This window comes from Trematomus bernacchii, unplaced genomic scaffold (genome assembly GCF_902827165.1).
Source record: "Trematomus bernacchii unplaced genomic scaffold, fTreBer1.1, whole genome shotgun sequence".
Lineage (NCBI taxonomy): Eukaryota > Metazoa > Chordata > Actinopteri > Perciformes > Nototheniidae > Trematomus > Trematomus bernacchii.
The window spans coordinates 6793441-6905940 of NW_022987821.1; the positions used below are offsets into that span (position 1 = coordinate 6793441).

Genomic DNA, 112500 nt, shown 5'->3' on the forward strand with positions numbered 1-112500 from the left:
AGGGAAAACAATCAAATGTTCTGTATGAGTCATCGCTCATCCTGTCTCTCCTTCAGCCCACAATGATCCGCTGAACACACGTGGTGGTGAATCATTCTGTGATTGCTCTCCGTCTTTCATATTCCACGATATGAATGTCTGAATTACACGAAGAAATCTGCGGTCCAGGACACGTCGTTGAATCTTTAAATCAAGTATCAGTGCAGAACTTAGGGGGTCTTAACGAGGTCACAACATCTTGATAGACACTTAAAAGTCTACACGCCATCCATTTGTTTTCTCAAGGCTGTCCTCAAGTTACCTTTTGCACTTGTTAGAGTGATGGACCCCATTGTTGCTTCAGGTTACAACGACAACAGGCCTTATCTTTCTCATTTCGAGCCAATTTAACCGGCTTAATTGACAACTGTTGCTTTTCTTTCATTTAAGCAAACTGTACAGTTCGATTTAAACATAACAACATATTGATTTGACTATCCTTTTTACTTTCCTAACCTTCACAAAGTAAATGGATTTAATTGGCTGATTTTGGAAGACAACCAATGTTGATCCCTTCTGGTTTTGTCCGTCTAAAACCATGAGATATTCAATAATATGATATAGAACTTGAAGCAGAGATTTAACGGTAAATTGATGATTAAAATAGTTTTTATATATAGTGTTTTAGTCAATTGAATAAGCAATCAATCTAATAATCATTGCAGCTGTAATTTTAACGCTATCATTCACATTTGATTGTCCAGCTCTCATTACATTCAGTTAAAATCTGATTGAACTGGGATGCTTAAATTCCCTTGTGTGTCACACAGACTTTGAATGTATCCGTACCTTGTGTTGTTTAGGAGAAACACACGTGGGCTTTGTGAATCCTCTGCATGTATTTCCATTAGTCTTAATGCAGCGTACCGAACAGGAAGTGATGAGTTTGGAGGAGTCGCTCGCCTCACACATAAGACGGGAGCATTAAGCGTGACCTGTTGAAAAGTTGGCACAGGTGCACCGTCTTTCCTGCCAAAGTCTTTAGCTCTTCCATTACGTAATGAAATTCCCCAATAATCCCTCATTGCAATCTAACTACCCTACAATTAAGGGCCCTAGCCTTTGGCCTGACAGTGCCTACATTTAAACTCTGCACACACTCCTCTCCGCTGCACAGCTGCCAAGTGAGCACCGAGAGGAAGTGGAGATGTTATCCAGAGGACAGGAATACACCGGCTGTTACACAAGGCCAACGCTAGGGTGATAGTGCGGGAGAAAATCAGGGAAAAGGGTTTAATCTGATGTTTTTATGCAGCTTTGGTTTGTCCTAAAGTGTGTACTTCACACCAGGGTGGTTATGATGAACTGAAACAACAAAACTAGTCAAAAAAATAGACTTATGATTTGATTTCTTAGTTCTATCGTATCACTTATGAGACGGCATGAATGCCCGCCAACTTTTGTGACATTGAGCGACAGAAATTCAACACGTGTTTTCAAATTGCATGTGTGACACTGAAAGCAGTGATTTTAATGTTAAAGGATATCATACTGTAGCTTTCCTTTCTTTGCAGAAGCCTTAAGAGAAAAGAAACAATTAAGCATCTTCTAAAGCAGCCGTCCTCTCCTTTTTAGAGGCTGCTTCCTCCCTGCTCCCATCCTTAATACGTGTCAACACTTTGATATGCGACTGATTTGGAAACGTGACAAAAATCACAATAAACCAATGACACAAAGTATCATCTTTTTCTATTAAGCTATGATTGAATCTGCAGCTGAACAACAACAGATAAAGAACAACAAACGTGCCGTCTCAGACCCAAAAACAGTTGTCCTCTTTCTGAGTCGCAGGCCTCAGCGGGCGGCCGATGATAGTCCGCTGTTTGAACATGAATAAATGAGAAAGCAAGCAGCTTCAGAGTTGCAGCTCTGTTTTTCATCAGCGTGTGATGCAACACTTTTCAGTTAATCTGACTCGGCCTGGTTCCTGCCGACAGGGGAGCTCACCTCTGACCCAGAAGTGTGGTTTAAACAAAAATACACTCAAATATCCTCCCACACACACACACACACACACATGGAGGCAACATTTAGTTTTTGGATTTAAGCCGTCGGTCTAATCAAAAAGTGCTAGAAAGACTCGCACACAGACGTCTGCATGTTATATCAGAGATGACAGGGTTCAATCTGCATTTTGGATGTTTCTGTGTTACAAATGAACATGTGAAATTCTATTTTTTTAAGCTAACTTCATGTCTTTCGTCTCTTTCTGTCTCTCAGATGCTTATCCGGTGTCCGAGGTGGTCTACACGTGGACTGAGGGAGCGTCTATGTCTGTGGTTGTAGCTGATGGCGGATCCAGACTCAACCAGTATCATCTCCTCGGGCAAATCGCCGGCACAGAGAACATACACACAAGCAGAGGTGGGTGGTGTGTGTGTGTGTGTGTGTGTGTGTGTGTGTGTGTGTGTGTGTGTGTGTGTGTGTGTGTGTGTGTGTGTGTGTGTGTGTGTGTGTGTGTGTGTGTGTGTGTGTGTGTGTGTGTGTGTGTGTGTGTGTGTGTGTGTGTGTGTGTGTGTGTGTGTGTGTGTGTGTGTGTGTGTGTGTGTGTGTGTGTGTGTGTGTGTGTGTGTGTGTGTGTGTGTGTGTGTGTGTGTGTGTGTGTATAGATAAGAAGATCCATCTGTATGCACATGGTTATGTGATAGTGGTTAAACTCACAATATGTCATTTTTCTTCCACTAGAGGTCTCGCAATCAAAACAAAAAGAGTTTAGGTGATGTGAAGCCGTGTGGGATCTTGGGAGTTTGTCATTGAGCTTCAAACCAAATCGATTTAAAACGATAAAAACACAGAAGAAAGCGTTAACATTTACTAATCAGTGTTTGTGCCGTACGTCCAATGACCAAACATCTCCAATTTCTTCATTTGGTTGAAATATATAGTTACAAAATGACCAATATCCTAAAGTGTCTCTGGCAGCATATAAGGACAACATTACGGGACACTAAATTAAACGGACCATTAATTTGATAAAATATAACAGAACAAATCTTACATTTTTGCTTAAATGTTACATATTATATGTTTAAGCTATCCAGTTAAGGTAGCAGGATAAATCAAAGTGAGTTATCAAAGTTATCCCAAAAGATGGACATGGTTTAATCAAAGAGAAAGAAATAGGTAACATGGTCAAGACTTCATGTAGTATATCGTTATATATTACATCAGTAGTAGTTTTTATTATATGGAATAAAGTTTCAGGTGGACTAATATTATATCCTGGGTTTATTTGATTACCTACGCCAAGGGGCGGTTTTGTTTTCAGCTCGCTCTGTTTGCTAGTGTCTGTGAGACGGGTTAAATAAACACTACTTGCCCACATTTAATGAAACTGGGTGGATTTTGATTAATTTATACACATTTTTACTCGGTGCTCTGCAAATCTGCATTCCTTTGCCACATCGAGCTCCTTTGCTGCATCCCTTCTGCGGGACAAATGATTTAAAGATGAAACTTAGAGATATTTCAGAATTTTTGGAGTTTATTTTTGTGCATGTTACATTTTTTTATTATTTCTTCAAGTAGATTAGGGGTCTCAATCCGGCCCGCGACTTGATTTCATGTGGCCCTGCAAGAGCTTGCAAAGAATATAATAAGTTTATTATACGGTTACATGCCACTTTACAGAAGCAGGTTGTCCATAAACTACATGTCCCACAATGCATCTCGTTTTGTGACATGCACACTGAAGAGACTTGCAATTATTTGCCCTGGACTTCTGCTTTCAGACGTAGTTAATTACTAAGTTATTACCCTATCCGATAATAATCCAATTCAGAGGCAATAATGTGAATATAATACATTATTTTATATATTTATTATATATTTATATAGTTACAACCCTTTGAGTGCAACCTTTATGCGGATGTGGCCCGCAATGAAATTGAGACACCCCTGAAGTAGATAGTCATAACAATGGGTAATACATACATCAAATAAAAAACAGCACCCAGTTGGTCTGCCTTTATAAAATGAGTTAGTGTTTTGTAGTGTGTACACTTAGCATACATTATTACACATGCATTCCTCCTGAATAATTCAAGTAGACGATGCTGCTCCAGAGTTGGACACAAAACGATGGGAAGTGCATTTCTGTGCAATGGGAGTTGTGACATTAAAACCGTCAGAGCATTCTTTTTTTGTGAACTCAGAGTATCTTGATGTTTTGAAGTTTCTTTTACATCTACTCAGGGGTTTCATGTACCTTGGATTGAGTGCCATCATCAAGGGAAACAAAGTAAAACAGTAATGAGAGGGACATTATATTCTTAAACCAGATCCATAATACCACATTTCTCTCCTTTTTTGATTTCCCCGCTCATCAATCACCCTCTTTTTTCTTGCCCACCTTTGTCCCTAACCATACTGTATGTGATGCATGATAAGTGTAAAACCCCGAATAACGTGATGTAACTAATTCTAGATTAGAAAAAGATAAACGCAGCGAGGGGGAGATGGCCGTGCGAGGCCCAGAGTAAATGTGGGAAACATTATCAGGAGATCAGAGTCAATGAGTGGAGGCTAGTGGAGGAGAGTAGCCTATCCCTCACACAACCAGCTGTCTACAGGCCCGGACAGCCCTGTCCAACAACACTTATCCCTGCATGAGCCCGAGCACACACACACACACACACACACACACACACACACACACACACACTCACACACTCACACACACACACACACAAACACACACACACACACACACACACACTCACACACTCACACACTCACACACACAGAGCTAGAGAGAGACCTGAGAGCTAGGGTTAATCCCCCCATCCAACCACCCATCAGCTTTTGCATAAGAAGATGACATCACAGATCAGTGAGGGATTGGTTGGCTGTCGCTGAGTGTATCTGTGTGTTAGTGCTCTTGTACATTTATCCTCACGTGCACCGAATGACCCGGCAATAATGGTAAAAAAAAAAATCCTAAAGGTCGGGACATGTTCATGACTTCTAATGTAGGTCTATTTGGGTTTGGATATAGTTAAAAACGTGAAATAAGTTACATTTCAGTGGACTTAACATGTAAGCTAGGGCCTCACAAAGACAGGAAAATAAACCTGTGTGTGTATGTTGGGATTGGACGGCCTCGCTCTGACGCTTGAGTAAAGGAGGGGGGGGGGGGGGGTGAGTGGGGGTTGGGGCGTTGAAAGGCATCTGCTTAATACTCTTATGTAAAACGGAACTGTAATACACTTCCCTCCAGTCTCTAGTAGAATCATTATTAAAAGTGTGGATTTCCCCTGGCTTTTTTATTTATTTGCGCGACACATGTGGAACCTGCTTTTGCTTTTAAGCAAAGGGTAAACAGGTTCGCTGTCTGCATGGATGCAGGGCTGAAATGTGGATAAGTTAGTTGAATATTTGATAGAAGATAGAATAAAAAGCTGCTTATCTGGCTAGCAAGTGTCTTATCATACCCATACATTAAATTAACAACACTAGAGAATACCTTAATATCTTTGCACGCAACATGTATAAAAGTCAAAGATAAATATACTAAAAGAAATGTACATGTGCATATTTAAAACATATCATTTACTATCAATACTTTTAGGGGAAGTGCATCAATAATATACTTTAGATTCAAGCTGCATTTTTTGTAAACAAACCAACCTATTCATTTAAACATGCATTGTACCCCGAAATGCATTGTGTTTGCACTCGAGGCCTCCATGAAGCACGTGCAAATGCAATTCTCACTATATTTTAAATCATGCAAGCAAGCTAGCCATGTTTTGTCGTCAATTGTTGACCAAATAATGCATCAAAAGTTCCCAATTCTTAAGCATAATTTGACCAGTTTTGGCCTCTATGGTTTAAAGCCACCAACTACTACTTCCTTTTTTACGAGTGATGGAGCAAAGATTTAGGATAGACAACATGTCTTCATTGAAATGTCCTTTAATCTTTCTGTAGAAAAGCACCTTTTACTTCCACATTTAATCAATAGTCCAGATCCTTGTACAGGAATGTATACATCTTACAGTGTTTCTCCGCCTCTAAATAATCAAACCGCCGTCTGGTGTTCTGATTATTAGAAGAAATGCGAAACATTATCTGTGAATTCCTTTTAGCCAAAGGACTAAAGGCGGTAAATCATCATTCATGCTGCTCCGAGCTGTCTGGAGAGCGTCCAAATCAGAGGAGGGAGTGCTGATGAGATTTAGCTCAGGGGTCACGTTCAGACCAGTAGGTTAATTTACTTTCTCTTTGCGTTTCACTCTCTTGCTCAGAACTTCCACAGAGCAAATATGACACTCTTAGCAACATGCTAACATGCTATAAATGGAATAAAACCAGCTTGGATTCAACTGAAAAGTGTTACTGGAGGTGGAAATCACAGATGTGTGAAAACAGCCGGCATGTTTTCACAATCTGAAGCTATTTTTGCAACTTGAGCATCAACTTCTTACAGTTTTTTGTAATGCATGCACCTGCTACAAGATGTTCTGATGCTTTTGTACAGATGCATTTTCAAGAAGGTCTGGCAATGGTCATTAAACGTCTCAAATGCTGCAGTCTGTTGCTCTGATTAAAGTCACATGGAGTTAACTATTGTTCCCTCACCTGATTAAAATAAGTCTGGAAGCCCCCCTGCTGTTCATTTAGTCTAGACAAAGTAATGAAGCACTTGTAAACCTGACATTCAAAACAGGCAGTCAGTTAAAGCTCGCCTGGCCTTCCTCGTGTTGAGCTGTTCCTCTGCTCGCTCTAATTGCAAGGCCTTGATAAGATAGTCTGTTTATTTATTCCTGGATAATAAACGTACATCTTGAGACCTTCGTGTGTAGCTCAAAATATTGTTTGCATGTGCAGTTTAGAGCCTTTAATTAGCAGGTCTAATCTTAGACGACACTCCCGTTTGAGGACATGAAGAGATTATCACACAGGTTTCTCTTTAAAGACATCTTTAGGGATATGACTTCTGCTCTCTCACACACCAATAGCCTCCTTAAAATAACTCCCGGCTCCAAAGTGGATAAGACGTGCTATAGTGCGGTTTGTCGGGGCTTTAAAGAGTATATGCTGTGGATTATTTTAGCTCATTTCCTAGAGGATTATCGCTAGTTTGGACCTCTCGGGTTTACCCTTCAGGGCAAAAATGCTGCTCTAAAAAACTCACCAGTTGACCAGCATGGCAGCATCGTTCCCCGCGATGAAAGGAAGTTCCCCTCGGACGTGTGGAAATACAAATCCTTGGGAGAAAAGCAGTAAGATCCACCAGAGGAACATGTTCCTCCTCATTCCTCTGCCCCCAGTCCTGTCGGGATCCATGCATCAAGGGCGAAGGTGACCCCGGGGTGTCCCAGGTCGGCAGCGCCTGGACGTGTCTGGATGTTTCCGGCGATAGGAGAGGTTGACACTGTGATCCAGACAGCCTGGAGTCATGAGGGCGTCAGAGGGCCCAGGTGATGGGGTCTCACTCAGAACTACCGGTGTTTGGGACCTCCTGACTGCGGCATGGCTGGGATAAGCTTTGCAGATATTTACCTCTCGTTTTAGTTTAAGCCTCGGTGCATTTTCTGAGTTCTTCTACCCCCATCAAGAATCACCATTATTCCACAGACAGCTGTCAAACAACAAAAAGTATTTAAATAAAATGTCCACACTCGGTTAGCCCCCCTCCATCCCACCAGTGATTAGCAGCGGCGAGTGTCCCTCTCCGTGGCTCTCAGTGTGTGTGTGTGTGTGTGTGTGATTTGTGTGTGTGTGTCAGCAGTTGGAAATCATGCTTCATGTGTGTCTCAGTGTGTGTGCGTGCGTGTGTGTGTGTGCGTGTTGCTGCCGGGATTGGGAGGGCGTGGCTAAGGGCTCTATGAGGATCCCGGGACAGGAAGCCTCACCCCTCCTCCCCCCCCTCTCTCTCTTTCTCTCACTGATGGCAGGATGCAGATTGTAACCAGGGATTAGGGAGGTTCAAAAATCCGATTTTGCCTGGAGAAAGCTGTGTGTGTGTGTGTGTGTGTGTGTGTGTGTGTGTGTGTGTGTGTGTGTGTGTGTGTGTGTGTGTGTGTGTGTGTGTGTGTGTGTGTGTGTGTGTGTGTGTGTGTGTGTGTGTGTGTGTGTGTGTGTGTGTGTGTGTGTGTGTGTGTGTGTGTGTGTGTGTGTGTGTGTGTGTGTGTGTGGAATATAGTCGTTGGGTTTTTTTCATAGTGCAGTAGCGCCTGCGGTCACAAACTGCTGCTGGCGAGAGGAATTTTTTTTTTAAAGCCTCAAATGCAATCTTCACTTGTTTAACTGAATATTGTCCTCCCTCCCTCCCTTGCCTCTTTTTCTATCTCTCTACACTTTCTCTGGATTTACCTCCATTGTCAAATCCCGAACATTAACTGAATAATAATCTACTGTCAAGTCCTCGCAATAATTAACGTATTTCTTTTGCGCAATAATGGATTTGAAGCCTGAATATGAAATGTTCTCTTTCACCCATCTTTTATTCACTTTACCACCTCCGCATGGTTCCCTATTCTTGCCGTTTGCACCAATTATTACATAATGAAATAGCAGGCAGGGGGAGGGACACATTAGTTGGGCGATAAGATGTTATGGCCACTTTTAAAGCTGTCAAATCTGTGGTCATGAAAGGAGATTTAGCCTGTAATGATTATGATGTCATGTGTGTTAACCTGACACCTGTGGTGCTGTAAGGAGGTCAAATCACATATTAATAATTCCTCAAACAACATTTACCCTGCCGTCTTGTTTATTGTCCCCATCTAACCTCATGTCCTTGTTATTTCCTCGCCTCCCCTCAGGACAGTACACAGTGATGATGGTCCACTTCTTCCTGAGTCGGAAAATTGGATATTTTGTCATCCAGACGTACATGCCGTGTTTCATGACCGTAATCCTGTCCCAGGTGTCATTCTGGCTCAACAGAGAATCAGTTCCTGCCAGGACTGTCTTCGGTGAGTGACTGATTTACTAATTTGTTTGGTAACGTTTAATGTGTCCCTGATATATTCACATGAGGGAGGATAATTGTCCGCCACTGAGCAGCAGTAGGTGGCAGTTAAGAGTTATTAAAGCGCCCACCTCTGAGTGAAACTGAATATTAAACCTGTCATTACTTGTGTTTGCACCCAGGGGTGACCACAGTGCTGACGATGACCACCCTCAGCATCAGCGCCAGGAACTCTCTCCCTAAAGTCGCCTACGCCACCGCCATGGACTGGTTCATCGCCGTGTGCTACGCCTTCGTCTTCTCCGCCCTCATCGAGTTCGCCACGGTCAACTACTTCACCAAGAGGAGCTGGGCCTGGGACGGCAAGAAGGCTCTGGAAGCTCAGCACCCTAAGGTACAGCTTCAGGGTGTAACGTGAGATATTTAGGTGCACAAGGCCATTCAAAAGTCTTCTACCAGAACACAATCAAAAGTCAACTTCATACTGTCTAAAAAGGCTTTCTTTATACATTTTCTGAAACATAAAAATGTTCTTACAGCCCTTTAATATTCAACTATAATATGTCTTTATAGGTGTCAGAACTCCTGCTATGCTGTTCTGTTAGAGCAGAGAGGCTGTCATTAAACATAAACCTGCAATCAGTTTGAATCAAAATCAGACGGCTACCTGGGTGAAATTCAATCACACAGCACCCCCGCTTTTAACCAAAAGGTTTCCCATCTGTGAAATCACTACAGACAGAATGAAACACATTGATTATCCCACCACTGTGTCAATTCACCCCTCCCCGAAGTGACTGTTATTTTGTATATATAGGATATACATATTTTTATAAATATTTGTTGTTGTATTCGGGATTGTGGGAAACGGTATTTCGATCTCTCTGTACACACAAACTGAAAGGTTGACTTTGACTTGTGTCTTGTCCCGCTGCAGAAACGAGACCCCATGGTTCTCTCCAAGAAGCCCAATAACATCTGTTCAGCGGGGCTCAACTACACCCCAAACCTCACCAAGGACGTGTCCATCTCCACCATCTCCAACACCACGTCGGTGCAGCTCCGCGCCTCCGAGATCAAGATGGTGGACCCCAAGAAGACGTACAACAGCGTGAGCAAGATCGACAAGATGTCTCGGATAGTGTTTCCCGTCCTCTTTGGAACCTTCAACCTGGTGTACTGGGCCACGTACCTCAACAGAGAATCGGTGACGGGCACGACGTCAACGTAATCTCTTTTTGTGTGTGTGTGTGTGTGTGTGTGTGTGTAAGGGATTAAGTTTGAGAGTGGGTGGACTAAAAAAAAAAGGGGACAAAAGTAATAGAATAAAAAACAAATGTGTGCGCTTGAAGAACAAAAACTATACTCAACTATCTTATTCAAGCACTCTGATTGGACGCAAGGCTGCAACTGAATCCCTTTCCGTTTTCTCTTATTTCATGGCCTAAAAAAAACTGCTTGATCACAAAGAAACTGCTCCTAAGACTTCGAGAGAGCGACTGCCTCGCTTCTCTTTGCATGACGCCCCCTCAAAAGGAAACCATGGACTTGTCTTGAATACCGACCATGTATATGTCAATCACCGCTCAAAGGACTCTTCATGGAGGTTTTAAAGGAAACTAACGCAGCAGTTTTTCAACATATTCTGACTGTGGAGGCTTGAAATGCACTGAGTATGCTTTGGAGAAGAAAACCCCATGCATTTGAATCTGAACACTGAAACAGCTCTTGAGATGAATGCTGCCGGTGCATTAATAATTTAGTTTTAAGTCTCTTTTTTTCTTTACAAACCTTTGACATTTTTTCTCCTATTGCAGTAGGTGCTTGTGTGTGTCTTTGTAGATCTTTACTTGAAGATTCAAAGCCTCCTGCTGCAGGTCTGCTTTCCTGAAATAGTTGGCAGCTGGAGTCCCAGTGGAAAAAAAACGGAGAAAGAATCGAATGCTACCTGAAGGTGATAAAAAAAAATGTATTTGAAATATAACATCGCAGGGGTTTTTAAATGACTTCTTCATTCATAAATAATTTTGCAGGGCAGCGTGCCAACAAGAGTTTAAGAGAAACTTCTTTGGCCCACTTCCTGTGGACGGTGTGTTCAGGGCACATTTAGGATTGGATATTTGTGCTTTAACTGAGTTTTGAGCGTGGGTCACTCAGCTAGGAAACTAATATTCACAGTTGAGAGACCAGTGCTCGAATCGCAGAGTGTGTCACATTCAAATCAGCCGAGGGAGAGTTTGGAGACTCGTTTCGTGAGATGACCTGGATGCAAACCCTTATTTACGCGTGCATCTGGCTGATGCTTCGGCAAAATGACTGCAAGCTCCAGGGGCGGGAGTCTAGTTTCGACTTCGCACAGAGCAAACTTATAGTGAGTTTTCAATATGAGGTGTAAATGATTACATTACAAATACAGAAATAAGTATCTCATACAACCACACTTCAAAATATCCGAACTATCCCTTTAAGAAGGACATGTTTGCCATGATTTCTGGGTAAAAAGACATTTACCTGGACCTCCATGTGTGGTAAAAAAAAGAAAAAAGAATATCGATGGAGTATCATCATCATACAATTGTTATGCTTTCTACTGCTCACATATGTCAGAAAACACAAAGAGATTTGCTAAACTTTGCAGCTACGATATCTGAGTTTCTTGTATTTTCTCTAAATAGATTTGAAGCCTTTTTTGCTGATTTAAAAGAGGGTGTGATCATGATTCGAACTACAGGATGTGGGGGATTTCATCTGAGGGAATCATGTAAATAAGCCTTTAATTTTCCACTTTGCTTTAATGCAAAAAAGACAATGTTAGATTCTTGAGTTTGCAAGAAAAGAAAAAAAATGCAATTTCTGAAGTTGTTTCCGTCTGATATCTTTCTTAATGTTGGCGTGTCTGAGATTGTTTTCTTCTTGTTGCTTGTAGAGGAGCTCACATCTGTTCCAACTCTGCTTTTGATCTTTGAAACCTTCATTTTTCTACATTTAAAGGAAGCACACATTACGGCATTTTGGCTCGAGCCCACCATAGCACATCCTGTTTGTGCGTCTTGTTGGACTATGGTGAGACAAACTCAGGAACAAAAGGACCTTTGCTCCGTGCAGAAGACTTGTCTCAGTCTTAAATCTCGTGGATTTTAAACAGTGGAGGGCGCATTGTCAATGGCTTGGTTTAAAAAAAAAAAAAAAACAGCTGCTACTGTACCTGCTTCGCTTTGTGAAATTAGGACCTACAGTTTTTATCTTAATTAGCTTTTTTGTCTTTACTTTGTGTGTCATATTTCCTGTAGTGTTTTTGTGCTGGTTTGTGTTGAATCTCATGTAAATCTGTGTGTCCGATGCTCAGTGGGTGGCTTTGTTTCAGCAGCAGTGTAAAAGAAAGTCTAATGTACACATCTATACTTCTCTAACTCCTTTTCTTAAACATTCTCAAGATGCTATTGTCCCCTTTGTTTCTGAAGCTTCGTTTTGTCCGAGCTGAACTCCTCTCCAGCTGCTGGATCTCAGCTGACTAAGCCTTAGTATGAGTTATATTACCAAAGGAAATTAAAAGTAATAAGCATTTTGGTCCCTAATCATGTAAGTGTCTTTAGGCAATATTGGTCTGTCCAACACTCAAACATTCCCATCAGCCGTAGCTGTACTTCCTGTGCCAACTGATTGTTCATTAGCTAATGTTAGCATGCTTAGACACACAGCAAAAAAGGTACATTTACCTGCTTAGCGTTAGTGTGTTAGCATTATTATTGTTACATTTTTGCGCCAAATGCTGCTTTCAAATGGGGTCGTGTCTAACGTGCAATGGTGGAGGCAATAGTTTTTAGTTGAATTATAAATTAATATATTTTTAGTCATAAAAGCCGATATGTCTTGTTGTTGAGATTCGTAAAAGCCTCATATTTTTTTTTTTTGAGTCCTTTTCATGTCCTGCATTGTCACCTGCTCGCTAGTTTGCTAAATTGTGAACCTCAGTGGCTTCTAGACGCAGACAGTTTTGTTAATCTTCCTGCTTTAATGCCAACATATTGTGTACAAACTCCCTTATGACTTCCATCTGAAGGCAGCATTGTTAGCTACACAGAGCACATGGTAGCATGGTCTTCAAACTAAACAGCTTGACCCACCGACAACAGCTGAATTCCTCCCTTTTATACAAAACGTTAAGGTTATTTTCATAAATGGACCGCTGGTAGTTCTGTCCATAAACACACCATGGAAGAAATGAGTGCCCCCATCCGTCCATCCATTAAACCTCTCTTCTCTATTGCCGCCAAGAAACGATTGCCCGCCCCTCCCTCCTTCCTTCAGCCACTGTGACAGACTCATCTGCCATACATCTGTTAGAAAAGGGATTTAGTTCCGCTTAAGTTACTTTCGCCCGTTCAGGGGGGCCCCCTTACAGCAAAGCGCTTCACTCCAATTTAAGCTCCAGCCGATGACAAATGCTTGTTTTTCTCTGCGCAGTGTCTGGACAGCTGTGGCTGGTGCGTGTTCGGGACACATTTAGGATTGATTATGTGTACTTTATCCAAAGCTAGCTCATGGGCAGTGAAGCAGACTGAAGTTTTGAACTTGGGTCTCTCGCCACAGTCATTATTCTTAAAGACTTCCTGTCTGTCCCAGGACACATGCACGAAGTTCCTCTTGCTTTTGAGCATCGATAAACACCTTTCATTCTTGTTTTGGGAGCAGGCATTAAACTGAGATATTTGCTTGATTTTGATTTGCAAAAATGCAGCAAAGCCATTGTAGCTATAGCTGGGCTTAACAGAGTATTTGTGTTACTAATTCTTTGTTTTATGTACTGTATTTGTTTTATGTATTATACTTAAAATGGTGGAATAAAAAGGATAAGCAAATATGGCTTTTATTATTAAGCACGGGGCATATAGACGTTTCAATCCTGATTATAGCTGCACTTATTGACTATTTTAGCTGATCCCCTGTTGATGTCCAACTGCTTTATGAAAATACAGCTGGATGCACCAATCCCAATTATCACACATCTGTCTCCACTTTTATAAAACTAAAAAAGACAACTTTAGTGTTAGCGCTGCCAATCCCTTCTTCTCATTTCAGTTTCTAAAGTGCTGGTTATTTTCGTCACTGTGTTTGATGAACAACAACTGACCAACTTTTTATAGATGAAAGTGTTTTGCTTCTTAGATTAAATGAAGAGAACAGACACAAAGACAGTAGACATCTTGTCATGTATTGTAGTTTCTTTTTGAGGTCATATGGAGTTGATAAAGGCAATGTTTGGAAGTACATTTACAATAAGTACTGCATTAATGTACACTTGTGAGGTACATGTACTGTATTAAAGTTGTAAAAGTATCCAATATTTTACAAAATAATCCAAACTAAATGCTTCTCCTTTCCTATATTCCTATGTTGAAAAGCAATGTATTTTTCGTTATCATTAATACTAAGTTCTGTACAGTATTATCAATCTAATAATGTTCATATGATGATAAATCAGTGACATGGGAAGTCAATTTAGCGATTAACTTCATCCTAGATATTAACGCTTTATATTTGACCTTATTTAACACCGTGGTACTGCTTGTTTTACTGAGCTTTTTTTTCACTACTTTTGCATAATAATGACAAGTTGTGGGTTATTTGTGCAGGTCAGGAGGGTCTCCCACCGGTTGCAATGTAAATATAATCCCCCCCTGCCTGTTTACCTCTCTTCTTTTCCTCCACCAGGGGGCAGTGAAGCCTCTCTTTGTGTTTCAGACGCTTCTCAACTTCTGCAGGCTGAACGCTGAGATGTCCTATGAGTTGTGCGTCTATTCAGAACATCCAGAAATGTTTATTGTGAGTGCGGGGGAGGGCGAGCTGTGCCTCTGCTCTATGTAAACAGACGTGTGACCTACAGATGCCAACACCAATATCAACAAAACAAGTGCACGGTCACTGAAACTCAAATCCTCCTGGGTCTTTTTGGATGACTTAATGCCCCTTTTTTTGTCATCATGGTGCAGCATAGCCTACTTTAAAATCGAAGTGTTTATAATATTTGAATGTATATATATAATGTAAATTCGGGATTTCAGCACCTATACTTAATTAATTAGAATAATTCCAAAACACATATTGATATTTATGTGCAGAAATGACATATTTTGATCATGACGCAGCTTCAAAAAATAAATTAAAATTGCTTTTCAATTCTCATAATGCAATTGTGTCCCAGGTACTGTATGCACGGTTATGAGTCACACATGACCCCCCCCCCCACCCCGCCCCCCAGCAGCTTCAGACACCATCACCCAGACTCTGGAGCCCACAGAGGGAGGAGGGCGCTGCTGGATCCCGTCCATTCCGCTCCTCCGCTGGACTGATCAGATTGATTGATCGCCGGGCGCGTCCCGGAGGAAACCCTGCGCGCGGAGGATTTGGAGGGCTGGAGAGAGGGTTAGGGGGGGGGGGGAGAGACCGCTGTGTGGTCGCAGATTACACGCAGGAGAAAGTGTGTGGGCGGATGAGGAAGTTCAGAGCACGGATTGATGGTCACACACCTACTGTACGGGCACAGCAGCAGCAGCAGCGCCGGGATCTCCGTCCACCCGTTTCTGTGTTAGAGGGGATCCGCGCCTGGGAAAATGACAATCAAGTTTGGGCTCATCCTCTTCATACTTGTCGCTCAGGGTGCTCGGTGAGTCGGATTTTACATGTGCATGATCAACAGGAAGCTTTAAAAGTTCATGGCATGATGGCAATTACGCATTTCTCAGTGTAAATGAGTGTGGATAATCATATTTTATTCTAAGGGCTTTCCCCGCACACACACACCGCTGTGCCCCAAATACACAGTCTGATTCATTTTAAACTCAAATTAAAGGCAGTGTTCATCATTGCTGCTGCGACAAAGTTTTTTTTTTAGTGACATAATTTATAGGTTACTAACGACCCCCACCGGCACCTCTTGTTTTTCACCCCCTTTAGTTGTGATCTACTGGAATATGGCGACGACGATGAAGATCCTAACGATACCACTGTCACTCAAATGCTGGTGCCCAGGTCGCACCAGGAGGATGCCACACTTATTCTCAACAATTTGCTCAAGGATTATGACAAGACGCTGCGGCCGGATATTGGAGGTGAGGCTGGATCTTATTACAGACTTTAAAGCTCGTGGGAAAAGGATTTAAAGAAACTTCAGTGTGAGGGGCGCTGTCCAACGAGCTGGTTGTTATTGGCTGGGAGCTGTCCATGGTGCTGAAACCAGTGAAGCTGCAACACTGGTTCGGGGTCTGTCCCCATTTAAAGGCTGTTTAAAGTCTCTTATGTTGCTTGTTCTAGATCTTCATTGAAGCTTTAAGTGGAATATATATACCCAAGGCTTCATACGGCTGTATCATACCATCAAATGGGGATTTTTTGCTTGTCTTGTCAATCATTTTATGCACATTTTATTTAAACACAGGCGGCCATATGTGGTATGTTTGGACACTTTGGGATGTCTCCTTGGATTTAGAAGTTCTGTACGTTTTTCGGCAATGATTGCTTGCACAGCATGAGTTTATATTGATGACCCCAGGCAATCAGTTTGTTGGCAGGTGGTGTCAGTTTGGGATTATACAGAAACTATGACTCCACCTGACTAATATTTTAAGTATCAAATCATCTGCTGATTATTTTCTTGATTTTCTTTGTCAAAAATATGTTTTCCAAATTCCAAGGACAAACATAATAGGCTTAAATAAAAAAGAATTGCAAAGAAAGACAGCAAATCCTCACATTTAAGAAATGGACCAAAGCATATTGGCAGGAAACAGGTTCAAAACCAGGGTTACATACTTAGAAAAAGAGGATAAAAGCATTATAATACGACAAATTCGGGCACAACTGGTCATCAAATAAGAACAAGGAAGCATCTATTGAAGTCCTTGGAGAATATGTAGGTTTTTGGACATTTAAAACCCTCTACAGACTTTGTTGATATGCTTGTTTACCTCGAGTCCTGAACTGAGAGTGACTTGTTGGATCTGTCGGACATCATCAAGTCAAAGATACATGGTGACTCCAAATGTGAATCACTGCCTAATTAGGTATTAAAATGTGTCTAAATTCAAAAGTGAATGAAGCCAGGGCTAGGGAAACGGGGTATAAATGATCCTGCAGAAGAATTTTGAACAGATGTAGAGTTGCAATGGCATCTAGAAGAATTCAAATGCATTGTAACAGCCAATCAAAACAGACAAAATGGTGGACATTTTGAACAAGCTGTTGCAGAGATAACAGGGGAAGCATTTTGGCAATTTTCTGACTGATTGACTGACTTGAGATGCTTCTGAAAGTTCAAATAGGAAGCACACGAAACCATAAAGTAGGTTTCTGGAAGGAAACACTTTGAGCTAGGATCTAAATCATTCAAGTTTAGTAAAGTATGAAACATCCATCAATGGACAAGTTTGTAAGAGGACAAATGTTCCAAAGAAATGCTTAAAAAGTGATCATAAGGTCCAGGGTTATAGACATGTTGACTGACTGCACGTCCAAAAAAAACACATGCATCCTAATAAGAGCTTTTCATATTAGCTCTTTGAAAGTAGACATTTCTAAATGACACAGTTTTCATTGATCTTTCACATTTGTCTCCGTCTTGTACTAGTTTTTACCCATCAAGGAAAATATAGTGGTGGATATTCTTCTCTCTCAAACCCCTCCTGGCGATTGCAGGTTGGTCGTATTGAACAGCGGTGTGAGAGAGGTTCAGGGAGGCAGCTAGAGTCCAAATCATTCTCTGATTGCACTCATACCGTTCGTACTTTGCAATCAAAACTGCCGAGGCTCTGCGAGGAGGTCTGTTCCTCTTCGGGGAGGCCGGACGCTAATCAAATGGTTACTGGTTAGATCCCCAGAGTGTTCTGACTGGAGGGCCCGTTTATTGTTACTGCTGCAGAAATCAACCAGTCTTTATCTATCTATCCATATCAGAATGAAAGCTCTAAATGTTGGACAGCCTTGGGATAAAGATAATATTGGCTTTAATTCAATGTACTTCTGACTATTATTTATTTCCCCTGCATTTGGAATTTTGCATATTTACAATCAGCAATGAGCTCTTATTACTCCTAATACTAATATTAGGAATAGTTTGATACTACTATTTTGGGGTGGCTCTCTTCATTTTGAAATAATGACTGTTTGTGACTTCACTTTTTTAGATGTTATACTTGTTGTTTTATGTCCTGAAGCTCCTGCAGTGACATTTTTCTCACTTCTTATTACCTAAATGCTGGCGTATACATATGTATATATTCTGTATATTGTGTTTTTACTGAATGAGTAGGGGTTTAAATACACTAGCCTACATTCAAAATGTCACACCTAAATAACGACAAAGTTGATTGAAAAACGGTTGTCATCAAATAATATTGAATCCCCACTCATACTAGCAAAACAAACAAACAAATATATATATATATGTGCTGCTTATTTTGTTGAATTGTTTTTCCCTATTAAATCCATGTAGCTCAATCCACGAGGTACAGAAGACAAGTGCGCATGCGCGGCTGCCCGTAACTGTATGCAGAGTTGATCAGGTGACCCCTCTTTTGATTGGACAGTCAGAGCAGGTGCGCCAGCGAGAGACACGTGTGTTTGTTTGCTAGAGCTAGCAAAGTTAGCTAACAGTTGCACTTTAGTGAAATAAAACGACTTTCCTCAAAGATTTTGACAACGAGCGAAGGTGAAGGTGGACTTTGGCGCACGAAAATACCGCAATTTCACGAAGTAAGTGGCGATAATATTTCTGCAGAACCCCACCTGTCGGAGGCCATGATTGAGAACATTAACGCTAATGTAACATTTGTTTTTAAGGCCGTAAGGAGGAGGGGCTTTTCCGGGCTGTGTTGTGTTGCCTGTCCCTTCACTTTGTGCTTCTTCTGTAAGCGGTGAGTACCATTGAGTTTAATTGAGCGTCACTTAAGGAAGTAGTTGTTTGGACAGTTTGGACAGTGTGTGTGGAGCCATAATTTGTCTATATGCTGTCCATTGGGAGTGCCAAACAGCAGTGTGTGCAGCTCATTTAGCAGCTTGTCACTGCTGCTTTCCTGTTACTACTAGTGATGGTAGTCTTGCTGTGTTTTGGCTTCAGGGTGGCTCCAGATGTTGTGAACATCCGGGGATTCTGCCTAAACATAGGGGGCTCCAGGGGAATGCTCCCCCGCGGGGACATTTTTGCCCCAATTTAGGGCAGCCTTATCCACTTATTCAGATGATAAAAGGACTCAACATCGGTCCATAATTTGGGATAAACTTCGTATTTACCACAGGAAGATTGTTGCAACCATAACACAGCAAATGTTGAGGATTTTCCCTCCAGCTTGAAGAGGAAAAAAATGACCTTTTAATGAAAACATGTTAAGATGTATAACGTGAGCATGTTAGGAATTTGCAGTACATACTGTAGTACAAGTTGTCTTTATGTTTCAATACATGCAGGTTTAAATATACCAAACAACCAAACACACATCAATATATTGTGTTGGGAAACTGCCATAGTATAAAGAATGACACCAATGCGTACAATCGGCTTAAAATATATGTATTTCATACAATTAGATAAGTAGGATCTGCACTTTGCGATACTCTTACCTCCTCAATATTTCATGTTTTATCTAAGTATAGCCCCATGAGTATCTCTAGTCTTCAGTAAGACGAGTTGAAGTTTTAGATTTAAAATGAGTCAAAATACAGAAGCGTTATGAGCTCAAATGTTCTAAAAGGTTTTTCTTTTGCAGAGAAGTGACGTGAAGTAGCATTTTGCTCTTGTGCTAAAGTCAGAGCTGGCACTATATTTTTTTTATTACATTTGGGGAAGTCAGAGATGATAAATAGGAGAGTAAAGAAAAAATATCAACCTCTTGCTTCACCAATTTGAATTCTTTTGTTGGACTTTTTCAATACTTTTTTGACAGTTTTTTTGTAAAGTCTTTGATTCTTTTACCTCTTTAGGCCTCAAACGCACACATTCCACTTACAAACAAACATTTAAAGCCCCATTTCTACTCTGTTTAGAAAGCTTGGTCTCTCAGCTCTGGAATATTTGGGTTTGAAGTGATTTCCCTCTTAATGAAGAATATTCTGAAGATACCACCTTCGAGCCTGAAAGACTTGGTCATGGCTTCAGTTTTAGTGGATTTGAGCTTGAGATGGACTTTGAGAAGACTTAGTGGGAATACTTATCTCCAGATCATTAAAGGTGGGGTAGGTAATTTTGGAGAAACCAGCTCGAGTGCGCTAGAATTTGAAAATACACAGCCGGAAAAAATCTGCCACTTCCTTACAGAGCCCCTCCTCCAACACACACGAACGCGCACATGACCAATGAGGGCACGAGATAAGTTTGTGCACAGATGGAAGGCTGACAGGCAGGTAGGCCATCCAGTTATTTTAGCCGGGCCGGCTCAGATGATTGGTCGTGCTTTTTACAGTACTACGGCTTCCACAGATGAAATTCTTTTTATGGATTTTTTGTCAAAGCACTTCAGATATTCATTGCTATCGGGATGTTAAGAGCATTCCATGGAATATAACAACAAGTGTATCTCGAGCCGGTTTCTCAAATGTACCTACCTCACCTTTAACAGCCCGTCCACACAGCGGCTTTGGAAAAAGCTTGCAGGTGGGCGTGTCTGAAGCTCGACCAACAACCAATCACATGAATCTCCCGCCCCTGACACACACGCAGCGGTTTGATTGGCTAGAGCTTGTACTGGCATATGATTTGATTGGCTGACGCTTCCACCAAAAGTTGAACATTGCTCAACCTTTGCAGCCTGAAACGCCAGGAAAGCTCCGCTCTGCTTCCCACAATGCAGTTCGGCGAAAAGTGACGTCACCCCATTCAAAGTGAATGGGCAGAATCGTTGGAAGAAGCTTCCAAAGCCGCTGTGTGCACGGGCCGTAAGAGTGTGTATTTGCGTTATAGGTTATTTAAGACGACCAAGCATCCAGCGTTCACAGGCAATAAGCTGCTGGTGGGAATAGATTTTCTTTCACCTCCGCCCGCGGCTTCCTCTGCTCGCTTCAGTCGGGAAGCGGAGGGGGATCTCCCTCCAGCTCTGAATCCATAATTAAGGATGAAATTTTGATGAAATCCAGTTGACAAACCTCAGTGTCGCACATGAAATGTTAATGTGTGCGCGGGATGATGTAAGGCAGGGGGAAACACACAGGCAGAGAAATAACCCACGCTCATAGAGATGTACACTCGGATGACGCTGAGGCAAAGACAGATCTGGGACATTTAAGTCTCTGTAAAAAAGAAAAAGAAAGAAAAAGAGTGGGTTCAAATGAGAACTGCTGCAATGCATCTCTGACACGCACACACACACACACACACACACACACACACACACACACACACACACACACACACACACACGCACACAGCTACTGAAGTGAGAACAGTGTGGCTCATTTCCAACACACACCTGGATGTCTTCTGAGTAAAATCATCCTCACACACACACACACACACACACACACACACACACACACACACACACACACACACACACACACACACACACACACACAGAGTATCAAAGCTTTTCCTCTTTTTTTTAGCTGTAAGCAACTTCTCTGTAGTTCTGCTTATTAAACGCTGCTGGCTGTGGATCCAGGGCACAGGGCGTTGCTTTAAGCATATTTCAGATTTCTGTATTAATTGGCTATTAATGCAATATTAGAAGTGTGTTTGTATCTCTCAGTGAAGCTCACTTATTGGGTGAAAGCCACCTCTTAAAGGGGTCCTATTATGCTTTCCCTGTAGTGTGTTATAGAGGTTTGTGTGCATGTAAATGGTCTGCAAAGGCTAAAATCCCAAAGTTCCTTTCAGAGGGAGTTTCTCTCCCACACACTCGGGTAGTATGGGAAAAATGAAGCACTTTTTGAACATTTAAAGCATGTAAACATGTGGCACAAACATGAACCTGAAAATGAGCAGAATATGGCCCTTTTTAAAGCTAGGTAAGACTTGGGATGGTTTCACATTTATATCCCATTTTTTGTAGTTCTATTTGCACTTCGTATTTGTCAAAAGTACTTTTCTTTCCCACAGTGAGGAAGCCAAATCCCACTAAAAAAATCTCATATCCAACATAGCAGGGTTATTATCTTAGTTCCCGTGTTTATTTCCCCCTGTCTCTTCCAGTCTTTGTGAAGTCAGCGGCGAGCCTAATCTTCATATAAAGTGGGTGACTGGTCCACTTGTGAAAAAGCGTCCCACATTTCCCCCGAGCTGAACAAGTGTTGAGCTCACCTTCCCCGATAAGAAGCCGTTCGCCTCAGATGAAGAGATGAGATGCTGTTGTGTCCCTATTGTGTCACTTTCCTTTTGGATTCAGAGTGTGATCTGTGTGTGCGTGTGTGTGTGTGTGTGTGTGTGTGTGTGTGTGTGTGTGTGTGTGTGTGTGTCAGGGACTCTATGCTTTACATGCAGGGATGATTCAAGGAGTTTGATAGAGGCTTGAAACACACTCTAAATAATACTTCAGTAAATTACAAAATACCTTTGAGCAAGGTTAAAGTCTTGAGCCCACCAACAACAACCGTATCTTCTTTTCTATTTAAGGTGTCCTATTGTGCTATTTTTCAGCTTCATATTAGTATTTATTGCCTCTCTGGAGTTATGTTTACATGCTTTAATGTTCAAAAAGCTCTTTATTCTCTCAGTTATAAATCTATTGGAGTTGATGAATGCACATGTATTCGCAGAGGAATCTGCAATAACATGCATGAGTCACACTGCATCTTAAAATACAAAGTTATGACTCAGAGAAGTTTTGAAATTGTTTTATGCAAATTGCGACAATCAGGTGCTGAAGGTTTTAAAGTACCGCAGAGCCTCTGTGATGCTGGAGCTGCTATCTGTTGCAAACAAACATTAAATACCTGTTGTTGTTTTTAAATCCCCAGCATGCACCTGTGCCTTTCACCTCATCCAGTGTCTCTGCCTCATGTCTCTCCCTACTCTACCAGTTAGCCTATTAGCTAGATGACTGAGCATCCTTGTAGATATATTGCCACACACTCGTAGTTGTGTACAGGAAAAGAAAGCAGTTGCAGCTCAGTAAATGGTGCATTTAACAGCTGTTTGTTTTGCAGAAGAGCTGGCAAATAAACGCTATTGCTGAAGAAATAACAAGGAAATTAGCCCCATGGCCAGAGAAGACACAAAGACAGTATTGCTTAGCTGCTCACAATTTGGGCACAAGAATCTGATTAAGCTATAAACACTTTAAGATAGTGCCTTATTCGCCTTTTTAGAGTGAAATAACTCGATTAGATTTAAACTCAAGAGAAATCCTGTTTTTCTTTCATGAAGTTAATCCTAAAATGCTGTGTCTCTCTGATCAGGTGTAGCTTCAGTGTGTGTCTCTCTGATCAGGTGTAACTTCAGTGTGTGTGTTTCTCTCTGATCAGGTGTAGCTTCAGTGTGTGTGTGTTTCTCTCTGATCAGGTGTAGCTTCAGTGTGTGTCTCTCTGATCAGGTGTAGCTTCAGTGTGTGTCTCTCTGATCAGGTGTAACTTCAGTGTGTGTCTCTCTGATCAGGTGTAGCTTCAGTGTGTGTGTGTCTCTCTGATCAAGTATAGCTTCAGTGTGTGTGTGTGTGTCTCTGATCAGGTGTAACTTCAGTGTGTGTGTGTCTCTGATCAGGTGTAGCTTCAGTGTGTGTCTCTCTGATCAAGTGTAGCTTCAGTGTGTGTGTGTGTCTGAAGGCTTTAATCATCCTTTACTAACGAGCTGTTAGTCTGCCCTCACTGACCAGGTCACTGTGATCATATCCACCATCACTAACACCCTGAATATGTCTGGCCTTACTATTAAGGCCCCGGCTCCACGGGGACGAAAACGGGTTGAATCTGCATATTTCTCATGCGTATAGCCCTCTAAGCTCGACGACGCCGTAAGGGAAACGTAGAAACAGACCCCGCAAACGACAACGGGTCCAAAGGTGGATAGATCTGGGAACGGAGCGCTCTGGGGGGTCCAACGGGGCCGTGGAGTCGCCTATACGGTCATTCGTTTTCATAGCCCCGCCTCTAAGTCTCAGCAGGGTTGAGAGAGGCTGTGTGTGCATTTCAATTGAATGTGTGTGTGTGTGTGTGTGTGTGTGTGCGACTTCAACCATATATCAGGCACAGTAAGGGATACTGTGCAGCGAGGCAGACTTAGTACCGACTTCCTGTCTGGCTTCTTCTGCTATTTTCTATTTTCTATGTCTAAGTTTTTAATATTTGAACCTCTTTCCTTGTCTTGCGTTATCTTGTTCTCTTCTTCTTTGCTGGGTACAGTTTAGGCCAAAGTGTCACGCTCTCCACAAATATCAAAATACATATTTAAAAAAGTAATCCACAGTGTTTTCAACTAAAGGAAAACTAACGTATTTTTTTAATTGAAGGGACTTCTTTCTGCGGATTGATATGGCTGCACAAAGTCCTTTTTTCCCATTTCCATTTTTACAAATCTCATACTGTCATATCGCCCTATTTGAAGTCGTACTGTACTTTTACTCGTCTATATTTATTCCTTTCTTTCTCTGTGTGTCATTAAGAGAAGGACTTTGATTCAGATAAGATGTTTCAGAAATAGAAACACAAGTTGCTCAGACATCTTTGGATCCCTTTAACTTTTGCCCCTTCTCTTTCCCCCTCCTTCCCTTCCTTCAAGACTCCCCCCCCCTCTCTCTAAACCTCCCCCTACTTACTATCAATTACTTTACGCAGCTACATTATTCATGTCAGCATTTGCGGTCCAGATTGTAGAGTTTTAAGAGCCCAAGTGGAAGTTTGACCCACTTTGCATCCTATATTAAAAGCCCATGGATCTGATTCAGGAGTCATGTCAGATCCAATCACTGCAGGGCGAAGCACGCGAGGAAGGGGAAGAAGGGTTTTAAGCTTTGCAATATTTGGCCTCAGTGAAACCTACTCATATCCTTGTAGTATATGTCAGCAGCCCTACATTTCCTCCTTGTTTGATGAAAGATTTAGATGCGTCCTTTGTTTTATTCAAGCATAAAACCAGCGGAAATCTGATCTTAACATTCTTTATTTAGAAATCTCAGACTGAGTTTGTATTCCTTTCTTTATCCCAGTGCCAGAAATAACAAGGACGTGTTTGCAAATACTGTGATTTCACTCCGAATAGCAGTGGCTTTTACTGAAAGTGGATGGGAGTGGATGCACTGTGCTATCAGGTCGCATCACTCTGCTTTGGTGGTGTTTTATTCTATATATTAACTCGTAAATATCGTAATTTGTGCATTAAGTTGCCGTCTAAATGTGGAATGACTTCAAGTATGTTAAAGCCTCAACTGCTGAATGCATTATCATTTATTTTTCACAATCTTGTGGCCAATTTCTGTCTTTTTGATCATTATTTCTAGGGGTATTTTGAGCTTTCTTGGGGCATTTTCGCCGTTAACTTTCCTTAAAATCGGAGGCAGAGGAAGTTGTGATATTATAATCGATGCTATAGAAATTGACATCAGGGCTCGATGATTCAACGTTATACCTTAAAGGTGGGGTATGTCATTTTGGAGAAACCAGCTCGAGTGCGCTGGAAAGTACCCCTCCTCCAACACGCACATGACCAATGAGGGCACGAGGGCCGGCTAAAATAATTGGTCGTGCTTTTTACAGTACTACGGCTTCCACAGATGACATTTTATTTTGTATTTATTGTCAAAGCACTTCAGATATTCATTGCTATCGGGATGTTAAGAGCATTCCATGGAATATAACAAAAAGTGTTTCTGAAGAGAATTACCTACCCCACCTTTAAGTGTGTTATTGATATTTAATACATTTTACTTAGTAGCCTAAATATGTCATTCTATATTTAGCTATATGTATAATTGCACATCTCAAATCCATAATGAAAACATGGTGCTATAGGCAGGAACAACTAACTACAATGCAACATGTCAGAGAGAACATTGATTTGTTTTAGGACAATACTTGTAAAAAACGACTTAATAAAAACTATAAAGCTCTCTTTTATTAAAATCTGTAATGCTGAAGGTCTTGTTCATCCCCTCAAGCTGCTCAGTTAATATGATCAATATCAAATCAAGGAGGTCATGTGTTCTCACCCGTAGGAGAATAATTATTTGAGTGTTTGTTAACTTCTTTAAAAAGCCTTTGTTTGACGTCCAGCTGTTTTTATTCTCTTGTGAAAGATGATGAAGTTGAATTAACTTCACTGTAAGCCAGTCGGTGTAAATCATTTCCACATTCAGCTCAGAAACAGCAGAACCCGGTGGTTTGAAGCGTGCTTCTGAGAATGTGTTAATGGCGTTTCTCCATCTTTTCGGTCAGTATGACATCTCATTCATCTCGGGAGTCAAACTGGGGGAAAACACACTGTGTGCTGAAACGAAAACAAGCTATGTTTCCACATGAAAGATATAAATCATATCCTCAAGTCAAAGAATAACAAGATAATTATAAACTGCTTTTATTTTGCGCTTCGCATTTCGATATGATCAACAAACTAGAACAAACATATCGAAATGACCAACATGATGTGGACCTCTTTTGGTAATTGTCAATGAACTGATTGAAATGCTTTTTAACTGCAACACATAGAAACCATTAGATACAGTTAATCAATTGGCTTATTTAAAACATGATACACCCATTGCATATCTGTTCATAACTTTAACTAATAATCCTGTAAACATTGTGTTTCATTCACAGGTCTGTAGCACCTGGAAATAAACAAAGCCCAATCCTTAAATGTAGATTAATGTCTTTACATTTCTTATTTAGTCCACGACCCAAAGATATGTGATACGAAACAGATAAAAGCATTACATTAGGCCAGGGGTCCTAGTGCAGGGGTCTGCAACCTTTTTGACCAAAAGAGCCATTTTGCCCCCTTTTCCACCAATTCTTTTTGTCTGGAGCCGCAAAACATATTTGATAGCTTGATAGCTTATAAAGTTGTATATATTGTTACATCATAGACAATTTATTATTTATTACATTATAGAAAACTGTTAACCTGTTTATCTTATAAGGAGAATTAAAAAAAATACACAGGCCTACTCTAAAATAAATCAACACAGCACTTGGGGAGTCCTCTGCACATTTGAAGAAAATGAATATAATTAAAATGGGCTCACTTTGAAATAAATAAAACGTATAGCTGCACCCTAAAAATAGTTAATGATTGAATTATGACTGAAGATCGTCAGCTGTCTTCCTCTTCCGTGTTGTTCCTCCAATACGTAAAGCTGTCTGCGCAGAATTAAACCCTCTGTGTTCCTCAGATACTTTTCTTTGATGTATCCATAGTTCGCTCATCGAGCCGGGGGTCCGGTTATTCGCCTGCTGGAAAAGGCGCTGGTGCGGGACCGTAGCAGGATGTGACGCATCTTTTAGTTGACCTAATTAAAACCGTTTTTTTTGTATTTACGTGTCACAGTATCACCTCAAAATACGAAACATTTTCAACCGTGCAACAAAATATAAATAGTCCTACAAATATTTTTATTTGATTTCCTTCTTATTTTTGTCTAAGCTCAAGGGAGCCAGAGTAGAGGGCTTGAAGAGCCGCGGGTTGCCGTCCCGACCCCTGCATTAGGAAAAATATTTGCTATAAAATCTCCAACAGTTTAAGAAATTGAGTCCAAATTGCTTTTTTATTCTTGCAAAATAAGTTACTGAGTTGATTTAAAAAAAAAAAAAAAATGTCCGATTACTTTTCCAAAGATTGAGTAATGGTTGCAGCTCTAAGATTAATTCTTTGATGCATGTAGAACAATTTCCTTTAAGCAAAGAAGGAACGATTAAAAGTCATCGCAGAGCTTCAGTCGGCAGACTTCAAAACATTTGAACAGTTATTAAATCAGCCTACTATCACCTGAAGAACATATCTAGGATTAAAAGACTAATGTCACAGCAGGATTTAGAAAAGCTTGTCCATGCTTTTATCTCCAGTAGACTCGACTGCTGTAATGGTGTCTTTACAGGTCTCACTAAAACATCAGAAAGCTGCAGCTGATTCAGAACGCCGCTGCTCGAGTCCTTACCAACACTAAGAGAGTGGATCACATCAGTCCAGCTCTGAAGTCTTTACACTGGCTTCCTGTCTACCAAATAATTGATTTTTAAGTACTATTGCTGGTTTTTAAAGCACTAACCCAGAGGTGTCAAACTCAAATACACAGTGGGCCAAAATAAAAAAATGGGTACTAGTCGAGGGCCGGACTGGTTCAATGTTTATTGCAGAACTTATTGAAATGAACTTATTGCACATATTAAACCTGGAACTAACAAAGCTTAAATTATTGCCTATAAAAACAACATTAAACATTAAATAATCAGTTGCAGAGTCATTTCTTATGATTACATTTTTCCACAGGCCAACAACAGCTTCAAAAAAACTATTTCCCTCAAAGAAAGAACCAAACATGCCCTGTTGTCGTGAGAGAAAAAGTGCAGAAGGAAACATCCATGTAAACTCAGTGTGCTGCTCTGTGATGCTAGCTCAAGCCAGATACTTGGCATCTCATCTTGGGTGCAAGGTCATCAATGTTTGGGGTCAGGCTCTGAGCGGAGGAGACCCTCAGGGTTGAGTGAAGGTGTGCGTGCAATATACCAATATAAATGGTTTAGGACCAAATGATATTAACGATCTCCTGCAAAAGTATGAACCATCCAGGAGTCTCAGGTCTTCTGGGACGGGTCTGCTCTCTGCTACAAGAGTCAGAACCTAACATGGAGAAGCAGCATTTAGTTTGTATGCCCCGACCATCTGGAACAAACTGCCTGAACCCTGCAGGTCCGCTGCAACTGTTAATACTTTTACATCGAGATTAAAAACGTATCTTTTTGACGCTGCATTTGGATGAGATGTTCAAACTCAAACTGCAGTTTGGCTTTTTATCCCTGTATTTTATACCTGGTGTGTTGATTTTATTATCTTCGCTTTTTAAATGCCTTTTTATAATGTGCTTCCACTGTATTGGCTATTTTTATCCAGATCACAGTGACAGTTTCTGCATCAACTTCACACTTAGTTTCATGACTTCCTGTGGAAAAGCTCACACCCACGGTGACCCGCCGCCAGATCTTCTGCTCCTTAGTGACGTAAAGTGATGCTATTCCCCCAGGAGTTAAATACTCCTCCACCTCTAGTTAAGATCTGGGTGACTCCTTGATCCTGTCTCAGTTGACATTTGGCTCGACACCTCCGCTCTCTTTAAAGGACACATCTCCTCCAGATTTAGAGTCCGGTGACATTTCCGTCTGACGGAGAGAAGTTTAGATGCTGGAAAATGTTTCTCCTCACATCTCAGGTAGCCAAGCTGACAATATCCTGCGGGAGGGGGGGGGGTGCAACAGCTTCACACACACACACCACACACACACACACACACACACACACACACACACACACACACACACACACACACAAGCAGATAACCTTTCATACTATGATGCAAATGTCTCTTTCTGAGTTGCTGGTGCCTAATGGCTCAGGATAATAATAGTTCCTGTTTTAGCATTTTTGGGGGGTGTTCCCTTTCCTGTAGTGTGTTTTATATAGGTTTGTGTGCATGTCAATGGTCTGCAAAGGCAACAATCTCAATAGTCGCATAATCGTAACACTTCTATTGGCTAGTACTGCAACACATTGAACCAATCAGAGCAGACTGGGCTCTGGTTTCAGACAGAGGGTGAAAAGAGGTGCTGCAGCACAGGCAGTATGAGAAAAATAAAGAGCTTTTTGAACATTAAAGCATGGAGACACGTCCCAGTGGAGACATTATTAACGTAATAAGGTCTCTTTAAACTCCTTTTACAGTTTCGGAGTCACAGTACCCGTTTTCATCCAATGACAGAGCTGGCTTTGATGTGTCTTTCTTTGCCTGACTATAGCAGCAGATGTAATGGTGGATTTCATGTTGTTCATGTATTGTCATCTGCCACAATGGGAGTACACTGCATGTGGGACATTACGTCTCCTTGGTGATGTCTGCCTGTGTGTTGACAGGCATTGTGATCATAGTAATTCACTGATGAGATGATCTCATTTAGTATTTTTGGAAAAAGCCTCACTCACTGCATGAATAAGCAAATTAGCAGGGCAAGTTCTCTGACAGATATGCAAATTAATGCGGTTTCCTGTGTCATTTAGGAAAAAACAAAGAAAAACACACTTTTTTTTGTTCTGAGGAAGGGGATGTAGCTTCGTCCCCAAAGAGAGGTCGTAGTAAAGCCTCACCTCTCATTCCTTCAGCGTCTCGGAGTTAATGAGAAAACCACAAAGGAATGGCCGAGCGATCGTGTAACGCTTTAAATGGAGAAGGTGAGGGGAGAAAGAGAAGTGCATTAGGCGGTAATGAGACAGAGCTGCAGCTGGATGATGGCCGACAGATCCCCCATCCCTGTGAGCTCTAACCATTTCATCGATTTCCATCTGTGTCTCCCATGTCCACTACGGTGGGGAGCAGAGGGGAGGATGGGGGGGGGTCGACTGTGAACATGTAGAAGGGAGAAGAGCTTTGACCTGAGCTGGTTGTGTTTCCTGAGAAGTGGAGACATCAGGCGCAGAGCTGCTGTGGAGAACAGATGACAGGGAGGCGTGTTGGGAGAGATGTGTTGCTGGGGCTCTGGATTTATGGGGGATTTTAAATAAAAGGAAATACAGTGGACTAGATTTGGATGAAGGACATTTATTTGGCCTTTTAGTCTTTACTAAATGAGTGCATTGCAGCTTCAACAACAGACAGCCGTTCCCATTTAAACCAGACAATACGTTTAACAGAAGAACATTTTTTGTTATGATAATCATTTAACTCATAGAGTGCATCATAGTCTTAAAGTACAGTTTTCAGCGACTGAAAAATAGACATTTTCTGGTTCTTTATCTATTTTTTATCATGTTTTAGTGAATATCACCTCAGATTTTAAGACATTTTCTAACATTTACATATTTTTAAACATTTTCTCTGGCAAAATAATAATTTAAAAGACATCCCCTTGGAATTTAAGACATTTTAAACATTTTAAGGAAAGATCAATAGAGGAAATAACCAGCAAATTAATTGATTATGATTTCTTTTAAATTGCATTCCTAAAATAATTGCATTTGTGCTATGAGATCTCAAAACAGGATCCAAGCCCCGCCCATAATCATTCCCCCTGCTGTGATTGGTCAGTTATTCCTTGTTGCATTGAGAATATGCTGAGAATATTCTTATAACATGCCTTTTCCATACAAATGTGTCAGTAAAGACAGATCCCATTTTTCTATTCAGGCGTTGTCCATCCTCCATGAGATTTGACTTCCCATAATGCATCAGAAAACTTTCCTTTGCATGTTTTCCGACTCCAGGGACCCTGACAAAGTCTAAAACTTCTCCAATCTCTCGTCCACATTAGCTTGTTTGCTATCAGACAGTTGCTGTTGTAGCGCTGGCACCAGGGGAGTAAAGTCATGCATAATTCATTGTTTACCTGGTGGACACGCAGTCTAATTAAATCTCCAAAGTGTCTCCAGCTGTGACAGATTTCCCGTGTTAAAGGGACAAAGTTGCCTGTGGGAAAAAGTCGCAATTCGCCGTCAATCTCCCGTCAGTCTGACAACAACATGGCGCTGAGTGTGTGAATATTCTCCTTTTTACCCCATCTAACTAATTCAAGCATTTAACCTCTGTCAAGTGTAAAATAATTGAATAAAAAGAAGCCCATAATAGTACAAATGCATTGTAGAGGTGTGATGTTAAAGGTAGAAGAAATTATATGTATGTAATATATATATATTCAACTTAAATATTGTGCATAAAAATAAAAGTCGGAACATTTTCACATGAATTTAAAAATAAGTTGCAATGATTTTCTAAATAAAAAATGACTATGCAAAAGTGAGTCAAAAATGCTAACAAAGACAGAAAATTGATAGTAAAATCGACTTAATTACCTTTAGCTAGAGACACTTCTTTACTGTAAATAGAGTCTTGAAATATTACTATTAAAATCTGCTTATTTTTTAATGAGTGGAAAATATTACGTAGATTTTTCTACATAACTGTCACTCCTTTTATTCAGTTTTCAATAAATATTTTACGTCAATATTCTGGGAGTAGCCAAAACATTTTCCATTTGCACGAGGTCGCTTATTTTAATGTCACGTCTGAGTCACCCTTCAGTTAGAGCACAAAGTAATTCATACAATAAATGGATGATATGCTGCTCCTTCAGCCTTTTCATTTTGCTTTAACAGGAATGGAATTGAGAAATAATTTATAAACGTTTGTGTGTTTTTTCTTCTAGTAAGTCGTAGTTATTGCTCGGTTTTGTGTGTGTGTTTGTGTGTTTGTGTGTGTGTACTGTATGTGTGTGTGTGTGTGCCTGGTGGCGATTCATAAGCAGTGAGACCTTTCCCTTTGCCTGCTTCTCATTAAACCTCAGAGAGGATGAGAACAACCTTCCCACATTTATTACATGTGAGTCAGAGAGCAGAATACAATCTGGTACAGTACAGCAACACACACACACACACACACTGAACACACACTGAATACACACAGATGGTCAATATCCGTCAGATGGGAAAGTATTTTTCATTAAGACTTACATTACTTGTATGCGTTAGTGAAGCTAGCATATGAGTTTTTATCTCCGTTCAATGAAATTAGCTACTGTTCCTTTTGTTCGCTGGCTCTAATAAACATCACTCTCTCTTGGAATAATATTTGTTTATCCAAGGAACATTTGCTGAGCATTGTGTGTTCATTCCAGTAGCTTTACACACGATCGGCTGCATAGCCCCAGATCTGCTTTCTATATAAATCCCTCTTTAAAGGGTTAGGAAATGCAAACAGCTCGTAGAGATGAACCTGCAGAATGCTTTTTCAATTGACTTCAACAACTAGCTGTGAAAAACCCACTGCACACTATCTGTTCAGACTCAAACGCTGCATGCAGCTCTGCAATAAAATATGATTACTTAGGTCACATTATTTTAAGTTGGCGACTTATCTATATACTTGTCTATGATGGCTGACGTGCAAACAACACTCGTTTCCATTAGGAGAAGCGCGCTGCAGTTTAAAGAACAACGCAAAATGTAAAAACACAAATGTGCAAAAACACATGCAAATGAAGAAACATCTCCATGACAACATGTCTGCAGTGTTTACTCGCTGCATAAAGGAAACACTGCAAATACAAAGACTATAAATAATAAATGGACTTTAGTAGAAGTTGTAGTGCTTGTTGGCCACCGTACTTTCCTATTTTTAAGAAAAGTTAAGAAGTAAAACAAGAATGGAAATGGTCCTTCAGTGTGTGTCACTAATCCAATCCAATCCACTTTATTTGTATAGCACATCATAAAAACAGAGGGTTTACCAAAGTGCTTCACACCAAACACAACATTATAATAAAATATAATATTACAATAATAGATAAAAGGCACACACAAGTTTGGAGAGTGGGCGACAATTTGACATGGGGGGGGGGGCAGGTCGTTCCAGAGCCTGGGGGCTACCGCTGAGAAGGCTCGGTCTCCCCTGGTCTTTTTCTTGGTTTTAGGGACTACCAGCCGCAGCTGATCAGCCGACCTCAAAGCCCTTGAGGGGGGGTACACCTGTAGGAGGTCGGAGATGTACTGAGGGGCCAGCCCATTAAGCGATTTAACAACAAACAATAACATCTTAAAATGAACTCTAAAATGGACGGGAAGCCAGATTTGGGGTGATGTGCTCATGCTTGCGTGTTCCTGTAAGCAGCCGTGCTGCAGGCGTGCCAGCGAGGTCTTGTTTAGGCCTTTATGAAGTGGAATCCATCTTATCCTCTAAGGCAAATCATTTCCAAAAAGTCCAATTATTTCTTAGTTTTCTTAGTATTTCAGGTTCAAACTTCTTTCTTTCTTGACAATGTCTCCTCAATGTGTTTTTTCTCACCCTTCAAGTTAATTTCACATCATTTTCTTGTCACACAGTGCAGCGGAAAGTGTTCCAGCGTTTGATTGAATACCTAACTGTGAAGGTTCATCTCTATTCTGCTTTCTCTTTGCTATGTGGCTTTATTCATGTCAAACTAAGGCAGTGCTTGCATCCCATATGGTACTTTACAGACATATTTATCGTACTTTTTGAGGATATAATTAGCCGGCTCTGAAGGGTCTGCCAGAGGGAAAGGCGGTCAAATAATCAGCTTTTATAGAGAGCACAGATGTGGGTCAAACTGAACATCATTTTTAGCCGGAGAAGCAGATGCTGTCTTTAGTTATTCAAACGTGTATTTGGGGCAGGAGATGTTGCTGGAGTTAATCCCCAGTTGTGACCGTTAGAGACTGTTGTTCCAGAGGTGGTGTTGTTACCGCAGAATCTCAGGCTGGCACCTCGCTCACTTGACTTTAGAGAATATAGAAACTGAGCTGGTGAAATAAGAATCTCAATAGTTCAGTAGAATGAGTTTTCACTACATTTTGGCTGTTATCCATCAGATTGTTCTTCCTCTGTTTGATCGTCGAGTGGTTTTCAAAGTGATGTTAGCTCTGATGACATTTCTCTCAAATGTTAAGTAAATAAACCCCCCGCTAACAAATTCATTTCATCGACTTCATTAAAACTTAGTTGAGAGAGCTTCTTATGTAAATCATTAAAGTCCTTCAGCTCTGTTTGATTTTTCTGGCGCTCCACAGCAGTTTTGACATTTTTCACTAATCAACCATTTTTTGTGTGTGTGTGCCTGGGAAATGTGTCTCTGTACCAACGTGTGGTGCAGCTGGTCGGCTGGAAACACACACACACACACACACACACACACACACACACACACACACACACACACACACACACACACACACACACACTCACACACAGGGGGGTGTTTTTTTCCTGTATATTAGTATTTTTCATTTGGTCATTCTCTTTTCACCCTCTGTCTGAGTTAGCTGGACATCTCTGTTGTGATTGGTCAACCGCTTAGAGATGTCCCGCCCCTTAGTCTATCACTTTGAGATTACTTTAAGGAAGTTTCTATCAACCAGTAATGTTTCTACTTTTTTTATTGATTTAAAGAGAAAATGAAACCACCGTTAGTGGCAGGGTCAAATTATTAAATGTATGCTGGCTTGTTCCACAGTTTTTTAAAGCAAAATGTTTCCTAATATGCAGGAAAATATAACTATCTCCTTTCTGTTACATGAGACTATATTAACAGGCGCTCTGCCATCACTGCAGGACTGTAACAGCAGATTCTCCAGGAAAAACCCAAACCAAAGTCAGTGTGGGCTGCAGGGCTTTTATCCATGCTGACACGGAGAGGTCATGCATGACAATATGTGTGATTACATGGGCTGTAGCAGAGCAGCAGAATATGGAGTGATGGATTACAGTGTGCAGAAAACACTCCTGTGGATCCATAACTGATAAATCACCCATAACTGTGACTTAAAGGATGTCTGAACACAGGCTGTGGTGACGTGTGCAAACTCTTATTTGTTCCACTGGTGTAAGACAAGTGAACTATAGACCGGAAAGTGATCTGAACAAGTTTCTGGATATCATGTACTTCACAAATTAACGACACTGCAACATGGTTTGTTCACAAATTCAATGATCAGTATATTTTGAGTTTGCACATTCACGCTTCAGGCGGGCTTCTTTGACCATAGGCTCCTAAATATTTTAGTTTTTAGAGGCGCAAACAATGCCTCACCGTTGGACAAATTGTTCTAACGCAAAGCTTTGTGAATTGGTATTCTTAAAGAGGCTTTATTATGCTTTTTGGGGGTTTTCCCTTTCCTGTAGCAGTGTCTTATTTATGTTTTAGTGCATATAAATGGTCTGCAAAGGCTAAAATCCCAAAGTTCCCTACATAGGGAGTTTCAGCACAGGCAGTATGAGCAAAATAAAGAGCTTTTTTTACATTAAAGCATGGAAACATGTCAGAGTAGAGACACAAAATACAACCTTAAAATGAGCTTAACTGTGAATGTTTGAGTCGCTGTGGTAACAGAAATGAACGCTTCTTCGCCATTATATCCCTATGTGGTGAAACTGATGTCCAAAGGTCATTCTCTGGTCTTGACACAGGTGAATGAAGTTGTTGTTTAACAGAGGAAACTTGTAAGTGCAAAGCTGTGTCAAGCAATGCTTTCTGACGGCACAACCTGAGGCCAGGAGCCAGAGGGATTTGAGTGTTGTGGATGAGTTTTGGTAAACAGCACATGATTAATTATTTCACAGCGCATTCATTCTGAAAGTGAGACTGAAGATGTGCGTCTGGCCCTCGGGAGCCGCTGCTCACTGAGGCCTGCAGAGTTCCTCGGACACCGAACATATGGGAGTTAGCGTTAGCGTTAGCTCTCGGATCTACATGTGTGCCGAGGCCAACAAGGTGTGATGCATTTGTCACGCCAGCAGGGATAAAAGCCCTTTCTTTTCTAATCGAGGCCCACAGGGTAATGTGGTAATACAGACGGGGCCTGTCATGGTTTTTCTGAGGAGGAAGATGAAGAGTAGGAGGAGGAGGAGGAATACATCTGGCCTCTGTGGATAATGCTCCTCCATTAGAAGTGGAGAATTGATAGAAAATGATACGTAGGAAGTTATTTTTCTTCTTCGGGAGATGAAAGGAAGCACAGAAGTATCCACAAACAGGGGAGAAATCTGTCCTGAGTATTCTCTTTTACAGCATCCCTACCTATGCACATCCAGCATGAATCTGCCATGTGTTATTTGGACATATGTCAGGTCGGCTCAGCTCAGTTATGGTTGTTTTTCGCTCGCACTCACTGGACTGAAAACACTGGAAACTGGACTGAAGTAACATCTTTCCGTTGTTTTTCATTTCCTTCTGAACTGCAGGAAATCTGATTCTTTCACACTCTAATATCAGCTGCAAAAATCCAGTAATGGTCCCGGCTTTAATCCACTTCCTTGATTATCACTGTGGTTTAAATTAAGGACATTTCCCCTTCAGGTTGTCCCACTTTTCAATTCCTGCTGAGCTGTTACACATCACCCCATGCTTCCACTTCTGTGCTCTTTAAATATTCTACATGTTCACAGTTAATGGGCTCCAATGGAGAGATAGTCTTTACCCAGATTCCCTTTAGGTGTTTCTGCCACATGCAGATGAGCAGAGCTGGCAAAAGTACATCCTTTACTCAAGTAGAAGTACAGATAGTCGTGTTTAAAAGTAGAAGTACTGACTAAACTTCTTTACTCAAGTGAAAGTAAAGAGGCTTTGAAATGTACTTCAGTAAAAAGTACCCATAACTAGCAGCTGTTTTAAAGAGTACCTGACCTCCCTTTATATTAATAGAACAATAATGTCATTGTTAGCTAATGAATGTTTCCATGCTGAACAACGGCAACATGACAACGTTTTCATTGGTCCCTCTTCTTTAGAGAAGACCAGGAAATGATGGATACACGGATCGTGTTCAAATCAATAGGCACGCAATGACTCTAAATAATAATGATCACGCCACCAGACACACATTCAAACTAAAGGAACCAGCCTGTTTGGAAAATGAGAGAAGTAGAAAGTACAGGTATTTGTGTTCAACATGTAAGAAGTAGAAAGTACAGGTATTTGTGTTCAACATGTAAGAAGTAGAAAGTACAGGTATTTGTGTTCAACATGTAAGAAGTAGAAAGTACAGGTATTTGTGTTCAACATGTAAGAAGTAGAAAGTACAGGTATTTGTGTTCAACATGTAAGAAGTAGAAAGTACAGGTATTTGTGTTCAACATGTAAGAAGTAGAAAGTACAGGTATTTGTGTTCAACATGTAAGAAGTAGAAAGTACAGGTATTTGGGTTCAACATGTAAGAAGTAGAAAGTACAGGTATTTGTGTTCAACGTGTAAGAAGTAGAAAGTACAGGTATTTGTGTTCAACATGTAAGAAGTAGAAAGTACAGGTATTTGGGTTCAAAATGTAAGAAGTAGAAAGTACAGGTATTTGAGTTCAACATGTAAGAAGTAGAAAGTACAGGTATTTGTGTTCAACATGTAAGAAGTAGAAAGTACAGGTATTTGTGTTCAAAATGTAAGAAGTCAAAGTCGTCAGAAAAATAAGTAGTGGAGTAAAGTACTGATACCAGAAAAATGTACTTAAGTACAGTAACAAAGTATTTGTACTCCACTACTTCCCACCTCTGCAGATGAGTTGGACTCTGAGACTGGCAGTGTGGGGTTTCCCAAAAACACCAGCCCCTGGTTTCCCTGAATGAACAATGGATGTCTCTCCCTATAATGTGTCTATTGGAATGACCTATTGTCCTGTGTTGCATTCACAGCCAGATTCCCCCAAATGGAAAATGAAGATTTGAGTCTGAGCTGGTAATGGTGCAAGACAGAAGCTAGCAAGTGACCATAATGTGACCATAAAGATGCCATTGTGACATGAAAATAATTACAAATAGAGGGATACATCTTTTCTGGGAGCAAGGGTGAGCTAGGGTTAAAATGTTTACCTAATTTCATGGCAATTCATAGCATTGTTGTTGAGATGTTTCACTAACAACCATATATTTTGTGGTGTTTCAGCAGGGTTATAGTTCACAGTCATGAGTTGATCAAATCTTTGTAAATAAGAAGTATGTTTAATTTAAAAACCATCATACTATAGTGGAAAATACGTACTTATCCACCTCAGTGAAGTGTTAAAACGATCATTAAGTATATTTCAAGATGTTACTTTCTTTTTTTGGTATTTCCACTCTAGGTATTTGTATGTAGAAATTGGAAAAGCACATCGCATTTCTGTCGAATAATTGTGCCACTTTCTGTAGTGGAAGTGGAGATCCTTCCCTGGATGTACTTCCCCGTAGCGTTTTGTTTTACTATAAATGCTAAAACCTACTTCACTGTCTCATAATATCAGCATCAATCTCTTGGAAGTGGATGCTGTTCATTTGAATGAATTTATGTTTCACCAGAGAACATATCTCTAGGCATAGTACGAGCTAAATTTAAAGTCATGCAATACTGTCATTTTCCCCATTATTGCCCCTCATTGTCCGGTCGGTGGAGCAGAACATTCTGCTGGAATCCAGTCAAAGGCTCCCAGCAGGCTGTGTGTCCCCGGGGACCAAACACACAGATGTGCACACATGAACACACCCTTCGATTCTGCATTTCAACATCACACGACGACGAGACTGTGGGGACAATTTAACCAAACACAGCGTCTTCATTATCACTGAACCCTAAAGAGCCATTAAACGGAGTGTATAGCACGGGTCATGGATTAATTAAGCAGCGCTGTGCCGACATGTGACAACATTATTAAATTACATGCACATCATTAAGTGCCCTGAGTTGATGTGGAAAACCAAATCGATTGCAATTAAAGCACTTTTTTCTTTCCTCTCTTTCCACTTTTGTATCCACCTGTGTTTGCTCTGTAGTCTGTTTGAGTCAAATGTTGAGAACCCCGAAGTGTTATGTTAGGAATGTACAGTATGGGTCCCCAGCACATAGAAACTGCTGGATACTAACTTGCATATGTTGGGCAATTAGCATAAGTTGTATTAATTAGCCTATGCAGACAATAGTTCAAAAAAGTAGTGGTTTTGGAAGTTATTGAGGATGTTGAATCCATTTCTGTCATTTTCAGGATAAAAAAAGGCAGCTTTAAACAGAAAGTGGCCATCTTTGGCTAATTTTGATGAATTATGGGTTGATTTTTAAGTTTTAGGCGACTCAAAGCTACAATCTTTGGCAGAAAATACCCCAAAAATGACACCAAAAATGTCCAAATCGGCCAGTTTCTTTGTTATCTTTAGCATCCGGCAGTTTTTCTGTGCTGGGGACCCGCTCACTATACATTTCTAACATACAACTTTGGGCTTTTGATTAATTATGGGTGGATTGTAACGTTTTAGGGGACTCATAACTGCCATTTTGGTCATAGAAATGTCAAGTACACATCTCAAAAACCACACCAAAATTGCATAGGCTAATTAATGCACCTTATGCCAATTGTGCAAATTGCCCAACATATGCAAGGTAGCGTCTGGCAGTTTCTAACATAATCTTTGGGCTACTCAACATTTCCGGGTTCACAGTGCTTCAAGTAGACTAGTGAGATGTTGTACCTGAGAATATTTGTTCTCTCAGCATCGCGCTGCTTCATATTCATTGTGTTGCCGCCGTGCACACCGTGAAGCTGCTCTGTAAAACAGGAACTCCGCTTCTCTTCTGTTGGAGAGCAGCAGCCTGACTGATCAAGGTCAAGGGGTTAAACACACCTTTTCCTTCAGGGGAAGAAGGAGTATAAACACGAGAAGTAGAACATAATTTTCTTGGTTCTTTTAATAGAATAGAATTGGGAGGGATGAACGCCTCTGTAATGGTCACACATGCAGAGCACACAGCACACACAGTGACATTTGTTCTCTGCTTTTAACCCATCCTAGCACCAGGAGTCTAGTACTAGGAGCCAGCTATTGTACAGCGCCCGGGGAGCAATGGGAGTGGGGGGGGGGGAAGGGGGTTGTCCCCGGTGCCTTGCTCAAGGGCACCACGGCAGGGCAGGAGGTGAACTGGGACCTCTCCAAGTAGCAGTCCACACTCCATATTTAGGTCTGTTTGGGGACTTGAACCGGCGACCCTACGGCTCACAGTCCAAGCCCCTACTGACTGAGCCACTGCCGGTTCTTTCACAATCTTATGCTATCTCATATTCTGAGGACAAGGCATGCTTAGTACTACAGAAACTAATATTTAAATGTTACAGTGCAGATAAAAGAAGCATAGATAGCTTTTTTCTAAGTCTTTAAAAATTCACAAAAGTGCTGCGAGTGGATTTGTTAAACATCTCATGTGTGCATAAAACACAGCACCCTTGAGTTAACTTATTTTGGGCTTCTTCAACACTTTTCAAAAGACTTCCCAGGGAGATTTTTGACAACAAAGCACTTGGCAGAACGTCTAACCTTTAGCACATGGCGACCTGCCCTCACTCCTTTTCAGACCGCAGTCCTGCAAAACGAATACATCAGTTATCTCTCAGTGGTGGACGTACAAGAGCTCTCACAAATGCACTGTGCTTAAACCTATTGTCTAAAAAAGGCTCTGCAGTTTTTCAATAGCTCTTCAAAAGTGTTTGCATCACAGCGGTATACGTGCAGCATCCTTACAGAGAGAGATACATGGTAAATAGGGCTATGGAAGCATTCAAAAATGTTCTTGAAATCCAAATAATGAATAGAGCAATATCAGAACCACAGTAGGTGCAATATAAAGTGAATATAGCTAATGTTGAATGAAGTGCTGCAGAGAAATCCCGCCTGCAAATGTTCTTCTACAAACTTAATTAAACTTGCTCGTTTGGTACATCGGTAAATCACTTTTAATGATGATGTTTCAATAATAATTATTCCCCATAGTGTTACACAACGATCACAATTGCAATATCTATCAAAATAATTGCAATTAATTATTTTTTTCTCAATCATGCAGCCCTAATGGGATTTTAAAGGTTGTTTTAATGGATCTAATGATGTCTATGAACCAAAATAACCCTTTTTTATTGGACTAATAAACTGATTGTGGTGCTGGTTGAGAAGTCACTGGGTCTCTAATAGTGAGTTTTCTCTTTCCTGTAGTGTGTTATATAAGTTTGTGTGCATGTCAATGGTCTGCAAAGGCTAAAATCTCTCAGAAAATGAGCATGTCCTTTTTTTAAATTGGATTATTTTGGCTGTTCAGGCAAAGAATTGTTCCTACTGTCTTTATAAAATGTCATAGACAAAGATCTGGCATGAGTTTGACCACATTAACATGAACATGAACAGTTACAATGAAATGTCTCTTATTAAATTGACGCGGTAATGAGGGTACATTTGTTGGCATGTCTGTTCTAAGAACTGCACATACACTAATGGAGTGGATGGAGTTAGTAAAGAAACTAAGGATGTTTTGTGCAGACACATTAAGCGTCTTGTAATGAATGTTTATTTTTCCACCAGATGCATTTATTACCTTCTTTTTATCAGCAATGAAACAAACAAACTGAATGTTTATTCGCAGCGTTCAGCTCTGGTACAAATCCACATTTCTGATGCTCCAATTTTCTCTTCCTCTACCGAATGTAGTTGCCAAGCGAAATTAGCCAAGATCCCACATACTCACTGGAAATGCTATTAACTGCCATGGTAACACGGTAACCGCTCCAGGAAGCAGGGTGCAGCTTGTTTTTCACATTTCAAAAGTACATCTTCCCGTCTCTCTGGATGCGGAGGGAGAGAAACGAAAAACAGCTTCATTTAATTGTAGAGAGGTGACATTGAATGATGATAACACATGTTTCAAACTTGATTATTGATCCTATGGACGGAGCATGAAAACACAGACAAATGACGGATAAAGAAGAGTGATTGCATGTATAAATCCTCCATTATGTGCTTCCTCCATCACTCACTCTTCATTCTGGCTTTTGCAGTGAAACCGACCAACATCGATGTGGGGATATACGTCAACAGCATCGGGCCTGTGTCGTCCATCGATATGGTGAGTTAACACCTCCTGTCTCTCCATCCACACACACACACACACACACACACACACACACACACACACACACACACACACTTGTCCGTGGTCCAACATCATCACACATGAAGGCGGTCATCACTCACGCTGTATTTAGAGGTCGTGTTCCGCCACAGCTGTTTGTGTGCAGAAGGAAGCCAAGAAACACAGGTGTGCACGCTTTGTGCAGCTAAAAAAAAAACTAGATATGAGAGATAGAAATCTGCTTTCTGTGTGTCGGTTTCTGCCTTTAATCTTTATCCAGTGTGAGTTTTTGGGGATTAATTACCTTTAGAATAAATACAACTTTATTGTCATTGAGTCAAAGTAATGGGACAAATAAATGCGATCAGCATCTAACCAGAAGTGCAGTCAAATGCATTTATGAATACGTATAATATAAGTATGTAAATATGAAAGATATGACAACTATTAGACTTTTTTAAAGAGGCCCTGTTATGCTTTTGGGGCAATTTCCCTTTCCTGTAGTGTCTTATAGAGGTTTTTGTACTTGCTAAGGGGCAGGACATCTCTGAGCTGTCGACCAATCAGAGCAGACTGGGCTCTGGTTTCAGACAGAGGGTGAAAAGAGATGCTGCAGCACAGGCAGTATGAGAAAAATTGTGTGTGTGTAGCAGGTAAAATCTTTTTTAGAAGAACACCAGGACTCGGATCGATGCATATTTCGTTCTGAAAGGCCCAGTCAGATGCGATAAAAGTTATGAAGTGCTGAAACTGAAAGCTTGATGCGCGGTAATGAGATAATAGACAACTTGAAGCACAAACAGTCTCTTGTTTGGCCTCGAGCGAGGTGCGGCAGCCTTAATGGAGGCAGCCTTTCATGGGCAATGCAAAGAGCCCATTCAGTGGCTGTCAATGCGATCAAATGTGATATTTTTCGGCTTGAAAATTGTCTCTTAAAACATCGCAAATGTGCTGCTTTGACAATAATAACTGAGCTGGGCGTAATAATGACGGTGCTTTATCTCTGAACTCACCCAATCTCCAGATGTGGAGTTGTGACTGTTGCCTAGTAACATTGAATATACCCATACCCTATTTTTTTACTGACAGCTCTGGCTTGTTACTTTATTATTTAACATTTCACTCAGAATTAAATCACAGAGAAGATCATTCATGCACGGACAAATGTGCATTCACTCCTGTACGTTAGTCTTTATTATCACTATTACTTTCCAGAAATTAGTTAATTAAAAATGTGAAAATGATGCCATTTAATGTCTTCTGGGAAGTTATCAAGCACCGTTGTTTATTGTGTTTTTAGATAGACGCTTGGCACAGAGGGATTCATTTTAAATGAGTTGTTTAAATGAATCTATGCCAGAGCATTGCTATGCCGTCCTTTAGCAGAAGACATTTAGGATTCCTTCCAAAGAGCAATTGCAAACTCAATTTGGGATGCAAAATGGTGCAGTTTTGTGGATAGTTGTTTGTGTGGACTCAGAGGAGCCAACCGGACACTTTGGAAAGGACTGGACTTTGGACTCGCTGTAGACCGTGTGATTGGTTGTATTTTTCAAGTATTAATAATGCACTGATTGACAGACAGAGCGATAATCAAACTGACCTGCACATGACATCTGTTGCATGTCTGTCCGTAATATCAGGCATCCAGTTTCTCTTCCTGAGGCTTCTTCTCAATCAGCTTTATTGCAGAGTGGGTTTGCACTTACAAGGAATTAGCTTTAATATAATATGGTGCATACATCGAGGGTTAGAAGAAATATAGGTACACAAAAAGCACACATTTAATTATGCAAATGTATGAAACAACATTTAATTTAGCCTTTTAGAATAACTGCTCAAAGCCTTTTCCCCCTGCCATACTGCTCTACATATAGCCTGCTACCAGCTGAAGCTACACAGTGAGTGTCTCTCCTCAGTTTTTCCTTTTCATCCGAGATGTGAGACGCTGAGTTTCTGCTGCAGGGAGCACACTGCTGGAAAACAGAGGTGAAGATTACTCCTCCGATATCCAGGTGCAGTCTCTTCTCTGGAAAGACACATGTCTCACAAACTGCATGTCGCTGATCTGTCTCAGAGAAACTGTTTACATACTGAATACAGGGCTTATTTGCTCACATACAATGTGTTTTTAAAACTCTTATGTTGAACACGTTGAAGATTTAACTGAACAGGAAAGGGCCAGACAGTTTTATTACTGATACTCTATTTGAACTAACCCATAAGACAAACAGAGGTCAATATGGCAGTCTTTTGCAATGTGTTCATGGCACAAGTTGGCATCTGATGACATTAACAGGGTGTCTGCGGGGTCTTCAAAAGTATTAAAAGTTGATAAATCAATTTAGCCAAAATGAAGGCTATTAAAAAGTCATTTTCCAAGGTGTTACATTTTATAGCTTGTTTTCAATAAGTATATAAATTGTCCAAAGAGGTTGTATTCTACAGTGTGCCTGAATGTAATCATTGCGTAGGTGTGTAGTGTGTGTATTCTGTGTAGTTTATTTATGGCATCCCGTTGGGTTTGACGTCATCTGAACAGGACATCGCACGCTCACTGCTTGATAGCGTGAAGGTCCGTTTACGCCGGTTGTTAAACAACATGGTTATGGGGAAATGCAAGTCTGCGTCCAAATGGTTGGAAGATAAGGAGGAAGGACAATCAATACTGAATATAGTCAATGTGAGGTAAAGTGTGTCGCCAATGTAACCGGTTAAAAGTGGCGATGAGGGTCTTAAAAGGGTTTACATGTGACTTCAGGATTCCTGCATATACCCTTAATAAAGAAACGATATATTTTGCAGCCATAGCCTAAATGCAATCACCATAAAGAAAAGCGAATTATTAGCGGTAAATAAAGTCCACCAGTAAATCCTTTGTTCATGTAAAGAAAGTTAAATCTAGTTTACGAATCAAAAACTCAGGCGCTGACAAAAAAATACTCTATAAAGAATACATTTAAATACAATACAGATAGTTCAAGTTTGTTAATGTTGTATATGTACACTGACAGATTTTATACAATTGAATGATTGTACTAAACCCCTTTTGGCTATTGCTGAAACATGTGGTTTGATATCAAGAACATCTTAAGGCTTATACATACTATAAAATAAATACAATTTTATAATGAAATATATAGTCATTTCGCTGTCAACCCTACAGTGAAAACGATATTACATAAATGATAAGGAATCTGAACAAAAGCCCCATCTGTTGCAGGGCTGTTGTGGAGGATTGCATCATGTTGAGCAGGTGTTGCCTCCTTTGGATCGACCCTCTGTATGTTGTGATCTACACAATGAAAGGATAAGGTAACAACTGCTCCTCTGCAGGGTGACTCAGTGAATTACTCTTAATAACACTGAAGGAGCTTCACCGTGATCACTTCCTTTCTGCCGGATCCGTCTCATTACATGGCTGCATGCAAAAGACATCAATCTATTGACACTTCAGAAGAAAACGATGCTTTTAAATACAAACCAGAGCCACTGAGGAGCTTCTAGTGAAAAGAGAGACTGTCTGCAGAAGTAAACAGCTTTCTGGGAGAAGTGGAGGGATCTGAGGAGAAAGCAACAACAAGGAGCCAGTGGCTACATGAGATGAAAGGGTCTAAAGCAGACCCAAGATTTCCTTTTTACTGGGCAATCAGAATTAAGTGTTTTACAAAACTGGGTAATAATCAGAGTAGATTGAGCTTAATTTGCTCACTTAGCATTTATTGTTGGTTAACATCCGTGTGTTGGTCCGTTTGTTTTCTTGTTTGTGTGTTTTTGTCTTGCATCAATGTTCTCATGTTTGAAAAGCATAGATACAAACCAAGAGATTGATTTTATTATTAAAGAGGACATATTATGCAAATGTCCAGGTTTCATATGTGTCTGTAGTGTCTCTACTCCAACATGTCTCCATGCTGTAATGTTCACAAAGGGGCATCACATCACCCCGGTCCTCAAAGAACTCCACTGACTCCCCGTTTCACACCGCATCCATTACTAACTCCTGGTCCTCACTTACAAAGCCCTCCACCATCTGCCCCCCCCCCCTCCCCTACCTCACTGACCTCCTCATCCTCTACCAACCACCCCCCCGGTCCCTCAGATCCACCTCAGCCGGTTTGCTTTCCACCCCCCAGCCCCGAAGCTCTGGAACTCCCTCCCCCAAGACCTCCGTGAGTCTGAGTCCCTCACCCTGTTCCAGTCCCGCCTCAAAACCCACCTCTTCACCTCTGTATATCCATAAGCCCCCCCCCCCCCCCCCTCTCAACCAACTTCCCCCTGACTGCTTTTTCTGTTTTGTTTTGTTGTTTTTGTTTGTTTTTGCCAGTCCTTGTTTGTCTACCCTCCCTCATAATGTAAAGCGTCTTTGGGTTCAAGAAAAGCGCTATAGAAATATAATTTATTATTATTATTATTATTATTAAAAAGCTCTTTATTTTCCTCATACTGCCTGTGCTGCAGCACCTCTGCTCTGATTGGTTAGCTGGCTGGCTCTGTTGTGATTGGTCAACTTCTTAGAGATGTCCCGCCCCTTAGCCCATCACGTACAATGTGTTGCAGCGTGAGTGTTTATGTTTCTGTTTTCTTTGTCAGCTTCACTTTAACACCATTTTCCTCAACAAAAAAACATGTATGATGAAAAGTAGTGGTCCGAGCATTGGTCTATGGGGTAAAAGATGCAACGTTAAGATTTATATTCCTTCATCATAACAAAATGTTTTTAAGCTAAGCCATACATTTTCCTCGTGCAGTTTTTAATTTTAGACAAGGGAAAACTGATAATGCATGAAAGAGTAGTTTCCCTAATCAAACATACCTCTACAATTGAATATGCATTTCCTCGGGATGCATGTTATCCTAAAAGTCCCCATTTCTAAAGTCTTCATTGGCGTGTGGAGCTGTTTCCCAATGTTCTTGTTTCTATTTATAACAACATCCAGCTATGCAAATCATGTTTATTCTAGCATTCATCGCAAGTGAGAACATCCATTTATTTGACACTGTATATGATTATACTGCAATTGTCGAATTTGTAAGTCACGACTCGTTGTCTATGTTGAAGTTGTTTTGAGGGCAGCTTGTACAGAGTAGGACACGCACGCACGCACACACACACGCACACACACACACACACACACACACACACACACACACACACACACACACACACACACACACACACACACACACACACACACACACACACACACACACACACACACACACACACATACACACACACACACATCAAATCAGGGGTAATAGAGTTGTTGTGAGTCTGAATCTCCTGCAGCCTGTAGTGGGTCAGCGAGAAATGGCTGGTTTCGGCTCGCTGTTGGAACTTTATTTTCAGTGAGAGAGCAGGATCCCGCTGTGACTTTCCAGTGATTTTCCTGTGTGTGAGCGCTGATTGGCTTCAGCATGTCAGTGGATTGCCCCCGGGGTTGACTGCACTGCTTTTATACAGATTCACAACTCTTTTATCTCTCCTCTCTGTCCATTTCCAGGGCGGAAAAACAACAGATTTCTTCGGCGTGACCTGGTTTGGTCTGGCTTTTTGTTGCAGTTTCTTTTCCTCCACATTCACACTGTACTGCATGCCTCGTCTTGCACGATTTGACCTCCATGTAATGTGTCTCTGAACTGAGTGGGATTGTGTGACTAACCCAGGAAAACCAGGTCAAATCCAAAGATCATACGCACGATCCATATTGATCAAGTATCGCACAACTTTGAAGTACTTGTACTGTAACTGAGCATTTTTTATTTATGCTATTGTATACTTCCACTCCACTTTGAAAGGCAATAGAGTACTGTTTACTCCATGACATTTACTTGACAGTCTCAATCAGACATACTTCAAGATTCAGATAATGAGATAATACAAAATATAAATCAACGTATTAATAGTAATTGACACGTAATTGTAGGTTAGGAAATCATGCAGCAGTATACAGTATAAAGTGATTAAATAGTGCACCACCTTTAACGCATTAATAATCGGTATCTAGTCATTTGATATATACATATTGATATATATGATTTTTATACGGGTCATTACGCTTAATAAGTCCTTTTATTTTTGGTACTTTAATATGTTTTGATGCCAATACTTTCGTTTTTATATTTTATATAAGTAGGATTTTCATTTCAGGATTTTTGCTTTAAAAATAAAAAAATTAGGTATTGCTACTTTTTCTTTAAATATAATATCTGAGTACTTTATCCATCACTGTTGATCTCTCACGCACTCACGCACGCACACACACAGTAACTCCACACGCTATTTGTTGTTTGCTTATATCACGCAGTCTGTTCTTCTTCTCTCGGTGTATCACGCAGTCTGTCTTCCGGTTGCCTCTTTTGAATGACGAATACACACTCCCGCCACCTGCTGGTAAGTAGAGTTATTGCCACTCACGCATGCGCAGTTCGTACGTGCTTCTTGGCCGTCAGCTGAAGTCTTTGCGGTGTGTTCCAGTGCGACTGTTGGCTAAGACGCAGGAGACGTGAGGCGACACAACAGTCAGGTCCGTCTGTGTGAGTTCTTTGGTGTCAGCTTGGTGTGTAGGGGCCTTTAGACAAAACTCCAGCGAGCTTCTCATCTGCCTTTGAACAAAACACATTATCTTTCCTCATTTGCTCCCACGGTAATGGGCACTGGCTGGGATGATGCAATGCCAAATGAAGCTGATAGTAATTTAGGACATACTGTGATGAATGGTTGAGTGATTAAACAGCATTAGCGACTTTAAAGTCAAGCGAAAGTGCTGTGCTTTTATAGCTGCTGCTGGGATAGTCTGATAACACAGCGGGTAAATTAACCGACGGAGATGGACGCACTTTGACATCCACACTTTGTTCTTGTCGTCTACGTTGAAGCTAGTGTGTGGGTGGCGTCTTGAATTTATGCCAGTGTGTATCTACCAGGCGTAGAAATTATTAGGACCACCTGCTCTGTCCATAATACAGACTGATTATGTTAAACCAAGTGGAAGCCATGGTTCCCTTTTGATACCAACGATAACCGACTGAGAAATGTAATTGACCAGGCTCATTAATATTTCCAAAATCTGATATGGAAAAGCTTCAAGATTGGTCAAAGAGAGGAGGTATTAACTCTATAGATGACGCACTATAATGCACACCCTAAATGCACTTCATTGATTGTTTGAAAAGTGTAGTTTTTAAGGCTCAGCCAATATTATTTCCATCACTTATTTGAGTTATCCATCCATGTTAAATCCATAAAATCGTAGATATGGAAAAAAGGTCAATCACAGCTGCCTAAACCTCAGGTCAAATGTCTGGTTTTGTCGGATAAACATCTCCAAGCTAAAGTAATATCTGCTCTGTAGCCTCCGGACATTTATTTTTGCCATCGTCCAGAGAGAAAATACTTCCTCAAAACATCAGCGAAGACGCTTCATTGCTCACATCTGACTGAAGTGTCAAAGTAGATCATTTTCACTTTTGTTGAAGTGTCAGGCTGCTATTTGTGGCTTTGTGAAAGTTGTGTCACAGCTCTGCTTTCTGTCAAACCCCACAGTGAAAACGAAATCTATTTATAAAGATTGATCGGGCGTTATCTTATTATGTAGATTCCCAAGTGTTCATTTGGAGCTTCACAGGCTGGCTATTGATCGCCACAGTTGATGAAGTAGTTTAAGAAGTGATAAGGAAAATAGCAGACAGTACTCATGGACAGACATTTTAAAAAGGCTCATTTTGCAGGGACACAATTTAGCATAATGTGGTGCAAAATGTTCAATATTTAGTTTAGATTATTCTCAATACATCCTGTAGTTTCTGGAATTCATCATTAAAAAATTGAAGCATTAAAGTGATGTACACTGTATTGTATCAATGACAATAATACAATACTATTTTTATTAATTGCACAGCTTGGTTGAATACTTGATTCTGATTGGTCCATTTAGAGGTTGTTAATTCTCGCTAACAGACAACGGTGCTAAGGAGAACAGACCGTTGCTAGGGAGGATCAAGGGACTATGTGCAGTCATATCAATCCGCTGAAAGAAGTCCGGTGGATTTAAATATGATATATTGGCACTTTAGCCAAAAACAAATAGATTTATGAGGCTGTAATTTGACCTGAAATGCATCCACTAAAGATATCAGATTAAATCAAGCGGTAACTTCCGTTTGATTCAGTCCTTCATTAGTTTGATGTCTGTGGTGAAAAGTTACAAAAATCTTGTTTCAGGAGGAATCGTATTCAGCAGAATTCGAGCTGTCATCTGTACCCTGTTTCTGAATCTATCAAAGGCACTTTCTTCCTCAAACATGTCAGTGTGAATTGTCTGTGGTGAGTAGAAAGGCTCTGATACATCCAGTACAGTCAGCCATTAGTCCAGATAAATGTGTTCCCATGAATAATCTTTGAAAAGTTGTCAACCCCAGCCAGACGACAGCGTCCCTGTTTGACAGATGCAATATTTCAAAGCAGCTCAGTCTGAATCTACAGTCTTTGTTTGTGTGTTTCTGAGTCCGAGAAGAAGTAGAGGAAACTGTGTGTGTGTGTGTGTGTGTGGTGATTTTATAGTTTGGACGGATAAATCCAGACGCCCCTTTTTCCCTCGTCTTTGATCACTTCTACTTATTAAGTTTATTTATTTATTTTGTATTTCTACTCTTGCTGGAGGCTCGGCTGATGAAGACAAAAACTCCCTTTTTTAAATGTATTCTTTATACAAATCCTTTCTCATCCCGGCTTACGATCAAGGTCGTCCTTCTTTTTTTTTGTGTGCAAAGACAACCTAACTTAATAAGCGGACATGGCCACAATGAAGGCATTTATCATTTTATAATTGCACGAGACAGAGAAGGACAGTCAGCCAGAGATGGAGAGGACCGATTATTACTTTCATTGGCATGCCATCAATCTAGCTCGGCCTTCTGTCTGTTTTCAGTCAGCATGAAGGCACATTTCAAAGATGCTATTACTGACCCAAAACTCAAAGAGGGTCACGGCAAAACGTTTAAATTCAGTCTGCTGCATTGCTACATTTAACTGAGGCAAGCGAGAAACAATCAATACTTAATTATCTCTTTTATGGTTATTGTGTTTACAGCTTAGAGACATGGTTTATTTTAATTGACCCTATTTTTTAAAGATGGTCCAAAATTAAGCGTATTGTTCTCAATCAATGCCACTTTGCTCCACGCTGAAATATCTTAACAACTAATGGATGGATTGAGATGACATTTGGTAGAGATATCCATGTTTCCAAGGGGATGAATCCCAAAAACTTTGATACATGTCTGACTTTTCCGTACAGCAACACCATGAGGTTTACATTTGTAGTTTGAATTTACTTAAAGGTAGGGTAGGTAAGTTTGAGAAACCGGCTCGAGATACACTTTTTGTTATATTCCATGGAATGCTCTTAACATCCCGATAGCAATGAATATCTTAAGTGCTTTGACAAAAAATCCATGAAAAAATGTCATCTGTGGAAGCCGTAGTACTGTAAAAAGCACGACCAATCATCTGAGCCGGCCCGGCTAAAATAACTGGATGGCCTACCTGCCTGTCAGCCTTCCATCTGTGCACAAACTTATCTCGTGCCCTCATTGGTCATGTGTGCGTTCATGTGTGTTGGAGGAGGGGCTCTGTGAGGAAGTGGCTGATTTTTTCCAGCTGTGTATTTTCAAATTCCAGCACACTCGAGCTGGTTTCTCCAAAATGACCTACCCCACCTTTAACGACTGGATGGAGGTCAACATTCATGTCCTGCTCAGGATGGATTATTCTAGCATTGGTGATCAATTATTTGCAAAACTAATATCATCTGTGGCTGTTTACTGTAAACTAAGGTGGTGAGCAACACAACATTACACATGTTTAAAATATGTAGGTTAACCGTGACATTAAGTCTGCTTCCATCCAGTTTTTTGGGGGGATATTTTGAGAGAAAAATAGATTCATGGTAACAGAAGTGGATTTTTAAGTAATTACTTTTATATAATCTGTATTTAAACAGGACAATTCTTATTAAAACGATCTTTAACTCTCCTTTCTCTTCAAATCTATTGAGAAAGACCGGATCCCTGAGTCTTAGCTCATATTGCAGCTGGTTCTTAGCAAATAGAGCAGCATGTCTTTTCCCCAAATTGCATTTTCTTTTGCAGATTTTCTGTCAAAATGTGTATTTATGTTAAAATAGCCTGTTATCATGCCTCCGTTAGCACTTAGCTTAAAGCCCTTTTAAGTACAAACCCATAGAGCTATACTAACATGGCTATGGACGCTTATTCCTTATTTCTTTTTTACACAGCGTTGACTAATTGGAAAAGCTACAGTGAGCTGTGTATTTGAATTCATACAGGTTTGTTACATTTGGTTTGAATGGAAAAGGGACTGCCAGCCAGGTAGAATATGTTGTCCACATTTCTACAAAAGTGCATCACGGTGCAAAGTAATGCGATTATATAAAAAAACACTTTCTTCTTTTCACTCTTGGCTTGAGAACAAAGCAGCTGTTAGTTAATTTCTTTTCTCATCTTTCCCTGTGAAGCTTCAACTCTTCACCACCTCTCAATGGAGACGCTTTGGAATCTAATTTCGTCAGACAGGTTGAGTTGCTGTCGTCTCAATCAGAGGTGATGGGACGCTCTCTATCCTGCACTTCCACTTAGGTGATTAAGGTTTGATAAAACAGGTGCCATTTTGCATAAAAACTTGCTTAATGCCGCTTTAAAGAAAAGTCCATAGACTTGTAATGCAGGCAGATATATGGCTACCTTTTTCAATCTGATTTCTGAAAACACGACAGAGATTTTCATGTTAGTTATTGCTTTAATCATCCCCATAATGTTGGTTGCAAATAGCATTGTTTACTATCATGCATGCAAATGAGTTGCTTTTCGGCGCCTCCCGCTTTTTTAACGCTGATTTGGGTGACTTGTGTAATTCGTGGGGAACCGAAGAGTTTTCGTTTGGGGGGGGGGGTGTCTCACTTCTCACTTAAATGATGTCCACATGGTGAGAAACTAAATACATTTGCACACATCTTGTGTGTCTATCTTTCTGTTTTGGTGGTCATGCCACAACCGTGGACGTGCATGCATGCGTGAGTCATGGTAAGGTATCTGGATTAAGAGGTTGCTTTCTCTTTGCACAGCTTGAAAGAAAGGCGAAATGAATGGGCTGTGATTGTATTTTTTTTTAAGCAGAGGTTGAGTTCAATCATTTGTACGGGCCCTCGGAGGATGTTGTAAAAATTGAGATGGCCCTTGAGAAGAAAAAGGTTCCCCACCCCTGGTGTAAATAATAATAAAACCCCTTGATTTATAACTTAACATCTCTGTCTCCTATTGATCTGAGGATATTATAAAGAATAGCCAGTTAATTGAAGCATTATAGCACAGGCCTTTGTCAGATGGTATATTACGCTGTTTTGTTTCTGCTTCGAATAGTTCTCTCTTTGTTCACCACACGTGTGTTTGCATCCCTGTACTATAGTCACCTAGCTGTATTAAGGTTGACAAAACAGGTGTATTTTCTGTATAAAAGCTTCCTTAATGCCGCTTTAAAGATGTTTATTCTTGCTTTATTCATCCCAGTCATTTGTTGTTCCTCCTTACATCTACGCAACCTGTACGTGCACTTACTCTGTCGATGAAGAGCAACAGGGGATGGACTCACTGAATAATTGAGTCCATAGAGATTGAAGCACATTTTGAACTTCCACTTTGAAAAGACAGATGAAGCTATTTCTGTGGAGGGGACACTTAGAAACAGGGTACACACACTTCACTAGAACAGACACAGACTAGACTCTCTAACCAAACATCTATCCATTTATCTAGGATGTGTAAATACACACACGTGCACACACACACACACACACACACACATGCTTTCAACATATATCAAAGGCTCAGACCCTCTTTCAGAAGTGACTCTTGACTTAAAAAGGAACATTGTGTTTCCCTCCCTCTCATTTAGTCCAATATCTGCTGCTCGTTTCTGCTTTTGTCGCTGCTGATATTGTTTTAGCTTCTGTTATGGTTTACTTGGCATGTGTCTTAGTGGGTAAATAGTCAGTTTGATCCTTAATTAATCTGGAAAATAACAAGACTTGTTGGAGCAGATGTAAGGAAAGGAACTGTCACACATCACAGACGATAATACAGACATAACGTTGGCTTCATTGTGATTTGTGCCATAAAAACCGACTTGAAAACCGTTCAATAACTATTTAAGGCCACAGAAAGATATTGAAATTGTGTAAAATATGCGTAGAAGTTTGCATTTGGCTTATTATTGTTCATCAGATTGTTATAACATGTCCTCTCTCTGCTTCTTTCTTATGGGAACATCCATGTGATCAAGGCCTATGTTTATGCAAGGTGTATTTGTCACAGGTTTACGCTCTTTCCAGCTGTTGAACTCACTATAAAGTATATTTTAAATGCTGCCTCGGTGCATAGATTTGAATATGACAGTGTGTGAGGGCCAGTTTTAGTTTTTTTGTCGCTTTTCCCCCCCGTGTTTGACCTTCAATGATGTGACTCATTAGGGTGCTGGGAGAATGAGGCGTAAAAATTCCTCCGATAAAGGTTATCTGATCGCAGAGCAGAAGGTCGCTGCTCTGGGCTTCGTGCACCAAGACGAAGTCCAGACGTCCTCTCGGAGTAATTCAGAAAAATGAAGTAGCCTTCTCCGTGTGTAATTGCAGGGGAGACCCTTCGTGGCCTGGCTACTCCTGTGAGACAATTAAAAAAGAAGTTTCCACTTACATAATTGTCATATGTTATCTTTTTAAAAAGGTCACACTTGTTGGTTGAAGAGATGAGGCTCTACTTGTGTAACAAACATTGAAAGGTAATCTCTGTTTGTTTCATAGTTTTCCCAAAAACATAGTGTCCATCTAATAGTTTCATTTCAGTGGATATGACTTCCTGTTTACGTCTTGTAGTGTGTCAAGTTTGAACACAAATGAGACCAAAACTAATCCTTTCCTGAATCCTAACATGGGCTGCAACAATAAGCAGACAGAAAAAACTATTCCCAACTATTTTGATAACTATAAGTAAGTAAGTAGGAAGTCATTTTTCATGCAAACATGGCAGAAAATGACATTTAACGACTGCACCTTGGGAGGCCTCCTTTAAAAATCGTTAGTTGCAGCCTTAATCTGAATCCCCAGATGTTATAGAATCCAAGCAGAACCGTCCCGTATCAGACAATCGATAGCACTCTTGAAGATGCTTCCCAATAAATCCAAGCAGGACTGAGCTGTGAAGGCGTTAATAAAAGCCTCCGGGGACACACAACGCAGCAGATACATTCACACCAAATGCAAGAAGGCAGGAGACGCCATCGCTAAGTATGGGAATACATATATAGAACAGGTGGGGCCTGTTGTTGGAGGAAGGAATAAATCATCAGTGTAGCAGGTGGAGAATGCTTAGAAAGCAGCTGCAGCTTGATGTAAGCATGTCTCCTTTAAATGTGATGATATTGGTAAGCTGATAAGTAACATTTAGTTTGTACTTTCTTTCTGCTTCTTGTGCATATTCCCTCGTCACTTCCCTTGCCCTCGTTAGACCCCGTTACCCTCCACTGTTTCCTGTCTTTTCTAATTGCTCTTGTTTTGCCTTCTCCTCCTCCGCTTGTATACGGAAAATGTAGTGTTTGAAGTGAAACTCGGCATATAAATGAATTATGAGCACTTTGAGTGTTTGATGGGGTCTTTCCCCAAAGCCAGGGAGAAAGATCACCTGTTCAAAGACACCGGGAAAGAAGGGCTCAAGGAATCTAAATATGTTTAAGGAGATAAAAAAGGTGTTGTGTATTAATGCAGAGCAGATTTAAACCCCTGTTGCCCAAAACACTTTGGATGTAGGGCTGCATGATGTGGAAAAAATAACTTGTTGTGATTATTTTGTACAGATTTTTGAATTGCAGTATGATTGCCTTTACCAAATATAGCTCTTACTGCGATTTAAAGGTCCCATGTCATGCTTTTCCGGTTATCACCCGTCCCCTTGTGTGTTATGAAGGTGTTTCTGCATGTGAACGGTCTGCAGAGTCACAAACCCTCAAAGTACACCCTGTAGCGAGTAAAACTCTAACACAGAAAACCTTTTTCTTACTCAATATCAAGCCACACTTATTGTTTTTACTTCGGCTGTGAGTGTTTGTGTGTGCTCAGGATGAGTTTCGCGCTGTATCGCCGACCCGGAAACCAAACCAGTAAGCCAGCTCACTGAGCAGCGAGCCTCGCAACGTCCCGACCAATCAGAGCACACTGGGCTCACAGGGAGGGGGGGGCAGGAGCTCCAACAAGCCGTTTAGGACAGAGAGTGAATACACATACTATACAGAGATGCTGTATGAGAAACCAATGTGAGTTTGGAACATTGAACAATGTAAATCTATTCTAGTAGACCTCAACAATGGAAATATGATCAGTAGAAATAGCCATGACATGGGACCTTTAAGATGTTGCACTACAGTCTTTAATGCAATTTCAATACCATTTAGATGAGTTGTGCAGGGTTTTAAAATGTTAGTGAATCTGGGTTTATAGTGCTCAAACTTTAAATGGGAAAGATTTGCAGATGATTAAAACCTTTGAGAATAGATAGAGGCACTTCACTGCTGCCTCTAGCCTACCAGTGAAAAGAAAATTAAACAATTTATCTTAGAGATAGACAAAGACACACAGGTGCTGATTGTTCCTCGGGCCAGATGCTCAGTGAAGCACAGCCGACACTTTTCATCGTTTCTCATTTTGAGTTTTTTCACACACTTTGAGTGAACAGGCAAGTATGCAAATCACTTCCTCTTGTTTAGTTCAGAGCCCTTTTTCTATTTGAGTCTTAGGGATGAAGAAAACAAAAGCATGTTAATGAAATACACACACACACACACACGCACACACACACAAAGGCCATGGGTAAAATGGCACTCATATCCGCAGGTAACACACAGCTTTGTTTATTGCACATGTGACAGAAGTTCAGCGCCCCCCTTAGCGAGGCGTTCAATGGTCGTGTTTACCGTTATTTCTGCATGTCACCCTCAAGGGGCATCGCTGATGAGGCTGCCTGCGGGACACTGCAATGCATTGTGGGTGAGTGTGTTTATTTGCGGAGTCAGTACGAGTGCTCTGAGAATAAATCCTGCATATTTATAAATCATCCTCCATGATGAACCGGCACAGAAGTGGACGTTTGAGTCGGAGAAATAATCGAACGCTGTTGATTCTTCTTGAGGGATTGGAAATGTAGTCCAGCAACTTTAGATTTCTCAAGGTCTAGGAGATATAAATATTTCACTTATAAATATTTATACTAATGATGCGGCATCGGTTTCGCCTGAAGAAACACATTAGTCAGTGATCTGCGCTTCCTTCACTGCAACGCTTACTATTATAATAAAGTGCAAGGCAGTGCTTTAGAGCTCACTGGATTCCACTTGATCAGCAATGAGGCGATGCAGCGCTTTATGAGGGAGGTGTAACGGTGAAATATTCATGGTGGGCTGAATTGACTTTTTGGGGGGATTTAATTAAGAAGAGAAACACCATACTGTAAGAAGACCTCAGATCCTTAACGTTTTACTATGTAGAAAATACAAATTGAAAGAAGTACTCTGCTTATTATCTATGATTTGATAAGGATTGCATTATTTTCTGCTGATTGAGTGACTTTTGATCTGAAGACAGGCTTTTATTTAGGAACTTCTGTACAGGAAGTGAAGCATTGTGTCTTGTTTGAAGATTTAAAAGTGGTTTATTTTGGGCGTATAAAGGGAGGGGTAGTCCTAAATGAATTTACCTGGAAATTGGTGTGATTTTAGGTCAAATGTAAGAATCAGAGTAATGTATTCATCTCGGGGGAATTTGGGTTTCTTGAGAGTCGAATTAAATAAATTCAATATAAATTGAAAAAGAATCAACATAATAAGTTAAAGTAAAATATCAAATAAAGAAATGTTTAAAAGTAATACAAATATTTGTTTAAACATAAGAAGTAAAAGTTAAATGTACCATAAAAGCAAAAAAATATATAAAATGAAATGAAAATATTCAATATTCAAAGCAACATATGCTTTGGTGTGTTAGTATTTATAAGACATACATGCAAAATGGCGCAGTTTAAAAAGGAGGTAATGGGTTATTTCTGCTCCAATTATTCCACGTTTTGCATTTAAAGTATTGAAAAGCCTCCAAAAAACGTTCAATTGTTACCCTAATTTGCATTTGTTCATGTCCAGACAGAACGTCGCGTAATGAACAGAGAGAAACGGCAGTAAACAACAAATTCACACTTTTATTATTATTGATTTATAGATACCAGGGACGCTTTTCATTACCAAAGTTATAGAAAGTTTGCAATCTGAGAAACACTGAGGCGAGAGCAACGTTTCCAGCTCAGTGGGTGGGTGTGAAGATTTCAATCAAGCTCCGGCTAAACACCAAGTTAAACAGAGACGAAGTGTAAAGCTTACCCAGCCTCTTGGGAAGCATGTTGTGCTACATATGTGTGGGAAAATGTGGCTGAGCGACATCTGTAATTGGCGCGAGCAAAAAACGATGAGGCTGGACGATATTTGTCATCGAGTGTCGCTAATTAATTTCAGTCAGAAGTGCTTTGCTGTGGCTTTAATAATAGATTTCTTATCATCAGAGGGTTGATATGTACAAACCTTTGTAGCGGTGTGCTAGCAGTGTGTGCTAACGGAAACATACATCTCTCCGGTTGATAAGCCACATAATAATATTGTGTTGACCCTTTTTACTTAATCATATTAATATCAATTATCATTCCTGCACCTATTGTAAGACTTAGGATGGAACAAGTTTAGTACAATCAATATTTTAAGCCCTGAAATGAAATATTAATACCCTAAATAATAAACTCTCAGCCTGTTATCCGTTGGATTTTCCCAGCAGAGTCACCCGTGGTTATCTCGCCCACAGCTTCCTGCTCTTTAGTTTTTTGTCAATAGCGTTGAGTAATGGACTCCCTTAACACCTTTGTTTCTCTGACTTTAGAAACTGAGCCTCGGGGGGATAATGCGAGCCTCTGGTGGTTAATTTCAGTCGCATATCTCCCAACACTCGGCTCCATTGTTTTGCATGATGTCCGTGAATAATAGACCTGCGTCAGGGCCTTGTCTCGCAGGTGTAGTCCCCTAAAAAAAGGACAGGAAATCCCATTCAACACTTTGTGGTGCTCGGTCTGAATTATGTGAGTCTCCTTATCATTTCCCTGCAAAGGTCGACTGTAACAATGGGGATTCAGGCGACAGATGTATTAGGAAGGTCAGGTCTCTTCTGTCTGCTCTCAGAAAAGGTCAGAAAAGTCACAAAGTGAGTGACACAGTGGGTGTTTCTCAATGTCGAGTAAGGCTGCTCCAGAGCCACTATTTCAAGCATGCTACGTCATCGAGTGCCGCCCGAAGGACTGTTCCAATGTCCAGGATGCTTGGAATTCTACCGAGGCCGGCGTACTTCGTTGCGGGAAATGTCGAGGCTCCACATGTCTAGACTCCGCCGTCTTAAAATCCCCACAATGCTTTGCGCACGGACCAATTTCCAACTCTTTGGCGGAAATCGCGCTCCATTTAAGGCGGGGCCTCGCACACCTGTTAGCCTGTGCCACCATTCTTTGTTTTCCGAGGCTAGGAAGGATTCTTGCCTCGCTTCTGAAGCAAGTGAATCGGAGGTACATGTGCTACCAAGCAAGCCTCCTCGACATTGAGAAACACCTCATCTCTTTGTGCTCTATTTAAAACATGTACTCACTGTCATGGGTCTTTTGTCGGGGCGCTTTACAAACTTGAGCTTAAAATGAATGCAAGAAAGTACAGAAATACCAAGACCCTTAGATTCCTCCCTTGGATGTCTGTGTTCTCCTAGCTAATGATTGGGAATAACTTCCACAGACTTCTCACTGTCTGACCTTATCATTGAAGTATCAGTCCGCCGTGTTTAAATTCTATAGAGTGCTTCCTGCTGATGTACTGACCTTCAGTCGGCCATGTTGGAGGTCCTCAGATGTTAATAGCTTTTCATATTTCCCTCTGCCTTAAAGGCCCTTAAAATGTGTTAAATCACTGAGCTATTTCACATTGACCATACAGATGCACTGAAGAACCAATCATGATGTTTGATTACAATAACTCACATCACAACATGCTAATTATATAGACATCCCCCATACATCCTGCAAGGAAACAAAACAATTCAACTTGTTTATCCATGCATGAATCAAGACTACAAAACAAACAGGAAACAATCAACCCCCCACAGAGTTTGACCCATTTGAGGAGCCCTTAGAAATTAAGTGTGTTTGACACGTTATGTCGTTTTTTTTAATTCTGCCACTCAGCAGCCCTTTCTTGGACTAAATGCATACCCTATTTGTCAGTTTAAAGCATATTATCATACATATATTCAGTGTGAAACTTGAAAGAGAATGAGAGAGAGAGGGTCGGTGAAAACAGGGAGAGATATACTGCAGGTGGTGGTAGGAGTTAGTTGCTGGTGGATGTTTTCTATTTTGTCATTAAAAAATGACATGAGGGAATTACAGTAGGCGGTTGAATACTAATGAGGTGCAAGAGAGTCCGGTGGTCGTAGTATGTTCTTCCCTGTAGAGAACAGGGCCCTTGTGTTCCCCTCGCCAGAGCTGATGAGAACTGCGTAGTAGACGTTTTAATCGACGGCCCTTTTGTTTTAAGTTGGCGTAGTTCAGGTGTAAAACAAGGAGCAGAATGGGTGAAGGAAACAGACCGGGTTTTTAAAGGAAACAGGTATTGAGCAGATTATGAAGGTTGTTATTGTAATGAAAAACCAGTTCATCAGGCGGGGATGAACAATTGATGCTGGGGAGGTTGTCAATGCTACTGGAGAGTGTAGTTAAATGAATATCCTTGATGAAAGGAAATAACACGTGACAGATTTGTTTTGGACAGTGTTAAGTATTTTTCAAGCTTTGATATACAGTCCTATTCTTTAATGTTAAGCACACAATCTCATCTTTATAATACAGCAACATGTGACGCAGCTGTACCCACATCTGATATGATGATACAAATGGTAAATTAAGGATAAATGTCTTTGTCAGCTAAAGTTAGCCATTCTTTTTGATTCGAGGTCTGCGGAGGAGTAAGAATGTTTTTGAGATAGATGGTTATATTATTAACTCAACTGCACTATAACCAGATTCATCTCCAAGCCAACATTTTGTATTATATTTTCTTATTTCTTATCCATCTTTCAAGGTTGTCGTATCAGGAAAGGTGGTACTTTGACACGATGTTTTTAAATCCACTTTTTCAAGCGTTCAGCTCAAAAAAGGGGAACACAATGTCACGAGGACTTTTTAACTTTTCTGACCCGCTAAGTAAGTACATTTTTTATTCATTGTGCTAATACTTCTCACAAGTACAAGAGGTGTCACCGCGGAGTTGAGAAAAAGGAACATTTCCCAGAGTAAACACTTTGTGTAATTGCATTTCCATTTCAAAGGCTTAATGTGTATTTGAGTGTTTCCACAGAGTGCTGCGCCACTTCTCTATTTCCTTTGATGTGGACACGTTTGTGTTCAAACAAACACATTATCAGCTCCTCCAGACGCACACACACTTCATCCATCTCTGTCTGTCTCCATGCTGCTTTTAAGGCTACTCTGATCACTATATTGAGTCTCCTTTCTCTCCCCAGGAGTACCAGATCGATATTATCTTCGCCCAGACCTGGGTGGACACCCGGCTGCGCTTCAACAGCAGCAGCACTCGGCTCACTCTCAACAGGTATTCACTCCTTTATTTCAAATCTGCTGTTTCGATACCTATCTATTCATAACCAGAGATGGTAGAAGTACACACATCCTTTACTCAAGTAGAAGTTCAGATACTCGTGTTTAAAATTACTCTGGTAAAAGTAGAAGTACTGACTAAACTTCTTTACTCAAGTAAATGTAAAGAGGGCTTTGAAATGTACTTCAGTAAAAAGTACCCATAACTAGCAGCTGTTTTAAAGAGTACCTGACCTCCCTTTATATTAATAGAACAATAATGTCATTGTTAGCTAATGAATGTTTCCATGCTGAACAACGGCAACATGACAACGTTTTCATTGGTCCCTCTTCTTTAGAGAAGACCAGGAAATGATGGATACACGGAACGTGTTCAAATCAATAGGCACGCAATGACTCTAAATAATAATGATCACGCCACCAAACACACATTCAAACTAAAGGAACCAGCCTGTTTGGGAAATGTGAGAAGTAGAAAGTACAGGTATTTGTGTTCAACATGTAAGAAGTAGAAAGTACAGGTATTTGGGTTCAACATGTAAGAAGTAGAAAGTACAGGTATTTGAGTTCAACATGTAAGAAGTAGAAAGTACAGGTATTTGTGTTCAACATGTAAGAAGTAGAAAGTACAGGTATTTGTGTTCAACATGTAAGAAGTAGAAAGTACAGGTATTTGGGTTCAACATGTAAGAAGTAGAAAGTACAGGTATTTGAGTTCAACATGTAAGAAGTAGAAAGTACAGGTATTTGTGTTCAACATGTAAGAAGTAGAAAGTACAGGTATTTGTGTTCAACATGTGAGAAGTAGAAAGTACAGGTATTTGTGTTCAACATGTAAGAAGTAGAAAGTACAGGTATTTGGGTTCAACATGTGAGAAGTAGAAAGTACAGGTATTTGTGTTCAACATGTAAGAAGTAGAAAGTATAGGTATTTGAGTTCAACATGTAAGAAGTAGAAAGTACAGGTATTTGGGTTCAACATGTAAGAAGTAGAAAGTACAGGTATTTGAGTTCAACATGTGAGAAGTAGAAAGTACAGGTATTTGTGTTCAACATGTAAGAAGTAGAAAGTACAGGTATTTGGGTTCAAAATGTAAGAAGTCAAAGTATTTGTACTCCACTACTTCATAATTATTATATTTGACTGTATTTCAAATGACTACAACACCCAGCTGGGATTCTTCTTTCCACTGAAGCAACTATTGTGTGTGAGCATTTTCATACTGTGAATATCTCATTTGAGAACAATATTCGTCTCTCTCTCGGGAAGAGGCCTGTAATTAATGGAACAAATTGATTGATGTGCTTTGTGTTCCCCGTGTCGCCCGGGCATTTCATTATCCTCTTACTGAGAAGTGGAGCTGCCTCTTTGTATGTCACAGAATATCTCAACACTAAACATTCCTCACCTTCTTCCTCTCTCTCTCTCTCTCTCTCTTTCTCTCTCTCTCTCTCTCTCTCTCTCTCTCTCTCTCTCTCTCTCTCTCTCTCCTCTTCTCTTCTCCTCTCTCCTCTCTCTCTCTCTCTCTCCTCTCTCTCTCTCTCTCCTCTCCTCTCTCTCTCCCATCTCTGCTCTCCTCTCTCTCTCTCTCATCCCTCTCTCCTCCTCTGCTCTCCGCCTCTCTCTCTCCACTCTCTCTCTCGTTTGTCTTTGTATTCACACAGCAATATGGTGGGTTTAATCTGGCTGCCCGACACCATCTTTAGAAATTCCAAGAACGCCGACTCGCACTGGATCACGACGCCCAATCAGCTGCTCCGGATCTGGAACAATGGGAAAGTGCTCTACACACTGAGGTAGGAAGACATTGAAACACACAGTACAGAAACATAGAGATCAAACAAAGAAGCAGGGAATCAATAGAAGAAAGCTCAAAGAAACACTCACGTAACATCATTTTATCTGGACATAATTGCCTTTTTCACAACATTCAGTTATCTCTGTAAACATGTGAGGAGTCTGTACCTCATCGCCCTAGATTTTAAAGCAATTTGACGCATTGATTTAACTTCTTGTGTTCTTGGAAGTGACTTAAAGTGAATCATCCATAATTGGGCAAAAAGGAAGGAAGCCTGGGTGGTTCAAACAGCAATATCTCGCACTCATAAATAGGCAATTTGCAGATTAATTCAAGCCGCAGTCGTCTTAAATCCATGTCTGTTGCAGTAGTTTTCATTAGTGGCTTGTTTTCACAATAACAAAGGCTTTTTTTTTAACCCATCTCTTGTCTTTAAAGCCCCTGAAAACATGGTTTAACATCTTGAAGAGGAACTAGTCGATACATCACAACAACACATATAGATGTTTCTTGGAATATAATGTTTAAACAGTTGATTTTTCTTGCAAAGAATATGTGTTATTTCTGCTCAAAAATAGCCTGTGTTAGTCAACTTCAAAGTTCAGTTTGTCTGACTCATCCCTCCCCTATTGTGACAAGATAGTCAAAACACTATCATACAAGTGAGAGATTATAAAAAGTTAATACATTTAGAAGACCCTTTACTCAATTTTTTTGAGGAATTATGCTTTTATATTGAAAGAGACTCCCCTATTCCTGTCTTGAGGACTTGCTTATTTTAGCTTCTCCTCCACTCAATCATTCATACTGTATGTCAGGGGTAACTTTTTTATTAACGGTCCAGTTGTGAACTTTATACAAGGTCACTGGTCCGGATCAATGCCAGTAAAGTCGTCGTCCCCCCCCCCCGACCGGAGAAAACAAACTGAAATTAAGAAGCAGTTTCTTGGCGCTCTATGCATGGGGCCCGACATGTCATTGCAGTAAATTAAAGGGTGTTTCATGTTGTCGTTGCTGTGGACCTTCTTAATCTACCTTCTTTGGGGGACCCCTTCTGGTCCAAGCACTTGCCTGCCTTGCCTGTCGGTAAACGGCGCCCCTGTATACACACACACATTCAATACATACATACAGTATGGTGGCTTGAACTAGTGGGAGAAATGGCACTGTTTGTCTGTAGTCAATGCTTTGAACCTCGGCAAAAAAGGCATTAGAAGCATTAGAAAGTCAAGGTAAACTTGCGGTTAACTTGCGGCCTGCGATGCGTGTCACGCTCGCACACACAAGTAAATATATATGCACGTTCATTCTCACAACGCGTCAGACACAAGACGCGCGTACACAATGATGTACATTAATTTATCAGAATCATAATTTTTTTAATTTTTATTTATTTTTTTAATAATTTTTTTTTTTTTAATAATGGGACACAGGGTTCGGTCCGGATTGATTTGCAGTTCGGTCCGGATCCGGACCTTGGTCCGGAGTTTGAGAAGCCCTGCTGTATGTGTTGTTTTAAATAATGAAATGTGAATATCTAAGCTCCTGCTACAAAGCCTGCTTTACCTCAGCACAGAAGAACATACACTTCTGTACAACGCGTCATCATGTCACACCGTGTGTGTGTGTGTGTGTGTGTGTGTGTGTGTGTGTGTGTGTGTGTGTGTGTGTGTGTGTGTGTGTGTGTGTGTGTGTGTGTGTGTGTGTGTGTGTGTGTGTGTGTGTGTGTGTGTGTGTGTGTGTGTGTGTGTGTGTGTGTGTGTGTGTGTGTGTGTGTGTGTGTGTGTGTGTGTGTGTGTGTGTGTGTGTGTGTGTGTGTGTGTGTGTGTGTGTGTGTGTGTGTGTGTGTGTGTGTGTGTGTATTTGGCCTTATGACAAAACAGCCCTCACCGTGTCAGTGTCTACAGAAAAAGCACTCAGGATTGGAGAGGACAGGTTCTTTTTAAATTTGAGTGGCGTCTGGGTTTATGAACCCTCAAAGCTCTGACGTGAGCTTTTTCTGTCTTAGGCGTGGTATTCTCACCTGCGTACCCGAGCTTTTCAAACTAAACCTTGGCCAAATAGCAGCCATGAGTGTTTGTTTTCAATCCCTGGAGGAACAATGCAAAGCTCCTGCAGCGTCAGGAAAGCACAGATTCTGTCAAATCAAATCAATGTATGGAAACAGCTGTGAGGAGAGAAAATGACCCAAAATAAAACTCAAAATGGTAGGGGGATAATTTGAGGGTAATCATACTGTCATCTTCCACCTATTTTAAAGCTGCAATTATCAGTATTATGGTCTTAAAAATCGCTTTATTAGCAATTCTTTACAGAGATATCAAACAATCTGATTTATTGTGCATTGAGTTTTATGACATTTGGATATGCTTAGCTTTCACTTTAGCTGTAGCTTACATCCAGATAAAGTTGTGTAACACTTTTGTCTCATATGTCTAGCAATGCACGGGCCAACAACAAATAGCTTTCCACAGCAGTCATGTTGAAAATATATCTCATTCTAGAAATGTCTCCTCGCATCTTCCCACCAAACATTAGGCTTTCAATTCGCTAATTTGACTCCTGTCAGTGCGTGTGTCTGTGATGAATTTGAAAATTATTGTTTCATTAAAAGGATATTAAGTCTTAAAGGAGGCGTTTGTTTGAATCGCTCAAACTTAATTGTAACACTCATCAAAATGAAGACTTTCTGGCTCCTGACAAACGATGGAAGCTTACGCAGCGACGTTAATAAGGACTTTTTAACGTCATGCATATCATGAAGTCATATATGCATGACGAAATATATGCAGATGACATGAGACCATGGAGAGAATAGACAGATTATTATGATATATATTGCTGGTAGCGGGTCAAAAAGTTTAAGTAAGAGAAGACTGATTTTAAATGCATTGATGGACATTACAGTAGTCATTATCGTTTGGTACTGAATGTAAATTAAAGGGGCCTTATTCTGCTTGTTTTCAGGTTCATATTTGTATTTCATGATTAAGAAACATCCTCTGGAGGGAACTTTTACATGCACCAAAACCTGTATACTACACTAGAGGAAAGGGAAAACCCCAAAAAGCACAACAGGGCCTCTTTAAAGTATACATATTTAAAGATAATAGCGACTGTACAGTACATCATCTGCACGTTGTGTAACCAGCGTCCTTTATTTGAATGGGCCACTATATGTTCATGATGGTCTCCCTTTTGCAGCCATTATGTATCCAGTGAGAATTCATCTGAGGATAATATATATATGAAGCAACACGTGGAGAATATGAATTGAGTGTATTTTGCCTGTAACACTAATCCGCTGTGTCTTTGTGATCCGTGCACTTCCTCCAAACATCTGCTGTGTTGACTTGTCCACTGATCTTAGCAAAGTACTGCTGTTTTTAGACGCTTATATGCCTCGGGGGCCCTGACCTATAAGTTGATGCCGTCTCCGCCAAAAACATGTCTGAGAGCGGATGATTAAACAGTCCTGTCATTTTGAGGGATTTCACACATCAGCCAAGCAACCAACTGTGATCCTGCACCATCTGGTTGGTAGTCAGCGCCTCCAAAAGAGCATGATGTGATATAAGCAGTGATGAATACTGAGCATTCACACCATGTGCTTCGTGGACCGAGAAATGAAGGAGCTGACACAGTTTTTTTTCCTAGAGCCTCCAACGTCTTTGTCTCAGTCTCTGCTTGTTTCTCTCTCGTCTTCAGGATGACCATCAACGCAGAATGCCAGCTGCAGCTCCATAATTTCCCGATGGACGAACACTCCTGTCCTCTCGTCTTCTCCAGCTGTGAGTATTGGCAAAAGCACAACACAAGCACACACTAATGCACAAATATGCATGCATGTAACACCTGCTAAAGTCAATCTATAAAACCAGACGTAGGGCAACGACTTGGATGCAGAGAAAGCTTCTACTTTGTGCTAGTTTTACGAGCTGTGAGGAGGTGGAAAGGATTCAAAGGGGTTTATTGTCAAATGCACAAAAGCTACAGCGTAGTTTTGGCCATCAAATCTTAAACCTCATGCTCCTGCAACACAAGACATACATAACATAACATAAAAAGACATTGCAGTAAACAAAGCAAATGTAATGCAAAAAGATTAGAGACACTGAATTCTCCTGCCTGGTGCACAGAGAAAATCAAATGCTTACCCATTGTCATGTTCAAAATTCCTCTACGAAGCAAGGAGTCGGAGCAGGCAATAAGGTTATAATGAAACGGATTTATTTCAGTTGTGATAAGGAATACAAACGCTCAGCTGAGGTCTCTGGAGATCAGTTTTCACTCCAAGCAGTTAACTGTCCAACATTTCCTTCCAGAGCCCCGGAAACTGGCAAAACACATTTCATATACTTATTACAGGATAAAGGTGTCATATTATGATTGGTTGAGACTTTGGTTCTCTCTCGTTGGCGCACAGACTTAGACAAAAGTCTCTTGGCAACACGATCTTCCAATCAGCATTGGGCCGGCCGGCGAAGCTCCCTCCCTATCCTACGTCATTTGTTTTTGCTAAAGTTTCTACAGAGATAGTGGATCCTTCATTCTACTGGTTCCCAGTTATGCGTGGGCGCGGAGCTCACTGTTTCTGACTAACTCATTGTCTTCCTACACTGCACCTGACCTTATTGCAAGCTAAAACTTTCTCTAGGACTTTTCCCTTCGTTTCCTATCCAACCTATCAAAACTTGGGATTGGTGATTGTGTCTATTTATTCCAAAGTCATAGTAACATCTCAATGAGCACAATAAGCATGTCATGTAATAATAAGAATCAGTCTATATACGAATAGACTCCACACCATCTCCAACAAGCAGGTATTTTATTGTGAAAGGGTCCCAATAAATGGTCATCTTAATCAGGGATTAACTGCAGCTCTTATCCGACCCATTGTAAAGCACCCAGAGGAGAGGGAGGAACGATTGTCTAGACGGGAGGAGGAAATAATAAGCGTGAATAATCATCTCCATCTCAGCTTCGGGCACAAAGGCTATATCATATCTCTCAGCGTGATGAAACAGGACAGAATGAAACGCTTCCAGAGTCAATGTCTGGTCAGAAGTGACCCTTACGTTCCTGAATGAGGGTCAAAGTTGAAGATAAGGGAGAACTAGATGTAGATTTTTAGTGTCCATGTGGTTTCAATTGCATTTAGACACTCAAGAAACATATACAGATCAAGAAAGGGAACTTGGATACACTTATAAGGAATACAGTTGGCACACAAAGGGTGGAAATTGAGGATGCAACATAATTGAATACAGACGGTAATCAATAAAGGAATTAATTATAGTGAAAAACGAGATAAAAAAGGATATTTTACAAGAGAAACAATCGACAAAAGTCGTTGAAGGACTAAGATATAGATATGAACTGTTTCTTTTTTGGGCTCCTATTTATTTAGGGCATTAATTGAAAGTAGTTGGCAGAGGTATACATGAGCACAAGGGAAGAGAAAGTACTTCTTAGTAAAAAAAAAAGACAATTTTCTCTCTTACTTTATTAAATCCATCTGAAATTGGCAGCATATGCGAGGAGATACAAGCTGTGAAATGAAAAGGATAAAAAAGTATTACTTAAACCCTAATGTGTTGGAAGCGTTGTCCATTTTGTAAGTGTTTGAGAGCCAGAATCTGCAGCATGAGCACAACCAGTGAAATGAAAGCTTTCACCGTCCCATTAAGCAGAGCCTTATTAACTCACCCATCACCTAAAAAGCACCATTTGATTTCCATGCGAGTGCTCGCTCTGCATCTCCCTGTGCAGGATATGATTTCATTGAGGTAATAATCAATACCTAATGTTCCTACAGATGGCAGTATTTTTCCCAGGCTATTATTATTAAAGCCTCCTCTCATCGTGGAGGTGGCGTAATCAATCGACTTCTATCTGAGAATACATGCAATTTGCTCACCGTGTGATGAGAGCGTGTCACTGTGCTGCAGGTAGTGAAAGAGATATTGACCGCAAATGGGCTTCCATTATGTCTCTGCAGTAATAACCTTTGTTCCCGTGCAGATGGACTTTTCTTTTTGCTTCAATGGATGAGCGGCATAGCTTTGATCATTTCAACAACCCTGAATTAAAGCCATGACATTCTACATACTGCCATGTTGCTAATTGCTTAGAGAGGCCCGATTCTGCTTTTTAGGGTTGTCCCTTTCCTGTCATTTGTTATATAGGTTACTAACTTCTATTGGGTAGCGCTCCAACACAGGAGAGGACTCTTTAAAGTACAGACACTACATACTGATATACACCTGAACATCAGCAGGAGAGGACTCTTTAAAGTACAGACACTACATACTGATATACACCTGAACATCAGCAGGAGAGGACTCTTTAAAGTAGAGACACTACATACTGATATACACCTGAACATCAGCAGGAGAGGACTCTTTAAAGTAGAGACACTACATACTGATATACACCTGAACATCAGCAGGAGAGGACTCTTTAAAGTAGAGACACTACATACTGATATACACCTGAACATCAGCAGGAGAGGACTCTTTAAAGTAGAGACACTACATCCTGATATACACCTGAACATCAGCAGGAGAGGACTCTTTAAAGTAGAGACACTACATACTGATATACACCTGAACATCAGCAGGAGAGGACTCTTTAAAGTAGAGACACTACATACTGATATACAGTACACCTGAACATCAGCAGGAGAGGACTCTTTAAAGTAGAGACACTACATACTGATATGAACCTGAACATCAGCAGGAGAGGACTCTTTAAAGTAGAGACACTACATACTGATATACACCTGAACATCAGCAGGAGAGGACTCTTTAAAGTAGAGACACTACATACTGATATGGACCTGAAAATGAGATCATAGGGAACCTTTTAAACATATTTTGATAACAAAGCTCTGACTTTTCCCACAGTGAACTTTTAGACTTGTTTTTTTTAGCAAAAGCAATGAAAATAGTCGTTAGTTTTGAATCCAAATGCAAGCTTAGATAGCACATTTTAGTTTTTTTCTCAATGTCTTTGAAATGATTCTAAATCTCCCCATTTAAAAGTTATCCTTTATTCAGGATTGTATGAAATGACATGTACAGATGCTCCTAAAAATGTGTTTTATCTCAGCGTAAGAAAGGCTTTTTGATAAGAAAGAACAAAGGCTTTCAGAACATCTGCTCCGTCTGTTTTCAAACGTCCAGATTGTTTAGCGTTGTATACATGAACACGTCTCATTTCTGAAGACAGCAACACGGACTTCTGCACATATGAGTCAACCCTTTTGGAAAATGTGAAGCCGCTCCAGATTTATTTATATACGATCCTTGATATTCATGCGTTTAGAAGTTCTCAGGAAACAGTTATCCGTGAATCGATTACAGCATAGCGATGTTCAACATGCCAAAGGAAAGCACATTAGCTAGTGTTTGAACAGGTCAGTGTGTTTTGCATTCATTTGTTGCCAGCCGACAAATGGCACGTCTCATGGCAGATGGAGATGAAGGCAAGAGGGAGACGAGATGTCTTTTACGTCTGAAATGAAAGCTACAAAGACGAATATAATCACTTTTCTTCACTCACATATTCAACATATTATCCTTTCTTAGCAGCTGTAGCATCCTCTGATCACTAACCATGCAAGATGTTATTGTATTTAAAGCTGTAACAATTAATCGGCGAGTTATTTGCTAAGCAGTCATGAGAACTGTCAGAACATATCGTTTTTTAGCGTCCGAAAGTTTTTGATTTCCTGCTTTTTTCAGTTTTATATTCAAATTTGTAAATTATATGTGGGGTTTGGACTTAAAAAGCAGGACCTTTTCACTATTTTCTTACATTGTATAGGCCAAAACATCTGTAAAAATGTAAAATAATCATTACTTGCAGCCTTAAATATATTGTGATATTTTGCCTAATGCCTAAAAATGTTGTGTCTCTTAATCATGAATCAAATTAGACGTTATGACTGCAACCAAATGTATTTATCGAGAAGTAACATAAGAAACATGACGAATGCCTTGGTGACTTCCTCGTAACTCTAAATATTTGTCCCTGACACCTTGCGAACATGTTTTGATTTCATGTCTTTAAAGCTTAGTGTCAGACGTAAGGGAAAAGTTCCCTGACTGAAAAGCTTTAACTATGATTAGTAGGACCCATGCAGCTTTCCTCCCCACAGGCATAGCTGCAATCACTTCCTAAAGATCCCCCTCTGAGCAGCAATAATAGCACGATATTTACATGTTCCCTGCACATTATATACCAGTAATGATATATCTGTTACAAAGTGCCGGCCCTGATTGAGGCTTGGAGGGTAATTGGCTTTGTGCAAGAAAATGGTGGAGACATTTCCAGCACACTTCTCTCAAATCAATCTGCTGACGGCTACGGTGATATATCAGAAGGTGTATGTATATAAGAAATGTGTTTTAACATCAATTCAGCCATGCTATTTGTTCTTTGACTTTAAAGATGTTGCTGTAATCTGTTAGCATGCTTGCTAGCATTTGCTTTGCCTGAACACAAGCTACAGCTGAGGCTAATGGGTTGACCAAATAACTTGACAAATGCACATTTTTCTAAGACTTTCCAGATAGTCTTTTAACACAACTGAAGCATCACTGTCTGCACAAAAGCCTTCTTGAAAGTTCGTAGAAGTTAGAATAAGATTTCTTAATTGTAGAGATCATTCCTATTTGGATCCAAGTTGAGGAATGACCTATAGAAAGACATTGCATAGGAGGCGTGTGGCACAATGGATTAGTGCGCTGATCTTTGAATCAGAGGATAGCAGGTTCGAGTCCCCCCAGCATGTCGTTGTGTCCCTGAGACACTCCTGTGGGGATTGTCCACAGTATTGAGTATGTAAGTCGCTTTGGATAAAAGCGTCTAACAAGTAACATGTCATGTAATGTATTGCATGGCTTAACATCTTAAATTGTAAGCATCACATATGTATACTGGAGTTTTTGCTTATTGTATATAGGGCTAAAATCATTTCAGTAGACATCTCGATGCTGTTGAGACAGGCGAGTCATACTGTATATTTAAAGGTATAATCAGCACTTCTCAATCACTCCTGTCATCACTCCTGCCATCACTCCTGTCATCACTCCTGTCATCACTCCTGCCACATCAGGGGAGTTTTCTCAGTTTTCTTCACAACTTTTAATTCTGAAAACCTCATCTAAAAATGGCTTTGAGTTGGGTGTGTAAATGCTTACAGTTTAAACCTATATTCCCAGAGGAGCTGACGTTATAAAACTAAATGCAACTGACCTCCTGTAGGTACATATGTTTGTTTGAAGAACAACTCAGCAGTCGGTGGAAAAAAAGTGCTTACAGCCTGCTGCTACCTTCAGTTATCTTTACGAAGCAGACAAAGCCTGAACATCCATGCGTGCACACACAGAGTAGATATGCATATCTTCTGTATTTCAGACAATGAAAGGAGAGAGAGTTTAATCTGAATACTTTAGGAAACACACTTAACAGTATGATGGGCTGTTAAAAGTGTCCGAGGCTTCAAAGGGACATTTGAATATCTAAATAACCATAGAAAAAGGGTGAAAAATGCTTTTTTAATAGACAAATATTTCCAAAGACTGTGTTATCTCGACAGTTTGTAATACATAATAATTATAATTAAAAGAAGAAATTGACAAAAATCAAGATAATATTTGATTAATTCATTAAAAAATACTAATAATAAAATGCTCAACGAATACATGAGGAAACAGAACAGAAATAAACTCCCAAAAAATGCGGATATTTGATTTGTTATGTGATTTTCCCCCAGACAAGCGCCAATGAGAAGTCGTATTTGAATCGGACTTTATTTCCCTCATAAGTGTTTTCCCTGGCAGAGAAGCTCACTCATAACTGGAGTGTTTAGCAGTAATATGGAAATATCATCCTGCAGGAGAGACGGGGAGATATCGGAGCAACAGAGGAGCGTAGTTTACAACTTGGAGGAAGAACATGTTGCTTCGGGGGGTTTTTACAGACGTGAAAACATTTGGTAGCTATTAGGAAACACTGGTAACATCATAACACTGTTTGCAGTAAAGATAATTGCACAAACACACCGAGAGAAATATGACTGCAATCATGTTTGCCATCAATTATTAAAGAAATAAAGCGCTCTCCTGCATGATGGTGATTGCTCTTGGTGGTAATAGATGGCCATCCTCTAAATGAGACTATTTACATAATTAGTGTGGTTTGCAGCACGGGGCACAACGAGGCTCGCTCATTATCGCTGTCACTCATGTGTTCATGTGAAATTGCTTCAACTTGTCATTTTTTTTCTTTCTTGTCTGTTGTTTGTTTACATTGATTTTTTTAGCGCTCGTGTTTATACCCTCATCTGCATGTGATGATTTCTTGCTTTGATGCTAAACATATCAGAGGTGTGTGGGGAAACTTCTGAAGCAATTGGAGTCAGGACTCAGAGAGACACGGGGAGAGCTGGAGCTTTGATGTCAAACACTGACGGGTTTATTTGGAGCTTCGGCCGGAGAATTCAGTCTGAGAGTCAGAGGGTCTGACTTCACGGGAGAGTTGCCACGTCAATTCTGAAGAACTCTCCCCCAGACCCGTGTATTTAGCTAGTTCAGAGAGAATAATCCACATTGTGCATAACAAGATAGAATCATAACGCGTCTATGAGCTGACGCCAACCGGCAGGAACAGGGAGACAGAACCCTGAGAGCACAGCAGCCAAGGGTACAGGTGCGTGTGCTCAGTCAGGACATGAACTGATAAACTGGGTCAAAGTTATGGACCTTGGAAAATATTTCCCCAACAAGAGACTCCAGCTTTAAAGAGGACATATTCAGCTTTTTGGGGTTTCCTGTAGTATAGGTTTTAGTGCATGTAAAGGGTCTGCAAAGGCTACAATCACTGTGTTGCTTCTATTGGCTCTCGCTCCAACACATTGTACGTGATAGGCTAAGGGGCGGGACATCTCTAAGCGCCGTCCAGCTAACCAATCAGAGCAGACTGGGCTCTGGTTTCAGACAGAGGGTGAAAAGAGGTCAGGCAGTATGAGAAGAATAAAGACAGTGGCACTACAAACTGATATGAAGCCGAACATGAGTACAATATGTTCTCTTCAAAGCATTTCCACAGGTCATTGTCCTCATAATCAGCTCCTCCATGGAAAAGCACTTTGACACTGAAGTGGCCTAACACAGAAATATATAAGAGATGCGCACTCTATAATCTTACACCACAAAATGACCTTTAAGAGCCAATTACATGTATTTTTCCTACATGTATTCCAACTGTTCTCTATAAAGAATGACATCTCGCAATAAATCCTCCCCAGGTTTGACCATATTGTGATTTAGAGGCATCCTTTAGGCCAGGTGGGTGGAAACAGGTGAAGTGTGTCACTGAAATGAACAATTCTTACACCGAGTAATACATTGAATTACATTAGAGTGGATATGTGTTCACTATGGATGCACTACTGCAGATTTAAGTTAACGGCAATTGCTCACTTGGTCTGCAGTCCACTGAAAACTCACTGTATAAATTATTTTAAATCAGGTATATATCATGCATACAATGAAATCTGCATCGCTGCATTAAACTTTTCTTTATTCGTGGCCTTAAACTTTTAACTTTCTTTCGCTCCATCTGGTTGTTTTTTTACAGACGGCTACCCACGAGACGAGATTATTTACAAGTGGAGTCGCAACTCGGTGGAAACTTCGGACCAGAAATACTGGAGGCTCTACCAGTTTGATTTCATGGGGCTCAGAAACGGCACGGATGTTCTCACAACAACAGCAGGTAAGAACCATGATGTAATATACTGGGAAGCTCTTTAATTCACTGTATCTGAGGTCAAAGGTCAACCTGGCTTTCTGTTCAGTAGCTTTGGAAATTAAACTTAACTACCTCTGCATCTTCGCCCAGGTTAACATGAGCACCGTGGCCATAAATGTAATCATAAAACCACAAGCTCATAAGTATTCCCCTCGGGTGTGAGGGCGAATAGGTTTCTCCACTGACATGAATCACCCAGATTAAAGATTTAAAAAGGAAGTTTAATTATTCACCCATTTTGCTCTTCTCGTCCCATGCTCTCAGCGCCGTTATTAGGCCTCCCGTGATTTAATTTACCTGTGTTTGGGAGGCATGGAGACATATTGCTGCCCCAACAGGTGCCCGTAATTATACCCACAACTGGCCCGGGGTGGACGCGCTCTTAATCCATTTTTAATGCTTTCACGTGACGTGTTTTAACGGCTTAATAAGCGGAATATTATGAATGAGGGAGGTGGAGAAAGAGCTGGGTTGTTAACCCCACTTAACCTTGTTTATGAGCTGCGGATATTCCCCCTTAGTTGGTGCCATGCAGGCTTTTGTCTTTGCTGCATAACGTGACCTATTTCAGCTTTCTAAGAACCTCCATTCATGAATATTCTGGGACCAGGCGTACTTGGTGTGATTAGGGAAGCGATAACAAGGAGTGGCATCAAATTATTTAATGAGCTCAGTGGAAATTAGTCGAACAGCTTCATTTTGTGAAATGTTAAAGGGTGGGGGTGATTGTCCCGGTACTCAAACACGACATGGCTAAATCAAATCGTTTTTTACACTCAAATCCTGTAAGCATAGTATTTATGATCACACATGATGAGCATCTTGAGACACATTGATGGCCGTATAGATGACATGGACGCCTGCTGCTCACAACAAATCCCAGCTAATTTCTTACCGCAAACCTCCACATGTGCCTCATGCTGTTTGCTTCCTGGTATCATTCCCTCTGTTTCTCCGTGCAGGAGCTCCATCTCCACACGCCTGATGATTAGATCCCCAGCTAAAAATACCTATCATTAATTTACATCATGACAAAGTAGGAATGTGCTGCTTCCTCTCGTGTTTCCCTCCCTCTCTGTGACTCCTCACTCTTCAGCCGTATCCCTCATAAGCACGGGCTGTTTTAATGAGGACAGAGTGGACCATCGGGGACCCAGAGCCACAAATCCTCCGTTGTTATCAATTCAGTCCTCTTCAAAAGGCCCCCATGAGGAATGTCAAACACTTCATTGCTTTGTTCTGCGATCCCCCCATCGAGAATTCCCCGAAAGCCTCCATTGTGTCCTTTCTCTCTGCGGTTGCATTGCAGAAGTGCTGATGTTCTTCCCTTTTCTGTCTTTATACGACTGGAAGCGCATATGTAGAAACGTCAAATTGCTGACAATCCAATGTCGTGCATATTGTATTTGATGTTCCTTCTCATGTATGAGACCCTTCATGCATCATGTGACGGTGCTCGCTAACCTGCAGCTCTGGAAAAGACATGTTTTAAAGTAACTTTCAAAAAGACAGGATGTCCAATCATAGCTTTTCCAAGCTCAACAGGTCTGTCTTGCTTTGTGTTTCTTACCATGTTGAAGTGTTGTGCATACGAGACTAAACGTTCAAAAAAAGTGTGATTGTAACTAATGTAATGCTTTTATCTGCGAGTGCAACCATTAGCATGTTAGGCCAACAGCTTTCTATTGATCTTACCTACTGTGTGGAAGAGAAGAGAGCTATACGATTTGTAAACAGACTGGATTATCTCAAACTAACCGACTGCACAGTTGAGTAATAAAGTACAAGGAAAAATTGTAGATTGTTGGTTGCGAAACAAGAGGGAAAAACGTTGTAATAATATATTGCGAGAGTGAACTGGAAACATTACAAAGGTCAGACACGTTTAATCAACTCATGGAGATAACCTTAATTAGCTGCAGCAGATAATATCATTAAAAATGTTCCTTTAATTAGATAGATAGGTACAGATGATAAAAACTGGTCATTTCAGATTATAAAATCACCAGCTGTCCGCAAAAAAATATGAAAGGGAACAGAATCAGGGAGGCACGAATATAATGTTTTTTAAGGGGTTTAGTAACTAAATCTGTGGAGACATGAGTTGCTAAAAATATATACCACTGTGCAAATCATACATTTTATTTATTTTTCCCAGATGGAAGCCTTTCTCACACGTTATGTGCAGAAAGTCTGGAGATAATTTCAGCTTTTACAGTTTCTTGCCATCATAAATGGTGTCCCAATTTCCTTTAAGGAAAACATGCCTTTCAAAGCTTTCAGATGGTTGTGATGTTCAGGAAAGTAATGCACTCTAAACATGCTGCTTTCCTGAATGTCAGTGTCGTAAAAAAAACAGCAACAACATGTCAGCTGAGTTTCTTGAGCTCATACTCTTTGAAGAGTATTCCCAAAAATGTCCCTCCCAGCTTCCACACAGAAAGAAGATGGGAGCCTACTGCATGACAGTGTGTAGACTAGTGCAGAGCAGGGTCATAAGTATTCTGCAGGAGTGTGTACACACAGGGGTTGTTAACAGAAGGTAAACAGAGGGCTTGTTTGCCACGATGCACAGATACAGATAGTCCACCTGGGAGGGCACATTTGTGTCGCCTCCATTAATGCAAGCTAAACAATATTACCCTGCAACATTAGCAAGATTAAGGGAGCAAAATGACACTTATCTCTGTGCATTAAACTGTCAAATGAGACTTTCTGTGAGCTGTGTCAACCTTGGGCTGCTTCCAGGATGCTGCTGTTGCACGCTATGCAATGAGTTGTTTTATTCACCCGGTGATTGGTATCTGAAATTGCTTTTTTAAATATAACCAGCCTTATGATGCAAGCTTGCTTTGGAAAGAACCCTTTCTTCGACATGAAGGGGTACATCAAATAAAACTACACAGCTTTATTACGGTGAAATGACACATAGTGCTTACTGTTGTGATTAAGATATCCTTTGTTGTAACATTAACCAGGTAGCTTTCATTATTCTTTTTGAAATACAGTCGACTAATTCCTTTTATTACGAGCTCTGATTACATGCATCCTTCATTAATGCGCTTTATAGCTCCCTTTTTGGTCTTTTGAATAGCTTTTATGGGGTTTTCTCAGCATTTACTTGGGAATACATGTTGATTAAATGCACCTTAAATATTATCCACATTCCCCACTTTCACATCTTTTTATTTCCCTGTTTGCTTTAACGTAATTCTTCAAAATAAGACTTTTAAATGTAAGACGGGTGGTTTTAATGTATGGGAAGATTCCCTTAATAAAGATGGCATAACGGGGAAAGAGTGAGGTAATGTGCGAGAGATAAACACTCCTCTCTCTGCACCTGCTGATTCAAATCATTATTTCACTTCTGTGTAGCGTGAGGTTGGGTCCAGAGGACAAAAGGTCTTCCTCTACAGATGTTTTATTCAATCCGACATCCTTTTTCACGGGGAAAGTGCTTCTGAGTGGCAAGCAGCTTATCAAACGGCATTCCTCAGTAATGTTTAAAGTCTGATGCAGAGAACTTTGTCAAGGTCACAGAAGCCGAGCGGTGTAGCTCAAAGTCTGTCAGTAATTTGAGTAAACCGATAAACTCTGTCACCTCGTTATTCCACCTCTCTCTCTCGCTGTGGCGTCGCTCAAGATCCAGAGAGAAGTCTTCCTCTGTTTTCTGAGCTTCATTTGAAGTCTCCTTTTCTTCTCTTCGTGCCATCTGTACATCTGAATTACCTATCTTTCTTTTTCAAGCTTTCCTGTCTCCTTCTGTCCTTGTCTTTCCCCCCTCCTGGAGATCTAACTTGAAGCAATTATAGCCATTATTCCAAATGATAAGAAACAGAAATGAACACTTTTTGATGTCTGGAGTTAACAAAAGAACCACATCTTTGACACATTTACGTGACGTGTATCTGCTCTTCCCTGCACGGACAGTCTAAATGAAAGTGACTGGAGATCTTAGTCCAGTCACTTCTGACGATCTCATTAGACAAATATCTCTCTCAGTTTAACTCCATTGACACAAAATGCTAATTTTTTGTCCCCCAGAGGTCATTCGTCGGCTCCTGGTTGTGTTGTAAGCACTTAAATCTGTATCTGTATCTGTGTCTTCTTACAAAAACAGTATTCTGCTGACGTGTGCATCCTCGATAAACTGCACTGTTGTCACAATCTTGCAGTAAAATGTGGTCCCGCTCTCCGTTCTGATGACGAAGTTAAGAGCACAGCATGATGTAGCCTCCAGCTAAATATCAGGCCTTTTAATTACTCATAAGCCAGCGTGCTGCTTCATTGATCCTCTGAGGTATTCAATAACATTCAAAGAGGTCAAGTTACTCAAATGTACTCAGAGCAGAGGTCAGATTCATATGTTTAATTCAATCCTATGTGCATCAACTCAAATCAATAACATACTATTCCTTATGAGTATATTAATGATGTATTTGTCTTACAATGCTTTATATTCATTAACATTTCATTACACTTCTTTGGAAAACAAATAGCTACCTTAACCATAAGTCCTGTTACAACGTAGAGTTGGTATGTGGGGCTCTATTTAGTTCATACATCTGCTTATTATATCACTTAGCACTTAACACTTGCTGTTGTTTTGAATTAGTTACCTCATGTAAGGCATTGTGTGTCAATAGAAGAACAACAAGAGACATTTAGAGTCCGAATCGAGCTTATTGATGGGTAGGTTTACATAAATAAGATACTTAAACAACTTGGAAGTGGAAAAATAAGTGGAGGGATGTGCAGAAATGTGCAAATATATACTCAGAAAGATATATTTGTATATTTATCATCTGTATATTGATGTTCTTATGTAATAGAATACGATAAATTGTGTGTGTGTGTGTGTGTGTGTGTGTGTGTGTGTGTGTGTGTGTGTGTGTGTGTGTGTGTGTGTGTGTGTGTGTGTGTGTGTGTGTGTGTGTGTGTGTGTGTGTGTGTGTGTGTGTGTGTGTGTGTGTGTGTGTGTGTGTGTGTGTGTGTGTGTGTGTGTGTGTGTGTGTGTGTGTGTGTGTGTGTGTGTGTGTGTGTGTGTGTGTGTGTGTGTGTGTGTGTGTGTGTGTGTGTGTGTGTGTGTGTGTGTGTGTGTGTGTGTGTGTGTGTGTGTGTGTGTGTGTGTGTGTGTGTGTGTGTGTGTGTGTGTGTGTGTGTTCCTACAGTCTGTTAGCAGTGGGCACAAATGAGCGCTCTCTCTGCACCTCAGTGGGATGATTTGGTGTCTGAATGTATCATCCTGTGTCTTTACCAAAAAAACACATGCTAACATAAATAACTATCCATCCAATAGCCGCTCGTATTGCAGCGCCTACAGACTGTGCTCAGTGCCGTTGGCTAAGGTTATGGAGCTCAACGCACCGAGTGAAGTACGCCTTTTTAGAATATTCTCTCAGTCTCCTAAGCAATGATGCATTGTTGGAAAGTCTATCGTTTTGTTCATCCATGCTCAAAAGTCAACAGGGTTAAAAAGGGGGTGAAACAAAGCATGTGAACATTTTCCTGAACTATCAGTAGAAGATGAGCTGCTTTGTTTATGTAACTGACACACTTATTACCTCTTGGGATGAATAATAAGTGTGATACAAAAGTTCCAACACTCAGTCGGTTTATTTTATGACCTGTTGCTGTTAATGAAAGTCAAATCAGCGTTTAATCAGCGCATGAAACATGGCATTCAGAAACACTTTGCCTTCCAGCAGAACCTCTGATTAAACACATCGGGTCCTAATTGGCTCTTAGATGATCTATACATTAATACATATACCAATATCTTTAAGGGGAAATAAAAGCCTGTATCTACTCATGTTGGTACACCAAACAACCTGGGTTTTTTTACATTAAAACAGCATTTTTTGGCACAATTGATTTGTTTTAATAGCCCCATAAACTCGTATTATCCTACCTTGGCTAGTGTCGTTTAAAATTCAGGATGAGTTAAAAAAAAAGGAAAATCAATACAAAAATAAACACAAGCTGTACAAGTACATGCTGTACATACATTAAACAGATGTATATGAATACAGTGTCTACAAAATACACAATATACAGTATAAGGGTTGAGTTAGGATACTCTAAAAGTAGAAATATTCCAACATAGGCTGATTGTATTTGAAGAGAGGTTGTATGAGGAGATGTGCTGTTAATATGCAGTGTGCAAAGCAGGTGCACTTTTTAATTGAAATGTATTTACTTGCAGAGAGTTAGTGTGTAATAAATGTACAGACTATTTCAGTAGATATACTTTATTCATCCTAAATTGGGATTGTTTCAAATGGGCATGTTACAAGCATTCCAGAATGGGTTAAAAAATCAATTAGAAAATGAACATAAGTCATTCAAACAATCCCTCAAAACTCACCTTTTCACTCTGGCCTCCAACTCCTAATCCATGAACCCCTCGCCCTTATTCCACCTAGTTTACCACTTTTGACTTTTGTTGTTATTGTTCTTCTTTACTTGCTCGTGAAGCGCTTTGAGCAGCAGGAAAAGCGCTATATAAATCACATTTTAAAGCTCATCCTCTCTCTGCAGGCGACTACGTGGTGCTGACGGTGTACTTCGACCTCAGCAGGAGGATGGGATACTTCACCATCCAGACCTACATCCCCTGCATCCTGACCGTGGTTCTGTCCTGGGTCTCCTTCTGGATCAAGAGCGACGCCACGCCCGCTCGCACCGCTCTAGGTAAACATCATATAATGATATATGTATGTTGTCGTGGATCCAAAACCTTAGACACTGAAGACATAACCAAATAACACAATAGAAACACAGACACACTGCTGATTGAAGGAATTATTATATTGTTGTGTAAGAGCCAGAATACTTTCGTCAAGTCCGCAAAGAGTATCTGTGTCTGTCTAAAGAATAACAGAATCTCACAGGTTTGATCCACTTCTTTTTAGTTTACACAGCACTAAACCTTTGGACCTTTTGCAATCACATGCTCAATAACACGCTGCAGACAGACATGTGCACATTCAAGGTCTCTTGACTAAAGGATGAAACTCATGAGCATGGCTTACAACACATGATCATATCATACAGAATATTTCAACAATTGATGTAGCATTGTTGGAGGAGCCTGGGTTGCTTATCTACACTGAAGCTCCTGTGCATATGAAACCAGACAAGTAGCTACAGTGTGATTAAAGGGGGCTTGTTCAACTTAACCCCCAGTTAATTATATTGCAATATGCTTTCTTACACCCACCATGTTGGCAAAGATCTCCCTCCTCCTTGTGGATGATTAGTAGTCGGGAAAAGTGTCCAATATTACTATATAACTATATATATAACTCCCTGCCCCTGCTGTCGTTTAATAACAGGGACGTGAATTGAAAGTTGTTTGCAGGATTTAGAGGTTTTAAAAAAAAAACTAATTCCCATTCAATCTGAGATTTAGGACGCCTGGAAGCAATAATCTCTTTTTTGATTTATAACTCGGCCTTTGTTGCAGTAGTTATTACAGGCAAAAGCAATCATTTTAATAGAGTGTGTGTGTGTGTGTGTGTGTGTGTGTGTGTGTGTGTGTGTGTGTGTGTGTGTGTGTGTGTGTGTGTGTGTGTGTGTGGGGGTGGGGGTGGGGGTGGGGGTGGGGGTGGGGGTGGGGGTGTGTCTCACTGTATATCTCACTGTATATCAATGCATGTGTCACCTTTAGCAGGTCATCAAGCCATCTTTGATATGTGTGTGTTTCTTGTTTTCTTTTGTCCATTCTTTAAGTGTTAATCCTATTTCTTTTTGCACGAGTTAACCATCATTTTCTGTATTATTTTCCTCCCACTGCATGCCTCCCATTCTCATTTGCTTTCCTGTGGATGATGATGATGATGTTGTGCTGGTGGCTGTTTAAAGTGGAGTCCAAGGTAAGTATCTAAACAGTACATGCCCATAATGTATATGGTAATATTAACGTGGAGATGTCTGAATGTAAAACGCTTAAGTACAAATGTAGTTAATGACCTTTTCTTGACAGTAACTGCAAGCTAGTTCAGGCAGTCACCTCGAGCACTCATGCTGCATTCATACATAACGCCCCTCACCACTCTACAACCAACCAAACACAGTCTCCTTAATATGCCGCTCTATTTAACCTGCCAGATATCTCTCTATGCATTGCTTGCTGCTGCTATTGCTGCAGCTACTTCCACGTCGCTGCTGCTTGCCTGCCCCACCACCACCCCAGCTTCCACCCCAGCTTCCACCTGTAAATGTTAAATGTTAGTTATTTCATCATCACTCATGGTGCTATGTATATCTGTGGAGTGATGAGGCCCGAGCCTAGACGCCAAACATGTGAAAGAAACACGTGACTGAAATCCGATTAACCTGCGCGTGATGTTGGTTGTAAGATGAGATAAAACTGTATTAATACACATAGGGACTAAGAGCAGCAATAGGAACATAAATAATAATAATTTGGGAGAATAGATAGATGATAAAAAGGATAATAAAATGTCTTAAAAATAAACAGATACCTAAATATTCAGAGGTGTATCTAAACACTATAACGTATTAAAAATGAAATTGAATACTCTCTAATATGTACTTGTATACATACAAAAACTTTGTACAGTAGCTTGCAATTAAAAGTCAAATATATCCTGTAGAGATGCAGAAGTAGTAAGTCAATGAAAAACCTAATTGTGTATAAAATAACATGGTTTTGGTGGAATTGTTTATTACTCCCTGGATGTTTACTCAGACCTGTGGCTGAATAAACATGTGTCACAGTAAGACACTGGACGACAGTGCAGACTCATCACTTTTCTTATTAGTTGCAGTTAAACGAAGCCTTGTGGAGATCGAGATTATGGTAATTGATGTTGTTGTGCAAACTGCTGCTTGTAGCCAAACATAGGTCCCTTATGATAAAATGAAGATTGTTAGATGACTTATCCCTTTTCCCACTGCCCTCCTGCACCTAGTGTCTGTTTTATAACTGTGTTTTTCTCTTTTAATTCGGGAGGAGCTGTTCATTTCCTCCCCCTGGTGTGAACTCTGTTGCAATTTAACGGCGTAAATTGAAGTAGAAATTAGAAAAACAACTCAAAGCTCCCCGGCACCGCGGTGGTACCTGTTGAAGGAGATTAAAGTCAAACACGTGAACTCACTTGATACTATCCGACCTCTCCAAACTCCTGCCACCTTTACCCACAGTGTCACATACACACACACACACACACGCACACACGCACACACACACACACACACACACACGCACACGCACACACACACACTTTAATTCCTCTCAGTCCCTGTTGCCACTCTGCCAATATCGCAGAAGGTCATCTGGAACGCCTTGGCGGTTATAAAGAAGTGATATTGAAGTTGAGTCCAGCAGAAAGTTCTCTAATCGCTGTAAGTCTTCTCGTGTGATAATTAAATGGAGGCTTTATGTCCTCGTGCTGTTAATGAGATATGATCTTAGTACAAGGTTGTGTTGTGCTCGGCTTCTTTTGTATTGATAGGTTGATAAAAGTGGATTATTTATTGCTCTTTGCTAAAGGCTTATTAATTAAATTGTTATCCTTGAGAGTCTGTAAGTACATAACCTGGATAAACAATGGTTATAGGGTAAGATATTTAAGTAAAAGATTAATCTTCCCCACTTATTAAAACCTAATTGTGTATATGGCATGTTTTGTTTACAAAATTCTGAAAAAATACATCTTATATCAAAAAAATTTACCAGTGCGAGGAACATATTTCTGCTGTAGTGTCTAGACACATTTGAGAGGTCTTACTTCATAATAATGTTGCTAGGCTACAAACAAACAATTCAGTACCATTGAATCAGAGTTATAGCAGCTTGCTTCTGCGGCATTTACTTATGGTGTGCGTGCTAGTGAGTGAGTGTGTGTGTGTGTGTGTGTGTGTCCGTGTCCATCACTGTCAACCTGTCTGCATGCAGTGAGGGCTGTGTGTGGGCGGCGGTGTGATACATGACCAAAGGCAGAGACAGGCTTGTGATCTCAAACAAACAGGTAGCAGAAAAAAGCACGCTGTCCCCGTCCTGATAAACATCCACATCCAGCTCCACAAAAGAAAGTCATTTAGCCTTTCTTCTTTGGTATATCCCTGTTTTTTCTGGTCGGCCTGAGACCTGATCCCCACGCTGAGAGCAGAGATAAGCGGAATAAAAGACAGGGACAGTAAGAGAGTGTGAAGTGAAGGCTGCTGGCAGGGAGAAATGTCAAGAGGAGGATTGGTTGGGATCGCAGGCAGCTGGAAGTTCAGGGAAAAGGCTGGTGATGCTGCTGCCCTGCACCTCGCCTGAAGGCACTGTGCCTTGACAAGCTGCTTACATGTTCCAGGCGGGTTTTCCAAAGAGCTGTCACTCAGCAGCAGCAGGATGTGTGGAGGTAGGAGAGCTCCGCTTGATTCCCATCAGACCTCAATCTCTGCAGCTCAGATGCATTTTGACAGAGATTCAGAGGGAATGAACGCACCTGAAGGCACGGGGTGGGAATGTGGAGCTTGAGAGAGTAAAATAAGTGGAGGTGATAAACTGGTGTCTTAATAGTACACAGGGAAATGTCACACAAGTGCACTTACTTATACAATCTTTTCTCCCAACTGTGAGAAAGACATTTGGAAAATCTAGCGATGCTGATATGTTAGTTTAGTCTTAGAAAGAAGAGAGTTTACTGTTGGCTGCTCTTCTTAGCTTGAGACTAGAAACTAGTGTTGCATTGTGGGGAATAGACCTGCATTGGTTCATTACCACCCTATTTGTTAAGTATGTGTTCATCCCAAATGTTGGGCCCTGGCTAGCAGCATGCAGTGGCAAGTAAAGCATCTTATTTCTCAGCATACGGGTGAAAACACGGTTCCCTCTGAGAGCCGTCACACAGAGGCCTGTCAACGGTGATATGTCAGCTTAGGTGTGAGGGCTGCCAGTGTTCCTCATGGGAAGTCTAGCATAAGGCAGTGAGTTAAAGATTTGTGGTGGGAGTACAGAGACATCAATCCCTCAAACTGTGTGTGTGCTGCAGAGAGAAACATCTAAATCGTCTGCTACTTGCTTTGCGATCGCCCCTGATTTTGGAGTGTAGCAGTAAATAGACATAGCTGAGATATTATAGAGGAGAGTGGACATGCTTTAGAGGGTTCTCCTTCATTAGGGACTCAAATAGGGCCATCTGACTGATTACATGCATGGGAGAGATGGCTTTAAGTCAAGGCCTCTACGCACCTGTAATCAGATTATATTGGAGCTGCATTTTAACCTCAATCACTGGTACATTAATTTGGAAACATCCGCGTAATTACCCCAAACAAACAGGCCCTCGCTGTCAGCTCTGATGTACGTTTGACTCACAGCTAAACTCATGTTACTGCATCATTTCAACGTTACTCTGTCAGATCGTGTATCTAGTCCTAGTTGTTTCACTGATATGTCGTTGTTGCTTTTCAAAGCTGATGCAAACAGTAGTGACACCCTCCCTGTTGTGGGGCGATTCAGAGGACTGGCATTGGGGAAAAAGAGGCCAAAAAGCTTCAGAAGCACTGAAATGTTATTGCAATAGTAATTTTGTTGGACAAACAGGCCTAAATATGACATTGCAGCTTTAGTGGCAAACCCAAAATGATATGTCCTGCTTTTCACTTCAAGCGGCCCCACATGCTCATTTTCAGGTTCATATTTGTATGTAGTGTCTCTACTGGGACATGTCTCCATGCTTTCATGTTCAAAAAGCTCTTTATTTCTCTCATACTGCCTGTGCTGCAGCACCTCTTTTCACCCTCTGTCTGAAACCAGAGCCTAGTCTGCTCTGATTGGTTAGCTGGCTGGCTCTGTTGTGATTAGTTAACCTCTGAGAGATGTCCCGCCCCTTTGCCTGTACAATTAGTTGGAGTGCTAGCCAATAGAAGCGTGACTGTTACATGGTGACAGTGTTGTAGTCAAGTCACCAATTCACGAGTCCAAGTCACTCTCGAGTCACCACTCTTCGAGTCCGAGTCCAAGTCAGCGTATGCGATAATTCACGAGTCCGAGTCCAAGTCATCGTGCGCGAGAATTCACGAGTCCAAGTCCGAGTCGCGTCAATCAGTGCGCGAGTCCGACTCGAGTCCATCTCTGCATGGTGATGTCATTATGGTCTACATGGAGTCTCATGGAGGCGTTTCAGGACGGCAGGGAGTGTGTGAAACTCCCTCTGGATGGCATGTTAGGATTTTTGTTAAACTGACACAATGGTTAGACGTGCATAAAGTGGTGTTTGGACAGATTATGTGTGTAGTTCTGATATAACTCATGCTGTCTTGTGATCTGGGCTCTGATCCCTGACTGGTTCCCCTCGGGTGTATTTATAGAGGCTCCATGAACACAAGCTGTGGTCTGTTCCACCTGGTTAACCCCTGGACACATAGCAAAGGTCAACATCTGATTTGTTTGTTAGCACCCCCCAATAACTGCACATGTGAAATGTGTGTGTTCTTTGTTATTGCTCTGATCACACCGTTCATATTATCTTGCAGCGTATTAGCCGTCTCTCTCTTTCTCTCGACGTGAGACTTAGTGTTGTTCAGTTCGGCTGCACAGACAGGAATCAGCCGGTTGCTATGGCATCATGAAGCGAGCGTTCCCACAGAATGAATTAAACTGTACGACAGAAACTGGTGATATTGATTTGAAACAGCAGCCCAAACTGTGAGCAGCGACGGGTGGCTGGTGAGGAAACACTCTGGCTGTTTCCTTGAGATCACACTGTTTGCAGTACACAATGTGAACAGATGTTTGCTCTTAAAAACAGAGGTGATTTACTTAGCTTACGTCTAATGAGCGGGAGGAAAGGAGACAAGTCTAGACGAGCACTAGACCAGAGGAGGTAGCTGCAAATAGACGGGAGCAACTCGTCTCTATGGAAACCAGAGGCGAAAACAGTGGCACACACTGCCATGAAAGACTTGTGGGAGACGAGGATGAAAGACGGGAGAAGGGAAAGTGGAAGGAGGGGTGAGGAGCAGAAAGAGGAGAGGATGAGAGGGAAAGATGGTGAGAATGATGTGTGTGTGTGGCAGCAGTAGATATCGATGCCCCCAGTGGGCATTAATGTCCCCGGGTTCATCTGTCTTTGAAAGAATTGATTTCATTTCACCGAGCTGACACAATATCCTCCCTCAAGACACTGTGGGGAGTAATGTCTCTCAAACAATGCCACTGATGACACAATGAGACATAGAAGGTAGCTCCAATTAGAATACTTATTTACCATCACGGCGGGTAATTATTGATAGGGATAACAGCTATTTTAGAGAAGGTTGGAAGGGCTTCACAGCAGGGATTGGTGGTCCAGGTGACGGTTAAGAAGTTGGTGTAATTGTAATGTACTTGATATGTGAGTTAGTTTCAGCCTGAAATGTTTTGTTCTTGTAACATTATTTAAAATCTAACTATGTCACTGTCACTTGGCAGGTAGTATTCCTCAATGCCTTATTGAAGAATCAAGGTGTTTAGCAATTTAACAAAACTATGAGTTTATTTGTGTATTTACCACATGCTATACTATGACTTTTAAGGTCAAAACATTTGTATTTTTTGGACTAAATAAGTGTGTAGTAAGGCTGTCCCGAATACCATTTTTCTGGCTTTGAATATTCGGGTACAGCCCTAGTGTGTCGAAACCAGGCGTGGCACAGTACGTCGTTAAAAATGACCAAAAAGTCATAATGTAGCATGGTATAAGGCACGGTACAGTGTGTGGAAACCAGGCGTGTTACAGTAGTTCATTTCTTAGTTGTAACAATGCTTCTTGGCAATTCATCTTATACCGTTGGAAAGGCTGTTTATTAACCTTTGAAATGGTGCTACATTTATGAGGAACATGCATTTGTGGGATGAGCAGCAGAGCTGAGTACACTGGAGGAAACAATATTTGATCCCTTGTTGATTTTTTAAGTTCACCGACTTGCACATAAATGAAAAGTCTATAATTGTAATGGTAGGTTTATTTTACTAATGAGAGAGACAGAATATCCCAAAAACAGTGTGTGTGTGTGTGTGTGTGTGTGTGTGTGTGTGTGTGTGTGTGTGTGTGTGTGTGTGTGTGTGTGTGTGTGTGTGTGTGTGTGTGTGTGTGTGTGTGTGTGTGTGTGTGTGTGTGTGTGTGTGTGTGTGTGTGTGTGTGTGTGTGTGTGTGTGTGTGTGTGTGTGTGTGTGTGTGTGTGTGTGTGTGTGTGTGTGTGTGTGTGTGTGTGTGTGTGTGTGTGTGTGTGTGTGTGTGTGTGTGTGTGTGTGTGTGTGTGTGTGTGTGTGTGTGTGTGTGTGTGTGTGTGGATGGATGGCTACACCACACACACACCTGCTGTGAGAGGAATGATTGACAGATAACACAATGGAGATGTGTGTGTGTGTCAGAAATAAAAAAGGAAATCACAAACATGTCTTACAGTAGTCATACTTTGAGTGTGTTGAAAAAATGTATAGTAATGCAAGTCCAAAATAGTAAGATAAGGTTGTTGGAAAAACAGGTCATAGAATAGCTTTTTAGAAAAGAAACACCTACCATAACAGCTGCACTGCGCTCGCCCTTTACAGACAGGTCGTGTTTCAGGATTTGTGGCTGTTGAAAAGAAACAGGATTGATTCAATAATGTGGACATCCACCCAGAATACCCCATATGCATTAATAATGGTCATTAATAAACCTCTGCCCTCGTTACATAATCACAACTTCAGCAACGGTCACCCCAGTGCTGACCAGTGTTCATTTTGGCAGCTATTTCAGATTTACTCTTTAGAAGAAAATGGTTATTACTTTGAGTCACATTTTAGTCCTTTTTATCCTTCATAGTTTTAGTCTCGTTTTAGCCAGCCACAACTCAAAACGTTTCAGTTCAGTTTTAGTCGATGAAAAATCAGTACATTTTAGTCAACTTTTAGTCCAAATGTTTTCTCTTTCAACTATTTCAGTTAGGCAAATACATGTATCTGAAATTGGAATTAAGGTGACAATATCAAGTGTTAACATTCGTAAAGCAACATTTCCCTCTTAACTCTTTACTTGTGAGTGACGTGTGCAGATTCCCAGAATCCCAACTAATTCAACCAATGACAGGGATGCATTTTGACGGACAATTGGGGGGGAAATATCCTGCATTTTCTATGTCAAATAGTCCACCATTAACACTTTCTCGTCAAGTAAAACAAAATATACATTTCGTCATAGTTTTTATTATCACATATCTATTCTTATCTCATCATCGTCTCGTCTTAGTCATGTACAAAAGGTCATTGACGAACATTTTTCATCATAGTTGTCGTTGACAAAATGAACACTGGTGCTGACCAGTTTCACTCATCATACTTACTGGTCTCCTCCCCAGGTATCACCACGGTGCTGACCATGACCACGCTGAGCACAGTGGCCAGGAACTCGCTGCCCAGAGTGTCCTACGTGACGGCCATGGACCTGTTCGTCACCGTCTGCTTCCTGTTCGTCTTCGCCGCCATGATCGAGTACGCCATGCTCAACTACTGCGCCTACAGTCTACGCAGACCTCCTGCCAAGACACAGAGAATGGTAACGGAAAGTGTGAGCAATATGTTGGAGCTTTCCATTTGCTGTATATCAGTTCCCACAGCTTCTCAAAACACATTGTATGTAGAGTGTGCATGTCTCATCTTATCTGGCATATCATGCACTCAGTGATGTAGCAAAAGGGACAGTGAAACAAGTGACTACAAGAATCCCAAAAACAACAGATACAAAGACATTTCAAACGCCTAGACATGTTCACTACAGAGACACACAAAATGTCCAGTCGTCTCTCCAGACACTGTGTTTCCCAAATATATTAGTAATGATCTCATTAGTTTAAAGACAGTAGGTTTATGGGTGTCATAGCAACCTTGGGAACCCAGACAATTAGTAGCATTGATTGTAAAAACAAGGGATCAAAGTTCAACCTTCATCCTCACGAGGTAATCACAAATAGGCACGTTTTCCCATTGAATTTAAGGGCCATGAAAATACTTCACACTGAATAAAGCTTTCAGAAACCATTTCCATTGACCACAACAACATATAAAGTGCACCATGCTTTCTTTGTGACATGGCCAGTTGAAACCATGTCTCCTGTTCAGAGCCGAATGTTCTGTGTGGGCGTCCTCAAGGCTGCACCTGCTGAGAACACTTTAATGGTGGCAAACATCCACCAGGACTGAGTCAGCCACCGTCACCACTCCACTTCCCCTCCATTTCCCCTCCATTATTCCCTCCCAAAACTGTACAGACTGTCATTGCAGGCAGAACAATCAAGTTGTGCTTCATTTGGTCCTCTGTATTTCTGCTGTATTTTGGCCTGCTCTGTCTGTGGGGAAGCCTCATGTTTCCCCCCCCTCCCCCCCTGCTGCTTTTATTTTATTTTTCCCACCCACTCAGTCAATGCTGTGCCTCCACATCTAGCTCTCTGTCTCTCTCACCTCCCACTCTTCCTCTCGCTGAGTAGTAGAGAGATGTTTGGAGATTTTACCCCAATTAGGTTGTCCCTCACAATGTCATAAACACCAGGGAGGAAGTCACATCGTGAACTTCTCTGGATGAACTTATTCCAGACTAAAGCTGCTAAATATGGCTTCAAACTAAATAATACTTCTTGTCATTATGTCTTTTGAAAGCTGTAGTTTCTCTTTCTATGACATATGTGTACGTTTTGGACTTCAGTATTACTAAAAAGACACATTTTCAAGAGTGAATCTGATTTTTACAACCCCATACATCACTCTCTGTTCTTGGAAAAGCATATCGATTAAAGAATGCTTTTTGCAGCGATGGACCCTTTTTGTCATTTGCTAAGTCCTAACAGCTGGTACATTTCTACATTTATATTCAACACAACAATACTTGGCATTGATGGAGTTTTTCAGCAATCTAAAACAGCAGTAATGAACATGTCAGGGCTTTGTGACCAGAATGCAATGCAGCAAACAAGCATATTGCATTTAGAGATATGCTGCTACAATCAGCTTTCTGTCATCCCACACAGGTCTACTCATCTTTCAACATGGGTCACGCGCCTCGCTCCATGATGCCCATGGGCAACTCTCTGTTCTGGCAGGAGTACGATGACAACTGCCTGTACGAGTGCCTCGACGGGAAGGACTGCAAGAGCTTCTTCTGCTGCTACGAGGAGTGTAAAGAAGGCGGCTGGAGGAAAGGACGAATCCACGTCAACATCGGGGAGCTGGACGCCTACTCTCGGGTTTTCTTCCCCACCTCCTTCCTGCTCTTCAACATAGTCTACTGGGTCAGCTACCTCTACCTCTAGTGGGTCTCGGGCTGCGACACGTTTTGGGCTCAAACCGCCACGGTCCACTTTGCACCGCGGCCCGAGATTTAAGGTCAAAACTAAGCGAGGAAATGGAGGAAAAAACGGTGGATTACGAAAGACAAGCCGCGAGATATACACGTGTGCTGTGGAGGCCATGATACTTTGAGCGATGGCACTCCGAGGAGATATAAACGCTCGACTGCAGATCAGCAAGCCGTCAGCATTAACTTGAATGGTCCCGTTTATGGCTCTCTCAGAAACCAGACGACAGACAGCTGTGGCTTCAGAGACGCGCGGGGACGGGGTGCGTTGCTCCGTCTCGGTCATCGAGATGGCGAAGCACCCATAGTGCCTTCTTTAGAAAGGGTGCGGCACCCAGAGACCCTGCTTCAAAGCTCATTATCTTTAGGCAGCGGAGGTTGAAGGGATGGCTTTGGCATTACAAAAGAAACCCCTTTGCTACAGGTGGCAGAAATCAATCTCAATAAATAACACTTGCTGTAAATTGGCTTCTCGGCGTCCTCATCTTGAGCACTGGAGGAAATGGATGGCATTTCTATGATAAAACAAAAAGGGAAATGGGACGTATTAGAGGGTATTTCACCAAATACACTCAATCAATTAAACTAATACTGGTAGATGAACAGCAGTAGGTTGGGCTAAAATGTCATGAAGTGTTGCAAAGTGACGTTTTGTTCCTCTCTCGCCTTAGCCACCCTTCAATCGTCGCTGTTTGAACCCCTATAACCTCACACACCACCCGCCGCATGCTGAGCTGTCTATTCTTTGATGAACCTGGAACACCACTGGAGATGTTTAAAACTAACACTCACTTTTAGTTAACCCTTAGAATTAGTTTCTTAGAATAGCAAACTTTTTCTTCTTCTTATAATTATCATTATAATTCAAATGAGTTGTATTTTCCACACCTAGCTCAGCCATCACCTGTTCATCGTTGAATATGAGTTGGTGGTTGTCTGGTGAGCTTGTGTTCATGATGCTTTATGAGACAGCCATGCAGTTTACAGTAGATGCCAAGAAGATTTGTGTGTTTTATAAGAAATGCTGGGTTACATTCTTACACAATGTAGAAGTAAATACATACCAATCTAATACTTAACATGCTAATCTCATACACAGGCATGAAATGTATGTTACAGTATATGAATAAACAGATTATGGTTAGAGCAGTGCCGGTTTCCTTCAGACAACAGATATAGGACAACACTTTTCCTTATTTGCATACACAATGATGTGGTATTATTATCAGCGAGGCCTCTGGATAACCTTAGTTCAAAGGGAAAATTCAAAAAAAAAATTATCATAAATTCTCAATTAGTAGCCAGAACCTTTTTGCCTCGGGGGCAGAAGCTTTTATTTAGGGGTTAACACCTCCATAAGAGACTTGAAAGTGAAGTGAAGTTTCCCCGTGAATTGACCCAAATGCTACACGTTCTTTATAAAGTCCATTCCCACAGTCACTTTGGCCTGTTCCCAAATTAAGCTCAACTCCACATAAATTATTTTGACATTGAAATTGTTGCAGCCGTGTTGGTTTATGGGTAAAAGCCACCCAGCAGGACCTCTAAAGTTTGACACAGTTACTTCTGCTGGTTGAATGAAACCAAATGAAACTGTCCCACTTTGGACTTCACATTAAACCAAGAGATATGTTACTCAGTGAGCTTTACAAGGCACACTGTTACCCACGAACAGCTGTATCTGGCTTCATATTCTGCTTTAAGTGAACTTAGTACATAACAAATGTAGAACTTTTCCAATAGGCCATATAAATCCTAAAGCACATACAAACTGTACATGACGTATTGGTGTTTCATTACAGTTTCAGACGTAGAGCTTGAGTGCCTAACGTTTGGAGTATTCCTGAGAGCTTCATGGATCACAGGTGCTGTAAAATGACTTCTATATATGGTGATACTTCATGCTGTACACACAGTGGCAAATGGACGTCCCACACCCCCTCCTCTAACATGCAAAACGGATGCTACACTTGGAGGTACGCGAACACCACAGGGACGGTAAACGGCTCTTGAAGCGTTCTGGTTTTGTTTACTGTTCTTTGGTGTTTTTTGCAGTCGTTTGGCTTTGTAGAACAATGAAACCCCACTTTTCCCTTCCCCCCCAACACACACACACACACACTTTTCCCCCGGTATTTATATGTTGAGAGAAAAGCTTTTATGTAAGATGTATCTAATTAATGTTTCTATTTTCATACAGTTATATATGGAATGTAAGTTAGGCCAGTAGCGAGGCCGGAGTCAATCTGGTTCCAGTTCAGTCAGTTCAAGCAGCCTGAATGAGCTCATATTTAGGGGTCCTATATATTCATGAGGCCGGCAGACATATGTGTGGCCTGTCTAAAAGTTTGTTAGAACAATAGCGTGCTGCAGGGATGACATACTTGGAAAATTAACAACAATGGCATTGCTCCAGATTTATTCAGAAAATAAGCTCTGCGGTAAACAAATACTCATTCCTGTGTTTTAGGAATACTCTATAGATTAGCTCATAACAGACAGTGTAGTTGCATTAGTAATTGATATCTATGTATCTTATGAACTGGCTGAATTGAACACAGCTTGGCCCACACCACAGTAAAGTGTCCTCACCTCTGATATTTCTACTACACTTTATAAGTGTCTTAGTCCGTTGAGATACTTCAATAAAACAAAATCACTATTTTCTACGTCTTAATGAAAATCACCTGTGTGTTTCAGCTGTATTTATAAAGCCTCTTTACAATCAGAGTACTAACCCATGATCAGAGCATCATTTACTCGCTGAAAGCCTCTTCCGGAGACCTCCCCACCCCCATTAAAGCGTGCCGGCTCCTGTATAAAGCAGAGCGTCGGCCACACATCATGCATCTGTTACATCACCCCCGCTTCATCCTGCCCACCAATTTAGTTTTGATTGTCAGCGAGGTCTCTGGGGACACGGCTGTATGAAAGGGACGCCACTCTGACTCTGGATCAGCACTCCTTCGGGGGTAATATTTTATGAAAACAGGATCTAGAGTGAAAATAGGTATCTTTTTTCTAGTGTGTGGTACATTGCTTATATTAATAAATAACGTTTTGGTCAAGTGCTACTGTGAAGTCTTTTTCTTGTAGAATGAAAGTCTTCCAGATATATGAAATAAGTTGGGGGAAAGCCACTGGAGAATCTCCTCCATGTAGTCTTTCTTTTGGACCAATTTAAACATCTCTCTCTTAAAGCTGCTGTTCACATGCAAATACTGTATGTGACTGCTATGTGTTCAAGACATTAATGCAACATTTATGATTATAATGGCAGTATTATGTGCTGAAACTGCTAGGATTTCATGCTGATGTGTATATAAGTAAACAAACCCTAACCCCATTTAAGATGATTTGTCGAGCTCAAAATCACAAATGTGCCTGTAAAGGTTTTACAGTCTTTCCAACGCCCTCTATCCTTAAAGCCTCTGAGACCATTTGCCACAAACAACACATCAACAGCCGGTGGATTAGAGTTCAAAATCACAAGAGGGATCTACAATCTGTACGACATAACATCCAGATTGAAATAACACACCAATAAAAAATCACTTCAAAAACGCCATGAAGAGCAAGTGATAGACGTACTCAGGTGTTTTGCTTAAGTAGTAATACAACAGTCTGGAAATAGTCTGTGAGCTTTAAAATGTTACTTAATATTAAATCAATATTAGGTATGAAAGAAATGTTATACATTGTCACTCAAATGCTATATCTGTACACAGCGTTATACAGTTAGAGGAACTCACATCTCCCTAAAAATGATCCCTAACCCTTTCACTTGTTCCAACCCCAGCTGGTATCATCTTTGAACTTCAACTCATTTGTTCAGAATATGGCCAGTGCACATTCATTGCTTTCATTAGTCAACACAAGCTAATTCAATGTCCTGATGGGCGAGTTGACAAATCAGGCGTTCCATAAACAATGGAGTGAGTAACAAAAGTCCTCAGGCGTGTCTGTAACAATGATACGACTAATATCCAGCGACAGATGCACGAGCAAGTCACTGCTTCGCCCTCACTTTGTTGACCTAGATCGAAGCGAGCGGCATGAACACAGTGCGAGCGAGAGACAGACAGATAAGTGGAGTCAGAGGGTGGGAGTAACAGAGCTGCAGCGCAACGCAAACTGCAACAAGATCTGCCTCCTACGCAGGAGAGAGCAGCAGGCTCACAGGGATGTGGAGAGAGGAGCACCAATGCAGGGGGAACAAAGTGTGTGTGTGTGTGTGTGTGTGTCGATACAGTGTGCTCATGCTTTTTTGCCTGAGCAGGGGGCTTTTTGCGTGGGTGCATGTATACACTCATAGCTGTGAGTATGTTAGGGATGCACAACATTTGTCTGTGCATGTTCTTAGGGTGAGAGTATTATTATTCTAACCTAAGACATGCAGAAGAGCAGTATTTGTTCATCCCTGAGGAAACAGTTCCAAAAAGGATAGGGCAGATAAAAGGTTGAGGTAAAAGGATTAAGCATGTTATAACTATCTGTGATATGCCTTGTTGAAAGCATACACCCTGTTGGGAGTTTCTGGACGTGTTTCAGTGCCTGTTTCCGCTGAGGTGTCACAGTCTCTGATAATGCAGGGCTGTCAGGTGTTGTTATGCTTCCTCAGGCAGCGTCATCTTGGGAAATGCTGTCTGCAAAAAGCTGATAGCATTCCCAAATATTTCACTCACATGTCTCAAATGGTGAGTTTCCTTGGTGTTTTTCAATACAGCTGAATTGTTTTCCTATAATCAGTCACATCCAGCTGACATGCAGCAGGAGGAGTGTTGTGTTTCAGCTACTTGATAAATGTTTGGCCAATATTTACTCCGGTGCTCGCTTTGTTTTGGTCTCCTAACTTCTCTCCAGGGAAATATCTGGCTGTTTAGCCGCTGGATGCTCCTCTCTCCTGAACACTGGGTTTGTTTGCGGTGGGTTTCCTTACCTTAAATGTTGTTGGGTCACAGAGGCACGTGAAGAATCTGCTCAGCGCTGAGAAAGGTCCCACCATCTCTGGTTTCTGGGATAAAAAAACAGACAAAGAAAACCTTTCATTCAGATATTTGTTTCTGGAAGTTAGCACACATTCTAGTCAAGGTTAGTTTGCTTTAGCTTTTATCAAAATCCAACTCCTACACTTGTATCATAACTTCTAAAGCAGCCTGCGTTTGATAAACACTCCGATTCAATAACATCTGACTTTCATGAAGCTCAGGGTTGGAGATGTGAGGTTTAAACTAAGATGACTAAACTATTATTTATCTGCAGGCAGTCTGATGTTGACTTTTCTCCTTCATTTGTATTCCTCTCTTTCACAGACTTTTCTGAGGGATCAAGTGTATTCACAAAGCCATATTCACTTTTCTCCTATACATAAAGTGAGAGTTCAGCAGATTTTGTGTCTGGAATTAGCTGGAAATGTTGCTTTAAATGTACACTTTTGCTCAATGTTGACACAATGCTAACACATCAGTCTCTTATTATTATTTTCTTAGAACGAAGCACAACAATTTGGTGGGAAAGGACTGCTTCACTGTCACTAACAAATCTCTGCTGGCTGCACAAATGAATGATGGAGGGATACGATCCACCTGCATGATAATGGGAAAGATTGGGCAGGGGTCATTATCAGTTTGAACCATCTGATGTGAGTCCCCTGCAGCAGCAACAGCATGAAAATAATACGAAATCAATCTGAAAATGAAGCCATACGCCGATTTCAGGAGGTCTGACTCTGCAGCTTATTTCCAATATGATCAATCAGAACCATATGAGTTATACTCTGAAATAAGTGAGTCCTTTGTGGACAGTCATGCAACACTGCATAGTGATGGAGTCCTGATCAGTGACGGTAACCAAGCAATTCAACAAGATAGTGACACGACCTGTTCAGAATATGTAAAGATATATATATTAAGGCTGCAGCTACAGGTGCTTGACAGGATTCATAGATATGAGGACACTGAGGTCATGTCTTCTGTATATTTGGTGTGACATGTCAAACTAATGGGAGTTCAATTACATATTTAACCAAACTGAAATATATTTGGTATTATAATCACTGACTGTACTTTTTAATATTATGTTTAAATTCTTTAACACCAATAGATAATAAATGCTTCAGTGTTTCCAAGCCACAATTATATTCCTAAAGAGTAAAAGATAGGCTTTGAATTAAAGTTTTGGGAAATGAAATATAATAAAAGGACATCAAATTAAACTGAACTCAATCAAGAAATTATGAAAAAAGGGTGTCGAAAAAGCCGGGATTTGAGACTTCAGTATTTCTACAGTTCTGACAATGTACTGCTTCAAAATGTCCTATAATATAAAATATTAAAAGTATCCGTCTGAAAGTTATTCCTTTGACTTGACTGCTGCAGTTTTAAATATTCATAAGTAACAAGTTGCTTCCTTGGACATAAATTGGTGGGATTGCAAAATGCTGCTTCCTTCTCCAGAGTGACGTTGTACTGTGACATTAAAGAAAGCTCAGCTATTCAAACAAATAAAACCCAACCATTTCAGCCTGAACAACATCTGCTCTTCAACGTACTCATCTTTATCGACCGATGCCACAAATTGCTGCATAGTTTTCTACATGAGTGCTTGTGGTTGCGCTCTCTTGTGTCTGCCAGTGTTAATGGACACTTCACAGCCATTTAGTGACAACGTGAAGCCTGACGTTCGTCAAATAGCTTTTTAATAACGATCGGTAAACAACTTGAGACATGAGAGTGGGGATGATCAAATTAAAAGGATCCAGATGAAAGCATCAGGAATATTGTCAGTTATTAATCTGACTTCTCTGAATCGGCCCAATTATTGAGTTATCATCGCTGTCTGCTTCTAAAACAGTCAAATCAAAGCTAGGTGCTGCCTGAGGGCTAATAACACACACAATGTTGCTTCAAAGAACACTTTGAACTGGGCACAAAACACAGCTTTGTTAACTGAGGGTAAACGTGAAAGTCAAAGTGAAAGACAGCCCTCTCTAAAGTTACCATTGATGTGATCAGGCGGTTAACCTCCAGCTGTGTGCAACTATTACGGTGTTCGTGATTCAGGGATCAACACTCACTCCCTGCCTGTCTAAATAAAGCAATCTGATATTCCAAGGAGTTTAAAAATGAAAACTGAGTATGTCGGTTTCATTACGGCTGCAAATTGGATAGTGGAATGGAGGCATGTGCCGAATGCACAAACAGATCTCCGACAACTCGCAACCAGCACAACATTTGGGCCTCATCTCGGGGCTTTCATTAATGGAAACTCGGGGGAAATCTGCATGCTGGCCGGGTTTGTCTGACTCTCAGCCTTATGCAGAAATGTTTACAACGCAGAGAGAGAGAAAGACAGAGAGTGTCGGGCCTCGTCTCACAATGCCCACCACTGACGACTTCATTACAGATGCATCCTGTTTCTGTCTGGGTGCCTAAAGTAACACATTGGAGCTCAGGGGAAATCTGACTAAAATAGTTTCGCAGTTACTTCATCTTTCCGAGGGGAAATCTTCAGATCAGAACAGAAATCTGACGGGATCCACTGCAAACTCAATTTATGTATTCGTTACAATCTTTACCATCACAACTGCATCACAATTGGAATACAAACTAAAAGACAGTTGGATTTGCCACACTGTTATTTTCTAGTTTCTTCTGTGCTGCACACGTAAGATTCATAAGAATACAACATCCACTCTGTCTTTATATAATGTATTCAAAGCTCCTAGGACTAACATGCACAACTGTCCCCATTAGCTTCACTCTGGGGGATGCCAACATGAAGTTATGCCTTTCCTACCCTGTATTAAAAAATGGGCTGAAAGAGAGGAAATAAACAAAACATATTATGTAAATTCCCCCCAAAATAAGGTATTTTAAGGCCAACAGTCCTCAGTTAGATCTCCTGGTTCACACTAAACCTTGGCTCAGGGGAAATCCTCTGACCATCACCCTCATTACAGGGAGTGATTAAGAGGAATGAGCAGCCGTCGTGCACACATCTGTGACGGCTCTGTTAGCCTGTTTGGCTCCTGTGAGGGAGAACCAGAGTCAAGTCCTCCCGTCCACCAGCTGTCACACTCCTGTGGTCCACTATTGGGATATTTATAGTGTCTGCACCTCAGGTTCTTTCCACTTTTAAAGCACTGATGCCCCTCGATGTAAGATTAAGCCTGAATGGCAGCCATCTTGTAGAAAAAGAACACAATTCTTTTGACAGGGTCAGGATTTTAAACAAGACATCCTAATTGGCTTCAAAGCCGGTTAAAAAACAACTGAGACAAAAAATAAGAAACTACAGTTTGGCCTTTGCAGACCATTTACATGCCTATATAAACACACTGAAGGAATATAGAAGGACCACTTTAAGCAATATGGTTGGAAACACTAAATGTTTTCCCATAAATGCCTTCAGAAATGTCGAGTGTTATCGGTGGAATATCAATATTCTCTTTAACTCTTACTTTCTTACTGGTTTTTCTTCCTGTTATTTTCTCATTAGATATAAATACCTTCCTTCTCACACTGCTGACGTGCATTTGAAATAGCAAACTGCGAAAAAACAAACAAGGCAGATTTAACAGCATCTTCTGGCAGCTGCTGCTCTCTCTCTGGGTCTCGTTGGCGAGGCCAGATGCCAGAAGAGGAGAGGCCTAAAACGCTGTCAGAGTATTGAGGTGCAGCGATCAGCAGCACCTGGGCCGGGGGGAACGGCATTTTGTAAAGTGCAGCTGGACTCGTTTTTTAACTTGCTTTTTAAAAATTCTGTGATCATAGTTTTGATCTGCAAAAAAAAAAGAAGGTTTTCATCTGATAGCATTCGAGATTTCAGGAATGTATGTGAAAATGATTTTGAAGCTTGGTGTGTGATCACAGGTTTTGATTTGACTTGAAGAGCCTTGAGATTGTGAAAGCTGAAACAGCTAGAGAAGGATGGAAATACCTTCATCTCTCTGAGGGTCGTGGGGAGGCTGATAGCTTCTCCAGCATGCACTGGGAAAAGATAATACAGGAGGAAAATGCTGATATATAAGAAGCAGGGCAGATACATTGAATTCATCACACTCCCATTGGGACATGTCACTCAGAGACAGCACGGAGAAATGCACCACAGGAAGGGCAGCTAGCTTTAGTTAGCATTGTATTTCAAGGCGAGGGTACCTACATTGCCAAAATGCTGACTCCAAATGAAAGGTTTACCTCTCAGGTCAGATGGCTCAGAGGGATAGAAGACTGACTGTGAGACTGCAGGTTGTGGGTTCAAGGCTTTTCAGGTGCAGTCATCTTTAAGGTCCAAAAAGCCAAATGAGCAGGTCATAAGCTCTACGAAACAATGATGACTCAGGACAGATGGCGCAGAGAGATATGTAACAAGTCAGAAGACCTGAGGTTGTGTGTTCGAATCCTCGTGATGCTCAGTGATTTTTAAAGAGCTTTACTCAAAGTGAAGAGGATAAATGCGCCCAGAGAACAGGTCTTCATGTACATGAGTTGGTGGCTATTTGGGTTTGTTCTCGGCACTTAGGTGACTTAGTGCGCAATGAGGCGCCTAAGTGCTGGGAACAGATCCGCTGCTTAGCATGTGCGGGGTTCGAGTCTACTAGAGGCAAGGTAGCTAATAAAATAGGTCCAAAATAGAGAAACAAAATAGGTGAAAAGTAGAATAAATAGAGTTCCAAGATAGGATAGGTGACCAACTAGAAAAGCATAGAGGAATATGGGTAATGTAAACATTGAGCTCAATTAGGGGATAGATTAGTCCTTTCTTTTCTAGATACTTAACTCTGACCGTTTGCACTAGGACTTGTTTTATTTCCTTTTTTCACATTTTCTTTGTTTGACAAAATCTAGCAAACAAGTCATAGTGCAAACAGTCAGAGTGATACAACACTGCTCAGGTAAGCTGAAGTCTTGGGTTCGATCCTCATGAGGCGCAGGAGTTTTAAAAATCTCCAACCCAAAGTTGAGAATGAATTTACCAAATGAAAGGTTTATCTCTCGGTCAGATGGCTCAGAGGGATAGTAGACTGACTGTGAGACTGCAGGTTGTGGGTTGAAGGCTTTTCAGGTGCAGTCATCTTTAAGGTCCAAAAACAAATGGCTCAGAGGGATATGTGACAGGTCAGAAGACCTGAGGTTGTGTGTTTGAATCCTCGTGATGCTCAGTGGTTTTTAAAGTGCTTTACTCAAAGTGAAGAAGCCCAGAGAAGTACCACATGTTAGAATAAGTTAGCTGCAAGCTAGCAACATGCTTCTAAAATGTAGTGGAGTATATGTATTAAGTAGTGTAACTGTACAGGTAAAGTACATGTACCTCAATTGTAAAAGTACAGTACTTGAGTAAATGCACTTTGTTAAAATACACCACTGCTTTGGTTGCAGTTGTCTTGGCTGAGACTACAACTCATATCTGCCCATTATTTGTATCTGTCTACGAAAATACTCGCATCTCATACTTAAAGGTGGGGTAGGTAATTTTGGAGAAACCAGCTCGAGTGCGCTAGAATTTGAAAATACACAACCGGAAAAAATCTGCCACTTCCTTACAGAGCCCCTCCTCCAACACACACAAACGCGCACATGACCAATGAGGGCACGAGATAAGTTTGTGCACAGATGGAAGGCTGACAGGCAGGTAGGCCATCCAGTTACTCTAGCCGGGCCGGCTAAAATGATTGGTCGTGCTTTTTACAGTACTACGGCTTCAACAGATGACATTCTTTAATGGATTTTTTGTCAAAGCACTTCAGATATTCATTGCTATCGGGATGTTAAGAGCATTCCATGGAATATAACAAAAAGTGTATCTCGAGCCGGTTTCTCAAACTTACCTACCCTACCTTTAAGTAAAAGTAATAATACAGCAGCGTATGGAAATAAGTCAGTTTAGTAAGGCACAAAATGTTTATTTAAAAAAGTCACACTTAACTATGTAATTATTAAAAAGTAATTAAATAGTCACACTTTTTTTAAAGTTACAGTTGAAAAAAGTCAGTATAGTTTGTCTTGAAAATAAGTAAAGTATATAAAACACATTTCATAAAGAAGTACGTCAGATCAAATGTAATAAAGGTCGTATGTCATCTTTTTGAAATGTTATACTATGACTTTTTTATATTGCTCTACATGCTGTACTATGACTATTTACATCATATTTTAAACAAACTATACTACAGCTTTATTTCTAACAACTATACCATTACTTTTTATTCCAGAAATTCCATACTATGACTTTTAAAAGTTTTTCACAACATATTAGATAGTGTTTATTTATTATTTAATACATTTATTCCTGTGTTTATGTATTATTTAATAATAAATAAACACAGGAATAAATAATGATGTATATATATATATAATAATAATAAATGTAATAATTATAAAATGTATTTAATATATTTATTACAGTGTTTATTTATTATTTGTATATATTCCTGCATTTATTTATTCCTATATTATTTAGTTTATTTATTCCTGTATTATTTTGTTAATTTATTCCTGTATTATTTTGTTAATTTATTCCTGTATTATTTTGTTAATTTATCCCTGCATCTATTTGATCATGCCTATGTGAGATTTGAACCCTATTTTGTTTGTTTAGTGGACCTACAGTCCTTGACTCTAACCTCTAAGCTATTTTGTCTCACAAACTTTCTCGGTGAATCCCAGACTGAAGTATGTATCATTCACTAGAAAGTGCTAGGGCTGTGTGTTTTGAGGCTCAAACATGAGATGGAGATGTCAAATATGCAAAGGAACATCCAACTCTCTCAGGTCAAATGGCTCAGGGTGATAAGAATGACGGTTGGTAGACCAGAGGTTGTTGGTTCCAGTCTTGTGCGTTCCAGATAGATTTTAAGGTGTCTTCACCTTAAGGAAGAAGTCAAATACAAGTAAAAGCCGGGACTTCTCATCTGCTCCAATGGCTCACAGAGATAGAACAATGGCTGGTAGACCAGAGGTTGTTGGTTCCAGTCTTGTGCGTACCAATAGGATACTAACTATTGGACAGTATCCAATAGGATACCAATAGGAAACTTCCTTAATTTCCAGATAGATTTTGTGCGTGTGCGTGTTTAAGACAGTTAGTATCCTATTCACTCCCCCCCTTCGGGGGGGAGTGAATAGGATACCAATAAGATACTAACTTCCTTAACTTCCTTAATTAAGAAAGTTAGTATCCTATTCACTCCCCCCCGAAGGGGGGGAGTGAATAGGATACTAACTTTCTTAACTTTTCTTAACTTTCTTAACTTTAGTATCCTATTTAGTATCCTATTATCCTATTGGTATCCTATTATCCTATTGGTATCCTATTATCCTATTGGTATCCTATTATCCTATTGGTATCCTATTATCCTATTGGTATCCTATTATCCTATTGGTATCCTATTCACTCCCCCCCTTCGGGGGGGAGTGAATAGGATACTAACTGTCTTAAACACGCACACCCACAAAATCTATCTGGAAATTATGGAAGTTTCCTATTGGTATCCTATTGGATACTGTCCAATAGTTAGTATCCTATTGGATACTGTCCAATAGTTAGTATCCTATTGGTACACACAAGACTGGAACCAACAACCTCTGGTCTACCAACCATTGTTCTATCTCTGTGAGCCATTGGAACAGATGAGAAGTCCCGGCTTTTACTTGTATTTGACTTCTTCCTTAAGGTGAAGACACCTTAAAATCTATCTGGAACGCACAAGACTGGAACCAACAACCTCTGGTCTACCAACCGTCATTCTTATCATCCTGAGCCATTTGACCTGAGAGAGTTGGATGTTCCTTTGCATATTTGACATCTCCATCTCATGTTTGAGCCTCAAAACACAGCCCTAGCACTTTCTAGTGAATGATACATACTTCAGTCTGGGATTCACAGAGAAAGTTTGTGAGACAAAATAGCTTAGAGGTTAGAGTCAAGGACTGTAGGTCCACTAAACAAACAAAATAGGGTTCAAATCTCACATAGGCATGATCAAATAGATGCAGGGATAAATTAACAAAATAATACAGGAATAAATTAACAAAATAATACAGGAATAAATTAACAAAATAATACAGGAATAAATTATCAAAATAATATAGGAATAAATAAATGCAGGAATATATACAAATAATAAATAAACACTGTAATATATTAAATACATTTTATTATAATTATTACATTTATTATAATTATATATATATATATATCATTATTTATTCCTGTGTTTATTTATTATTAAATAATACATAAACACAGGAATAAATGTATTAAATAATAAATAAACACTATCTAATATGTTGTGAAAAACTTTTAAAAGTCATAGTATGGAATTTCTGGAATAAAAAGTAATGGTATAGTTGTTAGAAATAAAGCTGTAGTATAGTTTGTTTAAAATATGATGTAAACAGTCATAGTACAGCATGTAGAGCAATATAAAAAAGTCATAGTATACAGTAACATTTCAAAAATATGACATACGACCTTTATTACATTTGATCTGACGTACTTCTTTATGAAATGTGTTTTATATACTTTACTTATTTTCAAGACAAACTATACTGACTTTTTTCAACTGTAACTTTAAAAAAAGTGTGACTATTGAATTACTTTTTAATAATTACATAGTTAAGTGTGACTTTTTTAAATAAACATTTTGTGCCTTACTAAACTGACTTATTTCCATACGCTGCTGTATTATTACTTTTACTTAAGTATGAGATGCGAGTATTTTCGTAGACAGATACAAATAATGGGCAGATATCATGAGTTGTAGTCTCATCCAAGACAACTGCACCCACAACCTGCAGTCTCACGGTCAGTCTTCTATCCCTCTGAGCCATCTGACCTGAGAGGTAAACCTTTCATTTGGTAAATTCATTACATAGTCGTAGTGCAAACGGTCAGAGTTAAGTATCTAGAAAAGAAAAGACTCATTTTATCCCCTAATTGAGCTTAATGTTTAGATTACCCGTATTTCTCTATGCTTTTCTAGTTGGTCACCTATCCTATCTTGGAACTCTATTTATTCTCTATTTTGGACCTATTTTATTAGCTACCTTGCCTCTAGTAGACTCGAACCCCGCACATGCTAAGCAGCGGATCTGTTCCCAGCACTTAGGCGCCTCATTGCGCACTAAGTCACCTAAGTGCCGAGAACAAACCCAAATAGCCACCAACTCATGTACATGAAGACCTGTTCTCTGGGCGCATTTATCCTCTTCATTTTGAGTAAAGCTCTTTAAAAATCACTGAGCATCACGAGGATTCGAACACACAACCTCAGGTCTTCTGACCCGTCACATATCCCTCTGCGCCATCTGTCCTGAGTCATCATTGTTTCGTAGAGCTTATGACCTGCTCATTTGGCTTTTTGGACCTTAAAGATGACTGCACCTGAAAAGCCTTGAACCCACAACCTGCAGTCTCACAGTCAGTCTTCTATCCCTCTGAGCCATCTGACCTGACAGGTAAACCTTTTATTTGGTAAACTCATTCTCAACTTTGGGTTGGGAGATTTTTGCGTTGCAGCAGTATAAAAAGACAAGGCATTGTACATTAGAGAAATTAAAATAGTTTAAATAAACAATATAAAAATGTAAACATCTCAAATAAAATACTACTACGACATTTAGTATTCATATGTACGATGGTGCTGGCGTTGATGTATCAGATCGAGAAGGGTTGACCTCCGCCTTCAGCTTCACCCTGGAGTGATCATCTGCAGGAACACAGGCACATTTAACCCTTCAACACCCCCTATTTATCTCTCCTATGTTTCATCAGTATATCACAGGTCTCAGATATATACAGAGCCTGTCTCTGATTGGCTGAAACACCAAACAGATCATTGCAGCATCCCATAATCCCCTCAGAGAATCAGCACTTTTGAAACAGGGCTGAAACAGTCTGTTACTTTAGATGAAAATAAGGAGCCCCTCCCCACGCCCCTCTGAGAGATGGAGACGGCGCTGGGCTCGGCGGTGTAGCTGCACAGAGCCTCCCACTCCTTCATCAGACGGTCCTTGTTCCTCAGGTGGTCCTCCATAGGCCTGGGGGGGCGACACACACACACACACACACACACACACACACACACACACACTGTTCACATCCCATAATACTCACCCTGAATAGACCTGTGCATGCCTCAAGAGCTGACCAGTACCATGAGTACTGCAGTATGATGTGTATATTGTGTATTAACCAGTATAATGGTCACTAACCAGTATGATGAGCACTAACCAGTATAAAGTGTACCAACCAGTATCATTTCAGCCACACTTCTCCTACAGTACGTGTGGCTGAAATGCCCATCCTATTGATTGTACAGTAGGCACTTTTAAAGCCCCATGATCCCATAATTGGACAGACGCCACAGAAGCCATATAGATATAAGATGTGTGAAGGGTGCAATCATGTGAAGTGGAAAACCTTCAGACACACCGAGTCGTTTAGAAGCTCCTTCTTTTGCTCTTTTTTCCCCCATGTCTCTTTTTGAGCTCGCTCGAGTCAAATAAAATATTCAGGCTTCATCCCTGCAAGCTGAAGACACTCCGGATGGAGGTTTCTTTCTGAATGCACACTCTGCTTTTCTCTTTTTCTGTCTCTCTATATCTCCATCATACACAACCAAAATGCACAAACACTACACTGTTTGCCTCTGTGCTCTGTGAGCTACAGATAATCTTTACGAGGCAGATACCCCATTGAGAGTATTTAGAACCAATCAGATGGGTATTCAGCCTTCTCTTCTTCTCTCTCCACTGTTTCTGCCCTTGCTCCAGTATGAATGTTACAGCTACTAAATCAGCGTAAGCTCCTTGTTAGCCTAGCATGTGTGTTTGTGTGCTTCCTGTATGTGGGAGCAGGTGGTAATCCTCCAAAGAAAATGAAATCAATAGCCATTATTAACCTAAACCAAAGCTAAGTCCCTTGGTTAGCTGCAAACACACACATGGGCATGCAGGAGAGGTGCAAAAGGCTTTGTGTGCACATATGTACCCACATGTGGCTCACGACAGCTCTCCCTGCCAATAATCACAGTTGTTGAGCGTCCCCAGATGGCAGACTCTGAGGTGAAATGTTGTTTGTGGCATGTCATTTCTCAGGGAGCGGCGCTGCCTTGTTGATGTTTATTTGTCAGTCTTATGTGAGAGGAACAAGGAGGTGTGTGTGTGATCAGCGAATCACACTTCTAGTGAAAGCTTGCAATAAATGACAAGTCATATCCCTAAGCTGTCCCTTAAAACCGTACAGGCACGGCAGGGTTTGAATATTCTTAGATTTGTGTTTATGTGTTAGTGAAAATGTGACAGTCATGTCTCACTTGCTTCCATCTGGAGACGTGGTGTATCCACCGATGAGGATATATACAGTATATAGGTGATTTAAACTGAAACAACTAAACAACAGAAACTGGATATAAAGAATGCTAGAAGGCTATGAAGAAAGGAAGAGCTTCATATAGATACCTTCCTCTTGTCATCTTCTGTAATCTAGTTTCTACACAGATCTACAGCATCCCATCAATACATCGAAGGCAGGAGAAAGAAAAAACCAGTGCCTGTGCGATAGGCAGGAGAGTGGGTTTAGACCACTGTCATCAGCGGCCGCTAATGGCCCTTTCATTACATGTTACTACAGCTGTCACTGGGAAATTACAGGGAGGGAAATAGCATGTTGTTTCTAAAGAGAAGCACATTCAAAGGTGAGGTCACAACGCGGGGAAAGCTTTCTCACTGCTGCATGTATAAAGGGAGGGGGGGGGGGGGGGCATACATGGGGAAAAGGAAGGTTTTAAAGCAGTATAAACCTTTCATATGCGCTAATGCTAGTTTAATTTCCTCTCACAACGTATGACTTTCTTCTCAACATTGTAACTTTAAACTCAAAAGCTTCCTGTGATTTAGTTTCTTATTATAGATGGCACCAAAGCTGACCAAGTTCACAACCAACTAATCCTCAACATTACAACTTCTTCCCGACACTTTATTACGGACATCACGACTCCATCTTTCTCCTCATTATTCCTGCCCCTAACACTCTTCAGTATGCCTTACAAGCAGAACCATACTTCCTATTTTATTACAACAAAGGCAATGTTGTAGACACACCTAATCAACACCCTGCTATTTCCTCTTTGGCATGCCACATCAATCAAGCGCCTTATTTCCTTCACTGCCAAACGACACATCAATCACGCACTGATTCAGGAGTTTCACACTAAGCAGATCCCCCTGTGGGGAATGTGCTGGCACACGGCATGGAGAGCGGGACAGTCGGTGTGTGTACATGTTCGAACAGTTGGGACGTGTGTGTGTAATCCCTGTGATTGACTACAAACACACCTTGCTGTGAGAGAGAGAGAGAGAGAGAGAGAGAGAGAGAGAGAGAGAGAGAGAGAGAGAGAGAGAGAGAGAGAGAGAGAGAGAGAGAGAGAGAGAGAGAGAGAGAGAGAGAGAGAGAGAGAGAGAGAGTTCAGTTAAATCACTCCAATTACATGACAGAATGTTGTTTATGAAATGCGTTGTAATTTCAAAACAGTCTTCGGTGGTCGTAAACAAAGTGGTTATGGCTGATCTGAGGCACAGAGGCTGGTGTAAATCCTGGGAGGTGTAATTAAAATGGAATGAGACAGGAATATGGAGACGAGCACATGCAGGAGACGCGCCTCTGAAATTGGTCGTACTGTAACTCTGCAAACAGCAATCTATGGAAGAGGGCAGCGGTGAGAGCGAGAACATAATTTATTTATATTAAAAATTAAAAACAACAGCGAGGAATGCCTTTCCACCTGCTTGATATTCAAAATAGATTTAAGGACTCCTTGCAGGACACATATTGCTTGTTCGGATGTTAAATATTTCACCACTCGTTGCATTTCCAACGGGGAAAGACGGGCTATGAAACAGATGACGAGACGCAAAGGTCAAACTTTCTGCTGGGACAAGCAGAGCTGTTCTTTATTTAATTATCATTACTAAGCTGCTTGCTAACATGCTGCTGTGGTTTGGATGAAGCACCATGAGGAACGAGAAATCAGTTTGATAACTTTATAGCGATTATACGATCATTTCAAAATGGATTATTCTCTATACTGTGAGGCAGGAAACACGCTTCATTGTTTCTATCAGAATACATAATTCATATGATCCACTGTATAATCCAGAGGCTGCCTGCATGCGTCGACAGAAGTGACACTGAATGCTGTCACAGTACGAGGACCATTGTCATCCGCGGGGCTTTGAGATGTCAGGTGTGTTAGACAGGTAACGAATCTGACAATTCTCGTTTGGATTTCACGCCCGATGCAGCCTTTCAATAATACATATAGGAGGGTATACAGTAGGATGCCGTGTGACCTAGTTACACTGTCTTTACGCGTAGCTTTGAACAGGTTGTCTTTGTCGTTTCTGTCGTTAATCTTCCACCAACTTGCTTTACATATGACTGATTTTAACCTGTAGCTATTGGGAAGATGATGTGTACTAAAGCGGGAGATGGCTTTCTTTCTTTTCAACAGTTACAAAAAGTTAACACACTTACTTCTGTCTGAAATAAAACTACTGATAACACAACATTTGTCAAAAACAAAGCGTTTAAGCGCAGACAGTACAGTATAGAGACATGATGACAGTTAAAGTGTGGCGTTACTCAGAGTTGTGTACGAGGGTTCAATACTAACTGTACTGCCAAGTGGTCAAAATAAAGTGTAACATGGTCCTAGAGAAGTACTTACAAACCCTTGCTACTTACAGTGAGATGTGTATTGATTTACTGTTGAAAATATTCTGGATAAATGCAGCTTTTATAGCAATTTTCCTATTTTCTGCTGCATCTGGACAGCTTTACCTCTCCTTGTACAGATTGAGGCCCTCTGAAGGCTGATTACTCCCACATGACTGGTGGTTAAATCTTCAAAAGTATACTCCACATCTGAGCTATTGATCAGCAGCAGAAGTGACTACAGCCCATGATTGAAGCCTGGGTAAAAGAACAAGAAAAGCAGAGATCTGATCCTGCAGGGGATACAGGCTTTTCGCTCAAGGTCAGAGATAAAAAGTAGCCAATATAAAAGACTTCTGTCCCCCATAGAAGCTACGAAAATCCACCCTCAGTTACTTTTGATCAATTTCTGATGTTTTGTTTTTAAGTTATTTTGTGATTTCCCAGGATGCCGAAATATAAGCTCTGAAAGAAGAGAGGGTTTCTTTACAGAGAGAAAGTGACATTACATTAAATATGTAACACAAACTGTGGCTGTATC

At 40.7% G+C, this 112500-nt stretch overlaps 3 protein-coding genes across 5 annotated transcripts in view; 2 read left to right on the plus strand and 1 right to left on the minus strand.

Annotated features, from left to right (window-relative positions):
• LOC117499073 (gamma-aminobutyric acid receptor subunit beta-3-like) overlaps window positions 1-7683 on the minus strand; it is a 60477-nt gene extending 52794 nt beyond the window's left edge. Inside the window, exon 1 of one of the 2 annotated variants that reach the window (XM_034151351.1) lies at window positions 7178-7683. In XM_034151351.1, coding sequence (XP_034007242.1) covers window positions 7178-7329 — 152 coding nt within the window. In that variant the 5' untranslated portion in view covers window positions 7330-7683. The remainder of the gene's footprint in view (window positions 1-7177) is intronic. The other variant, XM_034151352.1, reaches the window with a different exon arrangement.
• The window catches only part of LOC117499074 (gamma-aminobutyric acid receptor subunit alpha-5-like), a 24843-nt gene extending 14567 nt beyond the window's left edge, over window positions 1-10276 (plus strand). For both annotated transcript variants that reach the window (XM_034151356.1, XM_034151355.1), the window contains exons 7-10: window positions 2260-2403; window positions 8811-8963; window positions 9142-9353; window positions 9897-10276. In XM_034151356.1, the coding sequence (XP_034007247.1) occupies window positions 2260-2403; window positions 8811-8963; window positions 9142-9353; window positions 9897-10190 (803 nt within the window). In that variant the 3' untranslated portion in view covers window positions 10191-10276. The remainder of the gene's footprint in view (window positions 1-2259; window positions 2404-8810; window positions 8964-9141; window positions 9354-9896) is intronic.
• A 5163-nt stretch (window positions 10277-15439) lies between these two features.
• LOC117498880 (gamma-aminobutyric acid receptor subunit gamma-3-like) lies at window positions 15440-96269 on the plus strand. Its single transcript, XM_034151039.1, has 10 exons — window positions 15440-15623; window positions 15914-16068; window positions 42411-42478; window positions 62197-62285; window positions 63956-64087; window positions 67798-67880; window positions 75739-75876; window positions 82453-82605; window positions 91255-91451; window positions 92917-96269. Exons 1-10 carry the CDS (start codon window positions 15571-15573, stop codon window positions 93196-93198), a joined length of 1350 nt encoding a protein of 449 aa, XP_034006930.1. The 5' UTR covers window positions 15440-15570; the 3' UTR covers window positions 93199-96269.
• Window positions 96270-112500: the final 16231 nt, after the last annotated feature.

Coding starts and splice junctions, on each gene's coding strand:
- LOC117498880 (XM_034151039.1), top strand. CDS start 15,571: ATGACAATCAAGTTTGGGCTCATCCTCTTCATACTTGTCGCTCAGGGT. Junction 42,479..62,196: donor CTGTGTCGTCCATCGATATG/GTGAGTTAACAC, acceptor TTCTCTCCCCAG/GAGTACCAGATCGATATTAT. Junction 67,881..75,738: donor TCCTCTCGTCTTCTCCAGCT/GTGAGTATTGGC, acceptor GTTTTTTTACAG/ACGGCTACCCACGAGACGAG.